The sequence below is a fragment of the Saimiri boliviensis genome, chromosome 3 (assembly GCF_048565385.1).
Source record: "Saimiri boliviensis isolate mSaiBol1 chromosome 3, mSaiBol1.pri, whole genome shotgun sequence".
NCBI classification, from domain to species: Eukaryota; Metazoa; Chordata; class Mammalia; order Primates; family Cebidae; genus Saimiri; species Saimiri boliviensis.
This window is the reverse complement of record NC_133451.1, coordinates 106,275,313-106,419,491: the sequence shown is the minus strand read 5'-3', so window position 1 is coordinate 106,419,491 and position 144,179 is coordinate 106,275,313. Positions and strand designations below refer to the sequence as shown.

At 35.9% G+C, this 144,179-nt stretch overlaps 1 protein-coding gene across 11 annotated transcripts; it reads right to left on the bottom strand.

Annotated features, from left to right (window-relative positions):
* Positions 1-32,344: 32,344 nt before the first annotated feature.
* LOC141584037 (centrosomal protein of 44 kDa-like) lies at positions 32,345-112,902 on the bottom strand. Of its 11 annotated transcripts, none has more exons than XR_012516923.1 (12): positions 111,739-112,622; positions 110,565-110,808; positions 106,717-107,120; positions 102,778-105,944; positions 88,047-88,327; positions 83,381-83,478; positions 61,290-61,378; positions 58,079-60,751; positions 48,896-49,017; positions 46,243-46,358; positions 44,157-44,261; positions 32,345-40,733 (listed from the first exon to the last, which is right to left on the bottom strand). XR_012516923.1 is itself a non-coding variant. In XM_074396652.1 (5 exons), exons 2-5 carry the CDS (start codon positions 110,783-110,785, stop codon positions 105,902-105,904), a joined length of 282 nt encoding a protein of 93 aa, XP_074252753.1. In that variant the 5' UTR covers positions 110,786-110,808; positions 111,739-112,622; the 3' UTR covers positions 94,226-105,901. The 11 variants fall into 11 exon arrangements, 1 of the variants encoding a protein (XP_074252753.1); XR_012516927.1 differs by having other exon boundaries at positions 58,079-61,378; positions 102,778-102,831; positions 103,336-105,944; XR_012516920.1 differs by having other exon boundaries at positions 58,079-61,378.
* Positions 112,903-144,179: the final 31,277 nt, after the last annotated feature.

Below are 144,179 nucleotides of genomic sequence, written 5' to 3'. Positions count from 1 at the left end.
CTAAATATTGTAGTACAGCTGGAATATCTGGAGTGTAAATGGGGAGGGAATAGCTCTTTGCCCATTAAAATAAAGAATTAAAAAGTCACTATCATTTTTGTTGTTGTTGTTGTTTGCTGTCAAATTAATTTTTCATCTATGGAAATTTGAAAATGGGGAAACTATAGAGAAGAAAGCTAAACCTACTTCAAATTCTATCAGCAAATAACTGTGTGGCTCAACTACATGCTTTATTCCACAGCCCTGCTTCTAACAGCCTTGCAGTGATTCTGATCTGAGGTCATGGCAGGAAATGAGACTGTCCCCCAGATCACCTGGGACCAACCATACTTCCCGCAACTCTCACCAAAATTTTCTCCACTTATTTTCCACAACAATGCATTCTTTTCTCAGTCTTGGTGCCTTCTGGATAATTAAATTTTCTCTCATTTGGCCGATAGTTCCTTGATGGTATGGTATGCGATTGCCGTTTTCTACTCTTGGCACTAATAAAGGTAGTTAGTTTTCTTTTTTATTATTATTATCTCCTATTCTTGTTTTTTTCCTAGCATATAATCAGTTGTGGAAAAAGAGTTTTGCTCCTAAAAGAAGCTTTGCCAGAAATCCAGAACACATTTTCTCCCTTTAGTTAGGACTGTACATGTAAGTGGCACTGTTGGGTCAAGTAAGAAGTACCACTGAAAGGATTTGGTATATCAGCAAGTTGCTTTCTGAAAATGATGACAATTTTCATGCCTATGATGACATGTGAAATGCCAATTTCTAGCTTGATTACAGACACTGGATGTTATCTTTTATCTTTGCAAACAGTTGAGGGATTTTAAAGAATCATGGTGATAAAATCAGCATTGCACTTCCTTGCTTTCACTCGTCCTGCAGCGTGGAGGATACACTGAGCATCCAGGGTATGGTGTAGTATGTAGTCCAAAAGACAAGGTAGGTAGTTTGTGAAATAATCTAGATTAGAAAACAATCAAGGAAGTGGCAGGCAGGAAGAAGAGAGAAGGAAAGGGATTTGCAAGACAGGAAGTATAAATATTGTAACCAAGAACATGTTGCTAAGGGAGCAGTAAAAATAGTTTTGAAAATCGCTGGCCTCTACAAAGCACTGTACACATATTAGTTCATATAATTCTCACAAATTTAAAAGGTAAGGGTTATTACTATGATTTTTCAAATTTGTAAAATAGACACTTAGAAAGTTACATTTTAAAGATTGTACCCACTTGTATGGACACCCAAGGCTGCATTCTTTCCCTACCCCACACAGTAATACATCAGCTTGTGAAATAATACCTACTTTTCCTGCAAGAAAAGGAAGATAAAGGTCCAATATGGGAAGCAAGATAATAAATATAGCTATGCATTGAGTGTGAACTGCTTGTAAGACATAATAGCATAATTAAGTAGATTCAGGAAAATGTGGTTTTGGACTTTAAGAGAGAGAACTGAATCATAAAATTTAAAATTTGACAGTCATTAGGATATCTTATTGCCCTAATAATCCTAAATCCTAAAGTAAGCAAACCTTCTTTATGAGTTTTATACTCATAAGGAGTATAAACATGAGATTTCTTTGCATCAAACAAAACAGTATACACATCAGATATATTATATGAATACAGCATGTCTCTTTCTCTCAAATAAGTAAACTGCCTTTAAAAAAGAAAGCATCTAATCTACATACTGTGTGAAGAGCAATACTGTTTATGCAGGAAAAGGATAAGAGGGAGAAAGCAGAGAACAATGCCACAAAGGACAGATGTTCACAATATGCAAACTGAGTAAAGTTTCTTGAAAGACTGAGATTTAAAAATATGTATCTGGGGCCGGGCATGGTGACTCACACCTGTAATCGCAGCACTTTGGTAGACCAAGGCAGGCGGATCACTTAAGCTCAGGAGTTCAAGTCCAGCTTGAGACTACCTTGGGCAACACAGGGAAAGCCCATCTCTACCAAAAATACAAAAATTAGCTGGGCATGGTGGCCTGTCTATAGTCCCAGCTAGTCAGGATTCTCAGGTGGGAGGACTGCTTAAGCCTAGGAGGCAGAGATTGAAGTGAGCCAAGATCATACCATGCACACTAGCCTGGGTGACAAGAGTGAGACCCTCTTTCAAAAAAAAAAAAAAAAAAACAAAAACAAAAAAAAAAAAAACAACTACATATACATAATATATAGACTTTACATTACATGTAAAATAGTATGTTATATATAATATATAGACTTCATACTTATGTATAAGACTAGATCTAGAGAGTGACTTTGTTATGCTTAGAAGATGTGATCAAAAAAGAAACAGAAAGGCTTTCTTTAAGCATCACATGTCAGAATTTAGGTATTTTGCGTTCGCTAGCCAAAAACAAAGTGAATTGAATGCATTCACAAATTTAGGCGAAAGATCATGGCTGATAAAAATCTGTGTATTAGAGATTTTTACACACTTTTTAATGAATTGATGATCCTCATTAGGGCAATGATAATACAGTAAATGTTTCTTACCCAGAATCTTTAGCTTACTGCTTTTCCAGAGCAGGTTATTTCTTAGTAGTTACAGAAATGACAACTCGCCATCATTTGGCATTTGGATTTACGATATAATTTAGCTTTTTTCAATCTTGCTACTTTCTTTTATGATATTCCATCATTCTTTAGCACATTTGCTCAAATATGACTTAAAATATACAGAAATAGGCCTGGCGCGGTGGCTCACACCTATAATCCTAGCACTTTGGAAGGCCGAGATGGGTGGATCACGAGGTCAAGAGATCGAGACCATTCTGGTCAACATGGTGAAACCCCGTCTCTACTAAAAATACAAAAACTAGCTGGGCATGGTGGCGCATGCCTGTAGTCCCAGCTACTTGGGAGGCTGAGGCAGGAGAATTGCTTGAACCCAGGAGACAGAGGTTCTGGTGAGCCGAGATGGCGCCATTGCACTCCAGCCTGGGTAACAAGAGCAAAACTCCTTCTCAAAAAAAAAAAAAAAAAAAAAAAAAAAAAAAAAAAAAATTATATATATATATATATATATATATACACATACATACATACAGAAATATGCCAATCAGACCTTAGTTTGTTATCCGTTAGCATCTCTTAAATAGAAAGGTAACACTCATGGCTAAAATTTGTAGATTCTTTTCATACCTTTGAAAATGGCACAAAAATAACAAATCAAATAGTAGTAGTCAGAGATGTGTAATTTATCTTGAAAAATAAATTAACAATAATTAATGGCTTATTGTCTAATATTTTCCTAATTTTTATGTATGCTAAATTTTTATCAAATTTCTTCACTTTGTATTTTCACGTGTTTTTGTTCTTATTTTCACTTAAAGAACTGTTTATGATAATTGAAATTAAAAATCACATCTGTACTTTTCTAACCTTCAAGCTTGCATGAGACCTATGTGAAATATTTTTTAAATGAATTGTAGAATTGCAGGAATATTCCAAATATTAAGATAGTGTCCATCTGAGTGTATATCTCCTCCCATTTTCTCTTTGTTTTGGACATATTTTCTTTTATTCTCATTCCTAATTCTTGTAAACCACCATAGTGCTCATGGTTTGAATACTACAGTGATGATTCATGCCTCTTTCAAGTGGATGGGCAGATCAACAATGTCAATAGGAGAAACAAATTTAAATATTCAAATAAATTGATACTTATTTTATAATTTTCACTATGCTTATAAAAACTCAGTAACTAAATTATATTGTGAGCTGCACCTGATTTTTTAATGACATTTTCCTACACAAAATTCAGCAATCAGAACTTGGGTAATCACGTGGTTACTGTTCAAGTGGTGTCCATCTGAAAGTGTGGAGTCACTAATTAATGGAACAACAGTATCAACACAGCCTGTCACAGGCAAAGTGGGTTTACTTTACGTTCACCAGGATCTCAATCTTCAGAACTTTTCTCCTAGAATGAAGTCAAAAGGTAATAATAAATATTTTTCTGTCAACAATCCACATATAGAATAGGTAACTTAAAAATTTTAGTTTGGACTTCCTGCATTTACTACCTAGCTCGTCACACACTGTCTACTGTCTCTTTTTTCTTTTTCTTTTTCTGAGACAGAGTTTTGCCCTGTTGTTCAGGATAATATCCTAAAGAGTGTTTTCCAGCTTGGATTCATTCTCCCCATCACATTCAGGTACACCTATCAAAGGTAGATTAGGTCTTTTCACATAATCCCACATTCCTTGGAGGTTTTGTTGTTTCTTTCACTCTTTTTTCTCTATTCTTGCCTTCTCACTTTATTTCATTGAGTTAATCTTCCTCAATCTCTGATATCCTTTCTTCTGCTTGGTCAATTCAGCTATTCAGCTATTGAAACTTGTGTATGCTTCGCAAAGTTCTCGTGCTGTTTTTTTCAGCTCCATCAAGTCGTTTATATTCTTCTCTAAGCTGTTTATTTTAGTTAGCATCTCATCTAACCTTTTTTTGAGGTTCTTAGTTTCTTTGCATTGGGCTAGCACATGTTCTTTCAGCTCTGAGAAGTTTGTTATTAACCACCTTCGGAAGCCTGTTTCTGTCCATTCATCAGATTCATTCTCAATCCAGCTTTGATCCCTAGCTGAAGAGGACTTGTGATCCTTTGGAGGAGGAGAGGTGTTCTGGTTTTTGGTGTTTTCATCCTTTTTGCACTGAAATGGTTTCTTCCCATGTTAGTGGCTTTATCTATCTGTGGTCTTTGTAGTTGGTGACTTTTGGATGGGGTCTCTGAGTGGATGTCCTTTTTGTTGATGATGAAGTTATTTCTTTCTGTTTCTTAGTTTTTCTTCTAACAGTCATTCCCCTCTGCTACAGGACTGCTGGAGGTCCACTCCAGACCCTGCTTGCCTGGGGATCACCCACAGGGGCTGCAGAACAGTAAGGGCTGCTGCTGGTTTCTTCTTCTGTTATCTTTGTCCCAGAAGGGTACTTGCCAGATGTCAGCCTGAGCTCTTCTTTATAGGGTGTCTCTTTTTGTATACAGGGGTCGGGGAGTTGCTTGAGGAAACAGTCTGTCCCTGATAGGAGCTCAAGTGCTGTGCTGGGAGCTCTGCTGTTCTGTGCAGAGCTGCTGGGCAGGTACTTTTAAGTCTGCTGCAGCAGAACTCATAACTGCCTCTTTTCCCAGGTGCTCCGTCCTGGGAAGGTTGGCTTTATTTATAAGTTCCTGTTGTGCTGCTGCCTTTTTTCATAGATACCCTGCCCTGCAAAAAGTAGTCTAGTCACAGTCTACCAGCAGGGGCATTGCTGAGCTGCTGCAGGCTCTGCCCCACTGCTGCAGGCTCTGCCCCACAGCAAGCTGTGCTTGCTGCAAAACTCTTAATCCAGAGCATTTCAGATTGCTTATTTTGTGGGGGTGGTACCCACTGAGCCAGATTGCTTGGTTCCCTGTCTCTGCCCCCTCCCTTTCAGTTGAATGGGTGGCTCTGTCTCCCAGGTGTTCCAGGCACTAGTTGAAACAGCCACCCAGATTAGTGTGAGTTTCTGTGTGCCAATCCGGAACTGGCTGAAACCGCCATGCTGAAAACTTGTGGCGCTTTTTGGCCGGGGAATCTCCTGGTCTGTGGGCAGTGAAAATATGTTTGGAAATGTGGTGAACACTCACCCTCTGCATTGTTCTTGCTAGGAACTGCACTCTGGAGCTGTTCCTATTCTGCCATCTTGGACTTTTTAAATTACTATTTAAAAATCTGCTAGAACATTTTTTGGGGTTGCATGGAATCTATAAGTCAACTTAGGGAGAACTGATATTTTATTAATATTAAATATTCTAATATAAGAACATAGTATACTTCTCCATTTACTTAGGTCTTCTTTTAAATATTTCACTAGTGATTTTTTCAGTTTTCTACATACAAACCACAGATGTAATGGAACTTCATTATTTCAATTTCCAGTTGTTCATTGCTAGTGATTTTTCGTATGTGGATATGCAGTTGATTTTTGTATCAATCTTGTATTCTATAAACTTTCTAACCTCACTTTTTAGTTTTAGTCACTTTTTTGTAGATTCTTTGGAATTTTCTACAGAGACAATCACGTAACTTATGAAGATAACTTCATTTCCAGTCTGAATGTTTTTTATTTCATTTTATTCCCTTGTTGAACTGACTAGAACAATGATGAATAGGAGAGGTGACAAACAACTGCTTTGCTTTAGTCCTAGTCTTAAGAGTCTTTCACGATTAAATGTGATGGTAACTAAATGTTTTTCAAAGATACCCTCTATCATAGTAAGGAAGTTCCTGCTTATTCTTACTTTATTGAGAGTTTATATCATGAATGAATATTTAATTTCATCAATTGCTTTTACTGTATCTATTAAGATGACTATATGGCTTTTCTTTTTTAGTATTTTATGTTGAATGATATGCTGAATCATACCAATTCATTTTCAAACTTTAAACCAAACTTGAATTCCTAGAATAAACTGAATTTGGTCATAATATAGTACCATTTTTATATATTAGTGCACTCAATTTGCTATTCTTTAGTGGAGGATTATACTGTCAATAGAAATGTAGGGTTTGATATGCAGTTTTCTTGTAATGAATTTGGCTAGTTTGGATAGACAGTAATACCAGCCTAAATGAATGAGCGGTAAAGTTTCCTCTTTTTCATTTTCCTCCCTCCCTCCCTTCTTCCCTCCCTTCATCTATCCCACTCTCCCTCACTCCCTTTATTTCTTCTTTTTTAAAAAAAAATTTTTTTTTGAGACAGGGTCTTGCTCTGTTACCTAGGTTGAAGTGCAGTGGCATAATAACAGCTCATCCTCAACCTCCCAGGTTCAAGCCTTCTACAGTAAAAATTTGTGATTATGTTTTCTTTCCAAAAATTGTTAATTACAACCAATGACTCAGACATTTGACTTGCCTTTTTATATCTCATTTTATATGTGAGAATATTTATAAATCAAATCCATGCAAGCCTGTGTTCTCTTTCTTGACAATTTACTCTGATCCAAATCAGCTTTATCAAAGGTAGTAGCATGAAAACATGTTCCAATGTATCTGAGGCTCAGAATGGCAGCTCATTGTATCTAATATCTTCTGAGAAATAGTTATTTCCTTAAAAATATAAATACTCAGTGCAGGTAACTTTTCAGAATAACTAAAATGTACCATTATAATAATTTCCAAATTAAATCAGTATGTGTAATTTTAAAGAAAATAAAATATTTTTAACTGTAGGTTTAAGGGAAAAGGATGAAATTTAGACCTTTTCCCTCACCACATTTTATGAGTACCACCTCCTTAAAGTTTACTAAAGAAGACAGGAAGCCCAATCCCTTTCAACCAATGTTCAGTTAATTAGAAGTACTCCAAAATTAGGCCATCTGGTTAGAAAACCATGTAAATTGTTTTACAAGTTGTTAAGTTACAAATGCATAAAAATTTAAATCTTGACTATTTGCACTAAGAGATAAGTGATCAGATAATGTGTAATGGAAAAATCATAGTTACATCAACATGGAAGATCATTTCAAAAGGAAGCCCTAGATTGATGACACATGACCCTATTGTGGAGCAATGTGAGTACTTACCTGCTTTATCAAAACTCTGTGAACCACAGAACTAAAGGGTGGCCTTGATCTCGTTAATCTAACTTATTTTTCACTAACAGATTTTGACAAATGATCACCTTTAAATTTAGCTCCTGATTGGTGGGACTGAATTTTTTAACCACCGTCTTTCACTCATACCAGAATCAAAAAGAGTTCTAAAAGCAGAGTCTTGATGTGAGGTAAATTATGACCTGAATTCTGCATCTATCTTCAGGCACTTTTCAATGAATTTTGTGAATGAAACTTTTATTTGTAAGTAAAATAAGAGTTTCTAAGTTTCTAAATGAAAATTAAAATAACTAATAACTATCTAACTGAAGTTGAAATATCCTGTAATCATATTTCTACATTATTATTAATTATTGGATGATAGCCTTTAATAAAATTTAAGATAATATGATTTCCTTTTTTTTTCATTACACTTTAAGTTCTGTGGTACATGTGCAGATCATGCAGGATTGTTACATAGGTATACACATGCCATCATAGTTTGCTGTATCCATCCCCCCATCACCTACATTAGATATTTCTCCTAATGTAATAAGACATGTATTTAGAAAAAGGGAGAATATGCAGATTTTTAGCACTTAAAATACATAATATTCCATTGTTAAAATAATCATTAAAGACTTGATGTTTGTATTTCTAAATTAGACTATCCATATAATTATATAAAAATTATATTTTTATCCCAGGATTTAAAATCTTGGGATATAGAATAAAGGCATAACTTTACATGAAATTTGGACCAAAATGTACATAGCATGTTGTACCTTGCTTTCTTTTACTCAGATTAAGTTGTGAACACTCTCCATGTTATGATATCTTTACCTATAATATCATTTCAATGGGGATAAGTATGCCATTTAGTGCATATGCCATATTTATTTAACCAAATTCTCTATATTTGGTCATATATAGATTTTTCATGTTTACCTATTATAAAGAAAGAATGTCAACCTTTTGCATTTACTATTTTCTTCAGCATGTTTTCATAGATGGGACCAAAAACAAGAGCCTACAGAAATAAAATTTTAAAAATTATACTAGTTCACTGAACTAGGGGGCTGGCAAACTTTATCTCTAGAGAGCCCAGTGGTATACATGTCCAGCTTTACAGGTCATCAGGTCACTGTCACAACTATTCAACTCTGCCCCAGTAGTTTCAAAGCAGTCAGGGACAATACATAAATGAATGGGTAAGGCTCTGTCCTAATAAAACTTTATTCACAAAAACAGGTAGTGGGTAGATTTGCCCCATGAGCTGGAGTTTAGACTCTCTGCACTTTATTCTCTTTCCATTTCAAACTTTACAAAAACAAGTTACAGAAATTTTTGTAATTGGACAAAAAGCAAACATTTGCATTTTTCATTTCATTTTTGGAATGATTTCTATTACTCTATCCATTGGGAAAGAAAAGAAAATGTGGACAAAATCAAAGTAACATTCAACCCTTTTGTATTTTTCTGTCTGATAATCCAGGTGGCATTATCTGTGGTTCCTACTTCTATGTATAAGGGCTGATTAATGTTTACTAAAGTGGCCAGTCTTTGACAAATGCACATCCCTGTGGAATTTCTCACCTCTTAAGTTCTTCAGTGGTGGTCCCTGACTTTCCAGTCTGGGCTTCAAGATGATTTCAAAATCTCAGAATTGGTTCAACATGGAAAGTCACTGAGGTTTTGACTCTGGTCCTACTGGGAGGCAAGATTTGTCCAAATAGAGCATATTCCTGGCACATTCTAGACTCAGCAATGATATCCTTGGTTACCCTGATGCAACTCTTCGTGTGTGGTAGAGAACATGTCTTCTACTTCTGTAGACCTGCCAGAGATTTGAAAAGGCTAATTTCGTTCTCATTAGTATAACACATCTGCTTAATTTATACCTCAAACTTTTTCACTCTACTCAGAATGGAACATTTGCATAGTTTTGCCCCCTTTGACTGTTTATCATAATGCTCAATACTATCACTCAGAAAGTTGAAAAGACTTTTGCCATGAAATTAACAACTAGATAAATATGCTCACAAAGTTCTGATTTCAAACATCTTGTAAATGATAAAATCTAAACCAGGTCTCTATTAAGGAAATGATGAGTCAAAATAAATGTTATGCCTGATTTAAATCTCTATGATATTTAATGAACAATGGAAATGGCATAAAAATTGAATATTGTTGTAATACTGAACATACTTTCTCAATATTTAACTTTACCCACATTAAAAAATCATATGTATGTCTAGAATAAAAAGATTGGAAGATTTTCTTCAAAATTTCAATGTCTTCAATCACTCATTTTCTACTGATTATTTTTCATAAGTATGTATTATGTTTAAGCCTCTCTTATATTAAAAAATAAATTGTCTATATCTACCGTACATACACACCCAGCTATCCTGATACCTCTCTTTCTCTTCAACTAAGCACCTTGAAAAAGTTGTCTATTTTAATCCTCATTTACTTTAAAAATTTTTTTATTTTATTTTAAGTTCAGGGGTACATGTTCAGGTTAGTTATGTAAGTGAATTGCATGTCCCTGGGGTTGAATGTACAGGTTATTTCGCCACCCAGGTAATAAGCATGGTACTCTATAGAAAGTTTTTCCATCTTTATTCTCTTCACTCCTTCAACCCTCAAGTAGGTCCCTGTGTCTGTTGTTCCCCTTTTTGTGTCCATATGTACTCAATGTTTAGCTCCCAGTGTGTGAGAAGATGTGAATTTGGTTTTTTGTTCCTGTGTTAGTTCACTTAGGATAATGGCCTCCATCTCCATCCACATTGCTGCAACAGACATGATCTTGTTTTTTTTTTGTGGTTGTGTAATATTCCATGGTGTATATTTACATTTTCTTTATCCAGTATATTGCTGATGGACATTTAGGTTGGTTCTATGTGTTTGCTATTGTAAATAGTGCTGCAATGAACATACATGTGCATGTGTCTTTATAGTCGAACAATTTATATTCCTTTGGTATATAACCATCAGTGGGATTTCTGAATCAAATAACTCAGCTTTGAGTTCTCTGAGATACTACCAAACTACTTTCCACAATGCCTGGACCAATTTATACTCCCATCAGCAATATATATGTGTTCCCTTTTCTTTGCAATCTTGCCAGCATGTTTTTTTTTTTTTTTTTTTTTTTTTTAACTTTTCGTTCATAGCCATTCTGATTGATATGAGATGGTATTTCACTGTGGTTTTGATCTGCATTTATCTAATGTTTAGTGATGTTGAGTATTTTTTCATATGTTTGATGGCCAGCATATGTCTTTTGAAAAGTGTCTGTTCACATCCTTTGCCCACTCTTTGATGGGGTTGTTGGTTTTTTGCTTGTTGATTTAAGCTTCTTAGAACTTTTGGATATTAGACCTTTGTTAGGTACACAGTTTGCAAATATTTTCTCCCACTTTGTTGGTTTTCTGTTTACTCTGTTGATAGTTTTTTTTTTTTTTCCTATGCAAAGCTCTTTAATTTAAGAAGGTCCCATTTTTTTATGTTTGTTTGCTGCAATTGCCTTTGGCATCTTTGTTTTTGGCATCTTTGTCATCCATGTTCCTTGCTATCCCACTCCTTCTTCAACCCACTGCAATCCAGCTTTCTCCCCTGCCATGCCACAGAAACTGCTATTGTCAAGATTACTGGTGAAATTTTTGATAGGTCTGCTGGAGAATTTTCACCACTTGTTGATCCGCTTATTCCTCAAAACACCTTTTCCCATCAACTTCCATAGTTCTAGCCTCATTTCCTCTCAGATATTTGTTATAGGTCCTTTTCTGCTTGCCTTTGAAATAGAAAATATTTCCTCAAGGAAGTAGTCCTAGGCCACCTTCTCTTTTGCAGTGCACATATCCACCAGTGATTTTTATCAATTTCTATGGAAATAAATCTCAAATCATTAGGCTAGATTTCTCTGTTGAGCCCCAGCCTTGTGTGCTTACCTGTCTATTGGGCATAGCTACTGTGATGGCATCTTGCCATTTAAAATTCAATATGTCCAAAACTGAACTCATCATCTTCACCTTTCTTCCAACCAGTTTCTCCCTTGTCATTCCCTTTTCTAATGAATAACATCACTCTCCAAACAATTACTCAAGCTGGAAACCTAAATTTTCCTTCACTTTTTTCTCTCCTTCACTCTCACATTCAGTTGAAAATCAAATTGTATTTAACTTACCTCCTAATCATTTTTCAGATTTGTCTCTTTGCAATAGCCCTCACCACTGCCCTATTTTGAATCATCATAATTGTTCACCTGGGTTATCACCTCACTTGCTTACCTCCATTTTAGCCCACAGGTTATTCACTACAATGCAGTCAAGAGCTTTAACATGCCACTGTGGTCCATACTGAACCGTATTACAAGGATCCATAGTAGAATTCAGTTAGCATCTCTTCCCTTTTCCAGAATACTCTTAGATTCTTAGATGTCTTCATTGCCTGGGTGGCTTCTGTTCATCTGTTGGTTTTCAGCTTATATATATATATATATATATATATATATATATATATATATATATATATACACACACATATATGTATGTATATATATACACATATATGTATGTATATATATACATATATGTGTGTGTATATATACATATATGTATGTGTATATATATATATGTATGCATGTGTGTGTACTGAAAAAAGTTAGATATATATATATATATATATATATATATATATATATATATATAACTTCCACCACCACAAATTCTTTCCTGACTCAGCGTCATCCCTCAGATGGTGCTTGGTGTGTAAGGTGAGACTGGCAGACGATGACACTACGCAGATAGAAGAATCATGAGCCATCCCTGAGCTCTTAAGAGCATCAAAAAGCTATTGACACGTTACAAACAGGGCTTCAAAAGAGCACGGTGACACACTAAAGCTTTTGGGCTTTAAACTGTATCAATTAAGATGACAGTTTAGAAATTTAGTGTTTTTGCTACCTCCCTGGGAACTGAAAGAGAAGAGAAGAGAGGGAAATAGAGGGGAGAAGAGGGCAGGGCACGGGAGGGGAGGAGAAGAGAAGGAAGAAGAAGAAAGAAGGGAGGGAATAGGAGGAGAGAAGGGGAGGGGAGGGGAGGAGAGGAGAGGGAAAAGGAGGGGAAGAGAGAGGAGTGGTGGGGACGAGCATTTTAAGCTGAGTGACCTCATTAAAGAGAGGAAGCAAAAACAAAACCAACTGCTACCTTGAATATTGGATACTGAAGACAGAAAATCTAGCATAGACCATGATACAGTAAATGAGTGTGATTTGAGATTTCCCTGCAGAAGTTGTGAGCACTTATATTACCTGGAAACATAAATTCTTTGCAGTTCTCTGGTAGTCCTTGGTTAACAGAAATTACATTAAAAGTTTCCAACTTCACTAGCAATATGAGTAGAAAAATAACATGTCAATTTCCAATTCTGTCTGGGCAGGAGTTCATCTTAGACAATGTGGTCTTAATGTCGTTTATAAGAACATCATGGAAAGATAACTTTGTTTTGATGAATTAAACATTCTCAGCTGAGCTCCTATAAACACACATGTAACAGACTACAGAAATTCCAGGGAGTTTTGTCAAGTAATACTGTCACTTACACCCTGGCTTCTGGGCTTTGTCCTTGTCTTTGATTACAAATTTACTCAAACTCTATTTCAAATTAATTATTTGTTAGAATGCTAAGGTAAAAGGGACTTTCCTGTAATAAATGTAATTTTACTTGTTCCTTGGATTAACTGTTGATTAAAAAGCTTGTTTTGATCTTTAGAAATCCTTTGGTTCATTATTGTAGACACTTAGAAAACATTTATCAAAGAATTCCTGTGCTTAAGGGAAAATTCCATGTCAGGTGTTTGGTTCTCTTTGAATGTCAGCAATGTATACTAGAATGTGTACAATCATAACAAACAGACAAATAGCCGCTGTTAATAATATCCTTTCTGCCTTTAATCAATTTCCCAGTCACTCTTAACTTCTATATAATCCAGATCCAATATCAGGCCTCTCTGCCTCCTGAAGAAATAAACAGTCTTGACTCAATTCCTCAATTTCATAACCTCACAATCCAAAGCCTTCATCAAAATCTATGAATTCCTAAGGGCCTATCCAGCCAGGCATTTTAACACCGAAGCTGTATTTTTTCCTCAGAAGAATTCTCTTATCAGTTACTAAGAATGTATTTTGTTACTGAGATCTTTTGAATGACTCTATTAATCCTAAGCCCCTACTGTCCAACAAAGACTTAAAATCTCAGCGAAACATTTTACTAGATAAAAATCCATTCTTCCGAATACCCAAATCACAAAAGGATAAAGATTCACTTGCTCCATTTCTGATCCTATTCCTCTAGCTTAGGATTAGATTAGGTAGAAAATTACTTTTTTTTTTTTTTCCACAGCCAGGAATCTGCATGGCTAATACCTGCGATACAGACTCTTGTATTTTAGAAGTGAGGCACAAAAATAACAATGTGGGTATTGCTACTACCTAGAGGAAAGGGATCCGGGATAGAGCATGCACCATTCCAAGCTCTGGGCATAACATAAAAGCAGAGCTTTGTAACTCTGCAGCTCAGAGAAGGCACAAGTCCAGCAACACAATGTAGCTAAAAGTAGTGGACAACCTCCCTGCTATGCCTCGCACACTCCACGCTGCCCGCTTCTTAGAACATTCTTCCCCTGGACCACCTTCCTCTCCATCCATCCTTACTCAAATTACACCTCAGTGAAGTCAACAACACTCTGTGAAAACTTCCCTCCTGTCCTCCTACTCTGGAAGTCCCAATCTCCCTTCCTGGGCTCTCCTCTCCTCTTTTCTTCATACTGCTAAGTAATCTTCTCATTTATTATTTTCATTGTTTAGTGATGGGTTTCTCTGACAGTATGTGAGCTCCACAAGGTCAGGGATCTGTTATTTTGTAAGCCATTCTCTCTGGTTCCTCTTTTCGCTCTAATACTTTTCTCTCTGGCCATGACTTTCTGACCCAGCATTTCCCATGTTACTGATCTCGCTCCTCCCCTAGTGTGAGGGCCAGCCCCTTAATCCCACCACTTTATCTAGCTCATTAGTACCTTTGTGACTTCATCGCCTCACTGTTCAGCCTGAGGCACACAATCAGCAACTTTAAGCTGCTTAGAGTCCCCGGCAGCTTCTATCCTTTCATTTTCTGCTAAGCCTGCTAAGCTCCCCCCTTCTTTAATTAACTCTCTGTGGATCTCTTTCTTCAGCTCCACAGCCACTCAGTCTTGGATCTTTTTGTTTGGATCTTTTTGCTCAGCCCTCAGCCACTCAGTCTTATCACTCAATCTGGACCTTGCCACCATAATGACTAAGAAGACAAATTATTTGTCACAAAATACTTTGTATACTCTTTCCTCCACCTCAAACTAGCTCTGTGGCCACAGAACTCTAAATTTCTCTGTATTTTCAGGTGCCTACTCTTCTTTTACTCCTTTTTCAGAGTAAGAGGTGCCTTTCTCCTTGTCCAAATCAGCCTCTCTGTGTTAAGGATGTTCCCCGTCTTCCACTTCTTCTGAAACCTCACACCATCAGACAAATCCTCTTTCCCAAATCTTCAGTCTCTTGCTCTTTTCCTCTGTCTGCAGTTGTGTTTACAGCTTGCCCAATTCTGGACACTTTACATTTTACTCTTGTGTTATCTTTGAACTACCTACATTCAGTATTTTTCTCTTTTGTATCCATCTTGTCATAGATAATTTACTTTAATCAAGGTGCTTTAAATCTTTTTATACAAAGACTCTTGGTGTCCAATCTCATTATCAAATCTCATTGCCGTTTATTAATTCCCAATCACCTTCAACTCTGTGGCATTCGCCATATTTAATCAGTCCTTCTTCAGCCCCTGTTCTTGTTTTAATCCCAGGCTTTCTCCTGTTCTTCTATGTCACTACCCACTTCTTTGTGGTGTCCTTTGTGGTTTCTCTTCTTTATTCCACACCGTGTATCAAGAGGTAGCACAAAGCTTGATCACTGACATCCTAATCTCTGTCATTAATTTTTCCCTCGGGGATGTTAAACATTCTCAGTGCTTACAAATCCACTCTTTGGCAAGCCACATTTCTCCCGAGCTTACCTGATGGTAGTAGACTATCAGAGTTGGAAAGGATGTTGGGGTTACCTTGTCCAAAATTCCCTTTTGAGATTATCTGAGATGACTGAACTCACCATCACCAAAGAACAAGGGACAGGGACAAAAACTCAGGATTTCTGGTGCCTCCCATGGACTAGTAGCATAAAAGGAAGGAATTTATCTTTTAGACCCACTTCTATAAACAACTCGTTTGGTGGCATTTATAAAATTATTAAATCTCTTGGAAACTTATCTTCTTCACTATGTCTAAAATGAAAAAATTGTAACACAATATTTGCCTCTAAAGTCCCTTCAAATATTAATTGTTCATTGATCTATGATTCTTTGATGCTGATGCAGGATATCACCACAGGATAACAGTCAATCATGTCAAGACAAATCATTCATTTTTCTTTTCAGAAAAATGATGTTCACTTTCCTTCAGATTTTCTTATCCTGGTGAATGGGACCATCATTCTCTCTTTTGTATTTCTCCAGATTCACTGGCCCATAGTTTTCTGATGATCCTCCAGAATGAAGATTTAGCACCCACTATGTTCTTGTAACCACAGAGAGGAAGCTTTGATTCTCTCTGGAAAGAGGTTTTTAGGGAAATGTTACCTCCTCCATGAGAGAGACTGGGTCCTTAGAGCCCCATCTGGGTCCTTAGAGCCCCATCTTCCAATTGCATTGAAATTATCTTTGTGTGCCTTCCTATACAACTGCACTATAAATTCTTTGAAGACAAATGCTTTATACCTCTTACTGAGTTGGAAATAAATTGGTAAAATGAGGCTGACTGAATTGTGAATAATGAAAAGGAAATAAGTCACCAAGAACTGCTGATTTTTTTTTTACATAATTCAAGAAAAGATTATTACCGACTAGAGAGAAATATAACAAAAACTAAACTACAAGTAGGTAAAAGAGTTACGGTTGATTTTAATTCCTTAAATTTTAGAATTGCTTCAAAATTTCTATAATTAACAAGTATTTCCTTTATAGTTCAAAAAAATCAACCGTTGTTTTCAAATGACAGGAGCATTTAAATGTGTTTCCACTGGCCAGGTACAGTGGCTCATGCCTGTAATCCCAGCACTTTGGTAGGCCAAGGCAGGTGGACTGATTGAGGTTAGGAGTTTGTCAACATGGCAAAATTCCATCTCTACTAAAAATACAAAAATTAGCCTAGCAAGGTGGCATATACGTATAATTTCAGCTTATTGGGAGGCTGAAGTGTGACAATTGCTTGAACCCAGGAGGGAGAAATTGCACTGAGCTGGGACCATGCCATGCATTCCAACCTGAGAGACAGAAATCAGACACTCAGAAGAATGCAACCATTTGTCTCTTGTCTTCCTATGACCTAGAACCCCCCTCCCCACTTTGAGTTGTCCTGTCTTCACCTCAAGTTGTCCCACCTTTCCAGACTGAACCAATGCACATATTATATGCGTTGATTGATGTCTCATGTCTCCCTAAAATGTATAAAACCAAACTGAGCCATGATCGTCTTGAGTACATGTCATTAGGACATACTGAGTCTGTGTCATGGACATGCATCCTGACCCTTGACAACATAAACTTTCTAAATTAATTGAGGCCTGTCTCAGATTTTTCAGGTTCACACCCACAAAGACCCGTGAATTAACATTGAAATGTCTACGGCCTTAAAGTTCTGGGAGCCAACTGATGACTCATGATCTGTGATAAACAGATGGTGCTAGTAAAACATCAGTTCCTTGGAGTTGTACATACTGAAGCAACATATGGTCAGAATGAACTAGAATAAAAATACAGAGTGGGACTATAGGCACACAGTTCTCATAAAAGCCATGCTAGCAATGTCCTAATCCAGTTGTCCTTTGTCTCCTGGATGAATTTTTTATAAGACTCATTTCAGACTTGAGGAGGGCTTCAAATTCATGGAACTAATTGCATGATTTTAAATGACCCTTGTATGAGTAAGATTAACTGGAATTGCTCATGAAAGCTACATGAAAACTCAAGATTTATAATCAATGGGTGAGGCAGAATAATGGCTTTCTAAAGATGTCTGTATCCTAATCTCTGGAAACTGAATATGCTGTGTTACATGACAAGAAGGAATTAAGGTGGCAAATGGAATTAAAATTGCTAATAATGTTGAGATGGTGTATTAGTCCATTTCATGCTGCTGCTGATGACATACCTGAGACTGGGTAATTTAAGAAGTAAATGAACTCACAGTTCCACATGGCTAGGAGGCCTCACAATCATGGCAGAAAGCAAAAGCCATGTCTCACATGGTGGCAGGCAAGAGAGAGAATGAGAATTAAGTGAAAGGGATTCCCCCTTATAAAACCATTAGATCTTGTGAGACTTACTCACTACCATGAGAACAGTATGGGGAACCATCCCAATGATTCAATTATATCCCACTGGGTCCCTCCCACAATATGTGAGAATTATGAGAGCTATAATTAAAGATGAGACTTGGTTGGTGACACAGGCAAACCCTATAAGATAGGGAGACTATCCTGGATTATCTAGTCGGTCATAGGTAATCATATGAGTCCTTATAAGTGAAAGAGGAGTCATGAGAGTGAGTGTCAGAGTAATATGATGTGAGAAAGACTGGACTGTTCATTACTGGCTTTGAAGACAGAAGATAGCCAGCATGAAGCAAGAAGTGCAGGTGACCTCTAGAAGCTGGAAAAAGAAAGAAAATGAAATCCAATGCCTGTTGAAAGAAACAGACTGACCAACTCCTTGATTTTAGCCTGGATGGAACTCATTTTGACTTCTAACTTCAGAATTATAAAATAATAGATTTGTGATGTTTAAAATCACTAAGTTTTGATACTTTGCTACAACAGCAATAGGAAACTAATACAATCAGCAAATATTTCAATCCCTGAATGATTTTGTTTGAATGCACACTTTCTACTTACTATTATGTAACAGTTTAACTCTGTTTACAACTACTTCTGCAAATAGTGCCACACTTGTTCAGGGACAGGGGTCATGATTTATTTGTTTTTTTTATCTTTAACAACTAATACATATTCTGGTTGATAGAAGTTAAATAAAGGAACCTTTCCTTTCCTTACATGGCAATAATGTGACTGTCTGCTGGCAGTCATGGACAGCTCCATCCTTAGGGTACTTGAGACACAACATGAGAAAGTTTGGGTGTAATAATTTGCCTCAAGCGTTACCTCATTTCTCTCTGGTTTTTACTCTAATTATAAAATTTTAAAGATGGACAATGGGACAATGGTAAGTTATATCCACTACTTTCATTTTAGATGAGGCACAGATACGTGAATTATTTCCATCATCTCATCAGTCACTAGATCTTGAATCAATCTTCTTTCCAAAGCAAAATGCTAACTGTAGGTGTTTAAAATTGCCTTCACTGGCAAGTGAGGGAACGCTAATAGTTCTTCATGTCCCGGCAGCAAACTACCAAAGTGACCTAGCTAGTATTAAGAAAAGTATAATTTTTTATTTTTTTATTTTTTATTTTTTTATTGCATTTTAGGTTTTGGGGTACATGTGAAGAACATGCAAGACTGTTGCATAGGTACACACATGGCAGTGTGGTTTTCTGCCTTCCATCCCCTCGCCTGTATCTGTCATTTCTCCCCATGCTATCCCTTCCCGTCCCTTGGTAGTGGGGTGGGGGAGATGTTTTCTTAATACAACAAAGCAAAATGCCTAAGGTATTATTATATAGATAAGGAATAAAAATGTATTATATATAATTTGTTTACATAAAACAAATCCTCTTCCAAGTAATTTGTTTTAAAAATATTTATTTTCAAAATGATTGTACTACCTTTTTTGACTCAATTTTTAAGCTGTGGAAGAACAGAAGTTATTTTCAAATGTCTGGCTGCTCACAAGTAAACTATTTGAAAAAGACAACAGGCTGTTTAGATTTACCGTCAAAAATGCATTTGGGATGAAGTGTGCCCTGTCATAGTCAACATCAAATAGAACTTTCTTATGTTGGCACATCTTATCACCAGAATGTCCTTAGTTTGTATACATAGAGCTAGTTATCTTATATTTGCTTATTATATTATTATTGCCTTTGTACTTTTGTATAATTATTAACTTTGTAGTCAATTTTGGATTCAATGTTCTGTTCTTAGGTTGAGTCAGGAAGAACAAAACACATTCACAATGTTTCACAAGGTCAAAGATTCTTTTCTGGAAAACAAAGTAAGTGTTCAGCTGGTCTTAGAGTGTTACCATCAACTTGAAATTTCTACATATTTTTCTCCTTTCTTTCTCTCTCATTTTCTCAGATTTTTTTGTCTTCTCTGTTGCTGGCTCTGCCTCCCATCTTCTCGCCCTTCTCCCTTTTTTGTTACTGAGAAAGTCTGAAGAGGGTTGAGTTGACAAATGTTGTGCCTTTAATAGTCAAAAATACCAAAAGAACAATTTAATGCTGGCACATGGTGATATGGAAGAAGATGGAAGTTTGAGAAGCTGTTTTTACTAAACAAAGATTTTTCTTTGTTTTAAATATAATGCCTAGAATTTTTTTAACTCATGCCTATCTCTACCACCAGAATGTTCTTAGTTTATACACACACAGCTATTATCTTATATTTACTTACTTTATTATCACTATCTTTGTACTTTTATATAATTATTAACTGCCATTTAATGACTTTTCTTTACATGTAGTGGAAAATATTTTACTACAATATTTCTAAAACATCTATTCACTGTGATAATTTAATTGCATTAAAAACCAAACAAATTCCACTAAATTTCATGTAGATAGGCAGCAAATATATAACTTGACAAAACTCTAAGTACTCAGTCAATCAGTGGAAAAGGAGGGAAATCTTTAATGAGTTAAAATAAAAACATTACATTTTGCAGTTGTAAGTGGCCAACAAGGTCATCTAGTCAACCTACATTGATACATAATTTTGAAAACTAAGATCCTATATTAACTATCTTTTCTGATCACAGTGGTATGAAACTAAAAATCAAGAGCAGGAGGAATCATGGAAAATCAACAAATACATGGAAATTAAATAACATGCCTCTGAATAACTATTGCGTTAAAGAAGAAATTAAAGAAGAAATTTTTAAAATCTTGAGACAATTGAAAATGGAAACACAACATACCACACTTATGGGGCAGGGCAAAAGCAGTTTTAAGAGGGAAGTTTATAGCAATAAGAATATACATCAAAAAAAGAAGAAAGATCTAAAATAAGCAACCTAATGTTTTACTTTAAGGAACTACAAAAAGAAGTATGACTAAGCCCAAGATTAGCAGAAGGAAGGAAATAACAAAGATCACAGCAGAAATAAATAAAACAGAGACTAGATGACCACTAGAAAAGATCAATAAAATTAAGAAATTGGTTTTAAGAAAAGCTAAATAAAACTGCCAAGCCCTTGGCTAGACTAAGAAAGAAGAAAAAACTCAAATAAATAAAATTTAGAGGGGGACTTCTGCCAAGATGGCTGAACAGGAACAGCTCTGGAGAGCAGTTACCAGTGAGAGCAAAGCCGAAGGCGAGTGATCTCCACATTTCCAACCAAGGTACCAGGTTCATCTCAGTGGGACTGGTTGGACAGTGGGTATAGTCCAAGGAGGGCAAACCGAGGTGGGGTGGGGCGCTGCCTCACCTGGGAAGTGCGGTGGGCCAGAGGGTACTCCCTCCTACCCAACGGAGGCCATCAGGACTTTTCCAGCCACTCTGGAACTTCAGTTCGGCTGCTGTGTAGCCCACAGGCCAGGAGATTCCTGCATGCTGAGAGGCACTGTGGGTTTTCAGGGCAAATGTGGGTGGCTGATTCAGGAGCACTGTGAATTAGCAGCACAAATATGAGCAGATATTTGACTGGCATCTGGAGTGCCTCAGAGACAGAGTCACCCATACCCCTGAGAGAAAGGGGGCTGAAGGCAGGGATCCAGGAGATCTGGCTCTGTGGGTCCCATCCCCATGTAGACCAATGAACTGAATCCCACTGGCTTAGGATTTTCGCAGCCAGCACAGCAGTTTGAGCTCCACCCTGGACAGTCATGCTCCATGGCCGGAGGGGTGTCCGCCATTACTGAGGCAGCTCTAACCTTACCTGTGTAAACAAAAGCACAACGAAGTTTACACAGCAGTGGGGGGAGCTTTTACAAAGCAGCAGTGGGGAGCCCACAGCAGTTCAACAAGTCCTCTGCAGGCAGACTGTGATTAGACTCCCTCCTTGCTAGGCAGGGAATCTCTGAAAAAAGGCAGTACCCTGTCAGGGTCTTATAAATAAAGCCACACCTTCCCAGGACAAAGCACCCAGGAAAAGGAACAGTTGTGAGTTTAAACATCCCTGCCCAGCAGCTCTAAAAGGAGCAATGGAGCTCCCAACACAGCACTTGAGCACTGACAAGGGACAGACTGCCTCCTCAAGTGGCTGCTGACCCCTGTATATTCAAGGAATCACTTCATGCTGGAGAGCTCTGGCTGACCTCTGGTGGGTACCCTTCTGGGACGAAGCTACCAGAGGAAGGAGCAGGGAGCAATCCCTGCTGTTCTGCAGCCCCTGTGGGTGATTCCCAGGCAAGCAGGGTCTGGAGTGGACCTACAGAAGTTCTGCAGCAGAGGGGCCTGAATTTTAGATGGAAAACTGAAAAAGAAATGTCCTCAATGTCAACAAAAAGATGCCCACTCTGAGACCCCATCCAAAATTCACCAACTACAAAGACCAAAGGTAGATAAATCCACAAAGATGGGAAGAAACCAACATAAAATGCTGAAATCACCAAAAAACCAGACCACCTCTCCTTCTCCAAGGAGTCACAACTCCTCACCAGCAAGGGAAGAAAACTGGATGGAGAATAAGTTTGATGAATTGACAGAAGCAGGCTTCAGATGTTGGGTAATCACAAACTTATTTGAGCTAAAGGGAACATGTTCTAACCCAATGCAAAGAAACTAAGAACCTTGAAAAAAGGTTAGATGAAATGCTAACTAGAATAACCAGCTTAGAGAAGAACATAGACGACTTGATGGAGCTGAAAAACAGCACTGGAACTTCACAAAGCATAAACAAGTTTCAACAGCCGAATCAATCAAGCAGAAGAAAGGCTATCAGAGATTGAAGATAAACTCAGCAAGCTAAAACGAGAAGGCAAGAATAGAGAAAAAAGAGTGAAAAGAAATGAGCAAAGCCTCCAAGAAATATGGATTATGTGAAAGACCTAATCTATGTTTGATCAGTGTAACCGAAGGTGACAGGGAGAATGAATCCGAGCTGGAAAACACTCTCTAGGATATTATCCAGGAGAACTTCCCCAACCCAGCAAGGCAGGCCAACATTCAAATCCAGGAAATGCAGAGAACACCATAAAAATATTCCTCAGGAAGAGTAACCCCAAGGCACATAATCATCAAAATTCACCAGGGTTGATATGAAGGGAAAAAATGCTAAGGGCAGCCAGAGAGAAAGGTCGAGATACCCACAAAGGGAAGCCCATCAGACTCACAGCAGATCTCTCCACAGAAACCCTACAAGCCAGAAGAGAGTGGGGGTAAATATTCAACATCCTTAAACAAAAGAACATTCAACCCAGAATTTCATATCCAGCCAAACTAAACTTCATAAGTGAAGGAGAAATAAAATTCTTTACAGACAAGCAGTTGCTGAGAGATTCTGTCACCACCAGGCCTGCCTTACAAGAGCTCCTGAAGGAAGCACTGAACATGGAAAGGAACAACCGGTACCAGCCATACCAAAAACATAAAAAATGGTAAAGACAATTCACATAATGAAGAAACTACATGAACTAATGGGCAAAACAACCAGCTAGTATCGGAATGGCAGGATCAAATTCACACATAACAATATTAACCTTAAATGTAAACTGGCTAAATGCCCCAATCAAAAGACAAAGTCTGGCAATTGGATAAAAAGTCAAGATCAGAGTGCTGCATTCAGGAGACCCATCTCACATGCAAAGACACACAAAGACCCAAAATAAAGGGATGGAAGAAGATTTATCAAGCAAATGGAGAGAGAAAAAAAAGCAAGGGTTGCAATCCTAGTCTCTGATAAAATGGACTTTAAACCAACAAAGTTCAAAAGAGGCAAAGAAGGGCACTACATAATGGTAAAGGCATCAATGCAACAAGAAGAGCTAGCTATCCTAAATATATATGAAATATATATGTACCCAATACAGGAGCACCCGGATACATAAAGCAAGTTCTTAAACCACAAAGAGACTTAGAATCCCACATAATAATAGTGGGAGACTTTAACTCTCTAATGTAAATATTAGATAGATCAATGAGACAAAAATTAACAAGGATATCCAGGCTTGAACTCAGATCTGGACCAAGCAGACCTTCCACAGCTCTCCACTGGAAATACACAGAATATATATTCTTCTCAGTACCACATTGCACTTACTCTAAAATTGACCGCATAATCCTCAGCAAATGAAAAAGAATAGAAATCATAACAAACTAGTCCCTCAGACCATGGTGCAATCAAATTAAAACTCAGGACTAAGAAACTCATGCAAAACTGCACAACTACATGGAAACTGAACAACCTGCTCCTGAACAACTACTAGAAAAATAATAAAATGAAGGCAGAAATAAAGATGTTCTTCAGAACCAATGAGAATGAAGATACAGCATACCAGAATCTCTGGGACATATTTAAAGCAGTGTCTAGAGGGAAATTTATAGCACTAAATGCCCAAATGAGAAGTGAGGAGACATCTAAAATCAACACCCTATCATCAAAATTAAAAGAATTGGAGGAGCAGATCAAATAAATTCAAAACCTAGCAGAAGACAAGAAATAACTAAGATCAGAGCAGAACTGAAGGAGATAGAGCAGGCGTCCCCAAACTTTTTACACAGGGGGCCAGTTCACTGTCCCTCAGACTGTTGGAGGGCTGCCACATACTGTGCTCCTCTCACTGACCACCAATGAAAGAGGTGCCTCTTCCTGAAGTGAGGCAGGGGGCTGGATAAACGGCCTCAGGGGTCTGCATGCGGCCCGTGGGCCGTAGTTTGGGGACGCCTGAGATAGAGAAACAAAAAACTTTTCAAAAAATCAATAAATCAAGGAGCTGTTTTTCTGAAAAAAGCAACAAAACAGATAGAACACTAGCCAGACTAATAAAAAAGAAAAGAGAGAAGAATCAAATAGATGCAATTAAAAAATAATAAAGGGGATATCACCAAAAATTCCACAGAAATCCAAACTACCATCAGAGATTACTACAAATAACTCTATGCAGAGAAACCAGTAAATCTACAACAAATGGATAAACTCCTGGACACGTATACCCTCCCAAGACTAAATCAGGAAGAAGTTGAATCCCTGAATAGACTAATGAAAAAGTCTGAAGTTGAGGTAGCAGTTAATAGTCTACCAATCAAAAAAAGTCCAGGTCCAGATGGGTTTACAGCCAAATCCTACCAGACATACAATGAGGAGCTGGTAACATTCCTTCTGAAACTATTCCAAACAACACAGAAAGAGGGAATGCCCATAACTCATTTTATGAGACCAACATCATCCTAATACCAAAACCTTGCAGAGGCACAATGAAAAAAGAAAATTTTAGGCCAATATCCATGATGAATATCAATGCAAAAATATTCAATAAAAAAGTACTGGCTGCCTTCCGTCCCCTCACCTGTAATGCAATAAAAAAAAAATAAAAAATAAAAAATAAAAAAGATGTAAACATGCCAGTAGCATAAATGTGCATATGAAAAAAAAACCTATGATTAATGTACTAAAACAGCATTCACAAATAAGCTGACATTGCTTTTGAAATCTGCTAAAATAAGAGCTCAATTGTTTTGCCTTAGCAATAGGAAAACAAATGTAAGCCAGCGATCACGGCTTCTAAGAATTTAAAATCCTCTTGTAGACCCAAGAAATAAACAGGTAATAGGTAAAAAAAAAAAAAAAAAAAAAAAAAAAAAGTACTGGCAAGCCAAAGGCAACAGCACATCAAAAAGGTTATCCATCATGAACAAGTAGGCTTCATCCCAGAGATGCATGGCTGGTGTAAGATACGCAAATCAATAAACATAATCCAACACATAAACAGAATCAAAGACGAAAACCACATGATTATCACAATAGATGCAGAGAAGGCCTTCAACAAAATTCAACAGCCCTTTATGCTAAAAACTCTCAATAAACTAGGTATTGATGGAACATACCTCAAAATAACAAAAGCTATCTATGACAAACCCACAGCCAATATCATACTGAATTGGCAAAAACTGGAATTATTCCCTTTATACCTATTCAACATAGTACTGGAAGTTCTAGCCAGAGCAATCAGGAAAGAAAAAGAAATAAAGGTAATAAATTAGGAAAAGAGGAAGTCAATTTGTCTTTATTTCCAGATGACATGTTTGTATATTTAGAAGATCCCATTGTTTCATCCCCAAATCTCCTTAAGATGATAAGCAACTTCGGCAAAGTCTAACGATACAAAATCAATGTGCAAAAACCATAAGCATTCCTATACACCAATAACAGACTAACAGAGAGTCAAATTATGAGTGAACTCCCATTCACAATTGCTACAAAGAGAATCTAATACCTAGGAATATAACTAACAAAGGATGTGAAGGACCTCTTCAAGAAGAACTATAAACCACTGCTCAGAGAAATAAGAAAGGACATAAACAGATGGGAAAATATTCCATGCTCATGGTTAGGAAGAATCAATGTGAAAATGTCCATACTGCCCAAAATAATATATAGATTCAATGCTATCCCCATCAAGCTACCATTGACCTTCTTCACAGAACTGGAAAAAACCTTAAACTTCATATGGAACCAAAAAAAGAGCCTGCATAGACAAGACAATCCTAAGAAAAAAGAACAAAGCTGAAGGCATCATGCTACCTGACTTCAAACTATATTATAAGGCCAGAGTAATCAAAACAGCTTAGTACTGGTACCAAAACAGAGATACAGGCCAATGAAACAGAACAGAGGCCTCAGAACTAATGCCACACATCTACAACCATCTGATCTTTGACAAACCTGACAAAAAGAAGCAATGGGGAAAGATTCCTGTTTAACAAATGGTGTTGGAAAAACCGGCTAACCATGTGCAGAAAGCTGAAACTGGACCACTTTCTTACACCTTATACAAAAATTAACTCCAGATGGATTAAAGATTTAAACATAAGATGTAACACCATAAAACCATATAAGAAAACATAGGCAATACCATTCAGGACATAGGCATAAGCAAGGACTTCCAACACCAAAAGCAATGGCAACAAAAGCCAAAATAGACCAATGGGATTTAATTCAACTTAAGAGTTTCTGCACAGCAAAAGAAACAATCATTAGAGTGAACCAGCAACCAACAGAATGGAAAAAAGTTTTTGCAATCTACCCGTCTGACAAAGGGCTAATATCCAGAATCTACAAAGAACTAACTCAAAATTTACAAGTAAAAAACAACCCCAGCAAAAAGTGGGCAAAGGATATAAATGGATACATTTCAAAAGAAGACATATATGAGGCCAACAAACAGGAGAAAATGCTCATCATCACTGGTCATTAGAGAAATGCAAATCAAAACCACATTGAGATACCATCTCAAGCCAGTTAGAATGGCGATCATTAAAAAATCTGGAGACAACAGATGCTGGAGAGGATGTGGAGAAACAGGAACACTTTTACACTGTTGGTGGGAGTGTAAATTAGTGCAATCATTGTGGAAGACAGTGTGGCGATTCCTCAAGGTTCTAGAAATAGAAATACCATTTGACCCAGAAATCCCATTATTGGGTATATACCCAAAGGATTATAATTCATTCTATTATAAAGACACATGTACATGTATGTTCATTGCAGCACTGTTTACAATATCAAAGACTTCAAACCAACCCAAACACCCATCAGTGAGAGACTGGATAAAGAAAATGTAGCACATATACACCATGGAATACTATGCAGTCATAAAAAGGGATGAGTTCATGTCCTCTGCAGGGACATGGATAAAACCATCATCCTCAGCAAACTGATACAAGAACAGAAAAACAAACACCACATGTTCTCACTCATAAGTGGGTGTTGAACAATGAGAACACATGGACATAGGGAGGGGAACCTCACACACTGGGGTCTTTTGGGGGAAGGGGGACTAGGGGAGCAATAGCAGGGGGTGGGGAGGTTGGGGAGGGATAATATTAGGAGAAATACCTAATGTAGGTGATGGGGGGATAGAGGCAGGAAACGACCATGGCATGTGTATATCTATGTAACAATCCTGTAAGATCTGCACACGTACCCCAGAACTTAAGTATAATAAATAAACAAATAAAAATTTAAATTTTTGTTTAATTTAGAATAAAGAAGGAGACAATACAACTGATCACAGAAATAGAAAGAACCTTGAGACTGCTATGAATAATTATGTGCAAATGAATTGAATAACCTAGAAAAACATAGATAAATTCCTAGAAACATATAACCTACCAAACTGAATCATGAAGAAACTGGAAATCTAAACAGATCAATAATGAGTCACAGTATGAAATCAGGCTTTAAAAGTCACCCATCAAAGAAACACCCAGAACCAGATGGCTTCATAACTGAATTCTGTGAAATAGTTTTTAAAAACTAATACTAATTCTACTCAAACTCTTCCAGAGAATTGAAGAAGAAGGAATACTTTCCAAACTCATTTTTGAGGCTGCATTACTCTGGCATGAAACTTGGACAAAGACACTATGAAGAAAAGAAAACTACAGGCCAATATCACTGACAAACAGATGTGAAATTTCTCAACAAATTACTGGCAGACCATATTTAACAGTATTTTAAAAGGATCATTCACCATGATTAAGTGGAATTTGTCTCTGGGATGCCAGTTTGGTTCAACAAACACAAATCAATAAATGTGATTCACCACACTAACAGAATGAAGGACAAAAAGTATATGATCTCTCAATTGATGCAGAGAAAGCACTTGACAAAATTCAGCTTCCTTTTATGATAAAATTGATATAGAAGGAATGCTCCTCCAAACAATTAAGGTTGGATATAAAAAGCCTACAGCTAATATTGTACTTAACAGTGAAAAATTGAAAGCTTTTCCTCTAAGATCAGGAACAAGACAAGGATACCACTCTCATCATCTCTGTTCAACCTAGTACTGGAAATCTGAGCTAGAAGAATTAGGCATGAAAAAAAAAGGCATCAGCATAGGAAAGGAAGAAGTGAAATTATCTCTTTTGCTGACAACATGATATTTTACATAGAAAATTCAGAAGACATCACCAAAAAACTGTTAGAACTAATGAACTAATTCAGCAAATTGCAGAACACAAAATTAATCCTGCCATTACAAAGCAGCCATAGACAATTCATAAATCAATGAGTATGGCTGTGATCAGTAAAACTTTATGAACACTGAAGCTTGAATTTCAAACAATTTTCATGAATTATGAAATATTATTCTTTTAATTTCCTCTTAACCATTGAAAATATAAAAACAATTCTTAGTTCATAGGCCTTTCAAAAACAGATAGCATTATCTCAGATTTATGCTTCAACAATTACAAATTATTTTGAACTCGTTTGTGTTTTGAGAGTGCATAGCCCCTTTGACAATAAGGTCTACATACTTATTTTCTAGTGTGATACATAGTAGAGATCAGAAAGTAACTCTGTTGGCTTGCAAGGCTGAGATTTAGTAGATAAGTTCCACCCTGACTTTGGAGTCCGGAGATGGGGTGCAATAATTAAACACATGCAGCTGACCTTTTTGGAGGGTCAGTTGGGTGTATCCCAAAAATCATCCCAGGAATGCATTTTCTAATTCTGACTGATCTTTCCTTCTTAAACATCCCTTTGCAGACATTGCTTTAGTAATGTGTGGAAGGTAAGAGAAGAAAATAAACAGGGATATGGCAATGCTAGAGGTAACAAATCACCTACAAGTTTCTGCATACGTCATCAGACCATGGGTTAATTATTTGTAAATATTTGTAAAAAAAAAATCTTTGATTGTAAATGTATATGTATATATTTATTTATAAATAATATACATATGCTTATTTATTTATTTATTTAGAGGCAGGGTCTTACTCTGTCACCCAGACTGGAGTGCAGTGGCATGATCACTGCTCATTGCAGCCTGGACCTCCTGGGCTCAGACAATCCTCCCACTTCAGGCTCCCAGGTAGCTTGGGACTACAGGTATGTGCAACCATGCATAGCTATTTTTTGTATTTTGAGTAGAGATGGAGTTTTGCCATGTTGTCCAGGTTGGTTTCCCACTCCTGGGCTCAAGCAATTCCCTTGCCTTGGCCTCTCAAAGTGCTGGGATTAGAGTCATGAGCCACCAAGCCTAGGCAAATATGCTTTTGATATAAAGAATGATTACATAGAACTTTCCATAGCAATCCCCCAAAATTCTGCTTGAGACTAACTAGAATATACATTGCTATTTTATGTTACAGTTTTTTCTTACCAGTGACTATCACAAACAGAAAATCGAAATTAAAATCTCTTGCTAATTTCTGTTTATTCTGTGATCTTCTGACATGTGAGTTTAAAATGTTTCTTTCAGTTCAGATTTGACTGAACATCTGTTCTGTGGAGTACCTACTCACTGCAGATAAAAGGTGAAGAAGGCTTCCGTTTAGGTTGCTCAGAGGGAAGACATACCTCATTTTAGTCATCCAATATGACTTGAGTGGTAACTCATTGCTATAAATATCTCCATATCTCCTGTTCCTCTCTGCTCCAACCACAGTCCCTACCCCTATATCCTCAGCATTTTCCCAGTGCCCTTTGAATTCTTTTCCTAAGCATCTCTTCCTTTCTTTAAATCTCTCATGAATTCCCAAAGCCTATGCTACAAGGAGGAAGATTCAGCTGGGCAGGATCCCAGGGGATCTAGGGCTGTTTCTAAACTGATGACCTTTTAGCACACATCTCTCATATCTGCACTCAGTCCCAAAATAACACCCTAGGAAGAGGGAACACATAGAGCAGGTGTTAGATACAAAATAAAGGAGAATTACCAACCAGGGACTGTTACTGGAAATTGTATGTTTATGCAAGTAGGGGATGATTTTGGCCAGTTTATCTCATTTTGAGGAAGATAAAACTTCGTTACAGTTTTGATTGAAGACTCCATTGAAATCATAACCTAAACTAAACTAAATAAAGGAATAAAGATCTATTTCCAGGGGATTTCATTTTCTAATTTTTTCTGAGCAAGAGATCTATTGAAGCTTTGATCTCATAGCAGCTGCTGTGCTGGTCCCCAGCAGGAAACCAAGGAGTCTACTTTTGAAGTGTCATAGACAACTTTTCCTTGTTATTAAATATATATATATATATATATATATATATATATATATATATATATATACTTTCTAGCCACTACAAAAGTAAAAAATTTCCCCCTGACTCTCCCTGAAGAATGCACAAACAGAAAACTGGAAGCATCTGTTCTGGTGCACTTAGAGGTAAGAAAGATAAAGCAAAAAAAGAAAAAGAAACATGAATTCAAAAAGAAAAATATCCCACCATTCTGTCTAAGCCAACAGTATATTTGCTTCTTACTTAGGAGAAATACTTGCTACTTTATTTTATTAAAACTATGGGTAAGGTCAAGTTTAGCTGGAACTGTGAGTTGGATCTTTACCTTCAGCATTGGCCCAGCCTCCTCCCTGGGCCTCTCACATCTATTTTAGTAAACCCATTCCTCCAAAGCACTTAGAGCTTCATGGTCTTCTTCCAGCCCCCAAAGAGCTGCCAGGCCTTTAAAAAGAGAAGAGACATTGGTAGATTCTATAAAACTGAAAGTCGAATTCACTTTGTCTCTGGTAATATCATAATTAGTTTATTCTGTAGAGAAAAAAAAATAATAGTAATTTGTTGCTCACTATTGTGGAGGCTGGGAAGTCCAAGGTCAAGCTCCCAGCAGATTTGGTGTCTGATTAGCACTCATTTTTCATGGGTGGTGCTTTCTATATGTCCTCACATGGAAATGGGGCAGACTTTCTCAAGCCTCTTTTATCTCATTCATGAGGGTAGAGCCCTCATGACCTAATCACCTCCCAAAGTCTCTACCTTGTCTTACTATTGCACTGGAGATTAGGTTTCAACATTGAATTTTGGTGGGAGACAAACATTCAGACCATAACAAGAGGCATGCATAAAAGCAAAAGCATATACCAATTTGTGACTATATACATAGAAAAACATATACTAACTTTAAAAAGCCAAAATAGCGATGTATAGTTATATTAATGTCAAGCAAAATAGACATTATAACAAATGACCTAGTGCTACAGGTATTAATATGGTTGATTCTTACAAATATAATATCAAGTAACAGAAAAACACATACAGAAAAAAAACTGTATTTAGGTAAAGTTAAAGAATATACAAAATTGTTACATAATATTTAGCAATGTTTACATATGTCACAATCAATTGGTGAGGAAACGCAAACAGCCTTGGCAGTATTTGTCTAACCATGAGCAGTCACTTTATTATTTTCTATACCCTTTAGTTCATTTTATATTATTAATTGCCTCCATATTGCACATTGGTTGACCTGAAATATATATATATATATATATATATATATATATATATATATATAATAATATATCTTTTAAATAAATAAATGGAAGTTAAAAGTGTTAATATTTTGATTTGTTTTGAAAATTATGACTGTTTTTAAACCAGAGAAGCTTTCTGGCAACGTAATCTGGAGATAAAACTGCACTTGCCAGCTGCCTTTAAATTATACTGCTCATTTTCTCTATCTTTCAGACTTGTAATCAGAGACAGATCTGGACATGTGAGTTTTAGTTTTCCACTGTGCACTTATAATTACCACCAAAATAGTTATACTCTCTGATGGGCTCCAAATGCATTGCCTAAAGCTTATTGCTTAGTGGGTTTACTTTCTAAATTGTTTGCTTCAACTGATGCTCCAAGAGTCAGAGACTCAGGGATCTAAAAGATTAAATAACCAAAAATTACCTGCTTGAGTACTTCCCGGGCCAAGCCAATCAGTGCCTCTCTCTCTCTTTCTGTCTCTGGCTTTTCTCCTTCATTTTCTCTCTGTCTCTCCTTTTCTTAACATAGAAAGGGAATGAAGAAACAGAAACTGTGCAGCCCTGGTCTCCCTGGGATCCTTTCCACAATTCAGTCATTAGCTCATCTGCCTTGTATTTTACCATTAGGACTCTAGGAGCAAACTGATTACTGGATGCTTCCTGTGTGCTCGAGTCAGGATCTAGCCAAAAATGGAATCATAATTCACAGCTAATCTACAGGAATAAAAGCTGTTAATTTTTCCTATCAGATGTCCTATAAAATTGTGGTTTATTTTCCCAGTAGAATTATACAAGTTGAGCTTTATTATTATTGTTTTTAACTGGTTTGAGTACATTATGTTTTAATAAGTCATTTGGTCATTAGCAGTCCATACCTTGTGAACCAAGCCACATGGTGAAACAGGTTATGCAAACCTAATTAGCACTACTGGGAGTTTGAGGATGCATAATTGACTCCCTAGATGCCTCACTGTAGCACTGTTGTGTGGCATTTTTCTATGATGAGGATGGAAAAGTAACTTATATATTTTACCCTTTTGCATAATTAGGAAAATGGCAGCAGGGGTCAATTTTAAGACATCTGAATTCATTACACGTTTCCCAATTAATGTGAAGGAAGCAGTACACGATATATGCAAACATTTACCTGTTTTTGCAACTGTGTTTGTAAAATTGGGTAGCTATGTTTGGAATATTTTTTAAAAATTGAAAGAACTTGAATATCCAAAAATGAGGGATTTATTAAGTAAAGTATGACATATTCATGTAATGGAACATCCTTTAAAAATAATGTTTTAAAATAATATTTACTGGCAAAGAAATAGGTTTATAATATATTGATAAATAAAAGAAGCATGATGTCTTTTACATTTATGAATGACAATAATATGAAATCTGAAGACTATACAATAAGATGAAGATAACAGTGATTACCTCCAGGCTGTTGTTCGCATAAGTGACTTTGAAATTCTATTTTACTTATCTATATCTTTCAATTATTTCCTAGCAATCATATATTCATATATTACCTGTGTAATAAAAATAAAACAAAGAAATCTACTAGATATAAATCCACTTAAAATATGGAAGGGGATAGTCAAGCAGAAATGAAGTTTTGATTTTTAAAGATGGGATAGCACTTCAGAATGTAAAACCTCAATTTTCTTCCTGCATTAGGTACATGACAAAAGGGATTGCTGGTGATATGATTTGGCTGTGTCCTCCCTCAAATTTCATCTTGAATTATAGTTCCCATAATCCCCACGTGTCATTGGAGGGTCCTAGTGAGAGGTAATTGAATCATGGGGGCAGTTACCCTCATGCTGTTCTCATGATAGTGAGTGAGTTCTCATGAGTTCTGGTTGTTTTAAAAGGGGCTTTCCCACTTTCCTTGGCAGGTCTCCTTGCTGCCATGTGAAGAAGGATGAGCCTGCTTTCCCTCCCACCATGACTGTCAGTTTCCTGAGGCCTGCCAGGCCACGCTGAACTATGAGTCAATTAAGCCTCTTTCCTCTATAAATTATCCACTCTCAGGTATGTCTCTACTAGCAGCATGAGAAAAGACTAATACAACTGGTAACAAGAAGCAAAATTACTAGAAAATTTTGTGTCAGCCATTTCCAAAAGTAAGATTTACAAGATAGTACCAGCTAAAGTCAGGACTAGAAGAGATTAGTCAAATCAAGCAGCTACTAATTAATTCAAGGGCCAAATTTCCTTATTATTCTGATTTACCAGCCATCCAGATAAGGTACACTCAAAGAACTTCATAAATTGTGACAGTTGTTAGCAATAGGGTTGGACACTTGGGAATGCCCAAGGTAAAGATGGAGCCTCCAGCCTAAGAAAAAATAGAATTATATAGAATATAGAATTATTTTTATATATATCTTAATATAGAATTTTTTTATGGATTTTCACTTCCTTAAAGAATACATGGCTTTAGGCAATGCACTTTGATACATGTGGTAAAAATAACCATTGTAATTTTTTTTTTCTTAGACTAGGTGGTTCTCGCACTGAAAAGGGATGAGGAATTAAAAAAAAATAGTGGTTTGAATTCAAAATGGGTTCACATTTATAAAAATGAGATTTGTCTTTCTTCTAACTTTATTATATTAGTAGCATGTCATCTAGGTGCCTTGGCATAGTGGTAAACTCTACAGATATAAATACACAAAGGATTATGATAAAATATTTTCTTAAAATTTGACTTTCAATCATTTTTGCATTTGGTACTATAGCAGTCTCTGAAAGATCTCTAAGCTTTAATTGTTCACTTACTTTGGCTGAGTGAAATTTTGAAATTCACTTTGTGCTTTTGAAAACATCAATATGACCCTGTCTCTCACACCAAACTACCTATACTTAAAAAACATAACTGATACTCCATTATTATAATAGAAATTCTTAGCTTCATGGTGAGACTACAGATTTACTCACACAACATTTAGATGTGTAAAAAAAAACAAAAACAAAAACAAAACTCTTTTATTTTCTATTAACTGATCTGGTCTTACTAAAATACCTCATCCTGAGAGGTATCAGAAGCAAAAGAATCTGGTAAGTCAAAATAGAAAAAGATGAAGAGCCCAGGAGAAGTCCATTGACTTCCCTGAGTTGAGAAGTTGGAGCTAAGAGTTCAAGGAGGCCAAGGAAACAAGAGTTCACAGGGCTGTCAAAGTTGTCAGAATCAAAATGGAGTTGTTTGTATCATGCCATGACAAAATGGAGCTGGGGAGGGCCATGAAGGGAGGGTTCTCAAGCATGTTTGCTTGATAACAAAAATATCAAAACAGATTGCAAAAACCACAACCTTGCACAAAGGTCACCACAACCTTGTCCAGTAAATGCTTCTGCAAGGATGTCTGCCTAGCAACTTCCTGTTTAACCTTGGACTGATGTTCCCTTATTATTGATCTTGGTAGCCAAGGATGATTCATTTAAAAAAAAAAAAAAAAAAAAAAAAACCTAGGTAATCTTCCTCATTTGCCTTTAAAAACTTCTCATTGCCTCAACCACTTTGAATATACACATAATTTACATGGTATGCGTATTCCCATTGCCATGCTACTCCTGAATAAATACTATTTTCTTTTATAGTCTCCTTGGCTGTTTGTTATTTATAGTTGGAGTGGGCAGAGTACTGCAGAGGAGAAAATTACAGAGAAAGAAAGCCCAGAGATCTGCAGAGGGTTCCCTTTGAGTATTAAGCCAAATATCAATAAGGATATGCATGTGAGCAAATTATCCAAGGCTGGAAAAAGAAACACCCAAGGAGCAGAGAAGACAATCCCTAGGGCTCACCCAGAGCTGGGAATAGTTTGTGTGCCCACCAGTGAGAATGGAAGGCCTCTTAATTCAAGGAGCATTGGATAGAATACTAAAAACATTACTACCTTACTAAATGGGCAAAATTGGCTACTAAAGGCTGCTCTGGTCCCACTTAACAAGTCTTAAGAATAGCAACAACAAAAAGAAGCAAACTGTTTCTAAGTAATTTAACAGCATCCTTGGACAAAATTCAAGAATATGTATACAAATTTAAAAAATCCAACTCCCAAAAAGGTAAAATTCACATTTTCTAGCATAAAATTAAAATTTACCATAGTTGTAAAGAAGCAGAAATATAGAGCCCATAATGAAGAGAAAAATCAATCAACAGAAACAGACCTGGCAATAATACAGATTTAGTAGACTAAGAACATCAAATCAGTTAGTATAACTATATGTCATATATTCAAGAAGCTTTGAGCATGCAAAGACATGGGAGATAACAGAAAAGTACTCAAATCAAACTTGAAGAGCTTAAAAATACAATGTCTGAGTATCATCTGAACAAAAGTCCTTAACACATACTGTTGTCTCTGCCTGGGACACTCTTCCTCTCCCACTTCATTTACTAAAAGTAAACCTTCGGATTTCATCTCTATCATCATTCTCACAAGGAAAATTTGCCTGGTCTGCAAGTTATATCACATCCCTGACTAAATGATGTTATAGTTGCAAATACCATTCATTTACTGTCATTATAACAAATATAATTTTGCATTATTTGTATAATCTGTGTCTTCATCAGTATTCCTAGCACCATGGTGACACAACTCATGCTTGGTTTTCTTCACTACCATCTAGTGCCTAGCACAGTGCTTGTAAATCCAAAATTGCAGACAGTTTTAAATTTGCCAGCTTAACTCTATGAGTCTTGATATTTCAAATTAGGACCATCTGTATGTAAAAAGAAATAAACACAGTCAGCCTTTAGGATGCAGGGAACCAACAGGTTTCCCCTCTCAATAGCTCTTTTTGTTAAGAAAAGACAGTGTTTCTGCATTTCTTCGGCTGCAGTACCCAAGGGATACACAAAATTATACCTTTGGTTCTGAAGCAGACAGTCCTGGTCTTTAATCCTATTTAATCCTATATTTTAATTTTAATTTTAATTTAATCTTTTAAATTCTGGGGAAGGATTAATGTTATTAAATGCCTTCTATGTTCCTATATTACTGATTTGCACTTGGAGTTTTCTGAAATATTAGAAACACTTGCTGCAATTAACTAAGCTGGAGATAAACGCAAGTGTTACAGAATGCCAAAAGAGAAAGTTCTGTTTAATAGTTAAAAAGAAATTACTTCTAGTTGGTTTGTCTTGAACAAAACTATTGAAACAAAAAACTTTTAACAATATATCAATGGATACTTTCAAGTAGCAGATCTCTTTTCCTTCTTTGATTCCAACTGGGACCTCAGATCGTGGAGCAGAACGCTGGTGAGGACTGCACAATGCACTGTTTACAGCAATGAAAATGACTGATTATATTCCCAATGACTGAGTGTCATAGAAGCTGCAATCTTGGAAACATCACTGCACAGAGAGGAAGGTGATATAGGAAGTAGGGCCAGTTTCTTGCTCTTATACTGCATCATTGAGTCATTGCTTTCTTGGAAGATAATTTTAGTAGGCCAGATTACTGTCAAACACTAATTTTTGAAGGGAATATTCAAATGTTTTATTATCACGTGTTGCATATTCAAATGGAACAAGCCTAATTGATTTTAAGGTGGATTTTCTTTTGAGATAATGCAATCGCCGTCAATGTTGATCTTTAAAATGTAGCAGAAATATTCAAATGCTTAAATATTTAAAAGTTAAACACATGAATTGGAAGTCTAAAAATATGTTTAAATTGGGCTAAGATACTGTTCTATGTAGTCCTAGGTATGACCTAAGTGAAAAAGGCATCGGTTAGCACAGTAAAATTCTATTCAAGTGGCCACCTTGTCCTCTTGCAATCGGCCAGTTGCTCTAATTTGTTTCTTTTGAAAAATTATAGACCTCCAAGCTAGAAAGATGTGCCAGCCTCCTCCTCTTCCCTAGCTACAAAGATGACCCAAGACTGAGAGAGTCTATGACTGTCAGAATACACCTTTTAGATAGTTTTCACATGTGGAAGATAAAATTGTGGATATATTAACAATTAAAGTGTAGTGTAGTATATGCTGTGTAAAACCTTTGTATTAGCTGGGTAGGCTGTTATATTAAAATAGCAAACATCACACATCATTTCCACCCATAACTGCAAGGAAATTGAGAAATATGGACAGCAATGTAATGTTCTGTGAACACCACTATCCTTTTTTTCTCTTGAGACGGAGTCTCACTACTCTGTCACCCAGGCTGGAATGCGGTGATGCAATCTTAGCTTACTGCAACCTCTGCCTCTCGGTTTCAAGTGATTCTCCTGCCTCAGCCTCCTGAGTAGTTGAGACTACAGGTGTGCACCACCACCTCCAGCTAATATTTGTATTTTTAGTAGAGATGGGGTTTCACCATGTTGACCAGGATGGTCTCTATCTCTTGACCTTGTGATCCATCCGCCTCAGCCTTCCAAAGTGCTGAAATTACAGGAATCAGCCACCATGCGGCCTAACACCACTATCTTTAGCACAAACATTAACTCTGTCTTTAAGAACATGAGACTTGGAAAGAGGAATGCCAGCATTTAAGTGTGCCTCTGTGTGTGTGTGTGTGTGTGTGTGTGTGTGTGTGTGTGTGTGTGTCACTGCTCATTTGCTCCCCTTGAATCACTCTCTTATGATGTCACAGAAACCAGGGGTGAGGTCTCATAAGAAAGGAATAGTGCCTGGATCGTATTTATTGAAAGGAATCTTGAAATATTTGGATGAATACTATTTTCTTTTAAATTCATAATTTTGAAAGAAAAAAATTAAGCTCAAAATAAATAATCACACTTTACCTTATTTTTTAAACCTTCCCTTCTATAAATACATGTTTTTACAGAAAACAGACTCAAAAATTCTCTGTCAGTCATGCAAGCACACATGCATATTATTCAAAATCCTTCCTTGGATAATTGGAAGCCCTTTTTCCATAAGAATTTTAGTAAATGGAAAAAGATATATCACAATTTTTACTTATTTCTGATATCAGCTTTTTCTCAGGGAGGAGAAACAGCTTGTATATTTTCCTACCAGAATCTAAAACACAAATTGGAAAGTTTAGCTATTCAAAAACTCCAAATAAAATTACTCTCATGATTCTCTTGCTGTTTTCAGTCTAGTTAATCCTATGGCTTTTTCTCTAATCATCTTTTAGTCAGACTCACATTTCTTCCCAATTCCCTGCATGCCTTAACAGTTCAATGTTAAAAATAAGATACTCTTCATTTTCAAGTATAATACAATAGCCTCACACTCCTCAGGGTGTTTTAATGAAGATTCCATGTGTAACTGCCCCTAAAAGTTTCCCATAACACAGGACGAGAGAGCTATGTATTTGCACATGTGTGTGTATACATATGTTGGCGGTAAGGAGAGTGTGATAGGTGTGCAGTACATTTGGTTAGGACTAAATGTTTTCATAGGGTGGGTGAATGCATTCTAGAGATAAAAGAGAAATGAAATTACCTCTCCCCAGAGGAGCACCTGCTCTTTAAAGATGAAGTGTACAGAAAAGAATGAGTAGATTACCTATTACCAGACTCCATATCTAGGGATTAGAGACAAGCTTCACAAAGGATTTCCTTTAACAAATAGGAGAAGAGGGTAAAGACAGACTTAGAAAGAATGTATCCAGTAAAGATAGAAACAGTCTATCAAAAACAGACCATTAGCCCAGATACAAATTATCTTGGAAAAACAAGAACAAAAAAGCATTAGGATTCCTTTAGGCAACTTGGACCTGAATTGACATTGAAAGATGAGTTCTGAATTTTAGGACTGACCTATAGGAGGAACAACTTGGATTTCTGTGTTCATCTGTACCCTCCTCATCTATACCCTCCTCCTTACAAAATTACTTGGATGACCTTCTCCCACTTCATATAGGTAGGTTTTTCCATATGAGATACATGTGAAAGTTTCTATGTAGGTAGCTTAGAAGTCGTACTTTGTTAATTAAAAGTTTTCAAGTTAATGGGCTTCATTCATTAAGAAGTCCTATTAAAGAAGGAACACACAACCTAAATGACAGGTTTCCAAAAACAGTAAATTAAATGAAATTTTCCCAAACTGGCACTGTTATGGATGGATCGGTGTCCCCTTAAAATTTAAATGTTGAAGTCCTAACTCCCAGTACCTCACAATGTGACCATATTTGGAAATAGTGTGATTGCAGATATAACTGCTAAAGATGAAATCACAATGGAGGAGAGTAGGCCTCTCATCCAGTATGCCCAGTGTTCTTACAAAAAGTGGAAATTTGGACACAGACATACATGCAGGGAGAATGCCATATGAAGATGAAGGCAGACATGGGTAATGCTTCCATAAGCTAGAGACTGCAGGCAAACCACCAGAAGCTAGGACAGAGGAATGAAAGACTCGCAGTGACTTTCAGAAGGAACCAACTTTGCCGAAACCTTCGTCTGAGACATCCCGAATCTGGACCTCCAAAACAATAAACTGCCATTGTTTAACCCATCCAGTCTGTAGCAGTTTGTTAAGGCAGCCCTGGAAAGAGAACAAATATGCTTTACCTCATCAACACTCATATACTAAGTTCATGTCTCCATAGAAACCCAGGACATCAACAACATTTTTCAAAACAGGCTGGGCGCAGTGGCTCTCTTCTGCCATCCCAGCACTTTGAAAAGCTGAGGTGGGTGGATCAGAAGGTCAGGAGTTCAGAAGCAGCATGGCCAACATGGTTGGTGAAACCTCGTCTCTATTAAAAATACAAAAATTAGCCAGGCATGGTGTTATGCGCCTGTAATCCCAGCAACTCAGGAGACTGAGGCAGAAGAACTGCTTGAACCTGGGGGGTGGAGGTTGCAGTGAGCCCAGATAGCGCCACTGCACTCCAGCCTGGGTCACAAGAGCGAGATTCCATCTGAAAAAAAAAAAAAAAAAAAAAAAAAAAAAAAAAAAAAAGGCAATAATTTAAATATTGTCGTTATCCTGTGTTATCCACAATATTATCTATTTTCATCACAGAGTTCAGCCACCACAGTTAATAGTCAAAAGAAAATACATAACCCACTGGGTTTCCTTAGTCTCATAATACATCTTACTATAGATTTTCTCCTATCAGTATCATATCCTAGAGACCTAACAAGGATGTCATGAAAACAAAAAAAAGAAAGAAAGAAAAAGACAATTTTCTGAGATGTCATTTTCAAAAAGAAAAACATTTAATTAAAGGAAAACTGAAAGAGTCTTAGGAGAAAAGAGATTGTACCCATGTTTACTTCATTAGGCCCTTACACCTTTCCACATATGTTTCTGCACCACCCACCTTAGCCTCAGTAGGGAATAGATTTCCTTCTCTTATTCATTCACCCACCTTTACTCTGCTTTCATTCATAACTGTATCAACTTTCTACCTACTTCACTCTTCCCACATTTTCTTCATCTTCCTCCCATGACTCTCTTAGATACAATGCTGGAGACACAGCTGCCATAACTTCAGTAGAAGTTAAAGTGTGTGCAGAGTGGCTGTTGGCTTAGTTTTGCTGATTCCATTTAGCTACTGGTTAGAGGAAGTGATGACATAGATTTAAGGCTTGGTTTCTGGCAGCAAACTTCAATAGAAAACGCTTGCTGGACTTAGAGGAATAGGGAGCAGCATGAGTCCAAAAGCCAGGCTTTGAGCAAGCCATGGAAGATTGCAATTAGACCAAAAAGGATGATGGTGAGAAGTGGAAGGGTGAGGAATGAAGGGTATTAAAGATGTGAATATCAGTAATAATAGTAATAATAATAATGATACTAAAATTCGTGAACACTCATATGCTAAGTGCATATCTTCCTAAGAACACAGGTCATTGACAAATACTTTTAAAACAATGGCAACATTTTTAAAATACTTACCTATAACTTATGTGAACAACAGACTATTTTTTTGTTCAATCAGCATGTGCTGAACAATGTTTTTTAAATATTGAATTTCTCTAGAAAAATATTTTTTAAAAAAATCTACTCATTGGACAAAATGGTTTAAAATTCCAAGGATTATCCTATTATTATATTTTTGCATGAGATACTCTGGTGTGCTTCTTCATGATAATACAAACAGGATACTGAAGGCATCATCTCATTGTCAAAAATTTATTTCAAATTATTTAACTGGAAGACACAGAAGTTGGTGGTACGGTTTCTGGAAGTTACAGTCTATCAACCTCTGCCTCGTCCAGGCACTCCTAGTTATGTCAGAATTCTCTCACCACAGTGATGTTGTGGTTGACAACTGTGGTCACAAGGATCTGGACTAACTAGGGACATCTGGAAAAGTGGGTGTTTGACCAAGCAGAGAATTCCAGGAGAATTACTGAGAAAGAATGAATGAAGTATTCATTAATTCAGGCAACATTTATCAGTCACCAAATTTCTGGAAGACTTTCTGCTATGCCTAGCCCTTGAATAACTGACACCCGTGTTGGAGAATTATGACCTAGAAGGGAAGGGTTTTGAGCCCTAGGGCACCATTCTAATAAGCCCTTGAAAATCGTTCTTTAAAAAAGTTGATTTTTCTACTAAGGGGCCAGGATTTTATATTTTGATTTTTAAATCTTTCTCTCTCTCTCTGTGTGTTGCCCAGGCTGGAGTATGCTGGTACAATCTCAGCTCACTGAAGCCTCAACCTCTGGGGCTTGAGTAATCCTCTCACTTTAGCTTCCCAAGCAGCTGGGACTACAGGTTTGCATCACCACACATGGCTAATTTTTGTATTATTTGGTAAATATGTGGTGTCAGGGAGGTTCACCATGTTGCTCAGGCTGGTCTGAAACTTCTGGTCTAGAGCTATCTGCCCACCTCAGCTCCCAGAGTTCTGGGATTACAGGCATGAGCCACTGCACCCAGCTATTTCAATTTCTCATAATTGAAGAAAGTTAATTAGAAATTATCTAGAAAAAAATTAAGCTAATTTTCTGGACATATTATCCCTCTTTATTTTTTTCCTGGAAAATACATAGCCTTTATTACTTGCCAAGCACTGTTATAGTAACTTTTTAAAAATTAACTCATGATTTAGTATAACAACACTATGATGTATGTATTATTGTTATGTACCCCATTTTATAAAAGGGGAAATTGAGATTCAGAGCTAGTAAGTAACCTACCCAGGTTTACATAGCTAGCAAGTGGGTAATCTTTTAGTAAGGTGATAAAAAGACAAAATAAATTATATAGAAATAAAAATGAAAATAAATTATATTCCCTGTCCAGGGACTAAATTAAATTAGAATAGGATTCCTTAAAAATTGATAGTACCAACTTAATGAGACCAGAAGAATAAGTGTGTCCTATTACACAATAGAGTGATTACAGCAAATAACAACATAGAATATACTTGATGACAGCTAGAAGAGAAGGAAGATTCTAAATATTATCACCGCAAGGAAATAATCAACGTCTAAAGTGATAGATATCGTCATTACCCTGATTTGGTCATTATAACACATATTGAAATATCACATTGTACCCCATGAATATATGCAATTATTATGTGTCAATTATACATTTTAAAAATTAATTAATAAAATAAAATAAATGGAATGATACACTTAAAAATCTTGAAGTTCATATTTTAAATGAGTGAATTGTGTAGTATGGAAGTAATACCACAATAAAGCTGCTATAAAATAAAACAAAATTTCAGTTCCATACTAATTCAGATAAAAGATAGCTAAGATTATGTGTAGCTGAAAAAAAAAGTGGTAAGATAAAATATTCTCAAAGAAAACTGGACTATCCTATCATCACCTTCAGACTGGGTAAAGAGTAATTAATCTAGGTGAATCTTTATTGGAGATATTTAAGTGTTTAGACTATGCAACCTCTCCTGGGTAAAACATTTCATCACAAGCTCAAGTGATAAACACTACTGAGCTTTAGTTTTCTCTCTTAAAAAATAGTAATAATGACAGTACCTACCTCATAAGCTTCTCTCCTATGGTGGTATGGTGTCCAGATAGGATTTTTGCATACTGGCAAATGCCCACCAATCAGTACAACCCTCAAAATGGTCTGTATGCTTTGCTGTGAATAAGAGCCATAAAGAGAGAGAAGACTTCAATATGCACACAATTTAAAAGTAAATGCAAGCATGTAAATCAGTCAATACATCCATGGAGAGCCAAAGACAGTTTCCTTAACTTACTCAGACCACCAAAAAAGGTTACTTTAGTTAGGTTAGCAAATGTGTGTCCTTATTTCTCTGACAGCGGAGGTTTTAAAAATGTCAAATCTCTGTGTAACAATGCAATATGAGACAAAGTCCTATTCAGTTTGGAGAACTTTATGAAACTCACCTAGGTACTGACCTCTTGGTAAGTAACTTCTGGGATCAGAGATCAGGCTACAGAATAGAGGAGCAATCAACTGAGGAATCACATCTGTGAGGAAAGCTCAAGCTTTATACTTTATATCTTGGAATAGAAAATCAAAGCTATTCACAAATCTGATTATGATTCATGAATAATATAAATTACAGTAATTACATATTTTTATAATGTGATATAGCTATCTGTTGAATAATAATCTACTAGTATCAAATGAATAATTATTGATATTATCATATATTTGAAATCTATGATATAATGATAATAGTCATCTGTATTATTACAAAGCTTGGTACTAAATAAGCTCTAATTAGCAAGCTTTCCTTTGATAGTTCTTAATTTCATTCACCTAGTATAGTTTAGGAGGAGAGGCTATAAACTGAATCTTCTAATGGAACAATTAGAGATTTCCTTGAGCTCACACCAAAGTGAATTTAGTCTAGACCAAGATACCTCAAGAATTATTGAATGAACTGATTCAAATGACAACCCATGGATTCATAGGATTCCACAAGCTCATGGAAATACATTTTTAATGTCATGAGGCTGAGACTGCTCATCAGATCTTACCACTGCCTATGTAGAAAGACCAATTCATGAATTTCAGGTGGGATGTCTACCTTTTTTCTTGTGAATCCTCCTGCTACCTATTCCTGGTTCAACTTTATGTCCTCAGAGGGATTCCACTTTTCTTTATGATGCTTGTCCTCTAGTGATTTCAAATTATAGGAGAGCAAAGACAATCTTGTTCACTAACAAACCTGAGTTTTTATCATACTGCCTGGCACAAAGCATACATATAATGAATATACATATAAATTCACATACAAACACATATATAGATGTACGTATGTGCCTATATGTATCTGTATGTCTATTGAGACACAGAGGGATAGTACGATGGCTAGAAAGGGAGGAAGTAAGCTGACTTACCTATTATAGAGGCCAATAAGAATGAGAAAATACCTTATGTTTAAGTGCATCTCAAAATCTCATGTGCATAAAAAAAAAAAATCATTGCAGAATCTTGTTACCTTGCAAGTCTCTGTTCAGTAGGCCTAGGCCAGAAACTGTGATTGAGATTCTGTAGGTCTAACCAGCTCCTAGATGAGGCCAGTGCTGCTGTTCCTCTGATCACACTTCGAATGGCAAGGCCTCAGATAACCTGGACCCAGGTGCTGGCCCAAAATGACTAATTTAGCAACCAATGCCTCAAAAAACATACACTATGTAAAAGACAATAAGCTACTTCATGACACATACTATGCTAAGTACCTTAGACAAATTTTCCCATTTGATCCCTTCTGCAACCTATTAAATATTAGTGTACAAATTTAATAATGTAGCAACAAGGAAATTGAGACATAAAGAAGCTATATGGCTTTTACATCTTATACCTAGCAGACATTCTGTCCTCAACTCCTTTCTTTTAAAAAATCTTTTGGTGAAAGAATTTTAGAAGAAAATGAGTCTCTGGTGTCAGGTTTTGTCTGATGTCTCACGGCTAGAATGGTTTATTCCTAGTAAGCGCCAAGCTATTAGAAAAGCCCATTTTTAGAAGGTTGAGAAGTCACAAGTCATATGGAGAGAAACTAGGGAGAGGAGGAGAGAAAAATAACAACAAACAAAATAACAATCCTGGAAAATCCATAGAGGCCACATTCCTCAGAATTCCATACCTCAGTAGGCAGGTACAAAAGTGGCTTATGTAGGTAGATAGGTTGCAGCTACTTTCTTCTAAAGTTTAAGTTGTCCAGATTCAGATCGAGGGGCTTTAAGAAAGCACACCTATGTTCTTGGTGATTTCAAAATAGGAAAAATGCAGGGGACAGGGAAAAGAAAGAAGAAGAAAAATTGAAAACACTATTTTGGAGACTTATAGTCAGAAAAAATTAGAATTCAGTCAAAACTGTAGAAAATAATAAAAACTGAAAAACATTCAGTAAGATTAGAATCCCACAACAGGTGTACTATAGTTTTTAAAACATAATTTTTCTCTTTCCAGTTTCCCATGTTTACTAAAGACAAATCATGGTAGAACCCATTTGCTTTATTATACCTGGCCAGATTATTTGTATAAAGTGCAACAAGAATAATTATTTTTCATGTAGGCTTTTTAAATTAGCTTTGATGGGCCCGGCACAGTGGCTCATGCCTATAATCCCAGCATTTTGGGAGGCCAAGGTGAACAGATCGCCTGAGATCAAGGGTTCAAGAACAGCCTGGCCAACATGGTAAAACACTGTCTCTACTAAAAATGCAAAAATAGCTTTGTATGGTGGTGGGTGCCTGTAGTCCCAGCTACTTGGGAGGCTGAGGCAGGGGAATCACTTGAACTCAGGAGGCAAAGGTTGCAGTGAGCCAAGATTGCTCCATTGCACTCCAGCCTGGGTGACAAGGGTGAAACTCCATATCAAAACAATAATAACAATAAATAATAAATAAATACAAACTGGCTTTGATGGAAGTTTGTTCCATAGAAGGAATCACAGATAAGATTTATTTAAAGCCAAGCCCAGCCATCATGTGTGTACCATCAAATATGTGTGAGTTGGGTGAATTCTTCTCTTCTTGAGGTCCCAAGATAATTTGGGGTTCCTGGGTCTGTCAGAAAGTGATGTTCTTTACTTATCACAGGTCAGGAACTCTGTACAGGGACTGTGTAGACAAGGTATGTGGCCGGTTTTCACAAGAGGCTTTTATTGGTTGTATAAGTCAAGTTTGATTCCTTAAAGGAAAACACTCCATTCCAGTCAAAGCCTTGGTAAAATAACCAGTTTCTCTAATCGTGTCCTGTTACAAATGAAAACAGACTGTTCTTGCACTTATGCAAATAACTATATTGCCATAAATTAAGAATACTCATAGTTTCCAAATCCTAGAGAAATCAGGTAGAGAGACACAAATACGCTCCAAATTTTGTTCATAGGAATGTACTTAATTGTTAAAAACTGTCAATAGCTCAAAAGAAACATTTCCTTGACTCTGAAAAACAAAACAAAGAACTAGGAGCAGTTTAAGCAAAAAGTCAAAACAATTACTTCTGTCATCTATTAGTTCAGTCCATGCAGTTAATTCCTGTTCTGCTTTATATTTATGAACATTTCAGCTTTCCATGAGTCCTGAGGTTTTCCTTTATTCTGATGTCATAGTCTCCAAAGTTATCAGAAAACTGCATTCAAGAGCACCTGTCAGAATTTTATAGCTGATTATACTCTTGAGGAGGCTTGCCCATAACACAGCCTCAGGAGGTCCTGATGACATGTGCCCACAGTGGTCAGGGCACAGCTTGATTTTATACATTTTAGAAAGACATGAGATATTAATCGATATAGGTAAGATGTACATTGGTTCTCTCTGGAAAGGCCGGACAACTCAAGCAGGGAGGGAGCTTCCAGGTCATAGGTAGGTGAGAGAAAAATGGTGGCATCTTTTGAGTTTTTGATTAGCCTTTTCAAAGGAGACAATCAGATATGCATTTATCTCAGCAAGCAGAGAGATGACTTTGAATAGAACTGGAGGCAGGTTTGTCCTAATTAGGTCCCTGCTTGACTTCTCCCTTTAGCTTAGTGACTTTGGTAACCCCCAGTTTTCTTTTCCTTTCACAAATGCAATGCTGTTTAAGAAACAATCTGAGATAGGTTCCATCTAAATTACAAGTCCTGGTAATCAGGTCACTGCCGTCAAACGCTTTTTGGGGGGATGCTCTAACTTATCTATCACAGTACTATTTTAAGGCATAAAGTATTGAAATTTGCTGTAAGTGTAGTTCCAAAGGGCCTCTTTATGATGTAGTGGACAATTTCTTTTCATGCAAAGATTCAGGCAGTTTCTCAGGAATGTGATGCTTTAGGGTACAGATGCTACACATAGGACTTAAATTAACTCACACAGTAAAATATTAATCTACTCCTCCATCACTTTTCCTAAAAGTATTAAAAAAAAGTCATTTAAATGTTGTTGCTAGGAGATTGTTGAGACCAACTTCAAGGAAATGCAGCTTCTAATCATCTGGGTAAGGTCATAGCTTCATTTAAATATAATGATATTTAACCCTGAAATCTTCATAAAAGTAACATCTATACTTTGAGTGCCAAGGCCAGATTCTCTAAATGCTTGTTTGTAGCTATCTGTATTACATGTTCTCTCCAAAAGATTCAGCTGAACCAATGACAGAATGTTAAGTGACAAATTCACAAGCAAAGGACAAACAGAAAAATGTAGGAGTTGAAAAAGTCAGGATAGAGGTCAGTAGAGTGAAGAGAAATGAAAAATACATTTTATGCAAGGTTTTTAAATCCTTTAACATATTTTGGGAAAAAAAGTGTATACCCCATGGATTTTTAAGAATCACTGTTAATTGCCACTCTCTCTTCATTGGCCTTGGTGTCTCCAGAGAATTTTCTTCAGGAAACATTTTAGTCTTGAAATCAAAGATAATGTTGTGATCAAAGCTAAGGAAAAAGTAGAAAGTTAATCAATATTGAAGCGGTGAGGACATTTTAATTGCTTTATCTTGTTACCAAACAATTAGCGTAGACTTAGTCATATTATGTGAATTAACTATTTTATGGTTGACTCACACAACTAAAGAGAAAATAATCAATCTTATGCTTCTAGTGAAAAAACAGACCTTACGGACATCCACAGTCCTCAGAAAGCTTAATTTGCTTTTTCCATAGAAAGTGGATATACAGAAGTACGACTACATTATGAAAACCATATTTCTTAAATTTGCTGATGTAGATAAAGTAAATAAGAATAAATGAGGAAATATTAGATTTATCTCTCTACTGAGGCATTAATATTAGCTCTTTATCTTTAAAAAGTCTGCTGTGCTAAGAGTTTAGTGTGCATTATTAATTTCTAACCTCAACTATGTACTCACTGCAGAGAGGAATGATTGGGCATTTGCTGAGATAGGAACAGTGCTAAGGTTTCTCATGGCACTTCACACTCAGATCACACAATGATACAATGCATTATTATCCCAACCTCACTGTAGTTGTCTCATTACACACATTCTACTCCATCATCATTGCCCTGCAGCCATAAGGTTTAGAAGACAGGCTAAAAACTGGACCTTTTGGTTTTAAGTTGTTTTGATGCCGATTGACATGGAAATCTGTTTTGATAATACTGTTACAAATATTCAGCAGAGATTTTGAATGTGTGGTTACCTGGGTAGGGCCAGATCTAATATCCATTGTTTTATTTTACCTGACATTAGGATGACACAAAAGAACAGTAACATATGCAAATAAGTGCCTCATACTTGATGACAATATATATTTAGAATGAGATGTATTAATGAGGTTAAGCTGTGAAGAAAAGCACAGGATCTCTTCAAACTTGCTATTTAAAGTCAGTGTCTTAATTTGCTCCTGGCAAGTAAATTTTATGAAAAATGCAATAGGTTGTATACAGAATTTCTCTCAGCTTTGTCAAGATGAAAAGACATTGAGTACTTTGAAACATGATACCATATTTTAAAATGTGATATATTTCGTCTCCTATAGAGGATAATCTATAATTTTCCTCATATTCTGGATTACTTTAATCTATAAATTTAAAAGAGAAGGACTATTTCCCAAATAAGAAATGAAGAGCAGTTTGATTTTGTCTAATTCATTGTTAGACCCAGTGAAAGAGACTGTGTTAAGGAAAATTGCCTGTGTTGCAAAGGCAAGAATTTCCCAGCGCCATAACTCCATCTACAGCCCCATCAGGGACCAGAGGGGTTTCAAAAGTAAAGTTCTTTGTCTAACTTTCTCACACATGGGCTAAGCAGAAATTCCAGGTGAACTTCTTTCTTCAGAAAGCCCCCCAGAAGCCCTGGTAGGAGGGGCTCTGTGGTGGGTCCAAGCTACCAGTCTGGGGTCTGAGCTGAAGATCAATCACTCCAGAGGAAGTTTGAAAGAATGCCTCTCATTGGACAAGAACGTGAAGGAGAAAGGAATAACTCCAGGGTTAAAATCCCCCTGCTCCCTTTATAAGGATTTCCCTCTCTGGGATCCGCTCTCACAACAACGTGGGAGCGGGTTTTCCCTCTCTACCTGTGCGGATATCCCCTCCCATGGCAGCATGGGAGGTCTCTCTCTTTCTCTCTCTCTTTCTGCCTAATACATTACTCTTTGCTAACTCTTTGGGTCCCGTATTTACTTGAATGGCAAGCTCACTGCACCTCCAGGGCCCCTTCCCCCATTCTTGGGGCAAAGGAGGCCAAGAACCTTGGGGAACATGAAATCCGGGAGGGAGCTGAGCCCCTGCATCACGCAACCTGGTTACAGGAGGAAGCCGAAAAGTAAAGGAGTTGCTTAGACTTTCTGAAAGTCAGTAAAAATTTGAACCAGAAAATCCCACATGCCATTACAACACTCAATGCCAAACTCTTTTTTTCTCTAAAATTGTCTGTCTCCTGGACTGTTGGCCCAAGGTTTATTTTCACAAAGTTTTACTCTGCATCTGATCCCTAAGAGTGTGTTATTTATTGCTTTAACTTTACCAGTATTATTTCTTAATGGTTGGATTTGCAACTTAAACCTCGCCAATCACCAATATCTATCATTACAGGTTTTTTTATTTGCTAAGAGCAGAACCAAATTAGTTCCTTATTTTCTCCTCATTCCAAAACAACAGGCAAATTAACAGAATCCTAAGCCTTTACTGCCACCCAGTGGTTTCTTAGAATTTTCTCAAAACAAACCATTTTGCCAGGTCATGACTAACTTTTTAAAGAAAAGTTTTTTTCTTGAATTGCTAGAATGTTTCAGATATTTTAATATGAAGCAGCTGGAGACAAAAACTTTTTAAAAAATAACTGCACACATCTACTATAAGTACATTATCAATGATGTTATTTTAAACAATGCAACAAAATGATAAATATAACAAGCCATTCTTATCTTACTTTGTTTGACAGGTACTTTCTTTTTTATCTGAAATACAGATTCCTAAGAAGTTACAAAAATAGTACATATATTTCTATTAAGAAACTGCCAAACTACTTCCTGGGTGATTCTATCATTTTTGATTCCCACAAAGTTAAAGAGATTCAGTTTCTTGGCATTATCATCAGCATTTAGTGTTATCACTATTTTTTTTTTTTTTTTTTTTTTTTTTAGACAAAGTCTCTCTCTGTTGCCAAAGCTGGAGTGCAATGCATGATGTGTGCTTACTGCAACCTCCGCTTCCCAGGTTCAAGCCATTCTCCTGCTTCAAACTCCCAAGTAGCTGTGATTACAGGCACCCGCCACCACACTCAGCTAGTTTTTGTATTTTTAGTAGAGATGGCGTTTCACCATGTTGGCCAGGCTGATCTGAAACTCCTGACCTCAGGTGAGCCACCCACCTCAGACTCCCAAAGTGCTGGGATTACAGGTGTGAGCCACCATGCCCCACCCACTACTTTTAGTTTTAGCCATCCTGATAGGTTTTCAGTGGTCTCACTGTAGTGTGTCACTGGCTTTTCATTCTCTTAATGGGGATTTTCACAGAGCACTTTGTTATTTTGATGAGGTCTGACATGGTTTAGCTGTGTCCTCATCCAAATCTCATCTTGAATTCCCATGTGTTGTGTGAGAAGCCTGGTGGGAGGTTATTGAATCATGAGGGTGAGTCTTTCCTTTGCTGTTCTCATGATAGTAAATAATTCTCACAAGATCTGATGGTTCAATGAGGGGGAGTTACCCTGTCCCAAGCTTTTTCTTTGCCTGCTTACATCCATGTAAGACGTGACTTGATCCTCCTTGCCTTTCACCAGGATTGTGAGGCCTCCCCAGCCACATGAAACTGTAAGTCCATTAAATCTCTCTTTCTTTTGTAAATTGCCCAGTTTCTGGTATGCCTTTATTAGCAACATAAAAATGGACTAATTCAAGGTCCACTTTATAAAAAAAAAACACCTTTTTAGCATATCATGCTTTTGGTGTAATCAATAAGAACTTTTGCCTAGCTCTGAAGATAGTCTCTGATTTTTCTCCAAATGTTTTATATTTTTAATCATTAAGCCTATGATCTATTTTGAGTTAATTTTTCATTAAAGTATGAGGTTTTAGTCAAGGTGCATTTTTTCGAATGTCCAATTGCTACAGCACCATTTGTTGAAAAGAAGATCCTTCCTCCATGGAATTGTTTCTATACCTTTGTTATAAATCAGTTGAGTGTGTTGGTGTGTACATGTGACTTTTATTTCATCTTTTAGTTAAACACATTGTATGATTAATCTCAACAACAGCCTTTTGATGACCATAATGTAAAAATATTGATGAGATAATTTTATCAAAATAAAAACTAACATTAAATATATTTGGCTAGGAAAACACAAAAAATTATTCAAAATGGGAAATGAAATCTTAAATAATCTTCACATCACATACCAGGTTCAAACCTAATTTTAAAGAAAACACTCTATAACAAATCAGCAGAGAGTCACACCATTAAAGACACTTTGATGGTTTAAATTTTGGCAAGGTCTTTTAGCAGCTAGCTACAGGACCTCTGAGGCCTGACTACTAAACCCCTCAATGTCTGTGCTTTTCATCTCCAAAATACAAGTAGTAATCTACCTCCCTTCTTATGTTGCTGTGAAGATAAGTTAATAACACTTAGAAAAATGCTTGACATATTAAGAACCCAATTTATGTCATCTATCATCAATCAAATCTGACATAAAAAGTCTGATATTGCCAGTGACAGCTCAAATCACACATATCTTTCAAGATGAAATATATTCATCCTAAGCCTTGGGCAAGTTTCCTAGTCTAAATCCATTTCCTCATCTGTAAAATAGAATTGTTATGAGGAACAAGTGAGCTAAAGTATTAGGAGGATTTATCACAGTGCTCAGTTACAAAGGAAATATCATTCAGGACATAGGCATAGGCAAGGACTTCATGACTAAAACACCAAAAGCACTGGCAACAGAAGCCAAAATAGACCAATGGGATCTAACTCAACTTAAGAGCTTCTGCACAGCAAAAGAAACAATCATTGGAGTGAACTGGCAACCAACAGAATGGGAAAACATTTTTTCAAGCTACCAATCTGACAAAGGGCTAATATCAAGAATCTACAAAGAACTAAAACAAAATTTACAGGTAAAAAATAAACAAACCCATTAAAAAGTGGGCAAAGGATATGAACAGACACTTTCCAAAAGAAGACATTTATGTGGCCAAAAAAAATATGAAAAAATGCTCATCATCACTAGCCATTAGAGAAGTGCAAATCAAAAGGACACTGAGATACCATCTCACGCCAGTTAGAATGGGGAACATTAAAAAATCTGAAGACAACAGAGGCTGGAGAGGATGTGGAGAAATAGGAACACTTACACTGTTTGTGGAAGTGTAAATTAGTTCAACCATTGTGGAAGACAGTGTGGCAATTCCTCAAGGATGTAGAACCAGAAATACTATTTGACTCAGCAATCCCATTACTGGGTATATATCCAAAGGATTATAAATCATTCTATCATAAAGACACATGCACACATATGTTCATTGCTGCACAGTTTACAATAGCAAAGACTTGGAACCAACCCAAGCCCCCATCAATGATAGAGTGGATAAAGAAAATATGGCACATATACACCATGGAATACTATGCAACCATACAAAAGGAATGAGTTCATGTCCTTTGCAGTGACATGGATGAATCTGGAAACCATCATCCTCAGCAAACTGATACAAGAACAGAAAACCGAACACTGCATGTTCTCACTCATAAGTGAGTGCTGAACAATGAGTACACATGGACACAGGGAGGGGAACATCACACACTGGGGTCTGTTGAGGGGTGGGGAGGCTAGGGAAGGGATAGCAGGGGGTAGGATAACATTAGGAGAAATACCTAATGTAGCTGACGGGGGGATGGAGGCAGCAAACTACCATGGCATGTGTATACCTATGTAACAATCTTGCAAGATCAGCACATGTACCCCAGAACTTACAGTATAATTAAAAAAAGAAAAGAAAAGAAAAAGAACACCTGAAACTGGGTAATTTATAAAGAAAAGAAATTTCTTACAATTCAGATGGCTTTGAAGTCCAAGGGCATGGCTCAGTGTCTGGTGAGAGCCTTCTTCCTGGTGAGGACTGTGCAGAGTCCTGCGGCAGTGCAGACTATCACATAGTGAGGGGGCTGAGCATGCTAACGTGCTAGCTCAGGCCTCTCTTCCTCTTAGAAAGCCACCAGTTCCACTCCCATGATTGCCCATTAATCCATTAACCCATCAGTGTATTAAGACATGAGTAGATTAATTCATTCATGAGGGCAGAGCACTCATGATACACTCACTTCTTGAACGTTCTACCTCTCCATACTGCCACATAGGGGCCGGGTGCAGTAGCTCACACCTGCAATCTCAGCACTTTGGGAGGCCGAGGCAGGCAGATCACAAGGTCAGGAGATCAAGACTGCCACATAGGGAATTTGGTTTCCCATGCATAGAATTGAGAGGGGCACATTCAAAACAGCAGAAATGAAGGCCCAAATGGCTTGCCAAAGCTGAACCATTTACTACATGGGAGCAGTAAAAAAAATTTACTCACAGAAGCAGTAAAAACCCTGGAATGTCATGAAATTCTCCAAGACTAACTTGAAAAGCCCTTGTATGTGTGTGTTTTTTTAACCAGTGACAGCCTGTCTCTCCTTTTCCTTCATGCCTAAATATAGTTGACCAACCTGAGAAAGTGTGATCATAACCAATTTGGAGAGAGAAAAGATGAAATTTGGTCTAGGATCACTGTTGCCTATGGAAATGCAGGGGAATTATTAGTTTCTGATATTCTGAAAATAGTTAATAAAATAGGAGTGTCTATACAAATATTTATGGTAAATAATGTTCTCTCATGTCATGCATATTATTTAACTCTCACCACAACCTAAATATGACTAGGGAAAAAAATGTTTATTTTCTGGTAAAATAAAAATATAGTGAGGTTTTTGTTTGGTTTGGTTTTCTAGGAATTTCAGAGTCATTTTAAAAACATTTTTTAAAAAGAGTTGTCATTCTCTCAGATAATGCAAGAGATGATTTTGTGTATTGGAAAGTGGCCTCTGAAAGTGTCACAGAGTTTTGTTTGTTTGTTTTATTTATTTATTTATTTTTTTGAAACAGAGTTTTGCTCTTGTTGCCCAGGCTGGAGTGCGATGGCACAATCTTGGCGCATCGCAACCTCCGTCTCCCAGGTTCAAGTGATTCTCCTGCCTCAGCGTCCTGAATAGCTGAGATTACAGGTATATGCTACCACACCTGGCTAATTTTGTATTTTTAGTAGAGACAGGGTTTCTCCGTGTTGGCCAGGCTGGTGTCAGACTCCCAGCCCCAGGTGATCCACTCACCTCAGCCTCCCAAAGTGCTGGGATTACAGGCATGAGCCACCATGCCTGTTCAGCGTCACAGAATATTTAAATGACACCGAAACTGTATCACATTTTACTGAGATGACATCACAGTTAAAATTTACCTGTGTGAATAAGGCTTACACTATTGCAGCAGGCTCTGTAGGAATGTGTGTTCCTCTCACACCACCAATTCCAATTACAGAGACTACCTAAAAAGGAATCAGGGACCTAGAGCATAACTCAGTAAGGAGGTCACAGTTGGGAAGAAAAGGAAACAGACAAAAGAAAGGCAACGTTGTTGAATGCAGGAATCTTTTTTTTTTTTTTTCAAGACAGGATCTTGTTCTATTGCCCAAGCTGGAGTACAGCAGGGTGACTATAGCTCACTGCAGCTTTGAATGTCTGTGCTCAAGCAATCCTTTCATCTCAGCCTCACAAGCAGTTGGGACTACAGGCACATGTCACCATGCACAGCTAATTAAGAAAAAATTGTAGAGATAGGGTCTCACTATGTTGCCCAGGCTGGTCTTGAACTCCTGGCCTCAAGTGTGAATTAAATGTTAAGAACAGCCATACCTGACTTTGTAATTGAAGTCTCAAAGAGCAAGAACTGTGAGTTTTAAAAATATAACTTTAAAAATAGCTGTGTACCAATGGAACAAAAACAGTTTTATAAGGCATCTCCATTTATAGAATATTGTCTCATCATGATCTCCAGTAGAGTAATTTTATTTTTCTTTTCTGAAGACCCCATAGGTGAGAGTAATAATCCAAAAGGATGTACTTGATTTAGGAAAAGTCAAGACTGTTAGTACAAAACAAAGATCAGGGATATTACTGGTTTACACCTAAGGATTTAAACTGAAGAATTTCATTAAATGTGCAGGAGAGAAAAAGTAGTGGCTTCTGCACACCCATTGTAATGTTGACAATCAGTGGCTGACACCTATAACAAAAGATAGATTAACAAGAGAAAGGCAAAACAAAATTATTTAACCAAAATTGTAGTGACACAGGAAACTTCAGAAATGAAGATCCGAAGACCTAGGAAAAGCTGTGTATTTTTATGCCTAGGTTTGATAAAGAATGGACAGTCACATGGAAGTTGGATTGACCAGTCTGATCAACATGGTGAAACCTCTTCTCTAATAAAAAATATAAAAATTAGCTAGGCATGGTGGTGGGCACCTGTAATCCTAGCTACTGGAGAGGCTGAGGCAGGAGAATAGTTGAATCCGGGAGGCAGAGGTTGCAGTGAGCCGAGATCACACCACTGAACTCCAGCCTGAGCGACAGAGTGAGGGTCTGCCTAAACAAACAAACAAAAAACTCTGATTGATCAAAAAGGGTATGATCAATAAACTGGGGGAACTTAGGAAGGCCTGTTTGTTCAGATTCTGCTCTGGTTGTATGTATCTTCATTCCTTTTCTCTGGGTATAAAGTAGGACACCTGTCTCAAAGGGGTCTTCATTCTCCACAGGGAGGGAGAGAGAATGATTTTTACGGTCTCCGGAGAGAAGGTTGGAGAAAGTCAGAGAGTGAGCTTTCTGCTTATGCCAAGGTGCCATATTTTGGGGTATCATATTCTAAACCCTGATATATATTAAAAGTAAAGTAGCCAACTTTGAAACAATGTGGACTATTTTCTGATGTCCTTACAAATTGGTGTCACATCCAATAAGGGAGTTCATTTAACCCTTGGGTATTTACGGAAACCTAGAATGAACCTCCCATTTCCATTTGCTACAGAAGCCCAGAGCCCTTGCACGATCGTTGGCTAATTTCTGAGCGGCTTACTGTCTCCTAACTTCCTCTGCTTCTTGGGCTCTTGTTTCTTATTTATATCTGGGTCAAACATGGGGTGCTGCCAGATATGAAACAGCTCCTTTATTGTGTTTGCCAAAAATGGAAACAAAGCATTCGTAAGTTCGATAGACTCTCGTGATGACTGGAGAGACAGGGGGCAAAAGCACATCTCTTCTTATGTATCGTCCTGTCCCCCAGGCCCATTTTTATCACTCACCACTCAAGTTTCTCTCCTGACTCTTTCTCTGTAGCACCTGCTTTTCGATTTTGCTGGCCTGTCTCTTCTCTGCTCCCTACCCTTTATCCCACTCTCCTACCCCGTCCTTCTGAGTAGCAAAACAACACTTTCTTCCTTTTACCTCATGCATAGCAGCTTCCCCTTTCCTCGGGAGTCACCAGCTGACACACTCCCAGCATGTATGAACATGGATTCTGAACAGGAACAGTTCACAGAGAGGAATTCTGGAATGAATATTAGAATAATATGTTCTAACAGCATTCCATTATGGCTGTATTCGAGTGAGGCAAATTTAGTGTGATCATGGTTGGTGAAAATCATGGGGATTAAAAAAAAAATAACTTCTCAAAATTGTATCTCATTAGTTCTCAGCAAGCAAGTGAGGCATCTTTCTCTCTACTTTACAGAGGAGAGTTCTAAGGCAATAAAATGTCAGAAAATTTCCCTAAGATGACTCCAGGAATAAGGGATGGAGCCTGCAAAAACACTCAATTCTTTGGGAGGCCAAGGCAGGTGGATCACCTGAGGTAAGGAGCTCAAGACCAGCCTGGCCAACCTGGTGAAATCCCATTTCTACTCAAAAGACAAAAATTAGCCCAGCATGGTGGCGGGCCGCTGTGATCCCAGGTACCCGAGGAGTTGAGGCAGGATAATCACTTGAACCCAGGAGGTGGAGGTTGCAGTGAGCCGAGATCACACCATTGCACTTCAGCCTGGGCAACAGAGCAAGACTCCATCTCAAAACAACAAACAAACATTTACCCCTTATGCTGTTCTGGGTTTCCCCGGGAGCTCTTTTTCCCTAAGCTGATTACTTTGATTCTTCTTTCTGGAACCTAGAGGCATCTCCTTCTGCCTAAGAGTTTAGTCAAGTAAAGCCACTTAGTTAAAAAGGATGAAGAAAGAAAGAAAAGAAAAAAATACAGGTTTAAGATAACAGCTATAAATATCTGACCCTAATCATGGAACCTTTCTTTTCTTTTTGGCTGGGAAAAAGAAAAGGAAGGGAACAAAGTGTTTAAGAAGATGCTGACACTATTATCTTACCACAAATGAATTATTCTTTTGCTTTTATTAAGATATTTTTGTGCCCCACACCCCCCAACACTGGAGCTTTAAAGCTTCTTTTTTTTCAGAATTTGGACATTGTAGCACACTTACTAGTTTATATGTCTTCCTCTGCTATACTGCAAGCTTCTAGCGCTATTAATCAGCCGTTCAAATATACTTGTAGAATAATGAATAAGTACCAATTCTGTTACAATGAAATTACTGAAGAAGGTATCTTGGGTTTCCTCTATAATTTGTACTCTAATATTCAGTCAAAGTAGTTTGTTAAGTAAATTAGAAATAACTGATCTTTAATCATGGTAATTAACATCTAGCTCCAGATAGAGGATTTCTGTCTGCCAATCTTACATTTGTGTTTCATTAAGTTTTATCAACTTATCACCAAAGAATGTAAACCATTTTGTGTGTGTGTGTGTGTGTGTGTAGGTTGAGTATCCCTTAACTGAAGCACTTGCAACCACAAGTGTTTCAGATTTTGAATTTTTTAGGATTTTGGAATATTTTCATATACATCATGAGGATCTTGGGGAGGAGACCCAATTCTAAACATAAAATTCATTTATGTTTCATATACACCTTATACACATAGACTGAAAGTAATTTTATACAATATTTTAAATAATTTTGTTAGCATTCAAAAAGTTTCCATTTTGAAACATTTCAGGTTTCAGATCTATGTATTAGGGATGCTCAACCTGTGACAGCTTTTCTCTGATATTCTGGCACATGCTCCCATAGCCACAAAAGCCAGCTGTGTTGGTTGGATTAGAGTAACTTATTTTAACCATTGTTTTCTTGACATGTAGCCCAGAGAAGTAAAGTGAGCTGCCTAGCTCATCACACAATAATTATGAAAATAATGCTTAGCTTTTCTTGAAAGAGTATCCTGGTGCCAGCCTGAGTGCCTGGAACAGAGCTGATGATTAATAAGTATGTGTTGAATGAATAAATAAAAGCCACAGTCGGCTGTAGGTGTTAACATACAAACACCTTTTCATTCATTTTAGCCACCAGCATTACCAGCCTGAAATAGCATTAAGAATCCATCCAATTCAATCAGAATCAACCAGAAATCTTTAACTAGTTCTGCAAGAGAGAAATGAGTATTTCTTTAAGTAACTTCCTTCCTAAAACACACACACAGAAACACACACACACACACACAAACACACACATACACATACATGCACATACACACACACACATAAACAGTATCTACTTTTTTCTAGACACATGCACTAATTTATAATTTTTAGTTGCAGCCAGGTTTCTTAATTTTAACTCCAGGTTTCTTATCAAGGAACACTTGCCAAGAAGTCTCCCTCATGGAGAGATCACAGTTATCAAGTTCCCCTGAAGAATGCTGAACATTCTCCAGCATTTTTCAGGGCACCTAACAACACCCTGGCCACTCAGATGCCCCAAACAATATCACAAGGGGTTTCTTATCCTCCACCTACTTTTCTGGGCTACATTACAAGGGATATAATATGGTTGATTAAAATGAAAAGCTGTCCATTACAATTTTCACACACACACCTCACAGCACAAGGTAAAACCCACTCACCAAGCATTGCTGCCTTTCTCTAAGAAGGATGCAGCCAGCACTCTCCAGGGTGCTCAGGGAGAGCACCCCTCTCGGAAGACTAGTAAGAAGGAAAAAACCGTAGTAGGAGCCTGATGTTGATTTAGTTATCATTGAGTCTGAATATCTGTTTTCATGCTGGAAAAGACAGTTGTGAGACAAGGATAAATTCTCCTCAGGGCTTCTCCTAGTAGAAGGCAAATTGCTACTCTCTTTCCTTCCCACAGTCAGCCTAATCTCTACATCATTTTTTTTTTTTTTTTTTTTTGAGATGGAGTCTTGCTGTTGCCCAACCTGTAGCGTAATGGCGCAATCTCTGCTCACCGCAATGCCTCCTGGGTTCAGGCAATTCTCCAGTCTCAGCCGCCCGAGTAGCTGGGATTACAGGCATGTGCCACCATGCCCGGTTAATTTTTTGTATTTTTAGTAGAGATGGGGTTTCACTGTGTTAGCCAGGATGGTCTCGATTTCCTGACCTCGTGATCTGCCCGCCTCAGCCTCCCAAATTGCTGGGATTACAAGAATGACCCTACACCTATTTTTTAAGATACAGAATGAGACTGTTCTCCTGCCTCAGAATATTTCTAATGGGTACACCATCCTAATAGGCAAAATTGGGGCAAACATTTGGAAATGCTCAGAGAAGGCAATTTATGATGGGTAATTAACAACTCACCATTGACAGAGGCTAAAAAGTTCAAGGGCAGAGATGTGTTGTAGGATGATCTCCTTTCTGCCTTTGACATGGAAAGGATTATACAGAGCCTGCAGGGGGAAAAAAGTGTTGGATTTATATAGCTTCAGTTGCCCATCACAGCAGATTGAGACATATGGACAGCACATCGGCACCTCGAACAACTGGTCTCCAAATGTGTCCTTTTCATAGACACTATGGATCAAAATGCGTATGCTTTATGTACTTCTTAAGAATAGATCTATTATTATCTTGAAGTGGAACATCAGAGAGACTCAAATTTATTGTCTCTCACTTACCTGGAGTTCAAAGTATTGCAAGAGTTCTCTCTCTTTACCATAAGAATTTGCTGCAGGTCTCCTTACATGAAGTAAATTTAACAGGGCTTTAGATTTAGCTCATGAACTAGATGTCCATGTTAACCATTGTGTCAAGCTGGAATTACTTGCTGCTGGAAAAGAAACGGCTCTAACAGTTCAGATCTAACAATGAGATCTGTCAAAAATCTGTCCCTGTCAATGACAATGAAAATCACATTAAGAAGTCACTCTGCTTCTGGTTTTGCAGATGTGGTTTCCTGCATATCATAAAATAAATCTGTGGAAGTTATTGAGAAATATTTAATACTCTGATGAAATTAAGAGATCATTTAAAAATTATTTGCTGATTTTGTTTTGCTAGATTTTAATCAAAAAGTGTTCTAACCTGTTTAGTTGGTAATTAAAATAATCTGTTTTGGTTTAACTGTCTAATTTCATTTCACTGAAACAAGGCACATGATTTTCGCTATAAATGTACAATTACCAGTTGAAACGGCATTAAGCTTTTTAGCTAATGAATTAAATTTGGTGCTTTGGTATATTATTTACTAAGCAGTTTAATATCAAGCTATGGAAACATGAAGACACCTATCACAAGTCCATAGTAACGGCAAAGCTACTCTAAACTAATCTGACAATATCAGCTCCCATTTTTTGAAACAAATGTATTTTCACACCTGGAGTAAAATTGCCACTTTTATGTCCATCTTGTAGAATTAAGTATGCTCATGGGGAGAGGGCTGTACTTTAATGAAATAGGCCATCAAACAGAACCCAAACCCTGAGGTTCCTTCATCTCTTCACCACACAGTGTTTCTGCATCACAAATAGCAATCTGGTTTTTTTAAAAATCAGGAGAGGGAATTGAAAGAACTGCACCTAATGAAACAGGATTTTTGAACAATAGAAAGAAATAACCTGGGAACCATTACATCCTTGTTGTTGGAATCTGGCGGTCACAAAGGAAGTTGTATAAAAGAGGCCTATCAGGGCACATGGATAAAGTAGAAGAGAAAGAACACATGGCATGTGTGTGAGAGGAATCAGGCTGTCTTGATTAATTACTGTCATTTTATGTACACAGATGGACAAAAGAGCAATAGGAGACTGGTTCCTCTGATATGCAAAAAGGCTGTTACAAAGTTGTATAAATTGCCAAGCTTCTTGATTACCATTATAGCGATTAATTGAAATATTTCACTTTGAAAATAGTTTCCCATGCTTGAAACTTTTCTGTAAAGAGATGACCAATAAAAAACATAAATAAAAAAGGAGAGAGAAAAACAGAAAACAGCAAGCTAGGCCACTAGAGGTACAAAGATGAACAAGACCTAGTCTATATGTAAGAATTGCACAGTCTTAGGAGGCAAATATTACACAGAAAGATAAATTAAGATATGGCATGGTAAATGCTATTACAGAGATGTGAACAAAATACCAATGGAGGACAGACAGAGCAAGAATGAATCTTGAGGGATATCGGAAATCTCACAGCATTTGAAATGGATAGTGAAAAAATAATAATGATTTGCCAAGAAAAAACATTCGGTGTGATATTCCAGTCTGGAAGGTCAGTCCTAAAGTATGGCATTTGCAAGATGACATAGGCAATGAGAAAATAACATCAAGTGCAAAAGAAATACAAATGCAAGAGGGGCTGTGAAGTCTGGGAACAGCCTGAAGAAAGAGGATATTCTACTAGTCAGCTGGGGCAGTGGTTCTCCAACTTTAGTGTGAATCAGAATCACCCAAAGGGTTTGTTCCATCATAGACCCTGGATTAAAGTGTTTGTGCTTCAATAGCTCTGAGATAGGATCAAAGGTTTTGTTTTGCTAGTAAGTTCCCAGGAGATGTTGCTTCTCCTGATCTAGGGACCACCCTGTGAAATCCTGAAATAGAGTGTTAGAGGTTCATCTTGGAGACAACAGAGAAATGACAGAGAACTTCATGGGAGAGATATCTGTATCATTGGATTTGGTTTACAGTGTGAGAAATGACTCAAGTATGGGACACTAGTAACAGGAAAATCAATTAGGGACGATTACATTTTCTAATTGAGAGAACAATGAAGGCTTCCTATCACAATCGCTGCTGGAAAGAAGAATGACTAAGAAATATTTCTCAGGTAGAAGCTTCAGGATTTGGCATTCTCCTGGATTTGAGAGTTGAGGAAAAGAAATAAGTGAGAAATGACACAGTACCATACAAAAGGCATTAACCGACATGTAGAGTATAACACATTGGAGCAGATCTCAAGAAGGAGGAGTTTTGCAACTTCCACTTCTAGCAATATTTCCTTATACAGAGCTTAAAAAATATTTGTGTACAATGCTGAACTCTTTTTAAAAGACAAATCTTGACACACAGATGTGGCATAGTGTCAAATGCTAACCAGAGGTTAAATAGGATGCAGAATTTAAAAATGTTGGATTTGAACTGCAACAGGTCATTGTCTTCCTAAGTAAAAGTTTCCCTCAATGGTAAGAAAAGTAAACCCAAACTGTAATCAATTGGAGATTGCAGGTGAGTTCAGAAAGCAGACACATCAAGTGTGACTGCCCTCTTAAGAAATGTGATAAGAAAAAGGAAGGACATAGGAACTTGATATAACGGTTGGATCGAAAGAAACTGGTAGTTGTTGTTTGAGGATAAGTGAAAAGTTCAGCATGTTTGAAGGCAAATATCAGTGCAAAAGAAAGATTTAAAATTCTTTTCTTTTCAAAATTCTTAAAAGTAGATGTCACTGATCAAGCAAGATCATAAGTAGGCATGAGGTATAAAAAAATATGTCAGCTGGCTCTCTAGATGCCTCTTCTTTGGACAGGGCATCTCTGAAAGAAAGGCAGCCCCAGTCAGGGGCTCATAAATAAAACTCCCATCTTCCTTGGACAGAGAACCTGGAGGAAGGAGCAGCTGTGGGTGCAGCTTCAGCAGACTTAAATATTCCTGCCTGCCAGCTTTGAAGAGTGTAACGGATCTCCCAGCAGAGCACTTGAGCTCTGCTCAGGGGCAGACTGCCTCCTCAAGTGGGTTCCTGACCCTCACGACCCTTGACTAGGAAATACATTACAGCAGAGTCAACAGACACCTCATAAAGGAGACCTCCAGAAAACTCCAGCAGACCTGCAGAAGAAGGGCCTGACTGTTAGAAAGAAAACCAACAAACAGAGAACAATAACATCAACATCAACGAAAAGGATGCCCATGCAAAAACTCCATCCAAAGGTCATCAGCATCAAATATCAAAGGTAGATAAATCCAGGAAGATGAGGAAAAAAACAGCACAAAAATGCTAAAATTCAAAAAGCCAGAAAGTATCTTCTCCAAAGGTTCACAACTCCTTGCTAGCAAGGGAACAACACTGGATGAAGAATAAGCTTGATGAATTGACAGAAGTAGACTTCAGAAGGTGGGTAATAACAAACTTCTCCAAGCTAAGGGAGCATGATCTAACCCGATGCAAGGAAACTAAGAACCTTGATAAAAAGTTACAGAACTGCTAACTAGAACAACTGATTTAGAGAAGAACATAAATGACCCGATGGAGCTGGAAAACACAGTATGAGAACTTTGTGAAGCATACACAAGTATCAATAGCTGAAATGATCAAGTGGAAGAAAGGATAACAGAGATTAAAGATGAACCTAATGAAATAAAACATGAAGACACAATTAGACAAAAAAGAATGAAAAGGAACAAACAAAGCCTCTAAGAAATATGGGACTATGTAAAGACCAAACCTATAGCTGATAGGTGTACCTGAAAGTGATGGAGAAAATGGAACCAAACTAGAAAACACTCTTCAGAACACTATGCAGGAGAACTTCCCAACCTAGCAAGACAGACCAACATTCAAATTCAGGAAATACAGAGAACACAACTAAGATACTCCTCAAGAATACCAACCCTAAGACACCTGATTGTCAGATTCACAAATGTTGAAAAGAAGGAAAAAATGTTAATGGCAGCAAGAAAGAAAAGTCAGGTTACCCACAAAGGGAAGCCCAACAGACTCACAGCAGATCTCTCTGCAGAAACCCTGCAATCCAGAATAGAGTGGGAGATAATATTCAACATTCTTAAAGAAAATAATTTTCAACCCAGAGTTTCATATTCAGTCACACCTAGCTTTATAAACAAAGGAGGAATAAAATCCTTTACAGACAAGCAAATGCTAAGAAATTTTGTCACCACCAGGCCTGCCTTACAAGAGCCCCTGAAAGAAGCACTAAATATGGAAAGGAAAAACTGGTACCAGTCACTGCAAAAACATACCAAAATATAACGACCAACAACACTATGAAGAAACTGCATAAACTAATGTGCAAAATAACCAGCTAGGATCATGATGACAAGATTAAATTCACACATAACAATATTAACCTTAAACGTAAATAGGCTTAATGCCCCCAATTAAAAGACACAGACTAGTAAATTGAATAAAGTCAAGACTCATTGCTCTGCTGTATTCAGGAGACCCATCTCACATGCAAAGACACACATAGGCTCAAAATAAAGGGGTAGAGGAATATTTACCAAGCAAATGGAAAGAAAAAAAAAAAGCAGGAGTTGCAATTCTCATCTTTGATATAACAGACCTTAACCCAACAAAGATTAAAAAAACACAAAGAAGGGCATTACATAATGGTAAAGGGATCAATGCAACAAGAAGAGCTATCATAAATATACATGCACCCAATACAGGAGTACCCAGATTCATACACCAAATTCTTAGAGACCTACAAAAAGACTTAGACTCCCACAGAAGAATAGTGGAAGACTTTAACACCCCATTGTCAATATTAGAACAATGAGACGGAAAATTGACAAGGATATTCAGGACTTGAACTCCGCTCTGGAACAAGTGGACCTAATAGATATCTACAGAACCCAAATCAACAGAATATACATTCTTTTCAGTAGCACATAGCACTTATTCTAACATTTACTTGATAATTGGAAGTAAAACACTCCTCAGCAAATGTAAAAGAATAGAAATGATAAAAAAAAAAAAAGTCTGTCAGACCACAGTGCAATCAAATTATAACTCAGGATTAAGAAATTCACTCAAAACCACACGACGACATGGAAACTGAACAACCTGCTCCTGAATGACTACTGGGTAAGTAGAGAAATAAAGGCAGAAATAAATAACTTCTATGAAACCAATGAGAACAAAGATACAACATATCAGAATCTCTGGGACACAGCTAAAGCAGTGTTTAGAGGGAAATTTATACCACTAAATGCCCACATGAGAAAGCAGGAAAAATTTACTGTAAACACCTCTATGCAAATACACTAAAAAATCTAGAAGAAATGGATAAATTTCTGGACACATACACCCTCCCAAGACTAAACCAGGAAGAAGTTGAGTCCCTGAATAGACCAATAACAAGTTCTCAAATTGAGGCAGTAATTAATGCCTTACCAATCAAAAAAACCCCAGGTCCAGACAGAGTCACAGCCAAATTCTACCAGAGTTACAAAGAGGAGTTGGTACCATTCCTTCTGAAACTACTCCGGACAATAGGAAAAGAGGGTCTTCCCCTTAACTCACTTTATGAGGCCAGCATTGTACTGATACGGAAACCTGGCAGAGACACCACAAAAAAAGAAAATTTTAGGCCAGTATCCCTGATGAACACAGATGCAAAAATCCTGAATAAAACACTGGCAAACCGACTCCCACAGCACATCAAAAAGCTTATCCACCACAATCAAGTTGGCTTCATCCCTGGGATGCAAGGCTGGTTCAACATATACAAATCAATAAATGTAATCCATCATATAAACAGAACCAATGACAAATGCCTGTAATCCCAGATACTTGAGAGGCTGAGGCAGGGAATTACTTGAACCTGGAAGGCAGAGATTGTGGTGAGCCAAGATCGTGCCATTGCACTCCAGCCTAGGCAACAAGAGCGAAACTTCGTCTCAAAAAATATATATATATATTATCTCAATAGATGCAGAAAAGATCTTTGATAAAATTCAATCCCGCTTCATGCTAAAAACACTCAATAAACTAGGTATTGATGGAATATATATCATAATAATAAGAGCTATTTTTGACAAACTCACAGCCAATATCATACTGAATGGACAAAAGCTGGAAGCATTCCCTTTGAGAACCAGCACAAGACCAGGATGCCCTCTCTCACCACTCCTATTCAACATAATATTGGAAGTTCTGGCCAGGGCAATCAGGCAAGAGAAAGAAATAAATGGTATTCGAAGACAAAGAGAGGAAGTCCAATTGTCTCTGTTTACAGATGACATGATTGTATGTTTAGAAAACCCCATCATCTCAGCCCAAAATCTCCTTAAGCTGATAAGCAACTTCAGTAAAGTCTCAGGATATAAAATCAATGTACAAAAGCATTTCTATACACTAACAATGGGCAAACAGAGAGCCAAATCATAAGTAAACTCCATTCACAATTTCTACAAAGAGAATAACATACCTAGGAATTCCCTTAGAAAACTGGCAAAAGACAAGGATGCCCTCTCTTACCACCCTATTCAACATATTATCGGAAGTTCTGGCCAGGGCAAACAGGCAAAAGAAAGAAATAAAGGGTATTCAAATAGAAAAAGAGGAAGTCAAATTGTCTCTGTTTGCAGATGACATGATTGTATATTTAGAAAACTGCATTGTCTCAGTCCAAAAACTCCTTAAGCTGATAAGAAACTTCAGCAAAGTCTCGGGATATAAAATCAATAGGCGGAGAGCCAAATCATGAGAGAACTCCCATTCACAAAGGCTGCAAAGAGAATAAACTACCTAGGAATACAACTTACAAGGGATGTGAAGGGCCTCTTCAAGGAGAACTACAAACCACTACTCAAGAAAATAAGAAGGGACACAAACAAATGGAAAAACATTTCATGCTCATGGACAGGAAGAATTAATATTGTGAAAATGGCCATACCGCCCAAAGTAACTTACAGATTCAATGCTATTCCCATCAAGCTACCATTGACTTTCTTCACAGAATTAGAAAAAAAAAAAAAAAACTTTAAATTTCATATGGTACCAAAAAAAGAGCCCGCATAGACATGACAATCCTAAGCAAAAAAAGCAAAGCTGAAGGCATCACACTACTTGACTTCAAACTATACAAAGTTACAATAACCAAACAGCATGGTAGTGGTACTAAGACAGATATGTAGACCAGTGGAACAGAACAGAGGCCTCAGAAATAATGCCACACATCTACAACTATCTGATCTGCTGACAGACCTGACAAAAACAAACAATTGGGAAAGGTTTCCCTATTTAATAAATATTGTTGGGAAAACAGGCTAGCTGTATGCAGAAAACTGGACCCTTTCCTTATACCTTATACAAAAACTAAGTCAAGATAGATTAAAGACTTAAATGTAAGACCTAAGGCCATAAAACCCCTAGAAGAAAACCTAGGCAATACCATTCAGGACACAGTCATGGGCAAAGACTTCATGACTAAAACACCAAAAGTAATGGCAACAAAAGGCAAATTGACAAAAGGGATTTAATTAAACTAAAGAGCTTCTGCACAACAAAAGAAACTATCATCAAAGTGAACCGGCAACCTACAGAATGGGAGAAAAATTTGCAATCTATCCATCTGACAAAGGACTAATATCCAAAATCCACAAGAACTTAAACAAATTTATGAGTAAAAAACAAAAACAAAAAGAAGGCCAAGATTATAAACAGACAATTCTCAAAGGAAGACATTTATGAGGCCAAGAAACATATGAAAGAAAGCTCACCATCACTGGTCATTAGAGAAATGCAAATCAAAACCACAATGAGATACCATCTCACACCAGTTAAAATGGCCATCATTCAAACGTCAGGTAACAATAGATGCTGGAGAGGATGTGGAGAAATTGCAACACTTTTACATTGCTGGTGGAAGTGTAAATTAGTTCAACCATTGTGGAAGGCAGTGTGGCACTTCCTCAAGGATATAGAACCAGAAATATCATTTGATTCAGCAATCCCATTACCGGATATATACCCAAAGGATTATAAAATATTCTGGTATATAGATGCATGCACATGTATGTTTATTCCAGCACTGTTCACAATAGCAAAGACTTGGAACTAACCCAAATGCCCATAAATGATAGACTGGATATAGAAAATGTGGCACATATAGAGCATGGAATACTATGCAACCATAAAAAAAGAATGAGTTCATGTCTTTTGCAGGGACATGGGTGAAGTTGGAAGCCATAATTTTCAGTAAATTAACACAGAAACAGAAAAGCAAACACCACAGGTTCTCACTCGTAAGTGGGAATTGAGCAATGAGAACACATGGATACAGGGAGGGGAACATCACACACTAGGGCCTGTTGGTGCAGGGGTAAAGGGAGGAACAGCATTCGGAGAAATACTTAATGTAGATAACGGATTGATAAGTGCAGCAAACCACCACGGCACATGTATACCTATGTAACAAACCTGTACGTTCTTCACATGCATCCCAGAACTTAAAGTATAATTTTAAAAAATATGTATGTTAGCTGGATGGAGAGTGTTCCCTTTCTTACTTTCTTCCATATCAATAGTAGCTGAATACTTGACTGAGTGAAACTTTTTGAGTAGATGTTGTATGCGAAGTTCAATTTATAAGTTAAGTTCAGTTGTATCTGATCTTTCTAAAAAAAAAAAAAAAAAAAAAAAAAAAAAAAAGACTCAATTTCAATTTCCAAGCCCTATCACATTCCAGTCCTTCTTAGAGTCTTTCTCTGCTGTTAGGAGAAAAGCCCAGAAGTGTATAGAAAAGTTTTCCCCAAACTGGGAGGAAGCAGAGACCAAAGTACGACTCGACTCAGACAAGACCAGCTTGGTGAGATGAGTTTATTAGGACTTATATACAGGGCACTCCTTGGCAACAGCAGGACAGTTCCAGAGTTCCTCCCATCTCTAAACTGCTTTTAAGCTAGTTTTCTGGCTCTTTGGCTACCGTGTTTGAGCGATGAGACTGTTTTTCTTGGTAGGTTCTCGAATACTTTCCAGGTCGATTGAGTTCTTAGGGACACCTGCTCCTTGGCTGGGCACCATGGCTTTGGCTCACTGCCCAGCCTTCAAGATTCAAGCAGTGAACAAACCCACTTAAGTAACCTGGTGGGGGACCTGTCACACTGCACCTGCCCAGCTCAGAGTTGTGTTCTGCTTCTGGGTCCCATGAAATGACATCAGGGGCTTCTGCAACCATCCTGGCAATTACTCCAGTTATCTCTTGACCTTAGCAGCTTTGGCAATCTTTGTTGCTGTTATAGCTCCTTTGTCTAAGAAATCTACAGTGAGACTGCTCAGGGCTCCCCTGCCTGAGCACCTCAGTTCCCCTCCTCTTGGGAGTCTTGCCAGCTTCTCAGGCACTGCCAGTAAGAAGCATGGTGATCACCTCTGCTCTCAGGATCCACAAGCCCACCTCCTCCTTTCCCTCAGCCTTGGGAATGGTCTTGTACAAGTGTAGAGGAACATTTGCACTTTATGTTTCCTCAAGGCATTCTATCTCTGTCTTCTTCTTATACCCCATCCTTTTGTGCTTCCTTCAAACCTACATTCTCTGAAGGTTTAAGGCTTTGGAAAAATAAAAGAAAGAATGACTTTCAATCCATTTCCATTTTCTGTCCTGTCCCTAAATTGGCTGAATGTTTGGGGTAGCAGTAGGATGGGGATGAGGGGTAGAAAAAAGGCAGGAAATATTCAGTACAGAGCACATGTGCACATCCACATTCCCTTACCAGACACACACAGACTCATGTGCCAGCACATATACCATATGTTTCACATGCATCGGCTCATTGAATCCTCATACAACCATACAAAGGAGATGGTAGTATCTCCATTTTATGAGAAAACTGAGGCTTGAGGAGATTAAGTTATTTGTCCAGATTTGCCAAAATAGTACACAGTAGAGCTAAGAATTCAACTCAAAATACATCATCCCCAAGTCGATTCAATCAATAACTCCATTAACCTCTGTCTAATGATAAAATTTCTAAAAATCAAACAATATTAATAACTTTATGCAAGTGTGGTGGTGGGAAATGCCTGTAGTCCCAGCTATTCAGGAGGCTAAGGCAGGAGGATCCCTTGAGCCCAGAAAGTTGAGGCTGCAGTGAGCCATTATCATGCTACTGCACTCCAGCCTGGATGACAGAACATGACCATGTCTCAAATAAATAAAAACAAAAATAATATAAACCTTTACACAGGTCTACTGGGGAAAAAAAAGCTTCTTAAAGGTAAATCATGCCTTTTATTTATATTACTAAAGATTTCTGAGACACGTTAGCCTTGCTCCCCAAAGAAATACATAAAAAATGAACCTTAACATAAATATAACATCAAATATTTAAGATTACTATTGTAACTTTAAACTTTTTGATAATAAGGTTAATACTTACATCTCCCTTAAAACACCCAAATTGCCTATCAATAAAAAGTAATGAATAGTAATTTATATTTCCACCTATACATAGATTTGAGCAGTTACTTAGTGAGGCTGATATAGCTATACAATGCTCAGGAAACTAGATGTTGACATGGAGAAGGCAAACTGTTCTGGAAAAGAAAGGTCCTTAAACACTTACTGCCAAGACACTTTGTGCCTATCTTGAGACACTAGTATTTTTTAAATGCTAGGGGCATTCTCAACTGTTATTGATTCCACTGATTCACAGTGTAGCAAGGTGGGCAGTCTGGTATTTACTAGAAGGGAAGGCAGGAATAGAATGAGAAAGTAGAGAAAATTGTGATGACCTTTTAGAAAAAGAATTTAAAAACGTATCATTCTTTTTAACCAATGGCTCTGGACCAACTGACATGCAAGTGCAAAAGAGTGAACCCAGACACAAATCTTTCACTCTTCCCAAAATATAACCCAAAATGGATCACAGACTTAAATGTAAAACTCAAAATCATAAAACTAGTAGAAGATAACATAGGAGAAAATCTAATTGACCTTGGGTTTGGTGATGACTTTTTGTCTACAACCCCAAAGGCACAATTTATGAAAGAAAGAACTGATAAGCTGGACTTGATTAAAATTAAAAAAATTTGCTCCATTAAAGACACTGCCAAGAAAATGAAAGGTAAGTCACAGACTGGAAAAAAAAAAAAAAAAAAAAAAAAAAAAAAGACATATCTACTAAAAGGCTGTTACCCAAAATATACAAAGAATTTTTTTTTTTTTTGGTTTAGAAACAAGAGAATATTTAATCCATCTGAAAATACACATCAGGAAATGAGGGGAACCACAGGAAAATCCTCCACCTCTAACAGAGAGAGCGAAGTTACTGGCTTCCTGCTTGCTCCGATAATCCCGAGGCTTGATGTTTGCAAGAAATTATCTGTCCTTCAGCTACTCCCGGATACTCAGATGTAAGTTACACACATCTGGAGGAGGACTCTGCCCTGCTGAAGCTAGAAGGGAGCTCAGTGCACGAGAGAGAATCAATCTAGAAAAAAATGATCAAAGAACAGCTGGGTGACAGTGTGGGGCCATCTCAGGCAGGCAGAGCTCCTGATGCTCTGGACAAAGAACTCTTAACATTCAAAAATATGAAAAAAAAAAAAAAAAAAAAAAAAACATTAAAAAGGAGCCAAAGACCTTGATGGACATCCTACTAAAGAAGACATACAGATGGCAAATAAGCATAAGAAAAGATGCCTCACAGTATAAGTTATCAGGAAAAAGCAAATGAAAACAACGAAGAGATACACACCTATCAGAATAGCCAAATTCAGAACACTGATAACACCAAATGCTGAAAAGTTTATAAAGTAATAGGAACTCTCATTCATTGCTACTGGGAATGCAAAATGGGACAGATGCTTTCAAAGACAGTTTGATAGTGTCTTACAAACTAAACATGTGGTTACTGTACAATCTGCAATCATGCTCCTTGGTATTTAGCCAAGGAAAGGTAAAAACTTATATCCACACAAGAACTTATGCATGGATGTTTATAACTGGTTTATTCGTAATTGCCAAAACTTGGAAGCAATTAAGATGTCCTTCAGTAGATGATGGAAAAATAAACTGCCGTACCTCCAGGTGATGGAATATTATTTGGTGTTAGTATGAAAGAAATTCTTGAGCCATTAAAAGACAGAGAAGAAATTCAGATGCCTATTACTGAGTAAAAAAAAAAAATCTGAAAAGGCTACATACTGTATAATTCAAACTATATAACATTTTGGTAAAGGCAAAGTTATAGAGACAATAAAAAGAATAGTTGTTGCCAAGAGGCATGGAGGGAAGGACGGATGAATAGGCAGAACACAGAGGATTTCTGGGACAGTGAAAATACTCTGTAGAATACTATAATGACGGATACATGTCATTTAGATCCACATTTGTCAAATTCATAGAATGTTCAATACCAAAAAACAAAACATAAACACCCTTATGTACAGGATAGACTCTGAGTGACAATGATGTATCAATGTAGTTTCATCAGTTGTAACAAATGTATCATTTTGGTGAAGGATTTTGGTAACGAGGAAGCTATCATGTATGGGGGTAGGAAGTATATGGGGTATCTCTGTACCTTCCTCTCAATTTTGCTGTGATGCTTAAACTGCTCTAAAAATGGTCTACAATTTTATAAACATTGAAAAAAATTAAAAATTTACTCCCTTTGATTCAGCTATTATATTTCTGAGAATTTAACTGTGATTGTCCTTTGATGTGTCAACCTGGTTAGACTATAGCTCCCACGTATTCACAAACACGTAGGTAGGTGATGCTATGAAGATACTATTTTTTAGATGTGATTAATATCTATAATCAGTTGACTCTAGTGGGGGAAATTATTGATTACCATAAGCAGTATTCAATCAGTTAAATAAGACTCAGTGAGTATTATTCAATGAGTTAAAATGGCTTAAATGCAGAGTTAGGCTTCTCTGAAGAAGCATTTCTGCCTATAGATATTGCTCCCTCCCTCCCTCCCTCCCTCCCTCCTTCCTTCTTTTCTTCCTTCCTTCCTTCCTTCCTTCCTTCCTTCCTTCCTTCCTTCTTTCCTTCCCTCATTTTTTCTGTACAAACACAGTCTGGTTTTGTTGACCAAACTGGCTTGGAACACCTGGTTTCAAGCAATCCTCCCATCATGGCCCCACAGAGTGCTGGGATTAAAGGCATGAGCAACCTCATCTGGCCTTAGACAGTAGTTTCAGCCTATGCAAGAGTTCCAGACTCCCCTTCCCGACATCCTCCCTGTGGATTTCACAATTGCCTAGCTAGCCTCAATAATCATGTAAGTCAGTTTCTTGTAATAAATCTCTTATCTCCAGCCACTAAAGCAGTGAAGCTGACTGATACTCTTAACAAAATAAAATAATCTGAAATTTGGAGAACAGCTTCATGTAGTAGGAGATTTGCTGAAATATTTTTTAACACCAAACTGAAGTGTGTAATATTACAGTATTAACTGAAGTAATTATGGCACAGTCAGTTATATTTTTAAGTTATATACATGCAATTTTTATAGTATTATAGAAAAAATATGTTTAATTCCAACTTTGAAATGCAAAATAGAAACTGTGTGCAGAATCACAGCTATGTAAACATGCATCCTAAAAAAAAAAAGGCCTAGAAGAAAACATCTATTAAGAGAGGTCATCTTTAGAAGACTACTTACTACATTTTAGAGTGGGAAAAATAAAGCAAATTTTATTCTTAAAAAAAAAAAGCCAGCAGCTTATTTTAATACAACACATTTGTTCCGAATTGAGGGCACTTCCAAATATACATTATTTTAGAACTAATGCTTTTTAATATAATGATAAAGAAACTTGTGCTTTAAGAGTTTATGCAATGACAATATATTCCTACATAATGTATAAACTTAAGTAACTTTATTACGAACATACTGAACTACTCCAGATGCAACAGCATAAATAAGATGAAGTCACATGTTATAAAGGAAGAGATAAACACTCTGAATTTTCAAACACTTTTTGGTACTAAGGTCTAATAACTTGACTTTACTCATGTTACATTTTGTGATACATTATACAGAGTGACTAATAAATGCTTACCATAACTAGTACAATTAATCAGAAAAATAAATACATAGAAAGCACAGATAAGGTCGTTACTATGATCCTTCTTGACGAACAATTGCCTGAAATTAGATTTTCAGCAGAATTTTTTCCATCAAAATGAACCATAATTTTAGTAGTTATAATAGGCATATATTTTAATGCTTGTATATCTGACTTCTACCCAAAACAAATTATTAATGCTTCTCATTTCCTGATTACTACTTTGCCATTCTCTCATTTGTGTGTGTTCTGGCAGGTCTTTGCATATGCATCTGAACACATCTTCCTTCTCACCTAAGCTATCAGAGAAGTCAGGAAAAAAGATATAGATGAAGTAACAGCTATATACCCATGAGATTATTTAAGTAGTTAAATCAATATGAAATATGTACAGATAAAGATATGAAATGTGTACAGATAAAAATATGAAATGAATTCTCCACTTTCTTCTATGATTTCCTCAATGAAGATAAAAACCTGGTAATATACCTTAGGCCTAGTTGCCATATTCAGTTACATAATATCTAACCTATTATCACTTCTTAAAACATATTTTATACAGCCATTTATAGACACATCAAATCTAAAGCAAATAGCTCAACAGCAGAAACCATTGTTTTGTGTTTTGTAAGAATTATACTACCCTTCTTTGTTTGTTAAAATATTTACTATGCAAATATGTGTGCATATGCATAGGAATACTGATGTATCTCAATAGGTCAAATCCACAAATATATTTTTAAAGGCATAAAAATCTTGATACCAGATACTATGTGAGTATTTGGTATCCAGATACCAAATTTTGCTTGCCTTTTGTCTCTGGATCATAGAGTAACAACAGATTTTCAGATTTGAAAAAGTAAAAGCTTGGAAGATTCTGAGATCATAAAGCAGGGCTAAGGCTAAGAATGTAATACATCTGTATGCCTCCCTCTCCCAGTGTTCCTAGGGGCACCAGCTCCTTTGAAAGGGCATCATCCTAAGAAGCTATGCTCTTTGGTAAGCAATCCTGAACTCTATGAGATCATAATCATTATTTTATACAGAAATTCTGGAAGAAGTCAATAAACTTTGGAAATATACTATAGGTATATGAGCTTATTAGAGAAAATGTAGTGATTGTGAAGGGCTGATGACAATTCTGAATCCTCTTCTTTTAGACCATCTGTTTTCATTTATATTCAGTTGTTCATCTGCTATTCATCCAGGAAGGTTTATTAGTAGCCTAGACATATTTAAATAGTTGATTCATTGAATCTACATAGAAAGATAATAATATAGTAGTTGGATCATTGAATCTACATACAAAGTTAATAATATACTCAATGTTCAGTGATATGGTTTGGTTGTGTCCCCACCCAAATCTCATCTTAAATTGTAGTTTCCTTAATTCCCATGTGTTGTGGAAGGAACCTGGTGGGAGGTAATTGAATCATTGGGATGGTTACCTCTATACCCTCCTTGTGATAATGAGTGAGTTCTCACAAGATCTGTTGGTTATGTAAGGAGCTTCCCCCTCTTCACTCTGCACTTCTCCTTGCTCCTGCCATGTCAAGAAGGACGTACCTGCTTTCCCTTCTGCCACGATTGTAAGTTTCCTGAGGCCCCCCTAGCCATGCTGAACTGTGAACGAATTAAACCTCTTTCCTTTACAAATTATGCAGTCTTGGTTATGTCTTTATGAGCTGCATGAGAATGAACTAATAAAGTTAGAAAATATTAAAGATTATATATATTTTTTCTGCTTATTAAATATTCTGCATATATATGTGTATTGGAACTGTGGAACATATACATATGTTCGTTTGTACATATACATATATGTTTCAGTACAAGCAAAAAGATGATACTTGAAAGGGGTAATTATTGGTGTAGTTTCTATTTATATTGTAAATATAATAAATACGGAAATATAGAAACCTCACAGCAATTTCTCCTTTCAATTGTGGCCTTATCTTTTTTGTTTGTACTGAAACTCATAATCAATATTAATGCATTATTAATAAATGCATTAATCACTATTAATGCATAAATTAATAATTAATATTATCTGAGGCAAGTGGCCATTCAGTTCTATGATTTGCAACCTAGAGTTCTTATGTTCTGAAACTGTGTAATACTATACCATGAACTAAATATAGGCCTTTATCCTGAAGCATCAGATAAAATCATATGTAAAGCATTAATCTTACATTAAATCAAGAAAGGTCATTTTATTAAATAGAATGCAAAATTCACATAAACCTTTAAAACAAAACACTTGGTTTACTTTAGACTGTATCCTAGACCTGTAGGGCCATTCATGGACTCTTCTCAGCTACTTTTCCTTAACTCATTCACTCTCAAACAGAACACTAAAGGCACAAGACATGAAATAAAAAAACTGGTAAATTAAATTTTATTAGAATAAAAAGTGCTCACTCTTTTTTAAAAAAAGATGTTTAAAAAATGAAAAGCAAACCAAAAACTGGAGAAAATATTCACAATATATATGTTAGAAAAAGACTTTTATCCAGAATATGTAAAGAACTTTTGTAAGTTAATAATAATAAGATGAACAACTCAACTAAAAAATGGCCAAAAGATTTAGTAGGTACATTTCAAAAGAATATGGATGTACGCTGACAGTGATTTAGCATGTATATGCGGATAAAAAGATAAACCGTATCATTAGTCATCAGAGAAACACAAATTAAGACCACAATTAAATACAATTATAATGCCAATAATTGACTAAAATTAAAATTACTGACAATATTGTGTTGATAAGTATTGTGATCTGAATATTTTCCTTCAAAATTCATAGTTGAAACTTAATCAACAGTAGTAATTATATTCAGAGATGCAGATGTGGTCTTTAGGAGGTGATTTGTTCACTCAGGCTCCATTCTCAAAAATGGTATCAATGACCTTTATAAGCAAAATTAAAGATAGCATTTCAGTCTGTTTAGCCCTTCCATTCCTTCTACTATGTGGAGACACAGCAAAAGCACCATCTATGAAGCAGATAGGTCTTTACCAGGCACTGAATTTGCTGGTACCTTGATCTTGGACTTTTCTGCCTCCAGAATGGTCAGAAATACATTTCTATTATTTGTAAATCACCTAGTCTGTGACATTTTTTGTTATAGCAACTCAAATGGTCTAAGACATAAATTGGTACTGAGAATTCAGATGCTACTAAAATACTATACCTAAAAATTTGAAAATGGATTTGGAACTGGGTAATGGTTAGAGACTGGAAGAGTTTGGAGATGTATGCTAGAAAAAGCTTAGATTGCCTTGAACTAAGCATGAAGGGCAATTCCTGTGAGGGCTCAGAAGAGAGCTGTAGGGGAAATTTAAATGTTGGAGAGTATCTAAGTGATCAAGAACACAATGTTGTAGAAATATGGACAGTAAAAGCAATTCTGATGAGGTCTCAGTTAGGCATGAGAAACAAGGTATTGGAAACTGGAGGAAAGGCCATCTTGTTGTAAAGTGGAAAAGAACTTTGCTGAATTGTGTCCCCTTCCTAGTGCTTTGTGGAAGGCAGAATTTAAGAATGACAAACTAGGATATTTGGAGAAAGAATCTCTAAGCAATGTGTCAAGGGTGTGGCACAGCTCCACTTGACTTCTAATCAAATGCAAGAGGAGATAAATGAATTAAAAATAGAATTTAGAATCAAAAGAGAAGCAGATCTTAGAATTGAAAAATCCTCAGCTTGTAACAAAAGCAAAAGCATGTTCAGAAGAGAACACCAAGAGTGTGACCAAGGGACTGTTTGTTAAGGAGATTAGGTATGAACATAAGGAAGCCAGATGCTATTCACCTACAAAATGGGAGATTGATTCCAAAGCCATCTTGAAGATCTTCAAAACTGCCAATCCTATCACAGGGCAAGAGTACCAGGGTCTTGAAGGAGGAACTATCTCAAAGGCCCATGGGACCTTGTGGTTTGCTGCCCAGGGCCACCTTAAGTTTCTGCTTCTAGATTCTAGCATAGTGTTCCTCAGCCACTCCATGTGTGGCTTGCAGTGTGCAATGACCACCACTCCAGAAGGCACTGGTGGTAAACCTTAACCGCATCCACAGGGTGTGAAGTCTGCAGGTGCACAGAGTACCCAAACTATGGGGGCATAGCTACCTTCATGTAGATTTCAAAGGATGTTCTGGGAGGGCCTTGGGGCCCAGGCAGAGAACTGCCACAGGGGCAGGACCATCTCAAAGAGTCTGTACTAAGACAATGCTTAGCAGAGCCATAGGGGCAGGGCTCCCCTGAGACCATTAGAGCCACCGGTGTACAACACCAGCCTAGGAGAGTCACAGGCACCAGACTCCAACCTGTGAGTCAGGCCCCAACTTGGGCCTCAAGGTATCCAGAAGGTGGGACATGGAGTCAAAGACTCCTCTCAAGCCTCAAAATGTGATATTGTTTGCCTCGTTGGATTGTGGAGTTACGTGGAACCTATTATCCCTTTCTTCATTCCTATTTTTCCCTTTTGGAATAGGAATGTCTATTTTATGCCTGTTCCACATTAGATTTTGGAAGCATACAACTTGTTTAATTTCACAGGTTCACAGTCAGAGGGGATTTTGCCTTAGGATGAATCAGACCTTGAGTCTCACTCATGTCTAATTTAGATGGTACTTAGAAGACAGTCTGGACTTCAGATTTTTGAGTTGATGCTGGAACGTGCTAAGATTTTTGAGGCTACTGAGATGGAATAAATGTATTCTGCAAGTGAGACGAACAAAAAATTTGGAGGGGGTCCAGGAGTGGAATTTTATCCCCCAAAATTCATATGTTGAAATTTGATTGTCAATGTAATAGTATCAATTCCTTTAAGAGTCAATTAGGTCTTGAGGGTTCTGCCTGTGTGAATGAGATAAATACCCTCATAGAAGAGGCTTCATACAGAGTTTATCCCTTCTATCCCTGACATCTCTTCTGTCATGTGAGGACACAGTGATCATTCCTTTTGCCCTTTGCCTTCTGTCATGTAAGGATGCAGTAACCAGGCACTAGCTTGAAATCTGACAGCAGCCATCAATAGACAGTGAATCTGCTGGTGCCTTGATCTTAAACTTCCCAGCATCCAGAACCATGAGAAATAAATTTATATTACATATAAATCACCGAGTCCAAGGTATTTTGTTACAGTATCATAAACAGACTATGACATTGAAGATTGGAGCAACTAGACTCTCATATGTTGCTGACAGGAATTGTACCATTACTTTGGGAAACAGTTTGGCATTTTCTTTGAAAATTAAGTATACACTTACCTTCTAGAAATTTACACAAGAGACACCAAAAAAAAAAAAAAAAAAAAGAATGTTCACATAAAAACTTGCATACTGCAAACAAAAATAAAATTCTAAACCCCTCAACCATTCTGAATGGACCCCTCCTCTCAGCCAAGAACATTCCAAAGTTAACCTGTAAAACTACTTCAGGCCATGATGGCAAGGAGGAGTCTAATGTGCCTCATTACCGATAAGGTCAACACAGACCATAAGGCTGATAGAAAATGCTCTTTAAATCTGATAAGAAACATTTACAATCTATTCTCTCCAAAGCCTGCTACCTGGAGGCTTCATCTGCATGATAAAACCTTGGTCTCCACAACCCTTTAGAGTGACCCAGACATTTCTTTCTACTGATTGCAGGTCTTCATTTTAATTTTACTTTTTTAAAAACTCCCATGACAGATTAGATTCCAGGTCTTTAGATAATAACTCAACCGACTGCCAATCAGAAAATCTCTGAATGTGCCTGTGACCTGGAATCCTCCACATCCTGTTGTCCTACCTTTCTGGACCAAACCAATGTACGTCTTACATGTATTGATTGATGTCTTTTGTCTCCCAAAAATGTGTAAAACCCAGTTGTAGCCTGACAACTTTGGGCACATGTCATTACAACCTTCTGGGGCTGTGTCATAGGCATGTTCTTAACCTTGGCAAAATAAACTTCTAAATTGATTAAGACTTGTCTTAGCTACTTTTTGGTTTATAATACCAATGTTCATAGCAGCTTTATTTCTAAAAATCAAAAATTAGAAACAATCCAAATGTCATCAACAAGTGAATGGATAAACAAATTTTGATACATCCATGTGTGACATACTATTTGGCAATAAAAAGAAAAAGATATTAATGCATGCAACATTGTAGATAAATCTCAATATCATTATGCTGAGTACATACTATATGATTTCATTCATACAAAACTCAAGAAAATGAGAAGTAATCTATAGTGACAGACAGTAAATCAGCAGTTGTCTCAGGATGGGGCTAAAGAAAGGAATTTTAAAATTTAAAAGAAATTTAAAAGAAATTTTAAAATTTAAAAAGAAATTTAAAAGAAATTTAAAAGAGCTTGAAGATACTTTTGGGGTGATAGAATTGATTTTCTTGATTATTTAAATGGTTTTAAAACAGACCAAACTCTATAATTTCAATATGTAAAGTTTGATTACATCTCAAGTAAGCCTTTTTTTTTTTTTTTTTTTTTTTTAAAGACTCCAAGTTCAAGACTGAAAGCACTGTAGTGCCGCAGGTAGAAATAAGAGGGAAATATAACAGAAGAAATGGTTGACTTGCTGTTAAATTTGCTTTCCATTTCAAACGTTTTGAATTTTAAGGAGCCATCCGCAGCAAGGAGAAATGTGAATCTATGGGAAAGAGCTCTGAACTCAAGGAAAATATTTAGTAGTAATCCTCACAGAAGGATTTTAAGAACTTTTATGCTTCAATTTCATAGAAGCATAAAAGCTTAGGATTGAGGGAGATAGTCATGTGAGAACTGAAAAAAAGATGGAATTCCAAATATTAGGACCATTAAGTTAGGAAAGCACAAGGAAAAACAAACCTTTAGGGAACTGAGAAAGGTGTTAGACCAGTGGCATAATCAGGAAACCACTATTTCATGAAAGCCATGGGAGAAGAGGGATGCAACAGGGAAGAAAAGGTAGCCAATATCAGGCAAGCAGTACAAATGACATGAAGGATGAGGACTGACAAACAGCAATGGGTTTGGTGATTAGAAAGTCACTAACAATACCCTTGGGAAATATATTTTTGTTTAAGCACACAGAAAGTTACCAGAAAGTATGTTAATCTATTTTTTGTAATATCAAAAAACAATATATATATCATATCAAAAAATAAAAACAAGTCTAATAAGAGAGGAAACAACTTATGTCATTAGTACCATGAAATATTTTATAGCAATTAAAATATTTATGAAGAATTTTTCATGATATAGAATTAATGATAAGGTAAAATTTAGGAATCAAAATTGCGTGTTTGTGTGTGTGCATGCATAGGTGTGCATGTGCATATATATAATGATATGTGGAAAAAATGAATGAGGGAATATGAGAAAATGATAACAGTACTTACCTCACAGTAGTGAGATTGTAAATGATTGTTTCACGTATCTTTTTTTCTGTTCTTTGTGTAAATGTTACAATTACCTTTTTAAATAAATTATTTTATCATTACAATACAAATGTTTGATAGATCAAAACATATATCTGAATTTGGCCAGGTGTGGTGGCTCATGCCTGTAATCCTAGCACTGTGGGACACCGAGGAGGGAAGATCACCTGAGGTCAGGAGTTCAAGACCAGCCTGTCCAACATGGTGAGACATTGTCTCTACTAAAAATACAAAAATTAGCCAAGGATGGTGGTGGTTACCTGTAATCCCAGCTACTTGGGAGGCTGAAGCAGGAGAATTGCCTGAACCCGAGAGGTGGAGGTTGCAGTGAACCGAGATTGTGACACTGCACTTCAGCCTGGGAAACAGCAAAACACCATCTCAAACAAACAAACAAATATACATATATTATATATTTGAATTATCTGAAAAATATATATATTCAGATATATATTTGTCTCAGACTTTTGTTCAGCAAAATATCAAAGAAAAGTGGGCTAATTTTAGAAAATAAAAAAATAAGTAAACATTTAACAGAAAAAGAAACCCTTATTCTCATGTCCCAGAGTAACATGTTGGTGTATGTCTATAGACTTTTAAGCCGTTATTCTATATTCTATGTTGGTGTGTGTCTATAGTCTTTTTAGATGTTATTCTATATTCTACACAAAGTATTCAAGTCTAGCTTTTGCCTTACTACTGTAGCAATTATCCTTTATACACATGGTTTGGGTGACTGCAATTTCCTTGTTGCTTAATAGAATGTTCCCTTTATTCCTCTGTTATCAATAGGTCTGCAATGCATACCTAGGTATATCCAGTTACGTCCTTTACTCAGAGTATTTCTTATGCTAAGATGCCAGATTTTAATAATATTAACATTTTTAAGCCTAATATATATTGTAGCACATTATTATATGGAGACATTAAGTAAATTATTGAGAAAACACTTGAAATGATGCTTGGCCTTCAATAAGTAACATATACACATTTGATAGAGATATTCAAGATATATACAGCCCATGGTGGATCAATCCTGTAATTCCAACACTTTGGGTGGCTGTGATGGGAGAACTGCTTAGAGACCAGGATTTGAGACCAGTCTGGATAACATAGTGAGACACAGTCTCTAAAAATAATTAAAAATGAGCTGGGCATGGTGGCATTCCTGTAGTCCCAGCTACTCAGGAGGCTGAGACAGGAGGATCACTTTAGAGTTACGGTCACTCCACTGTGGTACAGATTGGGTGACAGAGCAAGACCCTGTCTCAAAAAAAAATTTAAAAAGATATACATAACAATAAATAATAAATATGGTCCCTCCTTGTGAAAATATAAAGAACCAAGCATTTGTTAAAAAGCAGATTTCTAGACTGAGTGATAAATTGAAAAACCCAATCTGCAGTAATTTCCTATTTTTACCAAAGAGCTCTGGAAAGAAGCTAACCTTTTTTTTTTTTTGAGACTGTTCTTCATGCTCACTGCTGACATCAAGAAGTAGGGAATCAAAAGCAAAAGCGCTTGCAGAGATTATTTAACAATTTTCAGTTTGCACATCCAAAGCTACTTGTACCACTTTAAAAAAAAATTTATAATTAGAAATTGGTATGGTATCTTAGCATTAACAGGAGGAAGAGGTCAAGGGTTAGCACTGACATTTGAAACACAATGCTGAATTATGCAGTGTAATGGCCTCAAACTACATGGATTTGAATTCAATTCCTTTATTTATTAACTGTGATCTTTGGCAAGTCATGACACATCTCTTAAGAGACAGAAGCAAATGTAAAAAAAACCCACAATGAAGCTCCTCTCAAAAAGTGGAGTCTTTTTCCCCCTACTTTGAACCTGGTAGGAGTCATTACTTGCTTTGACAAATAGAATGCACCAAAAATGAGGTTATGCTAGTGTCACAGCTGGGCCTAAGAGGCCTTGCAGTTTCATTTGAGAGCTTTTGGAATTGTGAGACTACCACATGAACAAGCCAGGGCTGGTAGGCTAGAGAATAAGAAACTGTGTGGGGATAAGCCCTGTTGGAGTTAAGATCTAGCTAAGGTCTTTATAGATTAGTCAGGCCCCAACTGGCTCACTAGCTGATCACAGGTTCATAGAGCTCAGCCAATATCACCTATTTTGGCTAAGAACAAGAACCAGCCAGCTAAGCCCCACCCAAGCCATCATTCCACAGAATCTTGAGTTAAATGATGGGTTGATATTTTAAGCCACTAATTTTAGAGGGAGTGCATTAATCACAAAAGAGAATTGACAGATATCTCATCCATAAAATGAGATAACTAAAGGACCTACCTAATACAATTATTGGGAGATTCAAGTGAGTTAATATATGTAAACCACTTTGTGGCTGGCCAGAGTAAGTAAAGTACTCGAACATATTAGCAATGACTATTATTATTTATTATTGGTAAAGATTATCTTATGAAAGGCCTTTTTCAAATGTATGACAGGTTATGTAGCTAACATGTTTATGGTAGGCTATAAAATTTCCACTCTGAGAAAATATTTACATCATGAGCTACAGTGCTGCTTGCTCTTCTACTACACTATCTGCAAATCACTCTTTCTGACAGGAAAGCTGGAGGTGCTCCTCTAGATGACTGCTGTTAAATGTAAACATGCTACTCAAGAAGAGAGGAGACCTTATGGTTCTGCTCCCTACTAATATCAGCTTCTATTCTTCTATCAAATAAGCTTTGTGTCTTGTGTGGCATCAAGTTGGACCAAACAGATGTAAGGAAAGGAGGAAGGAGAGCATGAGAACAGTGTCATTAAAAAGACAGAGGTACCAGGAGGACCACATAGAGCTTGAGGAGAATATTGTGTTCATTTTTGTTTCACCATTAGATGGGACTCTTAGCCACATTCCATAAAATACTGCTATGAACAAAAATTCTCATTTACATGTAAGATTTCGAATTTTATTCTAATGAATCTTCTCATCATGCTCCCAAACACTAAAATATGAAAAATATATTCCTAAAAATATATTCCTAAACCTATAAATGCTGATCAAACACTACCCTTTTTACTTTTCCCTTCATTTTTTGCATTAATATTCTAATTTTTTCCAAGGCTTTTCCAGCAATGCATTAACTTTTACCCTAACAAGTACTATAAAACTGAAGGCTTTTAGGATTTAAGACTGGGATATAAATATTCAACCCAGGTGTTTCTAAATCACCTTCCACAATCTCAAACGATGCTATACTTGAAGAGCTCTGGCAAAATGTCTTAAATTGTAGTCTGTGTTTGTATCAAGTTATGTTATATCCAGAATAAATACATAAAATAAAGCAAAGCCTGCTGACATATTTATTTTCAGAATAGTTCTGTCATATGAACTTTATAAGCATATTTGAAAATCCAGCTATGGAAAGGTATGCATACCAGATAAATGACTATTGGACCTTTGCCAGACCACAAAATTGAATCATATAAAGAAAAATTCTAAACCAATGTTAGAGTAATCCATCCTTTTATGCTAGACTCTCTAATTAACCACTAAATTTCTGTCAATATCAATATAACAATCCTTTTTTTGCCTATTAAAATTATAAAAAGTTGACAACATTTTTCTGAAAATGTCCAGTAAAAGTGATTTCTGGCTTTTAAAATTCTTGTCTTATCTAAAATGTTTCTATAAATATAAATGTCCTATGTACCCAATGTAATCAGTTTTCCATTTTCAGTAAATTCCGAAGAACTCTTAAAATGTGGGCTCAACATCCTGGTGGATTGTTTCTATTAGAAACTGTGTCAGTCAGAAAGAAATGTCTCAATGTTTTCTAGCTCTTAATTCCAGAAAGGCAACAGGTTCAGTTCTAAGCATCATATCTTTCCAACTAGCAATAAACTTGTGTTTAGCCCCCCAAATAAATAGCTTGAGCAAGAGTTTATGGATATGCTCAACTTGAATAATTTTTTCTTTAGCCTAAGGCCCACTCTGAGTCTAGCCCCATGTACTGAGTAAGCATCTGAACCAGGTCAGTAAGTGGTTGTGATTAATGCATGCTATGCCTGAGATCTCTGGCAGTTCAGATGTGAAGCCCATAAAATATCCACTGCCTGAGACATGGACCATTTGGGAAGATACTTTCCCCTTTAAATATGTTCATACAAATTAAAATAAATTTTATTTGATGAAAATTATATGGAAACAATTATATGTTGTCAACTTAAGGAGCTAATAAATGCAACATACGAAGCCAAGGCCTCTTACGTACAGCCTTTGGAAATGTGTTTTATAAGAAGTGGTTGATGTAATTAATAGAATGAGTCTAGAATGCTGCCAGTGTTGCATGATCAGAGAATCAGCAAATGCCATCCCTATTATTTTCCCTTCTTTCCATTGCCACCGCGTATGTTATCAACAGAACAATAGAGGTCTTAGGTATAAGGGACTTAATTTATTTCCTTCATATTGCTCTGGCTAATACAGAACACTGCACCTTTAGCCTACCGTATCAACTGTACAAAAGATGATCTTTGCTTTGCCCAGCTCTTTCCCTGCTACTTTCACTGTTGAGCTATATCTTAACCTCCACCTCCCTTGGCCATTGTTTGACTCTTTCACCATTCTGGATTTGTAACAGTTTATCTATGTGTGGATGTAATGGACATTGCAAAGAAAGTAAGAACGGTCTACTTCAGCACTTCTGTAATCTTTGACTTTCTGTCTAATGATCTTGTACTATCTGCATTTTCTAGGGTCGATAAAAATATTTAAGTTAATGAAGGAGCTTCTGTTTTAAGAAAGCATGTGTTTCCTCACCTTCCACAGCCCCCATTTACAATAATACAGAAATATGAAAGCTATGAACCTACATGAAAAATATGAGTGAGGGGCTATTAGCAGACATTTTGAGAAATTTCTGGAAAATGGAAATTAGACCAACAAGTAAGTGTTACCTATGCAGCAGGAAGGAAAAGTCATCGTTCAGATGGACCCATTAAAAGAGCTGGAGCTGAGGAGGAAGCTGGTTTCCAGGCAGAATTCTGGACTTCACGGATGAACTTCTTTGAAACGTCAGAGTAGAGTGGGAAAAGGAAAGCACAGGATCCAAGAAACAGAGATGATGACACACAGGAGAGAGGCCAAGCAAAGCTCTGTGATGAAAGCTATGAAGTAGCCCATGGAGCAGCCAGCTGAGACTGGAACAAGAGGATGGAGTACTCCATGTAAGAAAATTCTAGAAAGGAAACACAAAATTATACATTAAAATATGATGTGAGCATACTGGCACATTGGGTAGATAGGAATTAGGGCAGTGTCAGAGTGCTATTAATATTTCCTCCTCTTCCATAATGGGTAGTCAGAAAATAATGCCTGAAAATCATATTATGTAGAAATATGTTATTAGAGGCCGGGCCCAGTGGCTCACGCCTGTAATCCCAACACTTTGGGAGGTTGACGCAGGCACATCGCAAGGCGGGCAAATCTCAAGATCAAGAGAATGAGACCGTCCTGGCCAACATGGTGAAACCCCATCTCTACTAAGAAAAAAAAAACAAAAAAACAAAAATTAGCTGAGCGTGGTGGCACACATCTGTAGTCCCAGCTACTCAGGAGGCTAAGGAAGGAGAATTGTTTGAACCTGGGAGGTGGAGGTTGCAGTGAGCTGAGATCCTACCACTGCACTCCAGCCTGGGGACAGAGCGAGACTCCCTCACAAAAATAAATAAATAAATAAATAAAATAAAATAAAATAAAATTAAGAAATATGTTGTTAGACACCAGAACAAACTGCTAAGTGTTCAGAGTTTTATTTTTTCCTCATTGGTGAGGAGTGATGGCAATAAGAAATCTATGCAATTGTCTTACTTAAATTAAAAAATTGGTAATAAATATAATGAGAACATAATGTATGTACTAATTAAAAACGGAAATACTCCATTGTGATGAGTATACACTTAAACAACAATTCCTGCAGGAAAGTATACTTTTTACGGATATAAAGCCATCAATAGATATCAAGTGCCTTAGCCACTGCATACTCTGAAAGCACATCCTAAGAAAATAATAATACATATTATCAAAGATTTACATGTAGATATGTTTACCATGGTACTTTTTATATTAAGGAACTTTATAAACCAGCAAAATATACAATAGAAAAATGATTTAAAAGGTTATGGTAAATACTTTTAGTAGATTAATGAAGAGGTTGGGAATGAATTCCAAGAACCCCTGACTATTAGATTATGAGTTGCCTCTAGCTCCCTCCATAGAGAAACAGGCTTCCATGTGCATACTTGGAATAATCCCTGGAGAGAAGTATATTAAGAAAATATTTTGAAATGTTTAATTAAAAAAACACGTTATAATAAAAAAAAAAGATTATGGTGTTATACCTGGCACATTGAAGATTAAACGTTTGTTGAACTAAGAAAGAATATTTTGTAGTTATTAAAATCTATCTTTTGCATTTGAAAATATATTTAATGACATAAAAAAGATTCATAATTTACAAGAAAAGAATAAAGATTACATGTACAACATAATCTTCTTTTTTTTTTTTTTTTTTTTGAGATTAAGTCTTGCTCTGTTTTGTATTTTTAGTAGAGCCAGGGTTTTGCCATGTTGGCCAGGCTGCTCTCGAACTCAGGACCTCAGGTGATCCACCCACTTCAGCCTCCCAAAGTGTTGGGATTACAGGCGTAAGCCACCATCGCCTGGCCAATCTTCATTAGTAATAACCACAAAATCTACATATACGTATAGACAGAAAAAATTAGAAAATAACATATGTCAGATATGTCAAAATATTAACAAAGTTTATTTCTGGGTACAACTTTAACTTTAAAAGAAAATTTTAATGACAATAAAATGAATATGTGTTACTCTGAACATGTTAAAAATGAACATGTGTTACAAATTCAGAATATATTCAGAATAAAATTTTAAAAAGATTGTATATTCTTATACAATCATTTTAGCAAGAAGTGTTTCAGTCAAAACTATAATAAGTATTTCTATCGAAAAAATTTTGGTTTACATATTCTTTTTGACCTAAGGGTAGAGGATGTTATTTGCAACTCATCCAAATTCATCTTTAAAAATTTAACAAGACAGCTCAGTAGTCTATTTTTACTATAAAACTATCTTGAGAAAGAATTATGATAACCTGAAGGTTAACATACATTCATTAATATATTTTTTTACTAAATTAGAGAACAACATAATCCAAACAGTCTTATCATTTTTCAATCCCCCCCTCAAAAAAAGTTACAAAGTACCTTTTAAACTTTTCCACTTTGGTTTCTCAAAGCATAACATGCTTAGTTCTCATGAGTAAAGTACATTTTTAAAGCTATAAAGTGTGAGAACATTATTCTGGAAGCAAGAAAATGCTAAACTACCAAATATATTTCAACATTGACAACTTTATAACTTTTATAACTTTGAAGACACATCAAAACAATTTTTTAAATGTTTCCTTTAGCATTTACAATGTAAAATCAACTAAAACTGTACTAAGAGGGAAAGGGCTAACAACTTTTCCAAAAATTCTTACAATTAATTCTTATTGAAATGTTTTTTTGTGTGTGTGTCTGTGTGTGTGTCTGTGTTTGAGCAAAGGACTTTCCCGTGATATTTTCCTATTCATCCTGAATCATCTTCCTAATAAAATGGAAAAGCATGGGGCCAGCCATGGTGGCTCACGCCTATTATCTCAACACTTTGGGAGGCTGAGGCAGGAAGACCGCTTAAGGCCAGGAGTCTGAGACTAGCCTGGGCAACATAATAAGACCCCATCTCTGGTCTTGAACTCCTGGCCTCAGGTGATCCGCCCACCTCAGCCTCCCAAAGTGCTAGGATTACAGGTGTGAGCCACCGCTCCCGGCCAACCCCATCTCTGAAAAAATACCAATTAAAAAAAAAATCCAGGCACAGTGGCACAGACCTATAGCTCTGGCTACGCACGTGGCTGCTGTGGGAGGAATGCTTGAGCCGGAATTCTAGATTGCAATGAGCTATGACTGTGCCACTGCACTCCTGCCTGGGTGACAGACAGAGACTCTGTCTCAAAAAAGCAAAAAAAAAAGGAAAAGTATAATTGCCATTATTCTTGTACACATTAATCTTAAATGCTAATGGTTTATCTATCATAAGTTTTTCTTTTAGATAGAAACCTATTTTTATTTGTATTGTTAAAGAATTATTTAGGCTTCAAAAATTAAGCATAATTGATACCTTCTATGTAGAATTTAATTAGCCTGAGTTGTAAAATAGCAATATCTTTTATATATGTCAAAGTACTGTTGTTAAAAATTATATTTATTGAGAAATTCTTTGCCATGAGAAAAAAATCAAAGAAAGAAGTTCCAGTTGCTGCTAAAAATTACAATTTTCTGGATACACCGTAAGTCTCTAATAACAAAGCCTCATGTAACTTAAAAGTCCATAGGTAGGCCTGGCTCTGAATGAAGCTTCCTCCAGCATTTCAAACACTGTCATATAATTATACTGTTTGAGATACTGGCTTCCTCCTGGGTTTCTATGTCGCAGCTTTCATTCAGGTACAAATCACTGTATCAATTACAGTCTCTTCTGATGGTTACTGTGGAAATGAAAATATATATATATTTCTTAGAAAACCCAACAAAGTAGGTTCCTTATCTATATTGTGTTATCTTCTGGACCACTGCCAACATTCTAGGTAATCGTCATCTACTCGAAACAGAATTATCCTTTTCCTTTGTTTACCTTATCCAGCCAGTCAGTCCTGTGGGGTTGGAATGGCTGCACGGCCACAACTTACTGTTTTCTCCTTCTCCTACTTCTTGGTGGAATTGTTGGGTTCTGCCATGTCTGTGGTTCCACTTGGTCATTAGATAAATGAGCCAATCAATCCCCTTTCATGCTTAAGCTAGTTTGTCAAGCTTTTTGTCACCTATTTGGGAACACTTCTGGGAAATGGCCATCTTTTAGCCAGTAGTTGAAATATTTCATTTTAATATCAAATTTATTTTTTCTCTTATGGTTTCTGCATTTTGTGTTTTGTAAAAACAATTTCAGGCTGGGCATGGCAGCTCACGCCTGTAATCTCAGGACTTTGGGAGGCTGAGGCAGGTGGATGACCTGAGATCAGGAGTTCCAGACCAGCCTGACCAACATGGTGAAACCCAGTCTCCATTTAAAAATACAAAAACTAGTCAGGCATGGTGGCAGGCATCTGTAATCCCAGTGACTTGGGAGGCTGCGGCAGGAGAATCACCTGAACTCAGGAGGCGGAGGTCTCAGTGAGCTGAGATCAGCCACTGGACTCCAGTCTGGGTGACAGAACAAGACTCCGTCTCAAAAACAAACAAACAAAAAACCTATTTCTCCACCCCAATGGGGTGTGTGTTTGTGTGTGTGTGTGTGTGTGTGTGTGTGTGTTTGCTCCAAGATTTACAGTATATATATTTAACTTACTTTATCCATATAAAGGAGATTTATTTATATAAATCTCCTTTTATGGATAAATCTCCTTTACCTGTGTTTCTCCAAGTTTAATATTCATATAATCACCTGAAAAATTTTAAAATCCAGATTTAGCTTATAAGTGGTGTTGATATTACTGTTTACAGACCTCACTTTCATTTCTCTTTTCACATTTATGTCTTTAATCTACCTGAAAATGATTGTGAATGGTGTGAAACAAGACTAAATTCATCCTCACACACACCCTGTCCATATAAAACCCCAGGTACTCCTAGAACTCTTTACTGAATAATCCATCCATTCCCCACTACAGTTAATAATGTAGTATCTGTCATACATCGTATTCTTTAGAAACTGTTTGGGGCCTCTCTACTCTTCAATTAGCCTATTTGTCTGCCCTACACCATGAAAATTGCTACAAAAATTTTAATTATTGTTGTAATTGCTACAATTTAAAAATAATTTTAAATATAAGACAAATTCCTCATCCTGTTTTTCTTTCTCAAAATTGTCTTAACTATCTTTTGTATTTTTCTCTTCTTTAATATGTATAATCTTAGACTCTGGGGAAAAAAAATATCAAGACTAAGATTATTTGAATTAAAATTATAATCTGGGTGAGAATTAATCTGTATTAAGTCTTCCTAACATGAAGATGGCAAGTCTATCCATTTATTTAGGTTTTCTTTAATGTTTTGTTTTTACTTTATGTAAGTTTTATAATTTTCTACGTAAAGTTCATGTACATATTTTATTACATTTTTAGGTACAACTTATCTGTTTTCTCTCTCTCTCTCTCTCTCTCTCTCTCTCTATATATATATATATATATATATATATATATATATATATATATATGACTTATGGCTCCTATCTAGAAATAAAATTGATTTTGATATATTGATCTCATATCTAAAAATGTGCCAAATTCTATTAATTCTAAAAAACTGCCTGTAGTTTATTTTGGTTTTTCTACTTAGCCCTTCTAATTGCCAAAAATTAGTGGTAATGAGAAATCTCAAATGTAGCAAAGCAGACAAAGTAAAAAAGGATCGATTCCATATAGAAACAAAGACAAAAATAACAGCAGATTTCTCATCAGAAACAATGCAAACTGAAAGACAATGGAGGGGCATCTTTAAATTACTGAAAAGAATGAAAAACAGCAAAGAAAAAAAAAAATCCCTATTCACCTAAAATTGTATTCTTCACTTGAAAATGAACCTGAAATAAAGGCTTTTCCAGGATTCATCACCAGCAACTAACATTACAAGAAAAGTTAAAGAAAGCCCTTCAGAAGGAAAATTGTATCAAGAAGAAATGTGGATCTACATGAGAGAATAAACAACACTGGAAATGGTAAATAGGTTGACACATATAAAAGACTTTTAAAAAATTATTTAAACCTTTTTAAAAGATAATGGACTGCTTACAGCAAAAGTAATGATGTTTTGCCGAGTTTATAACATATATTTGACCAGAAAAAAAAAAAGGCTTGGCAGCGCAGGGAGAAAGAAAAGTATATTATTGCAAGGCTCTTATACTTAAAGTGAGGAGCATAATATTTGAAGGTAGCCTATACTAAGTTTTATATATATATATATATATATATATATATATATATATATATACACTACAAAATTAGTAGTATAATATTTGACAGTAACCTATAGTAAGTTAAATATAGATGCTGCAAATCTTGGGGCAAACACACACACAGACACACACACATACACACACACACACACACCCCTGGTATACTTCATAAGCCAAGAAAAATAATAAAAAACATTTTAAAACACCCAGTGAAAAATAATTCAGGAAAAGAGGTAAAAAAGGAGCTAAGAACAAATGATAAAGGCAGAAAACAAAAAGAAAGTGGTAGATTTGAACCCAACCATATCCATAATCAAGTTAAATGTAAATAATCTAAATAACATTCCGCAGATTTTTAGATTGGATAAAAGAGCAAGAACAAATTATGTTATCTTCAGAAAATCCCCTTTAAATACACAGCCTCAGATACATTAAAACTAAAAAGAAGGGAAATAAATACTGTAGTAACACTTCCTAAAAGAAAGCTGGAATGGCTATATCAGGCAAAACAGATTTCAGGAGATAATATCACCAGTGATAAAGAGGACCAATTCATAATAAAAAAGAAGTATGTTTATCATGAAGAAATAACAGTTCTAAATGTTTATCCATTTAATAACAGAGGTTTAAAAATACATGATAGAACTGAAAGAAAAAATACAAATGTTTTAGTCTTTCAACTACAATTCTAGTTGGAGACTTCAACATCTCTTTCTTTTTTATTTTTAGAGACAGGGTCTTGCTCTATCATCCAGGCTTAATATAATCATAGCTGGCTTGATATAATCATAGTGCAGTGATATAATCATAGCTCACTGCAGTCACAGCTTCTTGGGCTCAAATTATCCTCCCACCTCAGCCTCTCAAGTAGATAAGACTGCTGATGCATACCACAACACTTGGCAAATTTAAAATAATTTTTTTTTGTATAGGCATGGTCTTTCTATATTGTCCCTGGTCTTAACCTGGTCTTGAACTTCTGGCCTCAAGTGATTCTCCCACCTCAGCCTCCCAAAGTGCTGCAATTACAGGCATGAGTGACTGTACCTGGCTACACCCCTCTCAATAATGAATAAATTTATAAATGGATGTTATTAAAATTTAAAACTTCTTAAAAAAACACTGTTAAAGAGATGAATGGGAAGTCACAGAGCAGGAGAAAATCTTTGCAAAACTGTTCAACAGAGACATTTTACAACTCGACAGGAAGAAAACCAACCAAAATGTTAAAATAGGGAATATCTTTGAATAGACTCTTCACCAAAAAAAGATATACTCATGGCCAATAAACACATTATGTTCAACATTTTAGAGTAATGTAAGCTAAGACTACCATGAGAGACCATTACACCCTGTTTTAATCACCACCTATTCACCACATTGGTGAGGGAGGAATTCCCACCCTAGGGTTATGGGAAGGCCCAACACAAAACCCAGCACCAGGCAGATGAAACTGATTAACAGCTTATTAGTCACATGTACTCACAGCTTGCAGGGGAGGACACTCCATGCTCTATGGAGGTTGTATTTGGGAACAGAGAACAGCTGAGAGATGTGGGAGGCAGACTTTGTAATATGAAGAGGGTGACACATTCCCTGGTTCTCACAGGAAAATGTGATTGGTTTCCTGGAATAATTTGATAGCTGGCATGGAACTGAAACTGTGCTATTCAGGGGTAAGTGTCTGGTCCCTCTGTTAAGGGGAGGTTGTTTGGCTAGGGTACTTTACCAATGGAAGGAGAGTGGGGAGGGGAATCCTCTGGTTAGGCCATTTGAGACTCTCTCGGTTTTACCAGTTATCAAGACAGTACATAACATTGTGCCTTAACTTTTGGCCTTACGGCACACACATCCACCAGAAAACTGAAAAAAATCAAGCGTTGGTGAGGATGCAGAGCAACTGAAACTCTCATACCTTGCTCGCAAGAAAAGCAAATGGGCCAGCCACTTTGGAAGAGTTTGGCAGTTTTTCATAAACTTAAACATAACTCTACTAGTTAACCCATCCATCCCACTCATAGGTATTTACCCAAGAGAAGTAAAAACATGTTTCCAGAGACACATATTCCAGTGTCCATGGCAGATTTATTCATAATATTTGATACCTCCAAAGTGGACATATCACAATGTCCATCAACTGATGAAATTATTGTATGTTAGCACACTGAAACATTGATTGGCCATATAAAGGAATGAACTACATACAACAACATAGATGAATCTCAGAAGCATTATGCTACATGGAAGAAGCCAGACAAGAAAGACTAAATATGGTATGATATTAATATAAAACTCTAGCAACAGCGACATTAAAATGACAGAATGCAAAGCAGTGGTTGCCGAAGGACAAAGTGAAACTTGCCTTGCTTGTAGTTACTTGCTTCTAGTCGATTTTAAAACCCACATAGCTAAAAGTTATGCAATTAAGCAATATGTAACTAAACTTCCACTGGTTTCCTTAAAGATAGTATCTCCGATGTACAAGTCACCATAGTAATGGTTGCTTGTTTTTCAGGAAATTAGGATCAGCTCTTGTGTAGTTCAAGCTGACTGATACCACCGACCCTCCAATTGGCCTGTATAAATGTCCAGTGAGTGTCTTTTTAATATCAGAGGGCCCAAAACTCCACCCTCAGATTGTGCTAATAACACCATTTTGGGAACATGCATCCTTTGCAAAGCAATGAAGCTTAAATGTACTTGCAGTGATTGGCAATTATCTCACATTTTCTTACTACCAATCACCTTTTTCCATACCTTGGACTGCCTCGCTCCTTTATCCTATAAATATCCCTAAGACCCTAACTTCAAGGAGGAGAATTTGAGGGGTGTTCTCCCACCTCCTCACTCGGATGCCTCATGAATAAAATCTTTTCTCTACTGCAAAACTTACTAAGTCTCAGTAACTGGCTTATTGCAGGATGGGCAAGAATATGCCTGGTTTGGTATCAGAGGAATGACTGCAGAGAGGCATGTTCTGTATCTTAAATAAGGTGGTGGTTATATGAATATATGACTTAAATTGGTTAATTTTATTGTATGTAAATTATTACACAATAAAGGCTGATGAAAAAATATGGTGGGGGAAAACCTCTAAAGGCCTTAGGTTTCTATTAACAACAACGTCTCAGGGAAGCTGCTGCTTCAAGCAAGCATAATACTCTGAATTTCTGCTTCCTCTTCTTTTGGCCTTCAGGGATTTATTTCAGTTTCCCGTGATAGCTATGATAAATATTTATTATGTCTTTTTCAAGAATGTTTGATGACTTGTTGCAGGTTTTTTTTACATTTTTTAATACCTTGTATGCCATAGTTCTGCAAGTAGAAATCTCATTTTCTCTAAAAATTTGCTGACTTTTTAATGCTTTAAATGAGACATGTATACTTTTTTGAGTAAATTTTCAAAAATATCATAGTTCATATTTTCTCACCTTTTTATTAGGAAAAACTCATAGTTAGGCTCCAAAAATACCAGTGCTTAAAGTACGGAGAAACTATTTTAAAATTACTAACTTAGGAATTAATGCTACATAGTATATTCTACCTTTAAATATATTACCAAATACAGAAATGTAGTGTCATGATAAGTAGTTGACATTAAATTAAAATGGAACTAATTTGAGATACTGAATTTAGAAATCAGTAATGACTGCCTACAAAATTTGAATTCTATTGTAATATGGGGGATGGGAGGATGTCTTAAGTGTTTGTCAAGCCACAAAATAAAATGAAGAATGTCCTATGTACCAAGCATTGTGCTAAGCATGAAGGATATATCAGCAAACAAAATTCAGAATCTCTTTTCACGTAACACTCATAGTTTAGCAGGGAGAACAACCTTAGCAACAATTGCAAATAGTAGGTTTAATAATGTACAAGCTGAAATAAAATAAAAATGACTGGATGCTTTTAATAGCATAAACAGGGAATCTAACCTATTCTAGGGACCTAGGCAACACTATTTGGAGGGAATTATGTTTAATCTGAAACCCCTAAGATGAGGAGAATTCCATCAGCTTATGTGGTTCCTGTCGTCAGCCAGAGGATAGGAAATGAAAAGTTGAGAATAATGAACATTTTAGGGACAGAACAGCATTTGTAAAGTAGAGGAAAGTCCAGCACATTCAGTAAGTGAAAAAGAACAATATGTAAAAACTGAAGGTGGAAGAGAACAGTGATTATTTTTAAAGGTGTAAAATTGAGAGGATAATTGGAATATTGAAATGCTTTTAAATTTTAAACATTTTTCTGCTTTCTCATGGCAATGTGAAAAAATAAATTTTAAACATTTTGATGTTTGTTATTTATGTTCATTTAAAAGCTCTCAGCTGTGGTATTGTTTTAAATGTCCTAGTTTGAATATCAAAAGGCAAACAATGATCAGAATTTAAAAACACTAGTCAGATTCTCACCTAATAAATCAAGAGCTTACTAAAACAGAAGATGGCAAATCTGAAGGAAGACACATATTGATTGGGTAAAGCTTATAAACTCAGTGGTTTCTGTTTTCCTCTCCTCTAGCTCTCTTTGCACCTAATTCATCTATGGAATCTGCTTTCTAAATATTGTATTTTCTTAAACTTAAGATGCATTTTTTACTCTTTCATTTTAACACTACTCAAATGGGGTTGTACTTGACAAATGGTTTTTAGAAAAAAGTTGGTAAGATCACTGAATTTTAAATTATATGTGAAATATGGATCCCTAATTGCTTTCCATGTTTTCAGAAAACTCACCCTGTGACATAATACAGAAAAGTAAATATGTAGGCAGAAGACTGCCTGCTGTACTTTGGGCAACATAATTTAAAGAAAAAACTAGAAAATTTCTCAGCATAAACACAGGTATTTCAAAGATGGAGATTACTGGTATGAATTGTGTGTGCTTAGTAAAGAGTCATTATTGATGAGGACCAAAAAAGTTATTTGTACAAAGCTTAAACCTAATTTTGAAGAAAGGATGTTTTAAATCGTAATTGTGTATCATTTGACTGATGAAAAAAAAATCATTTAACTAAATGCACTCAAAACTGTAAAACTCTAACCAAAGGTGCTAAGGAGTCCAAGATACTGAATACGAATTATATAAAACTGTACCGTATATGCTTAGATGAAAGCAATTCAGGAGAATCTGAATTTGAAGGCTTAGATTCAAATGTTAGTTATGATAATAAAACAGGAAGTATGTTAATGTGAACTAATGTTTCTTGAACTTAAAGTCACTACAAATTCCTTTGGGCTCTTTGTGTAATGCAGAATCTGATGTAGTAGGTCAAGAGCAGGGCTTGAGATTTTGCATTTCTAACAAGATTCCAGACGAGGACCAATTAGGCAAGATAGCAGATTAAACACTAGTGTAGTATCTTTCTGCTATCTCCTAATGCAGATACTAAATTGGACACTCCTTATACTACATTTGCTCCAAACCCCATTATTTCCCTCCATCTCCACTGTCATCATAATTCAAGTCATCCTTATTATATGCTTCTTCAATTGCTGTAATACCTCCCACTGGTTTCTCTGCCTCTATTTTACCCATTTACCCATTCTCCATATTAAAGCAGTAAATTAAATCCTTCAAAAACTCAGATCTGGTTATAATATTCTGCTGTTTAAATGTTTCAGTAAATAAGATACAAGCTGTCCCTGAGGTCTGTGTCAACTGACCTCTAGACACACACACACACACACACACACACACTGCACACTTAGTCCTAGTGAATCTCTTTCAAATTCATATGCTCTTCCTTTTAAGTCTTTGTTTACACTAGTCCTTTTGCTCAAACCATCTGCCCTGGCTGTAATCTATTCACCCTTTAGGAATTAAGATAAATATATATCACTTCCTTCCATGCTATCAGTTTGATACCTCATTCTAAATCCCATTATTTCCCTCCATCTGATGCCTCATTGGAATGCCTTATTCTTCTCTCATCACAGTACTACACATTGCTATTGCTTATTTAATTGTCTTTGCTACTTAGCTATTAGCTCAGTAAGAACAGGAACCATTTCTATCTTTTTCTCTGCATATATCCAGTGCGGGGCACACTGACTGGCATTAGTAGACACTTTAATTAACTTTCATTCTAAATGTAATCATTAACCTATCAATGAGCTAGTCATCTTTGGCCAACTCTTTGCTAGAATTCATGATTATATTTTTCTTCTGTCAATACATTTCTTCCATAGAAAGAATACAATATGATTGACCAGGCCCTAGCTTGATAAAACCTTATCTGGGACACTAATTATAATGTATTTGATATTCATTTAGTCAACAAATAATTATTACCACCATTTAGTCTGTAATGAATAAATAAATGATAGGCACTAGAAGAAATGAACATTAGAAAAAATACTGAAAGCTGGAAGACCAATGAAAATTAAAGTCATATAAATAAAGTGGGTACAAAAATCAAAAGTATAAAAAGGGCACTAAAGCAGCAAAGAGACAGAAGTAGATAATTTGACCTCTACAGTTGACTAAAGCTTTTCCAAGAAACGTACTGAGTCTTAGAGGATAAGCAGAAACTTGCCAGATGAAAGGAAAAGTCATTCTAGCAGAAGAAAGAGTGTCTGAAAGCAGATTTTAAGACTTCTGTGTATTTAGGTTCTCTATAGAGTTATAGAAGATGACACTGGAAAGAAATACTTCAAAAAAAAAAAAATCTTTGCTGTCCAGCATAAATGAAGCTGGGCTCTACACATTAGGAATAAAAGAAAGACAAAGATACGTTTTTAGCAGCAACGTGGCATAATCAATTTATATATATATATATGTATATTACACACACACATACACACCTTGGTAGTGGCATGGATACACTGAGGGAGGCAAGATCAGTGAATAGTGCAAGCAAAGAATGAGAAACCTTGAATACAGCGGCAATGAGAAAGGAGACAAATGTATGAAATAATATAAAGGATAAGGAATAGTACAGTATAAATAACAGGGCTTAGGCAGGGGATGGACTAGTAGTAGTAGTAGTAGCAGCAGCAGCAGCAGCAGTAGTAGCAATCTTTGAGTGAGATTCTATATACTGTTTTTGACGGTGAAGTGAGGCAGAATATGCCACCATAAAATATGCCACTTTGGCATAAGATTATTTTGAGCTAAAGGAACTTGAAAACTAGCAGATACAAAAAAGATATTGCCCTCCTGTACCAGGAAAACAGTAACATTCTTATCACCAAACAGAGAAAACTCACCTGTGAAAGATGCCCTCCCTGTACAAGGGAAGAAGAAACACTCTTATTACCAGAGATGAGTTAAAGTGGAGAAAAATCCGTACAAATGGTTTTTGTTAAAATAACTCTTACCTTCCTTTAGTCTTTTCATACAGTTACTTTTCCACAATTGCTACTCTTCATTCAACCCACTGTATAAGCATTTAGGTTTTGCAACTTCTTTGGGTCTTCATTTTCCTATGGAGCACCCACGTACATGGGAAAATCCATTTGTTTTTCTCCTGCTAGTTCACCTTACATCAATGTAATTATCAAGCCTAGCCAGAGACCTTAAGATGGTAAAGTTTTGCCTCCCATACAATAGCGAAGGGCACGCAAACAAAACATCCTCCATTTCATGAGGACTCACAGAAGGTAATGCTTCCTCATCAAAGTGGTGAATGGGAAAAATAGAAGAAAAAAAGTGAGCCAGTCATGGGTCTAAAAATGATCAATCTTTATTCTAATTTAGATTGATAACAGTTTTACCACTGTAATTACAAATAACTATTCCAAAGTTTATTTTAAAGCCTTTTTTCATAAATATCCTAATATACATAGTCTTATAAAACCTCAGAAGTTTCAGAGACAAGGTAACAAAAACAGAAATACTGTTGATGGAGGACCCAGAAAGGCGATCTACCGGGGGCAGACATTGCTGGGAAACTGCAAAAGTCCATCTATAGGGATGGCCAAGAGACATAAGAAACACATACGAAATTCTGTTGCATTGTCACAAGTGCCTCTTAGGGTTTCAACAACAAACAAATTGAAGAGCTACATCGCATGATTTAATAAGATGATTTGCACTCCAAGTACATAACAACTTAAGTGAACCAAAAGACTGAAACAAATTAGAACTATTCCAAAATATTCAGCCTTCTCATCACTTTAATTCCCCAACTGTTCAACTTTCCTGTGATTCTCTACTTTTCTTCTTACCACCCATCTCCCTAATGTAAAATTAAAATAATTTATGCATTTGGGATACTTACTAAGTACTCTGTTTTTAATTTTAAAATGTTGAGATTAATATTTTACACTTAAACAATTAAAAAGCAAAATCAAATTAAATTTTTACTAGTAATTTAGTGGACTTTGCTGAGGAAAAAAAACAAAAAACCAAACCATATATTCTTATACAGTCCTAATTCCCACAAATATTATAAATAAATATAAATCATGATAAAACTAATACGAATTTTTAAAAATTTCCTCTTCAAAAGTAAGTTTGCGTGTTCCGAATGCGCTACTGCTGTCGGTGCTGTACTGATTTTCCAGCTTTCTTCTCTGAGTGGTATAAGAAACTTGCCCTTTTTGCTAGGAACATTAAAACTCAAGAGACACAATTAAAGCTTTAATTTTGTAGTTTACTGTTTTACATTACCTGTACTTCACCTTCTTTATGTCCTTCAGTTTCAAAGAAAGGAGACAAACAAACCTGGGGAATTGTTAAAAAGTAAAAATCAAAGTGACAATGTTATTTGAGTTCAAAAAGCGCTGTAGTTTATAAAATCGACAAGGTTTAAAAAAAAAAATTATGCTTCCCCAAGTGTGTATCAATTATATAAAGCTTTGAGTAATAAATGGCATAAAACAAAGTTCCAACGTTTTCAAGTTTTATTTTTAAAAGAATATATTACAACATTATGTAAAAAAAAAAAATAGAGGAAAACAAATATGATACTATTTTTTTCCAACTCAATAGTTCTTAGCTTTACCTAGAATCTTCACATAGTTGACGTTCACTTCTTTCGAACCCTTCCTGACTAGCATTTTACCTTATGTATTCTTTATAGTATTTCCATATTACCTCTACCTAGACCTATTCAAAGCACAGTACAGAAAGGGCAGCACAAGCTACTGACACCTTTGTCAGTAGTATGATGTTTTTTCACCCAGCTTATGTGAGAATGAAAAGAATGAAAGTGAACATTTAATTTACCTTAGGGTTAATTATGTAGCTCCAGATAATCTCTTCAGAACTCCCCTGCTTCACCTTCTCAAGTTAATCAACAGTGGTTAGTTTAAGACTGCAAACCACTTACCAAATTGCCTAAAAGAGGAAACTTTTAAAAATAACAATTTGTTGATTGCTCCAATAACTTCAATAAAGTCAAATTTGCTTTATTTTTCCAAAAATTATGTTGTCAAGATAGAGACTCTTTGTAAGTGTAAATGTACGATATATTATGAGTTGATTAGTCCGTTAGTTGTTAGACAAAAGTTATTAGAGAAAAGTTTAAGAAAATTTGGATTTCAAATTTCCACTTGATAATATATATGAAATATTTTATATTTTCAATATATACTTATCTTTTGCCCACTATCTATACACTAACTTAGAAATGTTTTAAGTCATTTCATTGTGTATATATCTATGCTGTATAAAGAAAAAACAAAGGAAGAAAGAGACAACTTTTCTTCTAACTTCCATAAGAAAACTTCAAAACTATTTCCTCTTGAATATTTCAAAAGAGAAAAATTATTATTTGAAGGGAAATCACTTGTTTTTCTAAAAGGTAAAATATTGGCCTATTAACCACAAGGTGGTGCTATAATTCCATGCTGCTACTGGTATTTTATAACTTAATCGATACAGTTGTTTTTTTCCTTATAACCATAATCTCTTATTTTTTATAAAAGTACTTCTCTGGCAATTGAAAAAAAAAAACCTAACAGGCTTCATTAATTCTGGAAATATTTACTGAAACTCTGTTAAATTCAAAATTGTATGTTTCTGTGGGCTAAAATTTCATTTTAAAGTCTGATGACCAAATATTTATTAGAATATTAAAAATGCGGCCAGGCATGGTGACTCACGCCTGTAATCCTAACACCTTGGGAAGTTGAGGTAGGCAGGTAGCTTTAGCTCAGGAGTTTGAGAACAGACTGGGCAACATGGTGAAACCCTGTCTCTACAAAAATACATAAATTAGCCGGGCATAGTGATACAGGCTTATAGTCCCAGTTACTTAGGAGGCTGAGGCACGAGACTTCGCTTGAACTTGGGAGGTGGAGGTTGCAGTGAACGGAGATCATGCCACTGCACTCCAGCCAGGGCAAAAGAGTGAGACCCTATCTGAAAAAGAAAAAAAAAAAAAAAAATACCAAAAGTGCTTTCTTAAAAGTGATTTCTTAAGCTGTTTTAAATTTACAAAAACAAAAATACATTTTAAGTGATTTCTACTCATAACAATATTTTACATTTGACAGTGAAATACAGAACGATACATAAATAGATGAATAAAATATAATCAGATGATCCATATAATAAAAAATAAAATACTCTTTTCCTTCCAAATAATAAAGTCAATTTTCTTTAGGATTTTCTGGGACTGTTACACTTTTATCTATAAAATTTTTAAAAATATAATTTATATAGTAATATTTAAAATAAATTTCATTTTTCCATACATTTAACTTCAGCTAAGGCTTTTTTTCTCTCAAAAAAATGTATAATTTTTGATCCTTTTTTTAAAAAAAAAAAAACACCGCACTGTTATCTTTTAATGCCAGCTAGAATGACTACATTCTCTGTTATACTGGTCTTAGAAAGTGTTACACGACCGGGCGCGGTGGCTCACACCTGTAATCTCAGCACTTTGGGAGGCCGAGGCAAGCAGGTCACCTGAGGTCGGGAGTTCCAGATGAGCCTGATCAACATGGAGAAACCCTGTTTCTACTAAAAATACAAAGTTAGCTGGGCCTGGTGGTACATGCCTGTAATCCCAGCTACCCAGGAGGCTGAGGCAGGAGAATCACTTGAACCCAGGAGGCAGAGGTTGTGGTGAGCTAAGATCTGCCCTTGCACTCCAGCCTGGGCAACAAGAGTGAAACTCCATCTCAAAAAAACAAGAAGTGTTACACGACAGAGCACTACAATGTTCAACATGTTTCTTACGGTGAACCTTGAGATCCGTTATCCAGTACAAAAGGAGAATCTTAACCTTAATTTCTCAGTATTAATTGGAAACGTATTGCCATTTTTGACTAGGCATGAAATAGCTGTCTTCTTGTTTAATTTTCAATGAGCATTTTTAACTATTCATTATAATTTATTCATCAGTACACATGGCAAGATGGTATATATGAGAGCCTCCTGGGTATAATATGCAAGTTCCAACTGGAATGTTTCCAATAGGATGTAAACCATAGTCCTCAAGCTTGTGGTTTATAAAACACTACTTAGCACACTGCCAACAAATGTCAACACAAAAATGCAGTGCTGTAATGACTTCACTCTGTGTAAGAGACATATACTGGAACATGAGGTTTTCCTAAAAAAAAAAAAGAAAAAGAAAACGAAAAAGTGACACAAGGTAAAGTAGTGTAATCATTGCTCAAAAATACTACACGATTTATTCAATAATGAATGAAAAAACTCATAGACCAAATGAAATTGAAATTGTCAAAAATATTGCAGCATATTAAAATTGTAGAAAGAATTCTTAAAATATACAACATGTACAGTAACCGAAGTCCTAGAGTTAATGTAGAAAATCCTACAATTAGTGATTTGAACATTTCAGTAACTCTGCAGTTTCTTCAAACCTGAAATATAATAGACAGATAGTGTATTAAGTAAATGAATAATTCACAATAAAGCCCAGCATTTTAGTTATTGAAATTATGATTTTTAAGCTAAAATAAATTTGAATATTTTTCTTATCTATAAGTACAGTTACTATGAATAAACTGTGTCCAGAGGGAAGAAAAACAAGAGTCAATTATGAGTCTTGTATTCTTAGAGTGTAAGTTATTTTAATACTTTTTGCATTTCAAAAGAATATTATAATTTTCTAAAGTAGTAGGCTGCATAATCATCTTACATGCAATTTCACTTTATATTTCCTTTGAACTGCTCTTTAGAAAACTTACATCATTTGTACTAGATAAAAACATCATTTTTAGTATCTTATCAATAACTTGCCAAAAAACACCAGTGATATTTTCACAATACTGAAAATGTCTCCAAACCACCATCTACATATATTATTTAATACTTTGATAAATCAGTTATCAAAAATAGGTAATACTCTTGATTAGTTACCAACCAAAAATATCTTTGTACTCTAATCTGCAATTAATTCCATTAACAATTCCAACAAATTTTACATCACTTGTTGGAAAGTAAAACAGTGACTCATCTCACAAACACATAACTGTGGGTGAATTTATTATCCAATGGAGTCCTGAAGGAAATTCCACACCTGACAGAGAGACCTTTAAGTTTTAAAACACACATGCACATTCTATATATACTGTAATCCAGTACAATTCCATATAGAGAAATAAATTTCTGTTGCCCCTTTCTGTTACTTACATTTTTTTCATCCTTTCCATTTTCTGGATTGTTGTTTCCTTTAATTTAAAAAGCAAAAAATGTTAGGTGATTTCTCAAAGTAAACCATCATCAAAGATGGACCCAAAATGTATAAAATACAGTCTAAAACATTGCTCTAAGTACTGTTTACTTAAGAAAGAATTTGAGAGACTAAGATTTACAGTTTTGCTATTTTTCTTGCCAGCAATATATAGAACTGAAACTAATGCTTGCTTGTTTTCCTAATTTAGAAAGAAAATAATCTAAGCATTTTCTTACCTCTGAAATCTCATTCAAACCACAGTAATTAATGGTAGAGGTTCTGGGAGTTGAATCTGATGTTGCTGTACTATAGCCAGAGGACAGAGGAATACTTGCTGGCCTCTCTACTTTGCTTTTTCTGTCTGTGAAAAAATTAAGTTTTAGGTAACCTTTTCCTTTTCACAGTCAGATATCTGAAAACATTATTTATAGACAGAAGAAAAACATACTATTTTAATTAAAAATGGTTATCAGTATAGATCAAAGAGTTTTTAGTACTCTTTTAAGGTAACAGCTTACATATAGAGATTCTCATGTTAAAAACTGGCCAGTAAAAATTACAAAAGGCAGTATTATTATCATGACAGCAATCAATTTGAATAAACAGGCAAGTTAAAAATTTATTTTACATTATAACCTATTTAATCAATCATGTATATTCTTTTCTTAAAATGGTGACATCTACATTAAATAATTAGTATCAATGAATTTGTCGTGGTGCTTTTATTCAGCAATATTTCAGCATTTCACAAATTTTTTTTACTACTGTTCAGTGGCAAGTGACAACTACTACCATAACTGACCATATGTATCTTTTAAAAATCAAGAAACATTCTAACTTGATTTGACATATATGAAAAGAAGTAATGCAAAAAATTTAAGATTCACAGATTTTTTTCTAAAAAACTGAAAAACCTAACATTTCAAATATTCTGATATTATTAACTTGACAAAATGATGGCAAATCTCCCCTACAGAAAAACCCATTAGAGACGATTACAGATAATGGAATAAATCCTACAAACCCTATGTTTTAGTCAGAAGACACTGGGTTGCAAAAGCAATCCAAAAAAAAAAAAAAAATAGACACCCATTTAAAGTGGTTCACTTAAAGACAGCTTTATTGTAAGCCTATACAGACAACCTCAGTTAGGGAACAAACTATTACCATGTGAGAACTGAAATAACTAGAAGACTAACTTTCATGTCTTATAGAGCCACAGTCTCTTTTGCCTACTTCTGCCAGTTTCTTCCATTTCTCTGCTTTTCTATGTAGAATGGCTTTCTCTGCTGACTCATCAGCATATACTTGAGCCCAGTCCAGGCTCAATATCATTTCACTAACTTATTCGTGGTGTCCTAATTCCAAATTCTCCAGGCTCAATATCATTTCACTGACTTATTCGTGGTGTCCTAATTCAGCATACTTAAACAAATATGGTTTTTAAAATATAAAATATAGTGGAAATAAAATTATATGTATATTATTATTGAAGTAAAACACAGAACCTGATCATGGAGGTTAAATCAATCATACTAAAATAAGGTAGCTATTAAGATTGACTGAAAGGTCCAGATTTTGGTCAATAATGTGCATATCAATAGTTTTTGTAATGAAGGAAATCCTGTTTTTGACAACATGGATGAAGCTTGAAGATATTATGTTAAATAAAATAAGCAAGGCAAAAAAGACTAATACCTGATGGTCCAACTTATATGTAGAATCTAAAGAAGTCATACTCACAAGCAGAGTATAGAATGCTGGTTACTAGGGATTGATCAGGGGTGGTGCAGGGAGATGTTGGCCAAAGAATACAAAATTTCAGTTAGACCGAAGGATTAAGTTCAAGAGCTCTATTGTACAACATGGTGGATATAGTTAATAACAATGCATTGCATACTTTATAATTGCTGCAAGAGTAGATTTTAAGTGTTTTTACCATGAAAAAACCTGATATGTAAGGTAATGCATAATGCATATGTTAATTAGGTTGATTTAGTCATGCCACAATGTACACATATTTCAAAACATCATGCTGTCACCATAAATATATTCAATTTTTATTTGTCAATTAAAAACTTAATTAATTACTTTAATGAAATTACAGAACATGTCCTTCATGTTCTCTTAACCAGCTATAAGTCTTAGAATTTTATTCTTTTACATAAATTTTAATAGAAGTTCCACCTATATATGTGCTTACATATTTATGGCCTAAGAGACTCCCACTTTAACATAAGTTCTGTGAAAGGAAGAGTACAAATTCACCCTGTATCTTCAGTGCCTAAGACAGTGATTGGGCTGGCGTTGGCACCCAATGAAGATGTGCCAAATCAATATCCAGGTAGCTAACTCAGATCCAAAGGAGACCTCAGAGCAAACTGAGGGCATGAAGTTACTTCAAAGTCACACATTGCACATGGTAGGGACAGGACTACAACTCATTTTCTGGGTATTCTTTCCAACACATTTCACATTTTCTTTTCTTTTCTTTTTTTTTTTTTTTTTGAGACGGAGTTTCACTCTTGTTACCCAGGCTGGAGTGCAATGGCGCGATCTCGGCTCACCGCAACCTCCGCCTCCTGGGTTCAGGCAATTCTCCTGCCTCAGCCTCCTGAGTAGCTGGGATTACAGGCACACACGACCATGCCCAGCTAATTTTTTATATTTTTAGTAGAAACGGGGTTTCACCATGTTGACCAGGATGGTCTAGAGCTCTTGACCTCGTGATCCACCCGCCTCGGCCTCCCAAAATGCTGGGATTACAGGCTTGAGCCACCGCGCCCGGCACATTTCACATTTTCACAAAGCAAAGTATGGTTAAGTGAAAAGTCAGGATTTGAAGTAAAAGCACTTAGGTTTGGGTCCCATTTCCAAAACAGTGAATTCACTTAAATAACCATGGCAAGTTATCCTGAAAATTAAATTTTCTCAATTGGAAAACATTGATAATGACATTATTCATAGGACTGTTGTTAGAGTTAAATCAAAGTATGAAAATGAATGAGCTGGAGCTATAAAGCATTAGGGGAAATTATATGCTGCCATCATGTCTCCCTCTTCATTTTTACTTTTTCTCTAAAAAGCAATTTAAAGAAACAGAATTAAAAAACAGAAAAAAAAAACTGAATTAAGACAGAATTGTGATTACCATGTTTGCGGGTGATCTAAAGCATTTTGACTGTCTTAGAAATACTATATCTTCCTTGAATTTAAAATCTAACTGAGCTTATCCTTATCTAAATTACTTCTGAAGTTTAAAAATACAAGATTACTATAGGTTTTTATATTTTATGTTTTATATTTTATAGACCTCTTCTATAAAATTAAATTTATTAAAATAAGATTGATGAAGCAATAATCAGAAGAAATGAGGTTTGGTTAATGCAAACATTTTTGTAAACATAAAATTTGATATACAATGAGCAAACTACTAAAGAAATGAGAGTGAGCATCTACATCTCATCCATATTCTGTAATATATAGACTTTACAGAAGGTTTTAATTTTCCCAAGATCACTTTGAATTAACACATAGGAACATAGGATTTTTTTCAATATTTGAATAACTAACTGATTGTAGATACAATTAACAGGAAACCACAAGTCCCAGTAGTTTCCATAAATCACCAGAATTAGCAAAATGCTAATTTCAAAGAACATTTCATTATTTCTAATCCAAAGCTGACTCAAACTAAAAAGATTCTTTTTCCAAAGAAAAAAAGAAACATAAATTTGAATTATTTTTCAAAATACCAAAGAAATTGTTTGCTTCAATAAGTGATATATCAAATGACAAACCTTACCTGAATTCATTGAGTGCCTGACTAATACTCATGCTTCAAAACATGTTCAGAAACTTGTAGTTTTCACTTGGAGGCTCCTATTTCAACTTTAATTTATTCCCTAGTGAATTGGACCTTTATGTTAGTTACAGTGTCTGTAACTCACTTGAAAACACTTCAGCATAGATAGTGCGCTTCCAGGAGTATGTTAGATTAAGCTGCGACCCAGGAGCAGCTGGCATTCTAATCAGTCATGTAGAGTCTGCTGAGGAACAGATAGATTCTAATCAAGAAAGCATAGACCAAAAATTTGAGTATCAAAATAAATAGGGATAGTAACAGATTATAACTCATAGAATAAAATAAAACCATGAATACATACTCATAAATTACTAAATAAATAAAAATGTTAATAAGGAGAAGAAATAGGGCTATCAGTTCTGCATACCACTCTTACGGTGTTAGGAGGCTTTTATTTTGCTTAAAATTAATTTACTCATTCAGCAATCATCTTATGTCTACAAGAAACCAATTATATTTATTTTCTTTTATTTTTAATTGACAAATAATAATTGTAAATACTCACGGGGTACATAGTGATGTTTAGATTTGTATAACTTATGGTGATCAGATTAGGGTATAAGCATATCTATCATCTCAAATATTTATCATTATTTTGTGTGGGAAAACTTCAATATTCTCCTTCTAGCTATTTGAAACTGCATAATAAACTATAGTTATCCTACAGAGGTACAGAACATGAGAAGGCATTTCTCCTATCTATCTATAATTTTGTATCCTTTAACAAATCTCTTTCTATTCCCCACTGCTCCCGGCTTAGGTTTCTTCTTCCCAGCTTTTACAGCATCCTCTGTTCTACGTTTCACTTCGATGGGATTGACATTTTTTAACTTCCTCATGAGTGATAACATGCAGTGATTACTTTTCTGTTTCTGGCTTATTTCACTTAACATAATATTCAACAAATATTTATTGCGAACTTAGTATATGTCAGGGACACTTCTAGGCAGATAGGATAAAACTATTACAAACAAAATGATAGACATCAAACCCTCATAAGATAGTTACATTCTTTCTCACTTATGAAAATTGTTTCATAGAATAAACTCTGTGAATATAAGTTACTTTTTTGTAGAGTAAACTGAAATTTGTCAGGGCTTTTAAAAATACTTACAATTTCCCATCCTGTTTCTTTGAAATTCCACACTAGTAAGGGTCAGATAATATAAAAGAAGAAGGAAGCAGAGAAGAAAGATTAGTGTTGTAGAATCTGAAACATTAAGAAACCTAGAGACTGCACAATTAATTAAATGAATTGGGAAATCTCACAAGACTAAAAATTATTTAATAACAATAACAGTAGTATTAATAATAATAGTCTAAAATGGAAAGTAGAGTTAGAATTGAATATCACATCAACTGGAAATTTCTGGAACTGGATAATTAGGACATCCTCAGCATCAAAAAGACTCTAAAATTGCTTTTACCTTAGGGATATACAATGAAGGTGACTTCAGGCTGGGTTGTTCACCTGACTGCTGAGAAGCCTGGAACATTTTGCTGCAAATCATGCCAGCCCACTAAAGCAGCAAGCTGTTTCTGCCTCTCCCAACAAATCCAGAATGGAAGTGAAATTCCAATCATGCAGGAAATACAGGGAGTATAATTAAAATTTCTATTTTATTACTTCACATCCTTTATCTTTTTTAGAATGCTATAGCTGAAACTATGATCCTGTAGATATCAACCATAGGTAACTCTATAAAAAGCAAAATGGTAATTGATTTGAGTTTGCATTTTTCATTTAAATACACCATTATTAGAAAAAGTATGTGCCTTTTGTTTTAAGATGGGCAACCGCAAACATTACAGCCATAACTGTTGCAGGCAAGAAGTTGCTAAAATTAGGCAAAAGTTTGAGGAGAAACATTGCATAACCACATTAATATTGACCTTAACGTACTTAACTAATTACAAGGGCAAAAATAGTGGGAAAGCCAGCAGATGCCACATTAACCAAATGATCAAGGTTAACATCACCAGTAAATAAGATACATCATCATAAATACCTTTGATATGAAGCTAGGGAATAGATGGACAATAACATCACTTCTGAGGTATTCTTTCCATAAACGAACAGCCTCAATCTTAGGAGAAAACTTCAGGCAAATTCAAATTGAGCAATATTCTACAAAATAACCAATTAGCATTTATCAAAAATGTCAAGGTCATGAAAGACAAGAAGAAACTGAGGATATATCACAATTAGTAGAGACTATGGCAACAATTAAATGCAATGTGGAACTCTAGATTATATTCTAGCACAGAAAAAGTATATGGGGGAAATGGGGGAGGGACGGGGGGGTGGGGAGGTGGGAAGAGATAGCATGGGGAGAAATGACAGATACAGGTGAGGGGACGGAAGGCAGCAAACCACACTGCCATGTGTGTACCTATGCAACAATCTTGCATGTTCTTCACATGTACCCCAAAACCTAAAATGCAATAAAAATTTTTAAAAAAAAAGTATATCAGGAGACAAAATGGTAAAATTTGAATAAGGGGTATAGCTTAGTTAATGGTATTGTAATAAAGTGAATGACAATTGTTTCATGGTTTGTAAACTGTAAACAGTGAAGAAACTGAGGGAAGAAAATATATGAACTCTTTAATAGCTTCAAAACTCTCTGTAAGTCCAAAATTATTTCAGAAGAAAAAGAAAAAAGATAGGTAATGGATTACATTTTAGAAAATATAATCCAAAGCAAGTTGTTGATTCAACATTAAAACATCTTGTAGTATTATTCTCTTTTTAGAGTAAAAATGAAATGAAAAAATGACTTTTTCTCCCTTGCATTTTTATTGAGACCTGACCTTTCTAAATTTTCTAAATTTTCATTCAGTCATGTTTCTGATGACTGAACCACAGATCCAAAATATTGCTTTACAATGGAGAATACACCTTTTTTTTTCTTTTTCTTTTTTTTGAGACGGAGTTTCGCTCTTGTTACCCAGGCTGGAGTGCAATGGCGCGATCTCGGCTCACCGCAACCTCCGCCTCCTGGGTTCAGGCAATTCTCCTGCCTCAGCCTCCTGAGTAGCTGGGATTACAGGCACGCGCCACCATGCCCAGCTAATTTTTTGTATTTTTAGTAGAGACGGGGTTTCACCATATTGACCAGGATGGTCTCGATCTCTTGACCTTGTGATCCACCTCCTCGGCCTCCCAAAGTGCTGGGATTACAGGCGTGAGCCACTGCACCTGGCCGAGAATACACCTTTAACTACGGTGTGATTTTTTGCTACTGCAATCTTTTTATATAATTATCAAAGCAAGCTGCACCAAACAAGCAAGAGATTAATATGCTAAGATGTCCATTTATATCTTTCTCTATAGGCTTCAATTTGGCTAAAATTTAGAATTATTATTTTTCTTGTGAGCACATCACATGGATGTCAAAAATTCTCTACAAAACTTCTTACGCTATCAGCTTTAACAGAGCCTGTTTATATAGATGAAAAATAAAAATTTCCTCCTTAAAAAATAACACAGAGATTCTTGCCACTAAAAACTTGCAACTGAAAATTATTTGGACTCTTAATAACTATAGACATTTAGATATTATTTCATTGAGGGCAGTTATAATGAAAAATCTTGAACACTTGTGGAGTGATGTGAAACTCCATCTTGTTTGCCTTTTCTTCAGTGGCAAATGTTTGGCTCTTTGCTGCATTTTTTTCTATAAATAGTCAGCACTGAAAGTTTTGAAAGATAATTTATGCCACCCAGTAGAACCCAAACATGAAAAATAACATGGGCAGTATCTACCTCATGGATCCTGACAATTATAGTCTATTCAATTTCACTTATCTTACTTCATTTATTCATAGAACAAGTTGAAGACTACAGAATTTCCACTTGGTCACTGTTGTAACAATTTATGTTAATGGAAATAATTAAGTACCTCAATTAAAATAGAATTTATCAATGATACCTATTTTGAGATGTAGCAGTGGTTAAGTAACTGTAATTAAATTATGTTATTGTTTCATCATAAACCATCACCTTCACAATTATCTTAAGGCTAAATAAAATTACTAATATATATAAATTATGCAATGTGCTATGCAAATTTTCTTTTCATAAGAACAATAAATGAGCTGACATACTCTTTCTTCCTGTTAGCTTCCCATTTCCTCTCTTCTGTAATCCATATGACATGTTTACCCTGATTAATCTCAGTCTATAAACACACTAAATTTCCTCAGTTCTAAAACAACAACAACAAAATACTTTCTTTACTTACTCCAGGTTTTCCGCAAGTTATTATTTCTTATTTCTATTTACTTTACAGTCTTGCTAGGCTTCAAATTGTGGTCTAGGATTGCAGGCTGTATTTAAACTTGACTCACCAACCCATTATCAGGATCCTTTGCGCACTATCTCTGCCACCACATTTCTAGCCACCTTAGTTTTGTGTTAAAGAAATATTTAAGTCTTTCATCTTTCCTTAGCAGCTAGTGTCAATCAACACACGTGGCTAATTTTAACATGAAAACATTCTGAGATCTGTCCCTTTCATTCTACTCACTTTCCATTCTCTCAGATACTTATTATATATTTTTTGCATAGATGAGTTTTGAGTGAATGACCCATAAACAACCTAATTGCAAAAAATATCTTCTATACTCTCACCTTGCACCACTACCTGCAGCCACGCCGAAATTTATTTTTCTTCTACTATCTCTATAAATATGCTCATGATCCTTTCTATCACATCTTCCTGTTAAATCAAAGCCAACTTTTACTGTGCAGATTAAATGTCTTCCAGATCCACCCACATTTCAACCAAACTTTTTATTTCTAGTTCTCTAAGGTGCTTTGTAACTGCATTGCACAATTAGTCCAGTTTATTTTTATCACAATTGTATATGCACTGGTAATTCCATAAAAGACTGTCACTTCTGAGACCCATTTTTTTAGTACAATTCCTCAAAGTATGATCTAAAGACTAGTTGCATCAAAATCACTTGGACTACTTGTTAAAAATTAGATCATAGTACTTACTTTAGATTGATTGCATCTGTATCTCTAGAGATGGGACCCATGAATGTGCTTTTTAATAAGATAATATTAAATACCCCAACATTGAGCACTATTATTAAATAAAATAGAATTGACTTTGGAAGAAGACACATTTGTGTGAAATTATAGCTCTATGTCTTTGAATAATATGACATCTTATGGTACGCATTTTGTCAACCATAGAATGAGAATAAAAATAATAACTGCCACATCAATCTGGTAAGAAAAATAAATACAATAAAATGTGCCTAAAATATCACAGACCTAAAAACTTATATGTTTACAAATAAAATTTTGTAATATCACAGACAAATAAATATTATCTTTCTTCTTTAATTCCTTTCCCAGAGGCTCACACCCTCAAAAATGCCATAGTGGGTGTTTTTTTTGTTGTTGTTGTTGTTTTTTGTTTCATTTTGTTTTGTTTTTTGTCCAAGGAATTCTGATAGTGTCTACCACAATTCTTTGCAAATCAGAGGGGCTGGAAAACGTTTACTTTCAAGGAAGGCAATGAAGAAAGAAAATTTCTTTCTAGTAATGTTATATTTGTATGCATGATATTGAAATTAAGACAAACTTTAGAAGGTTGTTTAAAGTTTTATGAGCACTTATGAAATCTATCAATGATTAAAAGAAATAATGAGGGGTGACTTTCAAAAGCTACTGAAATCTAGTATTACCTAAAAATAGAGTATTCGACTTGGAATCAAGTTAATATCAAAGACATTGTGCATTTTGACTTTGGTAAACCATTTAATTGGCTTTTGGATAGAATTGAGAAATATGTTTATTATACCCCTGGGTTTACTGACAGCTGCCTAAACAACTGCGTTCTAAACAACTGTGTATTGAATGAAGAGGCAGTCTTTGGGTATCAGGAAAAAAAAAATGAAATGTACTTTGAATCATGGGACCTGGTGAATAAGAAAATTGCAATCCAGTGTGTGTCTGGGCATGGTGGAGCTCACCTCTAATCCCAGCATTTTAGGAGGCCAATGGAGTTGGATTGCTTGAGTCCAGGAGTTCAACACCAACCTGTGCAAAATGCACCCAGGTAAAACCCAATCTCTACAAAAAGATACAAAAATGAGCCAGGTGTGTAGTGGAGCACACCTGTAGTCCCAGCTACTCCGGAGGCTAAGGTGGGAGAATCACTTGAGCCTGGAAAGTCGAGGTTGCAGTGAGCCATGATCACACCACTGCACTCCAGCCTGGGGGACAGAATGGGACACTGTATTAAAAAAAAAATAATAATAAATAAATAAATAAATAAAACAGGAAAGAAAAGAAAAAAGAAATCCAGCTCTTATTCCACTCAGCAAGCCATGTACATGTGCCTGAAGTGGTACTTTACTCACCTCCAGGAAGCACATCCACTGTCTGCTCTCAAGGCTGATCTGCCCAGAGGGAATTTCATTTTTCAATATGCACAAAGTCTCTGTGTGGTAGTTGTACAGATTAGAGTCAGTTTGATCCCTGCATGCAAAAATATGGAGATACAGGAGACAGAGTTTTCCACACCTAGAGAAGAGTATGATTCTATACATCTCAGAGTAGTATCAAAGTGATGACGATCCTAGTCAGATCCATAGTTTACTAAAACCCAAAAGAGTATGAGAAGGGCAGGAAAGTAGCTGAAAAACTGAAAAAGCCTAGTGCTTAGGACAAAGAATTACTCAGCATCTACCGACAGAGACCAATGACTAACGACCAGATGGGAATAAACACATCCCAACAGTGCCATCTGGACAGAGGGAGACACTGAGTAACAGATGCCCTCACGTCCTGTGACTTGGCACTCTGTCAGCCTCTGGGAAGTTAATGAGAGCCGAGGCCCAGGAGTAGGTAAACCCTGAACTAACTGAGATTAAATTTGTTTTAGCTGACAAAATGGGAGATAAAAATAAATCTTAAGTAATATGGAAAGTAAAACATTATGTAGACTGAGATTCATACGTGCTACCCAAAGGTAGATTGAGATTAAATGTTAGGTTCACTATTTGAAAGTTGGGATAAATTAGACTATATGTACATAGTTAGTATAGTTTACAGAATTAGAGGGTAGAAAAAGATAATTCAAGGAAAACACCATATAACTGGCTGACTTAGCATTGCTAACTACTGTTTTGGAACATACAGATTTCTAAGAACTGCCCTCATGGATATTGGTTCTTGCACTTTCTCTCTTGCCTCTCCCAGGAGACTATCTTGGTTTTTAGCACTTGTAGAACACACTTTTAAAAGCATCCATGCAATAGCACAACTGTTTTACATCAGTAGTTTTATTGCATGTGAATGGAAAATTAAGTGAAATGTATATGCTGCAAAAGGTCTAAAGAAAATTATACTTCCAATTATAATACTGAACTTTCAATATCACACTTTCTACTGTTACCGAGATTGTATAACTAAATCTTTAGCTTTTACTTAGGAACCTAATTCCCTCTAGGGCCTGACGTATGCCATTGATTAAATCTTAAATCATCTAAGGAAAATGGAGAGGTTCCAAAGCCTGATAAGTCTCCATCCTGCTTTTCTGTAGCCTGCATATGATTAGTCAGTGTCATATCTGGTCTCTGCACCTAGCTCAGGAACTGAATGGAGTATTTATGGTTAATTGGCAGAGGAACCCAAAATTGATCTGTCTGCTCATTGCTTCTGTGCTGAGATTCTATAATTTGAATTTTCTCTGTAAATTAGACAAGATTTTCTTTCTTTACTTGTTTCTTACGCTTTCTCAAAACATTATTACTTAAATTTGAATGAAATAAAACAATTATTTAACATACGGAAATTAAAATGATTTTAGTCAGCATTAGAAACTATGAATGAAAACAATCAAAACACTTTCTCACAGAAAGGCAAAAAATGTTCTGTGAATATGAATAATGTATCTTTTAAAGCAAAATGTCAATATTTTTAGAAGAGGCTTTATCTTTTAAATATAATAATTACATTTTTGTTCCTTATAGAAACATTTGAAAATTTAGAAAGCAAAATAAAATAAGAAAACTAAAGCAAGTATAGGCAACATTGTGATACCCTGTCTCTACAAAAAGTAAAGCTAAACAAAGCAATTTGTATGTGATGGCACATGTCTATAGTCCCAGCTACTTGGGAAGCTGAGGTGGGAGGGTTGCATGAGCCTGGGATTGAGGCTGCAGTAAGCCATGACCATGCCACTGCACTCCAGCCTGGGCAAGAGTGAGACCCTGTATCAAAAAGTAAAATAAAATTATGGATAATATACCTGTGAGAGATAAACCTAACATTTTGACTTGTTCTAATCCATTTTTTCCGTTTTGGAGGGGAAGTATCAAGAAATGCATATCTGAAATTTTTTCCTTAATAATATATTCTGAACATCTTTCAATGTAATGAAATATTTATATGCAGCATTATTTTTAAAGTCCACACAAAATTCTATTTTAAAACTTTAACATAAATTGATTAACCTATCACTCATTGCTGGGCTAAGTTGTTAAAAAAGAATTTAACTCTGATAAATTGGCTTTGATAAATAATTGATGTAGTAGAATATTTATAAACATCCACAATGAATTCCTAAGGATAAGCTCCTAGAGTTGAATAGTAGACCACAGAGTACCCACTTTTATTGGAATTTGGTTGTCATAGCCAATTCATCCTCCAGAAAGTCTCTACCAGCATTAGCCCCCTCTGCAATAGTCAGTGTTCATGTTTCCAAAACTTCACCAACATGAAAGTTTCTCTCGTTTTACCAACTTAAATTATATACCATACCAATTTTACTTTTCATTTATTTACTCACCAGTGAGTTTTAACCTTTTATATTTGTTTATTAGTCACTTGTATATATTCATTGGTAATTTTAAAAAATTCTTGTCTTTTATACATTTTAAAGGGTGTTCTTTATCTTCATTTTTATAGAGCTCTCTTTGAACTATTAAAGAACGAATATGTTGTGTCAAATATATTGCAAACATTAGTTTTACCAGTTGCTGCCACTCTTTTAAACTCTTTATTCAAGTATAGTTACAGAAAAAGTATACTTGCAAAGTACACAACTTGAAAAAATTTTGCAAATAACACACCTGTATATTAGCACCCATATAGAAACAGGGCAGCATGACACCCGGAGACCTTTCTGCTACTTCTAGTCTTTGTTTTTCCAGTAAAGATTAACAATATTCTAACAGGACAAGTTAGTTTTATTTGATTATGTAACCTCATATATTTGAAATAATATTGCACGTATTTTTTCATGCCTGCCTTCTCTCACTCAACATTATATTTCTGAAATTTATTCATAGCATTGTATTTATTCCGCTGAATTCCCCTGAGTGGTGCTAACCTCACTTGTGATAGGTATTTGGGTAGTTTTCAGTTTCGGACCAGAAAATCTGAGAGATGCAATAAACAGAAAATAACCAGGAAATTGAACAGGTGAAGTCATTTTAAACGTAAATAAAATAAGAAAGTTTCTCCCAGCTGAAAGCAAAAGAGTCTTCAGATTGAAAGGGATCACCAAGCTACAGCGGGACAAATGAAAGCAGACCTATAATTAGACCTATCATTGTGAAACATCGGTATGGCAAGAAAAAAAAAATCATCCAGAAAGAGGAAGAAAACAAGTTATGTTCAAAGCAATGAAAATCACATTGGCATTTCACTTTCCACCTGACATACTACAGATAAAACACAATGAAACAATCCTTTCAAAAATGTAGGAAATCTACTTTTGCCCAGAAATCCAATATCCATCCACCTCATTAATAATTCTGTAGGCAAAATAAAGATACCATAAGACATGTGCAAAGCATCAGAATATTTATCTCCCACAAATCTTTTCTGAGTAATTTACTTAAGGGTTTTACTTTTGAAAAAAAAAGTGAGGGGTGAACATGAAATAGAGACACTCCATCTAACCAAGGAGAGTAATGAAGGGAGTTCCTATCTGTACAACTGTCCAGTAGGTGCACAGAGCAATCAAGCAAAACTCCAGGACAGTTAAAAGCAATGTGAGATATCCCGAGTCCAAACATACAGATACTTCCAAATTGGAAAATGAATTCACTGGCCCTCTATTTGGGGGATAAAATATATTCCAAGTAATAAACAGATCAAACAGGAAGAGGTTTCCCAAAGTTTCCATCTTTGGAACCAGATCTTTAGGAAAAGCAATAAATATTTAATCATGCTGAAAAATGTATTGCAATTATTATCTACTTTGTGTGTGTATTTGTAAAAGTACACAGGACAGATGTTGGGAGGATGAAAGGAAGAGAAAGGTGGAAGAAAAGGCAAAGGAGAAAATATATTCATCTTTCAAATTGAGAAAGTATAAGATATTGATTGAGTGATAGTAAGAAGTTTAAACATATAATTTGCATGAAAATATTACCATCCTGCCACTCAGCAGCAGTACAAAGACAATGTAGTTATTTGTTTCTGAAATTGATTTAATCTTTTAAGCAAAGCTCTTATTAAACTAAACCTGTTGTTTCCAGTTTAAACTGTTTCTTTTCAATAACTCAATTTATTCCACAGAAACGCCTTGTCATTAAGATTTCCTTTCCCTTATATACATTCCTCCCCTCCAACACCAACTTGATACAGAATCACAGTAAGAAAGGGTTATTTGAGCTCCTGTGCCCTGTTCCCTGTGTCCTCAGGGGTCCTCAGGGCTGTTTCTTATGTGCTACGTACCTTACTCTCTTCCCCTGCCAATGTCTGCATTGAAGAATTCTGTTTTATTCTCTTAGCTCTGCCAGGACCGCTGAATTTCTCCTTTTGACAGAAGCCCACTTTGGCTGTATTTGTGCTGCCATCCCTCTAGGTCTCAGTTAAGTCCTGCTCCAGCCTCTGGCTCAGTTCACACGTCTAGACATCAAGCTTCCTCACTGCAGCCCCCATGGCAGGCCAGCTGGTTTTCATCTTAGCTACTTCGCTGTCCTCCATAGGAATGCAGGAACTTGTAAATCGATTCTGTATTACAAAGGAGTCTAGAGAGACTCAGGCGTCATAAATTGCACACTTTCTCTCCTAACTGCACTGTGCCTCCATCCCTACCTGGCTGTGCTTGTGCAAGAACACATTTCTGCAGACTCACTGTCACTGGTCTTCCCGCAATTCTCCACCCTCCATCCCCAGTGGTGGGAAGCTGGGGGAAAGTGTGGAAATGGGTGTTTCTACTGCTTTCCTCTCCGGTTTCCCACAATCTACTGGCTAGAAAGGACTTTCATTTACTTTCCCCTTCTTGTCTGGCAAAGACACCCTCTGCATCATATTTTCTATATTCCATTTGATAACCCCTCTTCTTTAATCTATGACGATTAAATTGTTATAGAAGAAAGGAGGAACAAGAAATGCATTATGTAAATGGTTTCCAAATAGCTATCTATTAAAAGTTAAATTTAACCAATAGATACGTAAAAAGACTGGTAACTATTTATTGTAGTTATCTAATGTAAGTATATATTTGGAGAAAAAAAGATTGTGTGTCAGGAGAACTAAAACAAAACTGCTAAAAGCACTGCTAAGAGAATTAGACTTTTGTGGAGGATTGCATGACCTTGAAACAGTTACTGAAATATTTCCAAATTACAGTATCTCCATCTATAAAATGGGAATAAAAAGACAGGTTCCATTTGAGGCACTAGCGACACAAAGGCATGTTAAGGGTAAACTCTTGTACCTAAGTTTCTTGGCTGTTTAATTAATTGTATTTTAGAAATTAAAAATAAAATAAAATTTACAAGAATATGACTAAGATTTTTTTTCACTACCTTTTCTTGGTAAATTCTTAGGAAATAAATTTAAATCCCATTAGGATATCACTTATTGCAGAATATATTCATTCCTTTTACAGTATTTTGCATTTTTTAAATGCAAATTTGCTTTATTTTCTCATTCAGAAATACAATGTTTTCTTATAGTAGATTAGTAACTTAAATTCTATTTATAATAATGTCTCCTATAATTATCCTTCTGTCATATTCCATTTCATTTTAGATCTATTGTTTGTTTACTACATCACTGATTTGATTTTCTATCCCTCAATGTCTTATGCACGTTTCTATTCTTCTATTGAATTTCTGGTTTCCTACTAAAAATAACATTATTTTCTTATCTCCCCAAGCTTCCTTTATCATTTCCATCGTTTCCAGTAAGTAGTCAGCCATTCTTTTTATAAGGTCTATGATTCCTTATATTTTTTATTAAGTCAATGCAGAAAGTTTTAAAAATGTATTTTGGTTTTCCTGAAGTAAAGTTTTTCAAGTATACATTTTTTTTCCACAACTATACTTTTATATTATATTATTTTTAATGTTGAATATATGTCCATAGACCTCAGTTCATTGGGTACTTTTTTCATCTGTTGACTCATTCTAGAAAAGAGAGAGATTTATGTAGGCCAAATGTCTGCATGACAGAAGGCCCTTGGAATTCTTCACTGACCACCTGGTTGCTCTTAAAACTCTATTAATCAGATACGAAGTTTTGATTGAAGGATGTTTGATAAAATTTCACTTCCCAAATTCAGAAAGCCTGAGGAGACTTACAAAGAAGCTGGAGCCTTTGAAGGAGAACTGTGTCTCTCTAGGTATACTCTTCTTTTTAGTGAAACTGTAGCACAATGTCTAAGTCTGGTTTCCCACTTTTGTGTTGTCCAGGCTTCCCCGTCAAGTATGAGATATGATTCTACCCACCGTCATTTCTAGTTATATAGCCAGCCAGATCACAGGGAAACTGCTTCACCCGTCTAGATTTCTGTAGTGGACAGTAGAAAAAATATGTCTATCCTCAGATCTATGGCCTTCTCTTGTCCTTTCATTTTAGGGAGATTTTCCCTCTTCAATCAAAAAGAAATAGAGCCCATTGGCATTAAAATGTTTAGAGAGTAACATAAAAAGTTTAAAGAAGATGAAAATAGGTACTTTTTTCCTCACCATATTTTGTAAAATCAATATTTACTCCTTTAAAAAATTTAAGTAATGTATAAGGAAAAGGCTAGACTTCCAAGAAACTTTATTACCATAATCTGAATGTTCAATTACTAAAAAAGATTTAACATAAGGGGGATACATGAAACACTTGCCTTTGGCTCATAAGTTACACAGTTTACTGAATGATCTTAGCTTTTCCTGGATGTATTTGCACCGGCAGCCTCTCTGCCATTTTCTTTGCTCACCTCTGCATCCTGGGAAGAGGAGGCTTTAGAGGTGTGACGTATTGAGTTCTATACAGCTGCACTTTCCAGATTTTCATGTATCTTGGTTTCTGGCTGTTTCTCACATAGGAAGGCACTGGTGGGACATTGGAGAGTGAAAGAAGGGAGAGGCAGCCAGTGTACTTAGGCCTCTGGGCCTCAGGTGGCATTTTCAATACTTTGTTACTCTCCAGATGCCTCCTGCTAGACCCATTATAATTGCATGTATGGTTGATCCTGTGATCTGGACTTTAGGAAAACTACTTCTCTTCATTCTTCAGTATAGGGTTGGTGGCTTCCTGAAGTTAAATTCTGAGTTGCTTTGCCAGCCTCATGGTATCTTAACTTTTTATGACCTCTGTAATCAGTTTCCTACAATAAATTTCTTGTTTCAAGTTCTGAGCATTTTTCTATTTATACTCTGATATACACCAAAGTCACTGTAGTAATATACATAGCTATCCCAAATTTATAACTAACTAAGTGGACTACGTTGGTTCACTTTAGTGCTATGTTCTCAGTAGGCATTTAATCCTATTGATCATTAGGATTATATAAAAATAAATGCGTATTTTAAACCCCTTTCTCAGCTTCCTTCTCAGAGCTAAAAAAGAAAAATTTTTCCTATAAAGGAGTTTATGTTTTTAAAGAGCTATATAGCAGCAATAGCAGGTGAAATAAAACTTTCAAAACTTTTGCTTTATATAGAGCAGATTTTATAAAAAGTACAGTTTTCTGTCTATTTTCCTGTATTAACTGTGTATCAATACTGAGCAAGTGAGTATCTAGACCTGATTTATTTACAATCTTAAGGCACCAATTAATTATGTGCTAATTAATCATCAGCTGAATGCTGTTATTTCAAATCATATTAAAGTATTAAACAATGTGGCATTTCTTATTTTCTGAGCAACAAAATATTTTTATGTGATATAACCTGCATATATTCCTCTTTTTCATAAAAACAAAATGGTCTCTTAATGGACAAAGTGTCATGTTTTATCTCCGTGTTTAGTGAAGGTATCGACCTCCATTTTGTAGTTGAGAAATGGTTAGCTACATACCCTTTAGCATTGTATTTTACAAATCATGTGCTCCGGTTAAACAGGAAAGCAATTCATAGTCAATAAAAACCTGTAAGAAATTTCCCTTAGAGTCACTTAAAAACTGAACTAAAGCCAGTAGGTGTTGGCTTATAAGTACAGAATGGTCCATTTACACAGCTTCTGCTAATACAGTAAGGTTTTCAGTGGGCCAAAGTCTTCTGAGTTTTTGCCAACAGACTTGGAAATTTCCTGTAATAACTATATCTGGGTATTTTGGTCAAATAATGTATGTGAAAAGGATTAGAAAAGTTTTTGGATAAATTGATCTGATAATTGTGACAGCTTTATTATATTTTATCATTTTATTGTGCTTTATAAGTTTAGCTGCTAATGGTTTTTGTTATTTACTTTGTATGAGGGTTGGAATTTTTTTCCATGAAAGGCTCTCTGCTATTACCTACATATCACGTTCCTCTATGGAAACCATTCACTCTGTGCCTTACTGTCTTTTTCTCTAGCTAGAATTCCATAGATAGAAGAAATTGATGCCCTAACACAGTGAGAAAATTAAGTACATACTTTGCATGATTCACATTTTTATTCATACAGAAGTACATATTTGTCCAGATAATTAACACCAGGAAATTGCTGATAGTTTTGTTTGATCACTGCCTTATCACATTACTCATTACTCTATTCTATGGTATCATCAATCATCTAAGAACTTCAGAAATAATATTCAACTCTAAGCCCAATTTTTTCCCACACTGAAGATTAAGGTGATTTTCCTATATAGTAATACATGTGTTTATGGAACATTTAACAAAAAGTATCACAAAGAAGTAACTAGGATTCACAAGTAGCACTGTAATCAGGAATTTTGCAAAGAGATGGGCATAATATGTGGGTATGGATGGGAGTGTGAGAGGTCAGTGTTAAGGATTCTAAAAGTATAAAAAAATGAATGAGGAAAAATTAGTGAGTAGTACAGGGAAGATTTCCCAATGCCAATTATTAAGCTATTGTCATAGGGCTCCGCTAAGGTCTGAAAGTCTGTTTCTCTCTAAAATTCATGTGTTGAAACTTAATCCCTAATGTATTGATATTAAGAGTGAGGCTTTAGAAGGTAAGAAGGTCATGAGAGTGGTGCCTTTGTGAATGGGACTAGCGCCCTTATGAAAGATGCCTGAAGAAGGCTGTTTGCCTCTTCTGCCACGAGAAGACATATAGAAGGCACCATTTATAAGAGTAGACCCTCATCAGATGCTACATCTGCTAGCATCTTGATTTTGGACTTATCACCCAGAACTATGAGTAATAAATTTCTATTGTTTATAAATTACCCATTTATAATTGTGTATTTTGCTATAGCAGCCCAAATAGACTGACATGCTCCAAATCTACCCTTTTCTTCTCTCCATTTTGATATTGAAGCTCAAACTTCAACCTACATTTCTGCTTTGCTAGATAGATCAGTGTTAGACTATCAACAGGAGGCACTGAAGGAAATTGAGAACCTGGAAGAGGAAAGAGGGACTTGCACCTTCCTATTTGTTTCCTGCAGTCTTCCTGACTTCCTCACTTCTGTATCAGCCTAGTAATACTTTTTTTTTACCCAAACAAGAGCACTTCCTTGTCATAGAAAATACTAAATCCTGGTTTCACTTTTTTCCAGCACTTCTAGAACCAGCTTCCTTATGCACTGCTCTCTGGATGCATTAGCCCCAGCTAGCTTGTGCTCCTGTTTCGAAGATCTGGTTCCCAGACCCTGGGAGCTCTACTTTAAGCTTCTAAGTTTTAATAATTTCTGTCTCTTCCCCAAGGGTAGTAGCTATTTCTTGCAGTCACTCCCTCCACAAGAGCTTACAATTTCTTTTTATCCTTTCAATTAAGTATCAATTATATCCCTCATTAATGATTCTTCATATTAAATTTTCTCTTTTTAAATATATAATGTCATTTCTGTTTTCTAAATGGACTATGGCTAAGTACTCAAAAGATGCAACTAGGTTATGGCTCTTTAGATAATTGTAAACCTGCTCTATTAAGACAAAAAGGCAAAAATAAGGACCCAGGATGCTAGCAGAAGAAAAATAATAGTTGCCATAAAAAAAACTTAAGCAATATATATTTTAAATGTGCATTGTATTATGGAGCAAGTCAATAAATGTCAAAGAATTAATAGGAGCATGACCTTGAGGGGAGTGACAGCACAGAGGTTGTAGCTTTTAGTGCATCAGAGGTCACCCAATTCCCATCTCATCTATGCTCCAATGATACTGAGTATGAGTTTTATAAAGATAATCAGACACCAGAAGAATAAGGACTCCATGATACATGTAGTGTTAATCATTAAACTTCCTTCTTTGTCTTTGTTTATGAAATGATGCAAAAAATGAAAACCTTAAAAAAAAATCTTCATTTGGACTATCCTTTAAAGAATGCCATTAACCTACTTTTTCTTCCCTCTTGGCAGTAGAATTTTTGCTCTATTAGTCAGGGAAGGTTCTTTTGGTTCATCGCCCTACTTAAAAACAAATATTTTAATTCTCACTGCATTACACTCTAGCTAAGAATCGAAGGCCAAGTGCAGTGGCTCATGCCTGTAATTTCAGTACTTAGGGAGGCCAAGGTGGGGAGATCACTTGAATTTGGGAGTTTGAGACCAGCCTGAGCAACATGCTGAAACCACGCCTCCACAAAAAAACACAAAAATTAACTGGGCATAGTGGCATGTGCCTGTAGTCTTAGCTACTTGGGAGACTGAAGTGGGAAGAGAGTTTGAGCCCAGGAGATGGAGGATGCAGTGAGCCAAGATTACACCACTGCACTCCAGCCTGTGCAACAGAGCCAGACTATTTCTCAAAAACAAAACAAAATGAAACAAAGCAAAAAATGCAAGAATTAAATATATTACTACCCCTGGTTATATACAAAGTAACAAAGTAACTACAAGAAATATAAGATAAATTTCTGATATCTGATTGTAGCCTTTCCTCACTTAGGATCTAGGGGTATCGACTGACTGTTCTAAACTGATTTGGTTCTTTGTCTGCTTATCTTACAACAGTCCTGGTACTGTCCAATATGTTCTTAAGTTCATTAATCAGACAATTTAACTTGATTCCTCTGTGTCTGATTGTTTTTGATATTTTTACACTGGTTCAACATCCAACAGTCAAAGATCATGGGAAATGCATGTTAAAGGGGTTATTTTTTGAAAAAGATAGTCCATCCCCAATATGAAAGGAAGCTCAAAATAGATACAATATTGGATTTAAAAAATAATACAATGATATTTCTTTTGCTATAGTAAATATTATTTACATTCTCCACACATCACCCAGTATAGCATCTGAAAGTTTTACAGAAGGGAATTACTTCATGCTTAATACCATTTGATTTACACTATGCTTTGTCCCACTACAAATTAGAACAAAACATCTTTGTAACTGAAAAATATGTTTGCTTTTTATATTTTTTCTATGACACCTAACCTCTCCCACTCTTTAAGATGATGAAACATATTAATTACCAGTGGATCTTCTGTTCACTGACCCTTCTCATATTTAAAAATGGTCTTACATGATGGATGCCTAAGTACTGGACAAATACAGAAGCCTGGATATAACTCTGAATTACATTAGGATTGTCTAGACATTGAGAAAATGAGTTTCAGAGGATGAGTAGGAGAAAGCGCTGCAGGAAAATAGTTGATAATCAGTAGCTGAGGAGAATCTTAAAGAACCTAAATGCCCATCGATGATAGACTGGACAGGGAAAATGTGGCACATATACACCATGGAATACAATGCAGCCATAAAAACTATGAGTCCGTGTCCTTTGTAGGGACATGGATGAATCTGGAAACCATCATTCTCAGCAAACTGACACAAGAACAGAAAATCAAACACCATATGTTCTCACTTGTAGGCAGGTGTTGAACAATGAGAACACATGGACACAGAGAGGGGAACATCACACACTGAGGTCTGACAGGGGGAGGGACAGCAGGGGATGAGGATTTGGGGAGGGATAACATGGGGAGAAATGCTAGATATAGGTGATGGGGAGGAAGGCAGCAAACCACATTGCCATGTGTGTACCTATGAAACAATCCTGCATGTTCTTCACATGTACCCTAAAACCTAAATTGCAATAAAATATTTTTTAAAAAGAAAAAAGTAGAATCATTTAAATATGAAATTTATTTGCAGGTTTACTAAAATTATTTATATATATATATATTTTTAAATATATATATATATCTTATTTAAATATATTATTTATATATATTTTGTCTACATGACATAAAAGTGATAAGAGTAAAAATCTTTCTTTGCATGTAATGTATCCCCATTTACTGTTTCAGACTTCTAACAAATTTTGCTTTGCAGATTTTGGAATTATGTTATTTAGAGCATGAATGTTCATTATCTCTGTATTTAAGCTGTAGGTTGTACATTGCAAATAAAAGGAATTCTTTTTGTTATTTTTAAGCCTTGTTGCCTTTGATTTTTATATCATCTGTTATTAATATTGTTGTTATTGATTTTTTGTGCTTTTGATCCCTGGATAATATTTGCAATGTTTACTTTAGCCTTCTTAGATTAATATTTTATTGTGTGTCTCATAAGTAGAATGTCATTGAATTATTTTATAATTTATTTCATTAGACAGAGTATTTTAATAAGACTTTGAACTCAATCATATTTACAATAAAAACTGACAACTTTGTTTATTTGTAATCCTATTGTATATTTTCTTATATTTCTCTTTTTGTTTTTATCTTCATGTGTTGAGCATGGTTTCTTAGCTCATGCTTTTTCTCTAAAAACTCAAATGTTCCATATCTTGTTTTTAACTCTATTAATAGTTATCTACATACTTTTTAAACTGGGAGCATATACTTCTCTAACATTATAAATCAAGAAACAATAATTAATCATTCCCTCATTTTAATATAAAAACTTAATTTTATACCCAGTTGCCTCTCTCATACTTTCTTTTTGCTGTTGTTATTGGAATAATCCAAAACTTACTTCCATATTTTATTACTACTTTGCAATATGTACTGTTACTTCCCCCTCAACCAAGACAAAGCTTCACTCTTATTGTCCAGGCTGGAGTGCAATGGCATGATCTCAACTCATTGCAACCTCTGCCTCCTGGGCTCAAGTGATTCTCCTGCCTCAGCCTCCCTAGTAGCTGGGATTACAGGTGTGTGCCACCATGCCCAGCTAGGTTTTTGTATTTTTAGTAGAGACGGGGTTTCATCATGTTGCCAGGCTGGTCTCAAACTCCTGACCTCAGGTGATCCACCTGCCTCAGCCTCTCAAAGTGCTGGAATTACAGGTATGAGTCACCACACCTGGAAGTGTCCCATGACTTTTATGAACCATTTGACAGCTGTATTAATCTATATGCATACTGCTGTGAAGAAATACCTGGGTAATTTATAAAGAAAAAGAGATTTAATAGACTCACAGTTTCACGTGGCTAGGGATGCCTCACAATCATGGTAGAAGGCAAAAGAGAAGCAAAGTCACGTTTTACATGGTGACAGGCAAGAAAGTGTGTACACGGAAATTTCCCTTTATAAAACCATCCGATCTTGTAAGACTTACTATCCTGAGAACAGCACAGGAAAAACCTGCTCCCATGGTCCAGTTACCTCCCACTGGGTCCCTCCCACAACACTTGACGATTATGGGAGCTACAATTCAAGATGAGATTTGGGTAGGGACACAGCTGAACCATATCCACAGTTGCATTATTTAGGAATAATGTCTACAACTTTTAGACAATAACTTTAAGTTTCACTGGTTTTATTGCCCATTTCTTTTTATTATGCTTCCCTTTCTTCAATCTTGAGTTCTTTTCAGGTTTATTTCTCAGTTGGCACAACTTTTCAAGGCTTTTTCTTTCCAGCATGATTATGTGAGTTATAATTTTTTTCTCATTCCTCATATTCCTAAGACTGTCTTTCAATTGCCTTCACTCATAAATGATAGCTTGGTCATCTTCCTCAAGTAATATATTTCCCTCAAAACTTTAGAGATATTTTTTCCAAGAAACTGCATTACTGTTTGATATGAATTAATTCTATTATAAGACAATATTTTTATTGCTTGAGTTATGTAGATTTCTCTACACCCTTTATGTTTTATCATTTGAGGCTGCCCATATACATTTGTTTCCTGCCTATCTTCAGCTCTAGGGTTGCTCTTTGGTCCCACGTTATTCCACATATCAGAAATATATCTTCCCATTGAATCATGACTAAGTAGTCTGCAAAATATATACCACTTTATTCAACAAACCTCCTCCTATTTCTTTAACATACATAAAGTTTGAGTTTAAATCCTATCTCTGCTGATTGTTGTCTGTGTGACTTTGGGCACATTGCTTAACCTCTCTATACTTCAGTGTCCTCAAATGGAAGATGGTACAATGCATACATTATGGGACTCCTTTAAAGAATAAATAGTATAATGGAAGAATTTTATATTTAATAATAGAAAGTGAACACAATGGCTATCTTCTTGAAAAAGGCCATTATCTGCTCATTGTTATTGCAAATGTTACCCATTGTAATAATAATGTCTAAGCATTAAATAAATACAAAATTAAGCAATTGTAAAAGTCTTGTTTGTTCAATAAAATTTAACGTATTCATATTACCAAAATAATATTAATGTGGGATTTTGGCAAGATTGAAGTAATAGCTAAAATGCTGAAATGCTGATTGCTATGTGATATATTGGTGTTTTGTTTTGTTTTTTGAAATAGGAGTATATGATAACATTTGAACTGATGTGAACATGTATGCAGTGATGTAAACAGAATGATATATCAGCTTAAAAGGGAGGTGATAATTGCAGAGGCCTCATTTTCCTGTTCACATATCATTAGCAGATAGGAATGCTTCATGTTTCTACAATAAAGCACAACATGCCTACCCTATTTTTTTCCTGGCAAAAGTCCACCAGACAAATCTGTTTGCTATTCCAAAATGATATGGATATCTTCCCAGAATTGATTTCAGAGAACAGAATTGAGCATATTCTCAGGTTTTAGAGGATAATTTTCTCCAGTTTGTCATGACCAGATTTAAAGGATACTGTTATAAAAGTCTGCAGGGAAAAAAAAAATTCTTCTCTGAGAAATCTGTTTAAAATTACCTCATTTGAAAGATATCCCACTGCCATATGTTTGCCTGGCCTAGATTTCATTCAACAAAGTTTCCTCCTCATACATTCTTCAGGGAGAAACAAAATTAAGAGTAGTGTGGAGGCCAGCCATCAAATGCCTATGGTCTGTGTCAATTTTTCATCCGATCCTGTAGTAACATTTAATAGATTCTTGCTTTATAGCTTTAAAATCATAGAAAGAGCAATGTGATTAGAATTTTTAAATGCTAAGAATTGTTCATTCCTGCTTTTCTTTCTGTAAAAATATTGTCTTCAATTTTTCTTATGGAAATGCAAAGCTCCCTTCATGTTCACAATCCAAGTTTGTTTATTTAAAATGTATGTGCTATCTTCTGTCTTGTTCTAATGTCACACTTGATGATTTGTTTGCTTCCTATAGCTTTATAAGGATTAGTTATTGTTGTGAAAATTGAAATTATTTAATAAAATAATATGTATGGCACCATTATTCTTGACCCACAGTTTACATTCAATGATGAATGAATATTAAAAAGAGAGGTTGGGGAGAGAATATAAAACTGAAGTAATGGTTGAATGAATTAATGCAGAGTTATCATCTCTACTTGAAACTAAAATGATGATGGAGAAATTTTAAGGGTAAAGATTTAAAAGTTGAATTGCTACAGTTAAAATAATATAATTGTTAAAAATATAATTACCATGAAATATTTGGTCAAAAACTTTAAAAACCTGTACACTGTCAGTATTGAAAATTATATTTAAGAAAGCCTGTTACTATTATTGCTGGACTGAAGTTTACAAATAATACATCATATCCCAGGCCGTAAATATGGTAAATTTCTCACCACAGAATAATAGAGCAGAAAATTTCAGTTGAATTTTTAAAAAAAATTTCCTGCTTCATGCCTCACCAGAATAATTTGCTCTTATAAAAACTGAAATGTTGGTAATTAGAAGCTGCCATACCTTGATACTCTGGCTATGCCACAAACATTCCGAAGTTGCAGAAATGACTCTCATGCATAGTTTGTGGAAGTCTTTGAGTAAATGTCCTGCATTTTTGATCAAACCCTTCTGAATCCTTTGTTATACAGGGTACCTAACAGTTCTATGTACACCACTCAACGCTCAAGTTTAAACATAGAGTAAAATAATCCAGTATTTTGTTAACTAAGAGAACCTGAAATATGGTGAGTGTTTTTATTTTTAAATAAACAAGAGATCAAAAGTTTTCCTTTTGATGGCATTAATAATTATTGCCAAAAACAATCTGAAAGACAAATACAGAGACGTGATTTAATGATTCATTCATATACTGTATTACATTAATGCTAAAATATTCAATAATGTACCCAAAGATTCTCCCTTTGTCCTTCATTCTAAATATTCTTAGTTAAAAAGTATCTTTACTGCTCTTTAGTAAGTATTGAACACAAAGAAGCCAGTTATTGCCTGCTATTCTCAATGGAATACTTTTTAATTGCATTTTGAAATTAACTACTAATGAAAGGTGAAAATGTATGCAGAACCCTGGAGACAGATGAAAAATAAAAACTGAAGGGAGACACCTAAAGGAATACAAACAATATTTTAAAAATAAGTGTACTCCAGGGGGATATAAAATTTGAATAAAATATTAATTCATACAATATGAAACAAATGGTTTAAGACAAAACTGAGTGATACTCTATAGAATTTAGACAATTGCAGAAAAGGAAATTTATTTTTTACAAAGAGAGTTTTTTTTTTATACTTTCATTTATAAAACATCAAAAAGAGATCATTGCAAGTTCTGCTTAATGATTGAAGATGACCTCAGGGAGCTTTTGAGCTTGATATGAGCTCCAGAATAACAGATAATTGCTGGGGAAGAGCCCTGTGAAATGGTTAGGGAGAAGAGAACACAGTAAGATGTGTCAAAGTGTTTTAAAAAAACAACATGACTATCCAGACCAAACTGCAACTCTCAAATGTCAAGATGATCTCCAAGGGACAATGCAGATGTACCCAAAAGCTTTAAGTTCAAAGAAATCATTTAATAAGTGAATTATCATAATCTTTGTGTAGTCTAATGAGCCTTTTCTTATCAACTCTAAAATGTTATTTTACATTTAAAAACTCCTTTTTCTGTTATTTCATTAATTATTCTTTGCTCTTGGTTCAGTGTATTTAACAAAATAATTCAGACAAGTTATTCTTTTCATATTTTTAGAAAAAAATTTTGAGTTGTAATTTAGTGGGAAAAGAAACACAGCTAATTTACAATAATTATTATATGCAGATTTGTTTTCCACCATTATTTCTGTAAAAATAAAGTGTAGGTGGCCATGAACTTAAGCTACTTTTAAGAATAATTATTTCGCATATTAAAACCATTTGAAATTTGTTCTAAGCAATTTTGAAGTAAATATTATTAACTATAGTCAACATGCTATGTCATAGATCTCAAAAGATGTATTTCTTTTGTCCAACTGAAACTTTGTAACCGTAGAAAAACATTTTTATAACACCCATTGCAAAATAAAAGCAACACTGGTTTATGGATTCAGTATAGAAAAATAGGGTTTGTCTTTTCCAGCTGTGTGACTCTGCAACTTAGTAAATCCAATTAGAACTATCCATTTCTTATCAGTAAAATAGAGGTGGTCAAATCTATTTTACCTATTCTCATGAAGATTCAAGGTGAGAGCATGTGTAAAGTGCTCCACACATACTAAGTCTGATAAGATTATGTCTCTTTGCCTGTCGACTCTGGGCAATGTACTTGATACTCTGGCAATAAAGAGTCTTTATTGACACTGGAGTTCATATGAAGAGTTTTCAAATTAGCCATTATAAAAAGAAGAGGGGAGTTAATAAATTCTAAATGAGCGATTTCAGCGCTATTAAATACATATTCTTATTGAATATGGTTTAAAATAATTTAAGATGAATGATTCTAATCTATGTGACTTTGTTGAGTTGAAAGAACATATAATCTGAGATTTAAATATTCTAAAAATTGGTCATTTATGTAAGTTTGAGCTATAGTAAAATTAATAACCATCTAATGGTTTGGTCATTTTCTCAGAAGTATTAAACATTTTTAAATCTAATTCACATTCATAAATCATCTGCTTCTATCAATTTCTTTATGAAAACTGTTCTTTCTTGCATTTGCTGTATGTGAGACGGGATAAGGGGCATAATGATTGAAGAAACAAAGAAACTAAAAGAGTAATAACATCAGTGTCTTTTGATCAGTTATGTTATTAATAATTCATAAAAGAGTCGAACCAAATAACACATAGTATTTTCATCTTATACCAGATGAAATATCAGAATATTGATCACAATCAACTTTCTGATGTACATATGTAAGCCTGAGGAATAGGGAAAGTTTCAGTTTTATCGTTATATATTTCAGTTTCCTTTATCCGAGATAAAATGCTATGCCTAGTATACTCATTCATTCATTCATTCTACACTCAGTAAATGTTATTGACTACGAACTATGAGCAAGGAGCTATTCTAGGCACTAGACGAACACCTATGAGCAAGAGAGTCCTTGTTGTAGTGGAAATTATATTCTAGGGAAGAGAAATGGGGAAAAAAGTACACACACATATGTATTTGTATTATACATATGTGCTATACACACATGTGTGTGTGTATATATATATATATATATATATATACACGTGTGTGTGTGTGTGTGTGTGTGTGTGTGGTGTGATACATGGTAGGAGAAAATTTAAAGGGAGAAAAAATACAAAGACACAGAGTGTTTGTGGTGTGAGGGTTAAGGAGTCCTCTCTGACAAGTGACACTCAGCAGGAAGCTGAATGAAATAAGTTACATGGATATCTGAAAGCAGAACATTCCAGGCAAAGGAAATAGTAAGGACCTGGTCAGAAATGTGGTTGGTGTGTTCACTGAAGGCAGAGGCTTTTGAGCAGTGTGAGGGAGAAGGTATTCTTTGCTAGGGCTGCCATAACGAAGTACCACAAGCTGGGTGGCTTAAACAACAGAAATTTATTTTCTCACAATTCCTTAGGCTATAATCTTGAGATCAGTGTGTCAGCAGTGTTGGCTTCTTCAGGGGCCTCTCTTCTTGCCTTGTAGATGCCTGTTTTTCTATGGTGCTTCTTCTGTGTGTGTCTGGCTCCAAATCTCCTATTCTTATAAAAACATCAGTCAGACTGAATTAAGGCCCACCCTCATAACTGCCTTTAATTTAATGACACCTTAAAAGACTCTCCAAATACTTAGTCACATTCTGAGGTACCAGGGGTTAGGGCTTTGACATGTGAATTTTGACAGGCACCATTCAACCCATAACAGAGGGAAAGATGGTGAAAAAGAACAGTTGCTTATTTAATTTGTGGTTTTGTTTTATGTGCATGTATTGGTTTTGCCTTTTGTTTTTGTTTTTGAGTGATGAGGCTAAGCCAAAGAGACAATGGAAGAAGTGGGACGGTGAGACTGGGGGAGAACTGCATGGAGTTTTCATACAAAGAGCAGCAACAAAATGGAGCAGTAACCTGAAAGCATGTGGCAAAAGGGAGTAACCTTTTTAAGCTGAGAGATTGCAGACTGATCTTCTGTTCTCATGGAGAAAAGAAAAGAAATAATTGTAGGGAAAATATCTTTTTAACACAAAATAGAGATGGCATTTATGCATTCATGAAGAGGTTCAAGGTAAACAGGAACATGGACAAGCAACTCCACTGCATCGTCATTCGTGGGCTTCTCCATCTGTTTATGCAACTCTACCTCCTACTCCCACAATTTTTAAAAAAGCAAGTAATAAACAAACAAAAATGCAAGTAAGAAAGGGGGTGGAGAGAGGAAGAGTGGGAGAGAGTTGGGAGGGTGGTTAAATGTTAAGGCTTATGAATTGGAAAATTTTTAATCGTTATCCCAATAATTCTTAGAAAAAGAGCTATCTTTGGAAACTCCCTGATGGCAGGAGTATAGCCGGGACTTTGAAGACCAGCTAGAATGGAGGATTTACAGAAAAGGAGCAATTGCTGTGTCAAAGCTAAAGGAAAGAACTCTGGAAAGAAAGGGACGAGCAGAAACGGGCTGCACTGAGGGAGGTGGAGTAGGGCAAAGGAACTTCAGTGGCAAAAGAGCCAGAAAGCAACTTTCAAAGAATAAAAAATGTGTAATACAAGTTTTTAAGTGGTATCATGACTTCCTGTGGCCAAGATAAATAGGAGCCTGATTTACCCTACTGCCAAAAACAACTAAAGAACTGAACAAAACAGTTAAAAAAAAAAAAGACTTTAAGGCAGTGCAGGACAGTGACTCCTAAAAAAGAAGTGACTGAAATCATTCCCATAATTACCCTAGCTATTACCACTAGAGCATGGCAGCCTAGGCAGCGATAATCTTAGTAGATCCCACCAAAGGTAACCCTACAAGGAAGAGACAATATTGGGAGACCAGAAAGGCCAAGCTAACATTTGTAAGGCAGAGGACAGAAGAAGAGAGAGGTGCACAGAGAGCTCCAGTGATTCTCTGATGAATGCATTTGCAAAAGAAAACGACCGAAGGCCAGGCGAAGAAACAATAAAAGGAACAACCCCTAGACCTCAGACAGGTCCAGGAATTTTTATATTCTCATATTTTTCACTACAAATTCTCCATGATTTACAGTGGGGTTATGTCTGATAAACCAGTTATAAGCTGGAAAATATTTTAAGTAGAAATGCATTTAATATACCTAACCTATCAAACATTATAGCTTAGCCTAGGCTACCTTAAATGTGCTCAAAACACTTACACTGGCTTACAGTTGAGCAAATCATCTAATACAAAGCTTAGTTTATAATGAAGTTTTGAATATTTTATGTAATTTATTGAATACTGTATATTACATTGGAGTTGTGCCAGTTTCACACCATTGTAAGTCAGGGACTGCTTGTAGTCAGATTGGAAGAAACTTATAATTCACAGGGTGTCAGGTAGATCACCTACATGGTGCAGTAAAATTAGTTTTGGACTAAAGGTTGTTTCTTGTCCCACCTCAAAGAAGACAAAAAGAAGGAAGAGGAGCAGGAGGAGGAGGAGGAGGGAAGCAAGCCTCAAAAAGAACAAACTGTTGCTATGTGACTTAGCTACATTCCAGATCAAAGCTCAAAACATCCTACAAGGTAACATTCTGTGTCTGCTCTCCAACTGAAAATTACCAGCTATGCAAAGAATCAGTAAAATACAACACTTAATGAGGAAAAAAAAATCTGTCAATAAATTAACTCAAAAATAACAGAGATGATACATAGATAATAGTATCTAAGGATATGAAAACAGTTAGTGAAATTTTTCACAGAAAAAAATGTAAAGCCAGAGGATTTTGAGCAGAGACATAGGAAGGTGTTTTTCTAAAAATACAAAAATCAAACTTATAAAGAAAATAAAGATAATGTCTAAAAGAAAAAATATGCTTCACTGGGTGAACTGTAGATCAGACACCACAGAAGAAATAATTAGTGAACCTAAAAAAATAGCAATATGAACAATCAAAAATGAAAAACAGAGAGGAAAAAAAGACTGAAGCAAAAATGCAAAGAGCCAGTAAGTTGTGGAACAACATCAACTAGCCTAATTTATGTGTAATATAAGTCCCCAAAAGAAGGCAGGGAGGGTAGAAATAGAACAACAATAACAAAAAAAAAAAACAAGAAGAGATAATGGCCTAAAAGTTTCGAAATTAAGTAAAAGCAATAAATCCATAGATTTTGAGAAGCCCAATATATCCCAAGTAAAAAACTTAAAGAAACTACACCAAGGCACATCAAAATCAAATTGCTTATAAACATCTAAAAAGAAATCTGAAAGCGCAGCCAGAGGGAAAATACAAGATTTATAGAGGCAAAAATAACCAAAGATTTCATGTCACAAACAGGCAAGCTGGAAAACAGCAGAGCAATATCTTTAAAATGCTGAAAGTTTTAAAAAATAAATAAAGTAACTAGAATTCTCTATCTAGTGAAAATAATTTTCAAAAATGATGAAACAAACCTTCCCAGCTATATAAAAGCTTAACGGTAGACTTTCATTACAGTATTTTACACATACATATATGAGTCCTTCATGCTAAAAGAGGAAGATACCAGATAAAAATCTTGAACTGCAGAGAGCAATATAGAAAACTAGAAATAGGAAAAATGTGGGCAAATATAAAATATTTTTATTTATTTTTAGTCTTTTCTATAAAGATAATTTTTGCTCAAAGCAAAAACAATAACAATATATTTAGGGATTCTTAACATTATGTAGATGTAACATCTACAGTATTATAAAAATGGCAACAAAGTAAAGAGTGACCTTCTGGTTTCCTAGGTGACCTCATTCATTCTGAATCTGCTGTGCTCTTCTTTTAGTCTTATTTATCACATCCTTTACTCAAAATATTACATAAAAAAGAAAAACCATGTCTTTACATAGAATATTTTTATATATTCAACTTTATTGAAGACCTAAGGACAGGTGAGTAGGTTTTTCAATATGTGTCCCAACAAGGTAGTCACAAATCCAAAGTAATGTGTGGTCTTTTTCCTCATACACTTTTAGAGGTATTAACTGACATATAAAAACTACATCTATGTAAAGTGTACATTTTTTTGAGTTTGGGGAACTTGTTTATTTCTGCAAAATTGCCTCACAATCAAAATAAGGTACACATTCAAAGAATGAATCTAGTTACGCAGGAGTCCACAAAGCATCCATGTTAATTGATCTAGAAATATGCTGAAAGGGAAGATAAATTTAAGGATATTTATAGTAAATTTTCTCAGTGATATGGTTTGGCTTTGTGCCTCACTCAAATTTCATCTTAAATTGTAATCTTCATGTGTCGAGGTAGGAATGGGGTGGGAGGTGATTAGATCATAGGGGCGGCTCCCCCATGCTGTTCTCATGACAGTGAGCGAATTCTCATGAGATCTGATGGTTTTATAATGAGCTCTTACCCCTACACGCTCTGTCTCTCCTGCTGCTTTATGAAGAAGGTGCCTCACTTCTCCTTCTGCCATGATTGTAAGTTTCCTAAGGCTTCTCCAGCCATGCAGAACTGTGAGTCAATTATAAAGCTATTTTTATTTTATAAATTACTCAGTCTTGGGTATTTTTTACAGCAGCGTAAAAACTGTCTGACACACTTAGATGTTGGCCCTCAGCTGATCAATGGGTTATTTGAAATAGATTTCAGCTATTTCCTATTTTTCATTTCAATAAGAAAAAGAATATTCCTCCAACTTTTAGGTATTTTGAAGAGTCTGAGACTTTACCGTGCCTGCAAGCTGGGAAGTTAGACTGCTACAGTTTCGTGGAACTGGTAGAAGGGACAAACCTCCTGGATCAGTGACAAAGACTTGTTAAAACAAGGCACTGCAAACAGTAGGAGCACCAGCATATTCTGTCACAGTTCCTGGAGTTCCACTTTCCAGACGGCCACACAAATGCTGAAAAACCTCTACATGTAATGTGGGTTACAATACAAGAGAGAGACCCTGAGCTTAGGGAAATCAAATCTTTTATTATGAGCAATAAGCATGCAGACCCTTTGCTCCAAAGGGAGATAATCGATCTCTCAAGGCTGTTCCTATGCAAACATCCTTGTAAAGATAATTCAGAACAATAGTCATTCAGTGCCTCTACTCACAAGATGCTAAGAAACATGAGGCAACCATATTGTGTCCCAACAAATCCACTCCTCACCTTTACATCGTCTTGACTTCTGGTGCATTTTTTCATGAGTATACCATTTCACAATTCCATCAGACACTCTGATTAACTTGACTCACAGAACCTCAAACCAAATCCATTCCATTGGTCCCATGCAACATTTAATTAACACTAGTATCGCAAGATGAGAGCCTCTAGCGGTACTGACCTCAACCAGGCCCCTAGAGTTCTAGACTCGAATAGCTTCGCAGATGCCACAAATGCTCAAGGTCTAACTTAGAAAGTGTTTTAGACTGCTAGGGCTGCTATAACAAAGTAACAACATACTAGGTGGCTTCAACAACGGAAATATATTTTTCTCACAGTTCTGGAAGCTGAAAGTTGAAGATCAAAGTATCAGCAGGTTTGGTTTCTCCTGGGGCCTCTGGTTTTCAAGCAGATGGCTCTTTTCTTACTGTGTCTTCACAGAGCTTTTCCTCTATGCTCATGAATCCTTTGTGTTTCTTCTTCTTCTAAGGACACCAGTCATATAGGAACCGGGCTTCACCCTAATCATATCATTTTAACTTAAGTTTAAGATGAAAGTGTCAAATGGTTAGTTTCTTCTGAGAGCCTTTCTCCTTAGCTTATAGATGGCCGTCTTCACATGGTCCTTCTTCAGTGTGTGTTTGCATCCTAATCTCCTTGATTTATAAAGACCACAGTCATATTGCATCAAGGTGCACCATAATGACCTTATTTAACTTAATCACCTCTTTAAAGACCTCTCCAAATACAGTTACATTCTGAGGTACTGGGGGTTAGGGTTTCAATATATGGATTTTACGGAAACATAAATAATCCAAAAATAGAAAGCGAGGAGGCTTTCTCTTTAACTTTCTGTAATGACCTACAATCACCACTTGACCACTTTCTGTAATGACTGTTCTGTAATGACCTACAGTCACCGCTTGGTGATTGTAAACTCCACATTGCCATGTATGGATAATTCTATCATCTATAGTAATCCTGGCCAGTGAGAGGAGGCTAAACTGAATGCCTTCCTGGGCTTTAGCTAAAATTAGGACAAATTTCTTGCAGTGCTTTCCTAAATGAATTACTTGTATCACAGAGATAACTGCCAAAAGGGCCATGTAATTAATGACTCCGTGATTCATCTAGGAAGCTCCCCAGAGTAAACAACAGAAGCTTCCTATTGGAAAGAACTCAACATCATCTGAGAAATACATGATTTACTGATGGTATTCCTTAAATGCTAGACAGTCTCAGATGACTGCCCCAGAGGAATGAGTAGCTGTATTTTCAGGAGGGAGGCAAATGAATGCCTAGTATCCACACAAAAAGTTCAGTCCAAGAGACACATGTGGTGACTCTAGAAAGAAAAGCTTGTTTACAATAATTGAGCCTTCGGTTGGGGTAGCACATGTTAATAGTGCCCCCAAATTGTTCTCATGGATCTTAGGGTTCCCAGTTTGGTTAGAATAACTGAGTCGAGGCCTCTGATTTTGGAGGCATTGAGTGAGAGATGTCAGTCCAAGCAGTTGTCTTGCCTTATACCACAGCTGGGTGGGATTTGTGTGCTCCATAGAATGAGCAGCAGCTCCAGGAGTGGAGCTGGTACAGACGTCTGGAGGTGGCCACAGATGTTTTGCATGAAAGATGCAGGAGCTTGGATCATCCTCTGTTATTTCCAGTAAATTTCTTAGTAATATTAAGAGGAATGATTATCAAATTGTAGTAAAAGCTGTCTAGCAAAGGACGGAAGACTCACCAGTATGCTCAATTTAATTGCAACAGTTTGGAAAAGCCACTCAAGTCATTTTTCATTCATGAGAAAGGCTATAGGGCTGATTCTGAAAGAAAAAAGACCATTAATATCCTTCCCTTTCCTGTATCTTCTGGGATCTAAGTAATTTCTTCCCCAGTGCCAAAGTCATTGTTTTCCCTTCACCGCCACAAAATTGATATGTCTTATTCCAGTAGCTAGCTATAACTTTACCCTTTAAAATAAAATATTTTTTAATCACACCTAGGCCTTTCATCTACAAGTCTCATACAAGAAAGGCAAGAGCACTGTTTTTTAATTTTATTTTCTTAATCAGGTTTATTCATACAAAAGTTTACAGTTATAGGTTTAGTATAAGTCACTGATAAAATACAGACTGGATTGCTCTCAGTATTATACTTCGGGTATATATTTTCACATTTCTTTTTCTTATTTTTAATTTTATTTTAGGTTTGGGGGTACATGTTCAGATTTGTTGTATGAGTATATTGCATGATGCTGAGATTTTGGCTTCTAGTAATCCATCAGCCAAGTAGTGAACAAAGCACCTGATACGTAGCTCTTCAACTCTTATCTCCTTCACTCCTTTCTCTTTTTTAGAATACCCAGTGTTTATTGTTTCCATCTTTATCTCCATGAGAACCCCATGTATAGCTCCCATTTGTAAGTTAGAACAGGTGGTATCTGATTTTCTGTTTTTGGATTAACTCACCAGGATAATGACCTCCAGCTACATCCATGTTGCTACAAAGGATAAGATTTCATTCATTTTTATGGCTGTATAGTATTCCATGGTACTATATTTTCTTTATCCAGTCCATTGTTGATGGACACTGGGGTTAATTCTATGTCTTTGTTGTTATGAATGTTGCTGTCATAAACATACTAGTGCAGATGTCTTTTTGGTAGGATGACTTATTTTCCTTTCAATTTATATTCCATAATGGGATTGTTAGGTTGACTAGATTGATAGTTCAATCCAGTAATGGGGTTATTGGGCTGAATGGCAAATCTCCAAACTGCTTTTCACAGAGGCCAAAACAACTTGCTTTTCCAGAAACAGTCTATAAGCATTTCCTTTTCTCCACAACCTTGCCATCTTTTTTTTTTTTTTTTTTTTTTGACATTTTAATAACAGCCATTCTGACTAGCGTGATATGGTATCCCATTATGGTTTTGATTTGTATCTCTCTGATGATTAATGATGTTGAGCATTTTAAAATTTATATGTTGTCCATTTGTTTGTCGTCTTTTGAGAAGTTCTGTTCATGTCCTTTGCCCACTTTTCAGAGTGGTTATTTGTTTTTTCTTGTTCATTTTTAAAGTTCCTTATATTATTATATTATTCTGTATATTAGTCATTTGTCACATGCATCTTTTGCAAATATTGTCTTTCATTCTGTAGGTGATCTGTTTATTTGTTGATAGTTTCTTTTGCTATGCAGAAGCTCTTTAGTTAAATTAGGTCCTGTCAGTTTTTTATTGCTGCATTTGTTTTCGAGGTCTTACTTATAAATTCTTTGCCTAGGCCAATGTCTAGAAGAGTATTTCCAAGATTTTCTTCTAGGATTTTTGTAGCTTGAGATCTTACATTTAAGTCTTTAATTAATCTTGAGTTAATTGTTGTATATGATGAGAGGTAGGGGTCCAGTTTTATT

Coding starts and splice junctions, on each gene's coding strand:
- LOC141584037 (XM_074396652.1), bottom strand. CDS start 110,785: ATGCCAGCTGCTCCTGGGTCGCAGCTTAATCTAACATACTCCTGGAAG. Junction 107,121..110,709: donor CTATGCTGAAGTGTTTTCAA/GTGAGTTACAGA, acceptor ATTTTTTCACAG/ACAGAAAAAGCAAAGTAGAG. Junction 106,755..106,995: donor GTTTGAATGAGATTTCAGAG/GTAAGAAAATGC, acceptor TTTAAATTAAAG/GAAACAACAATCCAGAAAAT.